The 144,179-nt window shown below is 47.8% G+C and overlaps 2 protein-coding genes across 9 annotated transcripts; both read left to right on the top strand.

Moving 5' to 3' along the window:
* Nucleotides 1–8,451: 8,451 nt before the first annotated feature.
* Nucleotides 8,452–84,824, top strand: BAHD1 (bromo adjacent homology domain containing 1). Of its 5 annotated transcripts, none has more exons than XM_069950457.1 (7): nt 8,452–8,536; nt 71,304–72,897; nt 77,486–77,865; nt 78,097–78,256; nt 78,551–78,627; nt 78,983–79,074; nt 82,557–84,824. In XM_069950457.1, the coding sequence occupies exons 2-7, from the start codon at nt 71,391–71,393 to the stop codon at nt 82,744–82,746; spliced, it is 2,406 nt and encodes an 801-aa protein (XP_069806558.1). In that variant the 5' UTR covers nt 8,452–8,536; nt 71,304–71,390; the 3' UTR covers nt 82,747–84,824. The 5 variants fall into 5 exon arrangements, with proteins under 5 accessions (XP_069806558.1, XP_069806556.1, XP_069806559.1 ...); XM_069950455.1 differs by lacking the exon at nt 8,452–8,536 and adding an exon at nt 42,090–42,243; XM_069950458.1 differs by lacking the exon at nt 8,452–8,536 and adding an exon at nt 59,666–59,735.
* A 10,422-nt stretch (nt 84,825–95,246) lies between these two features.
* Nucleotides 95,247–99,846, top strand: CHST14 (carbohydrate sulfotransferase 14). Of its 4 annotated transcripts, none has more exons than XM_069950423.1 (4): nt 95,247–96,890; nt 97,035–97,290; nt 97,795–99,081; nt 99,215–99,846. In XM_069950423.1, exon 1 carries the CDS (start codon nt 95,330–95,332, stop codon nt 96,377–96,379), a length of 1,050 nt encoding a protein of 349 aa, XP_069806524.1. In that variant the 5' UTR covers nt 95,247–95,329; the 3' UTR covers nt 96,380–96,890; nt 97,035–97,290; nt 97,795–99,081; nt 99,215–99,846. The 4 variants fall into 4 exon arrangements, with proteins under 4 accessions (XP_069806524.1, XP_069806525.1, XP_069806526.1 ...); XM_069950424.1 differs by having other exon boundaries at nt 97,795–99,054; nt 99,242–99,846; XM_069950425.1 differs by having other exon boundaries at nt 97,795–99,054; nt 99,269–99,846.
* The last annotated feature ends 44,333 nt before the right edge of the window (nt 99,847–144,179 follow it).

Here is a 144,179-nt window from a genome sequence, read left to right on the forward strand (position 1 = left end):
TCGGGGCCTGAGGCTGTGATGGTGCTGCAGGTACTGATACTGTGTCCACCAGCCGGCAGCTCGGGGCCTGATGGTGGCTGTGATGGTGCTGCAGGTACTGATACTGTGTCCACCAGCCGGCAGCTCAGGGCCTGATGGTGGCTGTGATGGTGCTGCAGGTACTGGTACAGCAGGTCACAGGGCTTCTTATAGATGCACAGCCATCAGCAGTATAACACATTACCTCACAGACTCGCCCCGGGCACTCGCGTTGTACTAGTCCTAAGCCAACGATTAATCCCAGAGGGGTCGTGTAAATTCTGTGTGACAACATAAGGGACAATTCCCTCCTCATTACATAAAGAACATGGATGCCTCTGGGGATGAATCATGTCATGTTCCCGCCTAACAATCTGACACTTCTGGTACTGTTAGCTATTCACTAACCATGCTTTACCTGCCAGTACTGCTCACTATGCACTGACCATGCTTTACCTGCCAGTACTGCTCACTATGTACTAACCATGCTTTACCTGCCAGTACTGCTCACTATGTACTAACCATGCTTTACCTGCCAGTACTGCTCACTATGCACTAACCATGCTTTACCTGCCAGTACTGCTCACTATGTACTAACCATGCTTTACCTGCCAGTACTGCTCACTATGTACTAACCATGCTTTACCTGCCAGTACTGCTCACTATGTACTAACCATGCTTTACCTGCCAGTACTGCTCACTATGTACTAACCATGCTTCACCTGCCAGTACTGCTCACTATGTACTAACCATGCTTTACCTGCCAGTACTGCTCACTATGTACTAACCATGCTTTACCTGCCAGTATTGCTCACTATGAACTAACCATGCTTTACCTGCCAGTACTGCTCACTATGAACTAACCATGCTTTACCTGCCAGTACTGCTCACTATGCACTAACCATGCTTTACCTGCCAGTACTGCTCACTATGCACTAACCATGCTTTACCTGCCAGTACTGCTCACTATGCACTAACCATGCTTTACCTGCCAGTACTGCTCACTATGCACTAACCATGCTTTACCTGCCAGTACTGCTCACTATGTACTAACCATGCTTTACCTGCCAGTACTGATCACTATGCACTGACCATGCTTTACCTGCCAGTACTGCTCACTATGCACTAACCATGCTTTACCTGCCAGTACTGATCACTATGCACTAACCATGCTTTACCTGCCAGTACTGCTCACTATGTACTAACCATGCTTTACCTGCCAGTACTGCTCACTATGTACTAACCATGCTTTACCTGCCAGTACTGCTCACTATGCACTAACCATGCTTTACCTGCCAGTACTGCTCACTATGCACTAACCATGCTTTTATATGCAGGTTCTTCACCACTCTGCTACTATAACCATAAAGACTGTGTCTATGCAGAGGCTGTAACCATCAAGCATGTGCACCAATAAAGTTGTTGAGCTGTTATGCTGAAACTTGCTGTTTCCTGGTTGTCCTTTAACACCTGGATCCCCCTATACATCCCCAGCTGAGACAGTACAGACATGTGACCATCGTGAAGGGCAATGACACCAAAGGGGACAAGGCCCGACCACCTAAACCCACCTCCCCCCTCCAGCATCCCCACCTCCAATCACAGAGCTGCAGCAGTTATCAGTTCAGCCACTAGAGGGAGATGATCAGCCAAGCGCATCTCCCCCGGCCACATTAGTGTACTGCAGGTGGTCTTGAGTAGTGGACCCAGGGCCGGTGTCAGCACAGAGCTTACCTGGGCAACTGCTGGGACCCAAAGCGCCTCTAGGGGCCCAGAGAGGGAGAGGGGTCCGGTGCTCTAATGTTCAGCCCCCTCACTGTAGTGTAGGGTGAGCACTGAACATCAGAAGACACAGGAGATGGAGCAGGACCTGCACAGAGAGAGAAAAGGGTGAAGGACCTGGTCACATGACCCGCAGGTCCCAACCTTACAGTGTGGAGAGCAGCCAGAGAGGAAGATGGAGAAGACTGAGCTGTCACTGTCTGTCAATCTGTGTCAGTCAGGCAGTCAGTGTCAGTAATGTGTGTTTGTGTATGTTAGTGGTGTCTCAAGTGATTGTGAATAGTGGATGGATGAGGGGCCCCCTGAGGCTCTCTCGCCTGAGGGCCCACGAAAACCTGGAGCCGGCCTTGAGTGGACCCCCTCCTTTATCTGCAGAGCCGCGGTTAGTGCAGGAGCGGTCCCCGATGTGGATGAGGGCGCTGTATACTATAATGATGCCATGAATTACTATTTACTGTAAGGACGAGGAAGTGCCAGCGCTGACTCTTCTCCCTCTTCACTCGGTTTCATTTCCTACTTTATAGAACAATGTGGGAAATGGAAAGTATTTCATTATTTGCCCCGGCCCCTCGCATCCTTTATATTCCTCACCTTTGGGCGCTCCACCACAGTATATAGTATATGGTATATACCTTATAGAGAGGAGCTGGGATCTGCTGTTAGTAAGCAACAAGAAAGACAAAAAGTGATGGCACTGCCTGGCTCTCCACTAGATGGCGCTATCTCAGGCTGGGTCCAGGATGTGGTGGTGCTCAATCCGAAATAAACATGCTGTATGAACAATCAATAAAGGATAAAAGGAGGCACTCACCAGCAGTGTGTTCAGACCATCCGGCTTTTATTGCTGTGCGCAGGGGGAGCATATAGGGGGAGTAGGGGAGTATATTGTATACAGTATATATACCTCAGTGTGATCTGCTCTGGAGGTGTCACAGTATATAGTATATACACCACGGTGTGAGCTGCTCTGGGGTTGTCACAGTATACAGTATATACACCTTGGTGTGACCTGCTCTGGGGGTGTCACAGTATACAGTATATACACCTTGGTGTGACCTGCTCTGGGGGTGTCACAGTATACAGTATATACACCACGGTGTGAGCTTCTCTGGGGGTGTCACAGTATATAGTATATACACCTCGGTGTGACCTGCTCTGGAGGTGTCACAGTATATAGTATATACACCTTGGTGTGACCTGCCATGGAGGTGTCACAGTATATAGTATATACACCACGGTGTGAGCTGCTCTGGAGGTGTCACAGTATATAGTATATACACCTTGGTGTGACCTGCCATGGAGGTGTCACAGTATATAGTATATACACCTCGGTGTGAGCTGCTCTGGAGGTGTCACAGTATACAGTATATACACCACGGTGTGACCTGCTCTGGAGGTGTCACAGTATACAGTATATACACCACGGTGTGAGCTGCTCTGGAGGTGTCACAGTATATAGTATATACACCTTGGTGTGACCTGCCATGGAGGTGTCACAGTATATAGTATATACACCTCGGTGTGAGCTGCTCTGGAGGTGTCACAGTATACAGTATATACACCACGGTGTGAGCTGCTCTGGAGGTGTCACAGTATACAGTATATACACCTTGGTGTGACCTGCTCTGGGGGTGTCACAGTATACAGTATATAAACCTTGGTGTGAGCTGCTCTGGGGGTGTCACAGTATATAGTATATACACCTTGGTGTGACCTGCTCTGGGGGTGTCACAGTATACAGTATATAAACCTTGGTGTGAGCTGCTCTGGGGGTGTCACAGTATATAGTATATACACCTCGGTGTGACCTGCTCTGGAGGTGTCACAGTATACAGTATATACACCTCGGTGTGACCTGCTCTGGGGTGTCACAGTATATAGTATATACACCTCGGTGTGAGCTGCTCTGGAGGTGTCACAGTATATAGTATATACACCTTGGTGTGACCTGCTCTGGAGGTGTCACAGTATATAGTATATACACCTTGGTGTGACCTGCTCTGGAGGTGTCACAGTATATAGTATATACACCTTGGTGTGACCTGCTCTGGAGGTGTCACAGTATACAGTATATACACCTTGGTGTGACCTGCTCTGGAGGTGTCACAGTATACAGTATATACACCACGGTGTGAGCTGCTCTGGGGTTGTCACAGTATACAGTATATACACCTTGGTGTGACCTGCTCTGGGGGTGTCACAGTATACAGTATATACACCACGGTGTGAGCTTCTCTGGGGGTGTCACAGTATACAGTATATACACCACGGTGTGAGCTGCTCTGGAGGTGTCACAGTATATAGTATATACACCTTGGTGTGACCTGCTCTGGGGGTGTCACAGTATACAGTATATACACCACGGTGTGAGCTGCTCTGGAGGTGTCACAGTATACAGTATATAAACCTTGGTGTGACCTGCTCTGGAGGTGTCACAGTATATAGTATATACACCTTGGTGTGACCTGCTCTGGAGGTGTCACAGTATATAGTATATACACCTTGGTGTGACTGCTCTGGAGGTGTCACAGTATACAGTATATACACCTTGGTGTGACCTGCTCTGGGGGTGTCACAGTATACAGTATATACACCACGGTGTGAGCTTCTCTGGGGGTGTCACAGTATACAGTATATACACCTCGGTGTGACCTGCTCTGGAGGTGTCACAGTATACAGTATATACACCATGGTGTGAGCTGCTCTGGAGGTGTCACAGTATATAGTATATACACCTTGGTGTGACCTGCTCTGGGGGTGTCACAGTATACAGTATATACACCTCGGTGTGAGCTGCTCTGGGGGTGTCACAGTATATAGTATATAAACCTTGGTGTGATCTGCTCTGGAGGTGTCACAGTATACAGTATATACACCTCGGTGTGAGCTGCTCTGGGGGTGTCACAGTATATAGTATATACACCTTGGTGTGACTGCTCTGGAGGTGTCACAGTATACAGTATATACACCTTGGTGTGACCTGCTCTGGGGGTGTCACAGTATACAGTATATACACCACGGTGTGAGCTTCTCTGGGGGTGTCACAGTATACAGTATATACACCTCGGTGTGACCTGCTCTGGAGGTGTCACAGTATACAGTATATACACCATGGTGTGAGCTGCTCTGGAGGTGTCACAGTATATAGTATATACACCTCGGTGTGAGCTGCTCTGGGGGTGTCACAGTATATAGTATATAAACCTTGGTGTGATCTGCTCTGGAGGTGTCACAGTATACAGTATATACACCTCGGTGTGAGCTGCTCTGGGGGTGTCACAGTATATAGTATATACACCTTGGTGTGATCTGCTCTGGAGGTGTCACAGTATACAGTATATACACCACGGTGTGAGCTTCTCTGGGGGTATCACAGTATACAGTATATACACCACGGTGTGAGCTGCTCTGGAGGTGTCACAGTATACAGTATATACACCTCGGTGTGAGCTGCTCTGGAGGTGTCACAGTATACAGTATATACACCTCGGTGTGAGCTGCTCTGGGGGTGTCACAGTATATAGTATATACACCACGGTGTGAGCTTCTCTGGGGGTATCACAGTATACAGTATATACACCACGGTGTGAGCTGCTCTGGAGGTGTCACAGTATACAGTATATACACCTCGGTGTGAGCTGCTCTGGAGGTGTCACAGTATATAGTATATACACCTCAGTGTGACCTGCTCTGGAGGTGTCACAGTATACAGTATATACACCTCGGTGTGAGCTGCTCTGGAGGTGTCACAGTATACAGTATATACACCACGGTGTGACCTGCTCTGGGGGTGTCACAGTATATAGTATATACACCACGGTGTGAGCTTCTCTGGGGGTATCACAGTATACAGTATATACACCTTGGTGTGATCTGCTCTGGAGGTGTCACAGTATACAGTATATACACCTCGGTGTGAGCTGCTCTGGAGGTGTCACAGTATATAGTATATACACCACGGTGTGAGCTTCTCTGGAGGTGTCACAGTATATAGTATATACACCTCGGTGTGATCTGCTCTGGAGGTGTCACAGTATATAGTATATACACCACGGTGTGAGCTGCTCTGGAGGTGTCACAGTATATAGTATATACACCTCGGTGTGATCTGCTCTGGAGGTGTCACAGTATACAGTATATACACCTCGGTGTGAGCTGCTCTGGGGGTGTCACAGTATATAGTATATACACCTTGGTGTGACCTGCTCTGGATTTCTAGTGTGAGTGCACCATGTTACCGCACGCCTCTGTACATGTGATCCTCCTCATATATCCGCCATTGGTCAGCCATGTAATATAGGGTATATACTGTATGTATATATGTGTGTTCTCTGCCCTCGCTCATAGACAGGTCTTTATGACATGATACGGCACTGGCCGTTGTTGTCTCTTGGGTCCCTTGGGCTCTTGTCACAGTGGTCCGGAGTGGGAAGATGACCCACCCGGAATATCGGTACCGCCACCCACAGAAAGGGTAAAAATATCCCAAAGAATGTGTAAATGGTATGTGTAGGTGCTGGCGCAATGACCACTGAGTCCCAGTAGAATAAATAAAATGGCTTTACTAATATTCTCTAGCAATACAGGATAGCTTAGCAATAGATAACTTCTGCAGTACAGACTTGAGTTCTCTGAATCTGTGCTGGGAGATACTCTAAGTGCTGAGGTAGAGCAGCAGTGCTGGTGTAGCCTATTGTTGAGGAGAGTAGAGGAGTTTGTCTGGAGAGCCCCAAACCCAGAGATTGTGTGCTCTGCTGGAACTTGAGGGATACTTGTGAGAAGAGGAGAATACTTGAGAGCAGAATACTTCTGCCCGTGTTTCAACAACCACCTTCTGCCCTACAGTGTCGGGGTACCCGTCCTACTAGGGTGACACAAGCCCCAGACTAAGTTACCTTGGTAAAGCTAAGTGTCCGAGGGTGTCCAGATTTCACCTGCGCTGAGAAATAGGTAGACCTTGGTTACAGTTGCTTTGCTCTATCCGGGTCAGTTCCTCTGTACAAGGATACTGCCCAGCACTTTTAGGAGAGGTTCACAGCGTGGGCTGGGGTGATCTCTGACTTGTAAGGGTTTAACCCTGCATAGTGTCTGTAGTTAAAGTTTCAGAAAAAAAAGTTTCTAGGTTCTCCATACACGTATGTCTCTGTCCGACACACTAGACTGGACTGTCTCCTATGGGTTGTGTGTGTATGTATATAGAGCAGGGATAGGTAGAAAAGAAAGAGTATCTCCTATTGGTCAGCACAGACCAGGTGGTAGATAAACAGTAACCCTTTAGTGACTACAGCTGTGCAACTCATATAACAGTTGTTTTAACATAACACTGGCACCTTGTGGTAAAACTAAAGAATGCACCCTCATCACCACTTTAAGTTTGAGCACTAGGCTTATGCGACAGGTACCAAACAAGGAACACCCGTGGTGGGACACCACAATACCAGATCATGTTATTGGACTTCTGATGAACCTGCATACATTTCACAGGGGAAATACGTTGGAACTCCCAAATATTATTATCTGTCCATGAATCTTATTATGCTCCTTGGTACTGGGGTACTCTCCCACCCTGTGTTATTGTTTTTTTCCCTCACTTATCATAGGAAGGGACTGCCACCATGGTTGGGGCCACCTTACTAAGGAGGAGGGCCCCTCCAAAGGCTGAATAAGAGGAGAATGGGGGTCACTCTCCCCTCCCTTCCTCCTCTTTTCCTGTGCAGGTAATATATGAGGATATCTGTATCCGTGTCCCTCTATCAGGAATGGTTATTTAGTAGAAGTTATTGGTTATCTAGTCCAGTGATATTTTACAACTTTTGACCATTGATGGTGTCAGTCAGGTTTCCGAGACCTTAATGCAGTGAACTCTATAGGTTCACCTATAAGAACAGCGTACATGTGCGGTATACGCTGTCAGTATAAATGTTGTTATACATTTGCCAATAACCGCCCAGGATCCATTGATTTGAATGGACCCGACATAATCTGTCAGCGACTATATTCAGTCTATTCCGGTACAATAGTTTTGTGGGATAGATGGGCCGCAGCTACGCACCGGTATACAACGTATATCACAAATGTCATTGCCTTATGTATATGGAGAACGCACAATCGTTACATAAACCATCAGGAAAAGGGAATAAAAGTTATCGAGTTATATGAAACGCTATAAATACTCCTCCTTTTGCCTCGGAAAAAAAAAGTATGAGTCTCGGTCCTGAAGGAGTTAAATATTTCTTAAAGGGACATTATAAGAAGCCGACCCTCCTTCCACGGTAGCGGTGTCGCTGGGCACAGGGGTTGCCCCGTCCCGTCTGTCGCTGGCCGGCTTGGCAGTAGAGTTTAGTATTGGGGGGGGGGGGATTTCGAGGATTTTTCCATTCCCCCTTGCACCGCCGCTCCTTGGTCGCCATTGGTGTTGGTTAGAGGAGGCGGCATGGTGGCCAGGGTCTGGCGGACTCTCTTCTCATTGTACTGGCTGGGCACTCCTGGTAGCAGAGCGGAGCTGCTGTCATTCCTCTCGGTGTGTCTCCTCCCCTCTCCTGTAGCCACTGTCTCTCACTCCTCCTCCCCACAGATGGCTGCTGCTGCTGCCGCTCTTCTCCTCCGCCTCCTCCTCTGCTCTTCGTGTGTTTTCTTTTAATGCAAATTACGACTCGGGAAAATCCAGGATCCCTGGAAAGATGGCGCAAGGAGGCTGCCCCCTGGGAGACGGCTCCTGCCTCAGCCTATGTGCCAGGTAAGAGGCTGGCGTTTTGTGCTCATGTCTATAGCCCTCCTCCTCCTCACCCGGGCACGTCCATGGCAGCTAGGTCATATGTGCCAGGATCTGGGAATGGTGGCTAGGATTGGCCGTGTTGTGGTCGGGTGGCCTCCTGTCTCTGTGATGCCCAGATGATGGACGTTGCCTCCCTGTGTGCCGCACACCTGTTTGATATGATATGTGGGGGTCTGCCCGCTGCCCGCCCATCACCCATGGCACCTCAGCCCTCTCCAGTATAAGGGAAGTGTAGGGGAGAGTTGTGCCAGCTATGGTGCCAGTGAGGGTGGCATCATGGTGGCGGTGCCAGTGAGGGTGGTATCCAGCTGACTATTTACTATGAAGGTTGTCAGGCCTGAGGCTGAGGATAGCAGTTCTGGGGTGACTGGATGGACCCCCATGGACACCATGATGACTGTGAGGTGATGCCACCTGTGCTGAGGTGTGACCCCCCCGCCCCCGCCGCGCTGCCCTCCTCACCACTTACTCATCAAATTGTTCTGCTCTCCCTGATGTCAAAGTGGGAGAAGTCAATAACCAGAGACGGCGGCTCAGGGGGCGGGAAGGGGTGCGGAGCGGTGAGGAGCAGGGGTTACCTCCTCCTGGGTTACCTGCTGGCTTACAAGAGGAATGCAGCACTCGAAGGGTTAATAACATATTCAGCTCTGCTACATGTGCTTGTGGGGAAGAGGCAATAAAGCTATTATTACATGTAGGAAACACAAGCATCCTCCTCACCATCATCATCATCCACCACCACATGCATCCTCCTCACCATCATCATCATCCACCACATGCATCCTCCTCACCATCATCATCATCATCCACCACCACATGCATCCTCCTCACCATCATCATCATCATCCACCACATGCATCCTCCTCACCATCATCATCATCATCCACCACCACATACATCCTCCTCACCATCATCATCATCCACCACATACATCCTCCTCACCATCATCATCATCCACCACATACATCCTCCTCACCATCATCATCATCCACCACATGCATCCTCCTCACCATCATCATCATCCACCACATGCATCCTCCTCACCATCATCATCATCCACCACATGCATCCTCCTCACCATCATCATCATCATCCACCACCACATGCATCCTCCTCACCATCATCATCATCCACCACATGCATCCTCCTCACCATCATCATCATCATCCACCACCACATGCATCCTCCTCACCATCATCATCATCATCATCCACCACCACATGCATCCTCCTCACCATCATCATCATCATCATCATCATCCACCACATGCATCCTCCTCACCATCATCATCATCATCATCCACCACCACATGCATCCTCCTCACCATCATCATCATCCACCACATGCATCCTCCTCACCATCATCATCATCCACCACATACATCCTCCTCACCATCATCATCATCCACCACCACATGCATCCTCCTCACCATCATCATCATCCACCACATGCATCCTCCTCACCATCATCATCCACCACCACATACATCCTCCTCACCATCATCATCATCCACCACATGCATCCTCCTCACCATCATCATCATCCACCACATACATCCTCCTCACCATCATCATCATCCACCACATACATCCTCCTCACCATCATCATCCACCACATGCATCCTCCTCACCATCATCATCATCCACCACATGCATCCTCCTCACCATCATCATCATCCACCACATGCATCCTCCTCACCATCATCATCATTCACCACCACCACATGCATCCTCCTCACCATCATCATCATCCACCACCACATGCATCCTCCTCACCATCATCATCCACCACCACATGCATCCTCCTCACCATCATCATCATCCACCACCACATGCATCCTCCTCACCATCATCATCATCATCCACCACCACATGCATCCTCCTCACCATCATCATCATCATCCACCACCACATGCATCCTCCTCACCATCATCATCATCATCATCCACCACCACATACATCCTCCTCACCATCATCATCATCCACCACCACATGCATCCTCCTCACCATCATCATCATCCACCACCACATGCATCCTCCTCACCATCATCATCCACCACCACATGCATCCTCCTCACCATCATCATCATCCACTACATGCATCCTCCTCACCATCATCATCATCATCCACCACCACATACATCCTCCTCACCATCATCATCATCCACCACCACATGCATCCTCCTCACCATCATCATCATCATCATCCACCACCACATGCATCCTCCTCACCATCATCATCCACCACCACATGCATCCTCCTCACCATCATCATCCACCACATGCATCCTCCTCACCATCATCATCATCATCCACCACCACATGCATCCTCCTCACCATCATCATCATCATCCACCACCACATGCATCCTCCTCACCATCATCATCATCATCATCCACCACCACATACATCCTCCTCACCATCATCATCATCCACCACCACATGCATCCTCCTCACCATCATCATCATCATCCACCACCACATACATCCTCCTCACCATCATCATCATCCACCACCACATGCATCCTCCTCACCATCATCATCATCCACCACCACATGCATCCTCCTCACCATCATCATCCACCACCACATGCATCCTCCTCACCATCATCATCATCCACTACATGCATCCTCCTCACCATCATCATCATCCACCACCACATGCATCCTCCTCACCATCATCATCATCCACCACCACATGCATCCTCCTCACCATCATCATCATCATCCACCACATGCATCCTCCTCACCATCATCATCATCCACTACATGCATCCTCCTCACCATCATCATCATCATCCACCACATGCATCCTCCTCACCATCATCATCATCCACTACATGCATCCTCCTCACCATCATCATCAATCACATGCATCCTCCTCACCATCATCATCATCATCCACCACATGCATCCTCCTCACCATCATCATCATCCACCACATGCATCCTCCTCACCATCATCATCATCATCCACCACATGCATCCTCCTCACCATCATCATCATCCACCACATGCATCCTCCTCACCATCATCATCATCCACCACATGCATCCTCCTCACCATCATCATCATCCACCACATACATCCTCCTCACCATCATCATCATCCACCACATACATCCTCCTCACCATCATCATCATCCACCACATACATCCTCCTCACCATCATCATCATCCACTACATGCATCCTTCTCACCATCATCATCATCCACCACATGCATCCTCCTCACCATCATCATCATCCACCACATGCATCCTCCTCACCATCATCATCATCCACTACATGCATCCTCCTCACCATCATAATCATCATCCACCACATGCATCCTCCTCCTCCTCATCATCCACCACATACATCCTCCTCACCATTATCATCATCCACCATATACACCCATCTGACCTTGATCCCATTAACAAGGGATTATAAAGGAAAATTCATAGGATGTATGATAAATCCTGATCAAAGCCACCTGTCATCATCATCATCATCCACCACAGAAGAACCACCTGTCACCATCATCATCATCCACCACATACATCCTCCTTATCATCATCATCCACCACATGCATCCTCCTCACCATCATCATCCACCACATACACCCTCCTCCCCATCATCATCATCCATCACATACACCCTCCTCACCATCATCATCATCCACCACATGCATCCTCCTCACCATCATCATCATCCACCACATGCATCCTCCTCACCATCATCATCATCCACCATCACAGAGGAGCCTCCTGTACAGCACTGATGTCGGCCATGTATATCTGGATGATGGTGTATTGGGATCAGTAACCTCTGCCCTGGAGGACACTGCTATTGGTGTACTGGTACAGGAGGCCGCCATAGCTCAGGCCTCAGCGCTGCAGTACAAGTACATTTCCATTACAGGAATTAACCCTTTGTGTCCTATATTTCTGACTTCAGCGTCTCCTGTTCCTTGTGGATTAGATTAAAGGGGCTCAGTGGTGTTCATAAGGCGGCTCAGCTAACAGAGCGGGAGACATGCTCTAATTTCCTTTATAAACTCATCTCAGTAACCACAGCCCCCAGGGGTGCAGTTTATTTAGTTTTCATCTTGTAGATAGAAGTGGAATACAGATATGGGAGACTTCCCCGGGTGTCTATGACATGAAGCTAACGCCTAAATGACAATGGGCACAATATGGCTGGCTGATCAGCAACGTGACTAAGGGGCTACAACTGCACCCAATGGGTTCCAGGCATATTAAAGATTCTGGAGCTATAGAAAACATTGTCACCATGTGTATTTCTGAAGGTCTGATAATGTGCTCCTAATAGATATATCCTTGCTAATCTCCCATGTGCCTGCTTTGCTCCGTTGCCCTTGGTTACGACCATCTTACAGCGTCCACTGAGATGGTCAAGAATTCTCAATGCGACTGTATGTGGTTCATTAGTGTATAAAAGCAAAGGGGATTGTGGGAAAGTATTTGCTTTCACAGTTCACAGTTCAGTGAGGTAAAGCAGAAAGTGATCAGATCCATGGTGGAGTAGAACAGTACAGGGATGTAGGTCTCACATTTGTACTTCTTAATGTATGTGGTATACAACCCATGTAAACCCATATTAACCCTTTGTACTACAAGAAAAAGCAGGGAAGACTCGTCTCGTACTTTCTCGTACTACCTCCTCATCCAGGAGATCCTATGACATCACAGGTTGCCATAGTAACGCTCTGAATGCCGAAGGTGTGTCACAATGTAGGTAGTGACATCACAGGTCTGGTGGCCGCCTCCAGCACCGACATCTGTTGTTGTGAATGTGACTTTACATAGGATGAATGAGTCAGGTGGGACCTCTGCGTGTCAGTGAATAGTGGGCAGGATATAGTATATACTAGCGAAGAATCCCTGATACAGGCAGCCAATGTACCTGGAAATCTCATGCCGCCATATTACCTGCACTAAGTTTTTACCAGAAATTTTACGACTGTATTGTATAGTAGTTGTATAGTATTATATGGTAGTTGTATAGTATTAAATGGTAGTTGTATAGTAGTTTATGACAGTTGTATAGTATTATATGGTAGTTGTACAGTATTGTATAGTAGTGTAATGTATTATATGGTAGAGTGTGGTAGTTGCATAGTAGTGTATAGTATTGTATAGTAGTGTATGGTAATTGTATAGTAGTGTATGGTAGTTGTATAGTAGTGTATAGTAGTATATTGTAGTTGTATTGTAGTGCATAGTAGTTGTATAGTTGTGTTTGGTAGTTATGATTGTTTACTACTGTTTTCTTTATTCAAAAAACCTTAAAAAACCATTGAATCAGTGTTTGGTAGTTGTATAGTATTACAGTATATGGTAGTTGTATGGTAGTGTATGGTAGTTGTACAGTAATGTATGGTAGTTGTACAGTAGTGTATGGTAGTTGTATAGTGGTACAGTATATGGTAGTTGGATAGTAGTACAGTTTATGGTAGTTGTATTGTAGTGTATAGTAGTTGTATAGTTGTGCTTGGTAGTTGTATAGTAGTACAGTATATGGTAGTTGTATGGTAGTTGTATAGCAGTGTGTAGTAGTTGTATTAGTAGTGTATGGTAGTTGTACAGTAATGTATGGTAGTTGTATAGTAGTGTATGGTAGTTGTATAGTATTATATGGTAGTTGTATAGTATTATATGGTAGTTGTATAGTAGTGTATGGTAGTTGTATAGTATTATATGGTAGTTGTATAGTATTATATGGTAGTTGTATAGTAGTACAGTATATGGTAGTTGTATGGTAGTTGTATAGCAGTGTGTAGTAGTTGTATTAGTAGTGTATGGTAGTTGTACAGTAATGTATGGTAGTTGTACAGTAGTGTATGGTAGTTGTATAGTATTATATGGTAGTTGTATAGTAGTGTTTGGTAGTAGTACAGTAGTGTATGGCAGTTGTATAGTAGTACAGTAATGTATGGTAGTTGTATAGTAGTGTATGGTAGTTGTATAGTACTACAGTATATGATAGTTGTATAGCAGTGTGTGGTAGTTGTATAGTAGTGTATGGTAGTTGTATAGTAGTACAGCATATGGTAGTTGTATAGTAGTTGTATAGCATTGCAGTGCCGTTACAGTCATTACATAGCTTCCTATATAATGTAGACAAGACAATGGTTCTCGGAAACATCTACAGAGCAGTAAAGGTCACGGTGGCCCAGATTTACTATTGTTGTAGGTTTGTTCCCTATTTGGCTTTTATCCATAATGATTGTGTGTTTTTCACTAGATTTAGTATTTTTTTTTAAATACACAATTCTGTTGGATTTCAATAGTCCCCTTTGAGGGGGGGGGGATGGGGGGGGGCAATCCCTACATGACTTATTAGGTAGGTCCCTTAAAGGGGTTATCCAGGATAACACTCCATGAAGCCTGTATCCAAGATGTGATGGTCAGAGGTGTGGTGAGCGCAGTCATCTTGCCTCCCAAAGGGCAGGGATCAAAAAGGATCAAAAATGAGGGAAAGATGGTGATGGAACAGATTGTCTAATGGTGGACGGGGGTCAAGTGACCTTTAGATATACAGAGAATGTATGGAATATTAGGGGACTTTTACCAAATGTCTGTAAGAAATCTTTGGGACTTTTGGATGAGGCTGGAGGAGTGTGTGCGGGTTACTGTGATTGTATCCATCATGGCGGTATAGTCCATGGGAAAGCGGCTGATGTGTTCATATCAGTATCTGAGTCATAGGCGAATCACAGGGAATTTGCTGTCACTTTCCTCTCACCATTGGATCTTCTCTGAAGGAGATCAGACACATATCCCTGAGGTAGCATAAAATCCAGTCATCAGTTTTCTGAGGATCAGTGGAAAATCCAGTGATCGGAGCAACTTGGAGCGAGGCCTGGTCATTGGGGTGGACTAACCGGGGAAAGGATGCCAATCTTGGGGGGTTATCTCATGGAGCAGTATGGAAAGTATATGGGGACTAGAGCAATCGAGGGAAAACATCTAGAGAAATACCGTAGGATCCTGTGAGCTACAACACTGGTGTCTAAATAACACGTCCAAACTTACAACTCACCACTCCTTATCACAGAAAAAAAAAAATTACCACTAAGCAGTGGAGAAACATATGGATCCAGGTCTCTGTGGAGAAATATGGCCGCTCAGATGAATCCAGATCTCTGTGAAGAAACATGGCCGGTCAGATGGATCCAGATCTCTGTGGAGAAACATGGCCGGTCAGATAGATCCAGATCTCTGTGGAGAAACATGGCCGGTCAGATGGATCCAGATCTCTGTGAAGAAACATGGCCGCTCAGATGGATCCTGATCTCTATGAAGAAACATGGCCGGTCAGATGGATCCAGATCTCTGTGGAGAAACATGGCCGGTCAGATGGATCCAGATCTCTGTGGAGAAACATGGCCGGTCAGATGGATCCAGATCTCTGTGGAGAAACATGGCCGGTCAGATGGATCCAGATCTCTGTGGAGAAACATGGCCAGTCAGATGGATCCAGATGTCTGTGGAGAAACATGGCCGGTTAGATGGATCCAGATCTCTGTGGAGAAACATGGCCGGTCAGATGGATCCAGATCTCTGTGGAGAAACATGGCCGGTCGGATGGATCCAGATCTCTGTGGAGAAACATGGCCGGTCAGATGGATCCAGATCTCTGTGGAGAAACATGGCCAGTCACATGGATCCTAATCTCTATGAAGAAACATGGCCGGTCAGATGGATCCAGATCTCTGTGGAGAAACATGGCCAGTCACATGGATCCTAATCTCTATGAAGAAACATGGCCGGTCAGGTGGATCAAGATCTCTGGGGAGGAACATGGCCGGTCAGATGGATCCAGATCTCTGTGGAGAAACATGGCCGGTCAGGTGGATCAAGATCTCTGTGGAGAAACATGGCCGGTCAGATGGAACCAGATCTCTGTGGAGAAACATGGCCGGTCAGATGGAACCAGATCTCTGTGGAGAAACATGGCCGGTCAGATGGATCCAGATCTCTGTGGAGAAACATGGCCGGTCAGATAAATCTCTGTAGGGGACAGATAGATAGATAGATAGATAGATAGATAGGAGATAGATAGATAGATAGATAGGAGATAGATAGATAGGAGATAGATAGATAGATAGATAGATAGATAGATAGATAGATAGATAGATAGGAGATAGATAGATAGATAGGAGATAGATAGATAGATAGATAGATAGATAGATAGATAGATAGATAGATAGATAGGAGATAGATAGATAGATAGATAGATAGATACAAAGGAGCTAGACAGATAGATAGATATGATACATATATAATGTCAGGAGATATAATTAGAAGGTATTTCCGGCTATTACTTTCCGCCGCTGTTATGACATGTCGCCGGGCTGTGAGATCCGCAGACACGGACACGCTGGATAGACGGTGTCACTGTTTTTGCAGAAATAAATAAGAAGACGATTCAGGCTGTAAATGTATTTGGTAGTTTTTCTTTTTTTCACCAAAGATGGTGACACATGACGGCTGCCCGGCGCTGTGAGAGCCGCGGCTGTGTATCCAGAATTAGCGCCCCCCCTCCCTCCATTGCTGGTTGTGGTGACTCACGGCTTCGCACCACCACGGCCATCCTCTGTGCAGCTGGTCTCCTTTATGCTGGGGCCGTGCAGAGAACTATTATGTGTCTAGGTATTGTTCCTCTAATGACTGTGTATTAGGCTGTCAGGAGGAGGAAGCACAGATAGCAGATCGTCTATCCAGTCATTACGGAAACCATAGTGGGGCGGTCGTCGCTCCCTCATACGGCACAAAATCATGAACTGCTTTGAAGTAATAATATCCCCCCCCACACACCAGACACGCAGATCACTGGGAGTGTGGAGTGTGTAGTTGTGACGCCTCGTCCTGGGCTTGGTCTGTATTTACAGCCTTGTTATATTGGTCAGGTCGCTGTGAACGTCCCTGCAGCAGCAGTGGAGGGAACGGCTGAATTGATGCATTCTTTACAAATTGCGTGTTGTGAAGTTTTTCATTGTTTGTTACATAAAAAATAGTAAAAAAAAACAAAACATACTAATATAATTAAATTTTTATACCGCATCAATGGTTTTAGAATGCAAAAGAAAAAAAAATTTCTAAACAGTTGTCATCCAAGATTTCCTACCATTGTGTTGGTGTAGAGTCTGTGTAACTCCTTCTTATAGCTGGTTATCCTGTTGCTTCTGATATACACTCACTGCTCCGGGCTGTTCTGATCTATCTGCTTCTTCCCATCTCACAAGTAGCTTACACTGAGCGTACTGTATATATATTAGCAGCTACCAACATATACCGCCTTATACTCAGTGGTGGCATCTTGTGGCTAACAAGGAATTCAGCAGATCAGGAAGGTTTACAGAGAAACTAAAGGGGCAAATGTGTCAAGGAGTACAGGGCAATACCTTCAGTACAGACTGGAAGCTACAGTAGTGGCACATTGTTTCTGGGACACCATACCATGATATATAGCAGTGCTTCTCAAACTGTGAGGCGGGCCTTATCAGTGAGGCGCCCCCTAGTTGTTGGTGAGGCCCAGCTAAGGAGACAGTTTTCACAACAGTAACTATAATCTGCACAGTCCTTTTGCTGTTTGCAAAAATCTCTATTTAAACAACATTATTAATTTATTTTGTACTTGCTTTATTAGTATATAGAGCTTAGGAGGCGGGTGAAAGGCGGCCCTAGCATTATTTTCAGCTTTTAAATGGACTTTTACCACAGATGGTGAGGCCCAGGCACCCTCTTGGTCAGTCTGGTGAGGCCCGGGCATTGCCTTGGTCTGTTGGGTGAGGCTCCAGTAGAAAAAGGTTGAGAAGCACTGGTATAGAGGAGAACATCTATGGCAGAGAGAAGGGAACCCATGGTAGAGAGGAGGGAACCCATGGTAGAGAAGAGGGAACCTATAGTAGAGAGGAGGATACCCATGGTAGAGAGGAGGGAACCCATGGTAGAGAAGAGGGAACCTATAGTATAGAGGAGGATACCCATAGTAGAGAGGAGGGAACCCATGGTAGAGAGGTGGGAACCTATAGTAGAGAGAAGGGAACCCATAGTAGAGAGGAGGATACCCATAGTAGAGAGGAGGATACCCATGGTAGAGAGGAGGGAACCCATAGTAGAGAGGAGGGAACCCATAGTAGAGAGAAGGGAGCCCATAGTAGAGAGAAGGGAGCCCATAGTAGAGAGGAGGGAACCCATGGTAGAGAAGAGGGAACCTATAGTAGAGAGGAGGATACCCATGGTAGAGAGGAGGGAACCCATAGTAGAGAGGAGGGAACCCATAGTAGAGAGAAGGGAGCCCATAGTAGAGAGGAGGGAACCCATGGTAGAGAAGAGGGAACCTATAGTAGAGAGGAGGATACCCATGGTAGAGAGGAGGGAACCCATGGTAGAGGTGGGCACCTATAGTAGAGAGGAGGATACCCATGGTAGAGAGGAGGGAACCCATGGTAGAGAGGTGGGAACCTATAGTAGAGAGAAGGGAACCCATAGTAGAGAGGAGGATACCCATAGTAGAGAGGAGGATACCCATAGTAGAGAGGAGGATACCCATGGTAGAGAGGAGGGAACCCATAGTAGAGAGGAGGGAACCCATAGTAGAGAGGAGGGAACCCATAGTAGAGAGGAGGATACCCATAGTAGAGAGGAGGATACCCATGGTAGAGAGGAGGGAACCCATAGTAGAGAGGAGGGAACGCATAGTAGAGAGGAGGACACCTATGGTAGAGGAGGGAACCCACAGTAGAGAGGAGGATACCCATAGTAGAGAGGAGGACACCTATGGTAGAAAGGAGGGAACCCGTGGTAGAGAGGAGGACACCCACGGTAGAAAGGAGGAAACCTATGGGAGAGAGGAGGGAACCTATGATAGAGAGGAGAGAACATATAGTAGAGGGGAAGGCACCCATGGTAGAGAGGAGGAAACACATTTTAGAGAGGAGAACACCCATGGTAGAGGAGGGAACCCATAGTAGAGAGGAGGGAACCCATAGTAGAGAGGAGGACACCCACGGTAGAAAGGAGGAAACCTATGGGAGGGGGAGGGAACCTATGATAGAGAGGAGAGAACATATAGTAGAGGGGAAGGCACCCATGGTAGAGAGGATGGAACCCATCCCAGACTTTGCAATGAGAGAGAGGGAGAAATCCCCAGCTCTTCAGCATCCTGTGTGAGTACAACCAATAAGAGATTACTCGGCACAATGCAGAAGCTGCTGTATGAGAGTCAGTGTAGCCTGCAGCATCGTGGACACATAGACCTCACGTCCTGCAGCAACCGAGAGGGACGGATCCACAGGAGGAAAGTCTGGAACAAACTGCACATCAGGGGCTACGGGAATGAATGAGGGAATGAATGAGGGAATGAATGAGGGAATGACCACCCAGAGAGGACACTAATCCATGTACAATATGAATCTCTCCATGTGAGAGCTGGCCATAGCCTTTATATATCAGATAGCTGCTCTATGAGAAGTGAATGACCCCCACCCATCATTAGATCACTTCTCTCTCCCCTCTGGTCTCCATGTCACTGTGGGAGATGCATTTCATAGACTTACAATGGAGACTGTTTTGTTCTGACTATTCGGGGAGTCTGTACAACCGGACCCTGAACCATTAAACCTTTATTTTAAGGGCTGTATTGCAGGGCTGCTATGTGCTATTCCCACAGGGTTAGGAATGTAGGTCACATATATAGATTCCCCGGACCTGTCAATGTGACGCCCATGTGTAAAGTGACCCTAAATACCAACATGGCTGAAGCCGACTGTATATAGATAACTGCAGTCCTCCTATACACAATGTATGTCGCTGTGAGGCACACCCGCAGCCATGGTGACACAGTATACAGTATACAGACTGTGATGTACATACCGTATGTTGTGCTGATGTCCTATGCAGAATGGAGCCCTGTCTATGTTCATGTTGGAATGCTTGGCAGGTTTTCTGCGGCTGACATGATTGGTAACATAGTGACATAGAAATAGTACCGCCACACACCAAGCTTCTAGTAACATAGAAATACCACCGCCACACATCATGTTTCTAGTAACACAGAAATACTACTGCCACACACCAAGCTTCTAGTGACATAGAAATACCACCGTCACACACCATGACTGTAGTAACATAGAAATACCACCGCCACACACCATGCTTCTAGTGATATAGAAATACTACCGCCACACACCATGCCTGTAGTAACATAGAAATACCACCGCCACACACCATGCTTCTAGTAACATAGAAATACTACCGCCACACACCAAGCTTCCAGTGACATAGAAATACCACCGCCATACACCAAGCTTCTAGTAACATAAAAATACTACCGCCACACACCAAGCTTCTAGTGACATAGAAATACTACCGCCACACACCAAGCTTCTAGTAACATAGAAATACTACCGCCACACACCAAGCTTCTAGTGACATAGAAATACTACCGCCACACACCATGCCTGTAGTAACAGAAATACTACCGCCACACACCGAGCTTCTAGTGACATAGAAATACCACCGCCACACATCATGTTTCTAGTAACAGAAATACCACCACCACACACCATGCTTCTAGTGACATAGAAATATCACAGCCACACACCAAGCTTTTAGTACCCTAGAATTATCACCGTTTGGGTAGGGAAGCTGGGGGGGGTCTGGAGGGGGGGTCTCCGCACCATCAGGTTGCAGGGCTGAGCTGTGTGCTGTATCCCCACTGAGCCATTACTACAAGTAGAGGGCTGCGTGTACCTCATCCCCGGAGTATCTAAGCAAGCCGCCAGTGCAGAACACCTGACTATACCGCCATATCATTCCTTCGTAGGTGTCATTAATAAATGAAAGGAAATGAAGATTTCCACTTCTCGCCCTGTGTATAATACCGCCATCTGCTTTACATGGCAGGAGCCAGCTGGGAGCGTGCATGCATATGGTTGTATGCTGGGGATATGTCACGTATACATATGCCATGTGCTGGCGTGTTTATTTCAGCTTTTGTCTGGTACATGCCTGAAGGCTGCGTTGTAGCACATCAAATAGGAGCTGGTAATGATGGCGGTGTTATACACAGAGGAGGGGTCCCAGAAGATGGCGGTGTTATACACAGAGGAGGGGCCCCGGAGGATGGAGGTGTTATACACAGAGGAGGGGCCCCGGAGGATGGAGGTGTTATACACAGAGGAGGGGCCCCGGAGGATGGAGGTGTTATACACAGAGGAGGGGTCCCGGAGGATGGTGGTGTTATACACAGAGAAGGGGTCCCGGAGGATGGCGGTGTTATACACAGAGGAGGGGTCCCGGAGGATGGCGGTGTTATACACAGAGGAGGGGTCCCGGAGGATGGCGGTGTTATACACAGAGGAGGGGCCCCGGAGGATGGAGGTGTTATACACAGAGGAGGGGCCCCGGAGGATGGCGGTGTTATACACAGAGGAGGGGCCCCGGAGGATGGAGGTGTTATACACAGAGGAGGGGCCCCGGAGGATGGAGGTGTTATACACAGAGGAGGGGCCCCGGAGGATGGAGGTGTTATACACAGAGGAGGGGCCCCGGAGGATGGCGGTGTTATACACAGAGGAGGGGTCCCGGAGGATGGAGGTGTTATACACAGAGGAGGGGCCCCGGAGGATGGCGGTGTTATACACAGAGGAGGGGTCCCAGAAGATGGCGGTGTTATACACAGAGGAGGGGCCCCGGAGGATGGAGGTGTTATACACAGAGGAGGGGCCCCGGAGGATGGCGGTGTTATACACAGAGGAGGGGTCCCGGAGGATGGAGGTGTTATACACAGAGGAGGGGCCCCGGAGGATGGCGGTGTTATACACAGAGGAGGGGTCCCGGAGGATGGAGGTGTTATACACAGAGGAGGGGTCCCGAAGGATGGAGGTGTTATACACAGAGGAGGGGTCCCGGAGGATGGCGGTGTTATACACAGAGGAGGGGTCCCGGAGGATGGAGGTGTTATACACAGAGGAGGGGTCCCGGAGGATGGAGGTGTTATACACAGAGGAGGGGCCCCGGAGGATGGAGGTGTTATACACAGAGGAGGGGCCCCGGAGGATGGAGGTGTTATACACAGAGGAGGGGTCCCGGAGGATGGAGGTGTTATACACAGAGGAGGGGCCCCGGAGGATGGAGGTGTTATACACAGAGGAGGGGCCCCGGAGGATGGCGGTGTTATACACAGAGGAGGGGTCCCAGAAGATGGCGGTGTTATACACAGAGGAGGGGCCCCGGAGGATGGAGGTGTTATACACAGAGGAGGGGCCCCGGAGGATGGCGGTGTTATACACAGAGGAGGGGTCCCGGAGGATGGAGGTGTTATACACAGAGGAGGGGCCCCGGAGGATGGAGGTGTTATACACAGAGGAGGGGTCCCGGAGGATGGAGGTGTTATACACAGAGGAGGGGCCCCGGAGGATGGAGGTGTTATACACAGAGGAGGGGTCCCGGAGGATGGAGAGGCTGGGGGTAGTAATGATGGCGGTGTTATACACAGAGGAGGGGTCTGTATATATGGAAGACCCTCCCTGTCAGTGGATGACCCTCCTCGTCAGTGGATGACACTCGCTGTCAGTGGATGACACTCCCTGTCAGTGGATGACCCTCCCTGTCAGTGGATGACACTCCCTGTCAGTGGATGACCCTCCTCGTCAGTGGATGACCCTCCCCGTCAGTGGATGACCCTCCCCGTCAGTGGATGACCCTCCCCGTCAGTGGATGACCCTCCTCGTCAGTGGATGACCCTCCCGGTCTGTGGATGACCCTCCCGGGCTGTGGATGACACTCCCTGTCAGTGGCTGACACTCCCTGTCAGTGGCTGACCCTCCCGGTCTGTGGATGACCCTGCCTGTCTGTGGATGACCCTCCCTGTCAGTGGATGACCCTCCCGGTCTGTGGATGACCCTGCCTGTCAGTGGATGACCCTCCCTGTCAGTGGATGACCCTACCTGTCAGTGGATGACCCTCACGGTCAGTGGATGACCCTGCCTGTCTGTGGATGACCCTCCTCGTCAGTGGATGACCCTACCTGTCAGTGGATGACCCTCCCTGTCAGTGGATGACCCTAACACCTCCCATCTGTAGCGGGTGTATTGTACGCTCTCAGCTCCTGTGGTTCCCTGGATAGAGCACATACGTCTCCTCTCCTGCAGCAGGTTGTATCATGGAGGATTCTGAGAATTCCTTCCTGGAGAACATTCCATGGAACTTCCTGTAACCTTCTAGAACACTGGTGCCCTTCTTATTACCGTAATAGTTATATAATGTAACCGCACATTATACCAGTAATAGCTCTGTATACTGAGGGGGTCGGCAGCTGCGGATGGGGTCTGGGGAGGTTGGGATTATTACACAGTACATGGTATACGGTATATTACTATGGGATGGTACATAGTATACGGTATATTACTATGGGATGGTACATGGTATATGGTATACGGTATATTAATATGGGATGGTACATGGTATATTACTATGGGATGGTACATGGTATACGGTACATTACTATGGGATGGTACACGGTATATCACTATGGGATGGTACATGGTATATTACTATGGGATGGTACATGGTATATATATATATATTACTATGGGATGGTACATGGTATACGGTATATTACTATGGGATGGTACATGGCATACGGTACATTACTGTGGGATGGTACATGGTATACGGTATATTACTATGGGATGGTACATAGTATACGGTATATTACTATGGGATGGTACATGGTATATGGTATACGGTATATTAATATGGGATGGTACATGGTATATTACTATGGGATGGTACATGGTATACGGTACATTACTATGGGATGGTACACGGTATATCACTATGGGATGGTACATGGTATATTACTATGGGATGGTACATGGTATATATATATATATTACTATGGGATGGTACATGGTATACGGTATATTACTATGGGATGGTACATGGCATACGGTACATTACTGTGGGATGGTACATGGCATACGGTACATTACTGTGGGATGGTACATGGTATACGGTATATTACTATGGGATGGTACATGGTATATAGTATACGGTATATTACTATGGGATGGTACATGGTATATTACTATGGGATGGTACATGGTATATTACTATGGGATGGTACATGGTATACGGTACATTACTATGGGATGGTACACGGTATATCACTATGGGATGGTACATGGTATATTACTATGGGATGGTACATGGTATATATATATATATTACTATGGGATGGTACATGGTATACGGTATATTACTATGGGATGGTACATGGTATACGGTATATTACTATGGGATGGTACATGGTATACTACTATGGGATGGTACATGGCATACGGTATATTACTATGGGATGGTACATGGCATACGGTACATTACTATGGGATGGTACATGGTATACGGTATATTACTATGGGATGGTACATGGTATACGGTATATTACTATGGGATGGTACATGGTATACGGTATATTACTATGGGATGGTATACGGTATATGTACATTACTATGGGATGGTACATGGTATACGGTATATGTGTGGTACTCGGCCAGTAGTGTTAGTGTCGTGACATCAGTGCTAGTTCAGCACACAGGTGTGATGTTGATACCTGTTTAGTGTATGGCTGGTTTGTGTCCCCAAAATGGTCGGTGACCTGTCACTGTAGTCCTGAGTGGCAACTGACCCACCCGGACTATCAGTACCAGCACCCACAGACAGGGGAAAATAACCCAAGGTGTGCGGTGGTGTGTGTATAGGTGCCAGTGCAGACAGAAGATGACAGAGTCTTTACAACGTTACTGTATAACTCAGTGTACACGGTTTACAGACAATGATAATCCTGATACACACTTGAGTGTCTGACTTGGTGCTTGAGAAAAGTAGTAGTAGTGCTTTGTAGAAGGTAGAGCGAAGAGGAGTTTGCCAGAAGAGCCCTATGGCCAATGTAGCCTTGTACTCTGCCAGAACTTTAGTAGCGATCTGTAGTGAAGTGAAGTGATACTCGTACTCATGTTTAGACTATGTCTGACCGCCTTGTGACCCTAGTGTTGTAGAACCCGTCCAAGGTGGGTAGCACGAGCCCCAGCTGTGGTTATCTGGGTGTAGCTAGGCATTCCACTTACCTGCACTGCACAGTGGGACACGTAGACCTTTTCTTTACGGTAGCTTTGTCCTACTGTGATCAGCTTCTCTTCCTTCAGGAGACTGTCATGGAGTTTTGAGAAACATGTTCCTGGCATGGGCTAGGGTGTTCCTTGGTGGCTACTCTCTCTTACTTGTGCTTAGCACTGCATAGTGTAAGTAGTAGTTGCTTTAGATGAACCCTCTGTCACTCTCTGCATCTGTTCACACTGATAACCTAGTCTGAACTGACCTGACTCACTTCCTCCCACGCAGAGCTAACTCCTCCTCCAGGGGCTGTGAGTGTAAGAGAGCAAGGATAGGATAGGTTGAAAAAAAAGAGCACCTCCTAGTGGTCAGCACATAAGACCTGGTACAAACAACTTAACCCATTACCTCCTTCAGCTGTGCAATAGTAATACATATACATACATTAGGAATACTGACACCCAGTGGGGAAACTGCGTACTTCATCCACCCCTTGTTTAACCTGAGAACTTTTGGACAGGTGCATTAAAGAATCACTAGCAGTGGGACACCACAAGTGTATCCCTTTCTGGGTTGTTGTTTAGATATAAAAAGTTGTTTAGAAAACACATCTAGTTCATCCTGCGCCTCCTGGTTCATGAATACAGTATTAGAAATCCAACATCTGTAGGAGAAAAGAGACTGGAGTGAGACAGAGACTCCAGCAGCTCCATTGTGGTGTCCCGGTCTCCTTCCTGTAGCAGCTGTAACATGGATGGACCTCTGCTTGCTGCTGTAGAATAGTAACATGGATGGACCTCTGCTTGCTGCTGTAGATTAGTAACATGGATGGACCTCTGCTTGCTGATGTAGAATAGTAACATGGATGAAGACCTCTGCTTGCTGCTGTAGATTAGTAACATGGATGAAGACATCTGCTTGCTGCTGTAGAATAGTAACATGGATGGACCTCTGCTTGCTGCTGTAGAATAGTAACATGGATGGACCTTTGTATGCTGCTGTAGAATAGTAACATGGATGGACCTCTGCTTGCTGCTGTAGAATAGTAACATGGATGGACCTCTGCTTGCTGCTGTAGAATAGTGACATGAATGGACCTCTGCTTGCTGCTGTAGAATAGTAACATGTATGGACCTTTGCTTGCTGCTGTAGAATAGTAACATGGATGGACCTCTGCTTGCTGCTGTAGAATAGTAACATGGATGGACCTCTGCTTGCTGCTGTAGAATAGTAACATGGATGGACCTTTGCTTGCTGCTGTAGAATAGTAACATGGATGGACCTCTGCTTGCTGCTGTAGAATAGTAACATGGATGGACCTTTGCTTGCTGCTGTAGAATAGTAACATGGATGGACCTCTGCTTGCTGCTGTAGAATAGTAACATGGATGGATCCCTGCTTGCTGCTGTAGAATAGTGACACTCATTGTTCACCTCCAGGGGGTGACAGTCTATCCTGGTCATGTGACAGGAGTGCTAGCTTGCACCTCTACTACACATCCTGTAACTATACCGGGCCCGGCACCCGTGTGATCATCACATGACCAGGGCAGAGTTACTGCAAGCAGAGGTCCTAAGAACAGTGAGGGCTTAAAGGGGCACTCTAGTGAAAATGTTTTTCTTTCAAATCAATCAGAAAGTTATACAGATTTATCAGCTGCTGTATGTCCTGCAGGAAGTGGTGTATTCTTTCCAGTCTGACAAAGTGCAGAGGAGGTGAGTATACACGGGTGACGAATACCTGTATACAGGTGATCACTGCTGGTCCCCCAATTAAAGGAGTACTCCGGCGAAAAATGTTTTCTTTTCAAATCAACTGGTGTCAGGAAATTATATAGGTTTGTACATTACTTCTATTTAAAAGTTTTCAGTCTTCCAGTACTTATCAGCTGTTGTATGTCCTGCAGGAAGTGGTGTATTCTCTCCACTCTGACACAGTGCTCTCTGCTGCCACCTCTGTCCATGTCAGGAACTGTCCAGAGCAGGAGAGGTTTTCTGGTTCAATGTTTTTATTAAGTTTTTTTTTAAGAACATAATACAAAAGAGAAAATCTATAAGCACTGACTTTAGTGCCAACAGTAAAGTTAACATGTTTGTTCAAGAGAGGTTTTCTATGGGGATTTGCTGCAGCTCTGGATAGTTCCTGACATGGACAGAGGTGGCAGCAGAGAGCACTGTGTCAGACTGGTGAGAATACACCACTTTCTGCAGGACATACAGCAACTGATAAGTACTGGAACGCTTGATTAGACTAATCTTATGGTAGATTCACTTTAAGGGTGCGTTCACACGTAACGGATCCGCAGTGGATCCCTGCCCTGTACACTCTGGGCAGACAAACTTGCAGCAGGATGGAGATCCCGCTGTGAGTATGTCTGCAGCCCCTCGCCGCCAGAGCGTATACATCACCTGCTCCCCGCTCTGGCTTGCTTCGGGACTCCCGTTGTCTTCACGTCCCGCTCAGCCAATCAGTGCGCAGCGCACTGATTGGCTGAGCGGGACGTGCAAGAAGCCCCTAAGCAAGCAGGAGCGGGGAGCAGGTGATGTATACGCTCCGGAGGCCGGGGGTTAGCAAGAGTGAGCAAGGCTTCTACAGAGGACTGAGAGCGTGTATACAGTGCTGTGTACGTGTCATACAGCTATGTGATACACCAAGCGTGTGGTACATGGGGGGAGATTTATCAAACATGGTGTAAAGGGAAACTGGCGCAGTTGCCGCTAGCAACCAATCAGATTCACAGAGTCTGTGAGGAATGAAAGGCGGAATCTGATTGGTTGCGGGGGGGGGGTTACTGAGCCAGTCTCACTTTACACCATGTTTGATAAATCTCGCCCTGTGTGTGTGATACACCGCACATGTGATACGCCGTCCCCGCAGCACATCGCACAGCGGGAGGATGCCAGGCAGCACTGTACTTTGACCGGCCTCATCGCCTGCTGAGGTAGTTCAATCTGGATTTACCAGGAAGTAGGAGATGAATGAGAAGAGATGCGGCGTCCTCCGCCATCCAGGATTAGGTGTGGAGATGAAAGCGCAGCTCAGCTTACAGGTTTAACCCTTCACGTAATGTGAGAGTATTCACATCCCCCAGGTATCTGCTCCCTCCTGACCGTACACTGCCGCCCCCCCCCTGACCGTACACTGCCGCCCCTCCTGACCATACACTGCCGTCTCCTCCTGACCGTACACTGCCGCCTCCTTCTGACCGTACACTGCCGCCCCCCCTGACCGTACACTGCCGCCCCCCCCCTGACCGTACACTGCCGCCCCCCCCTGACCGTACACTGCCGCCCCCCCCTGACCGTACACTGCCGCCCCCTCCTGACCGTACACCGCCGCCCCCCCTGACCGTATACTGCCGTCTCCTCCTGACCCTACACTGCCGCCCCCTCCTGACCGTACACTGCCGTCTCCTCCTGACCATACACTGCCGTCTCCTCCTGACCCTACACTGCTGCCCCCTCCTGACCGTACACTGCCGCCCCCTCCTGACCGTACACTGCCGCCCCCTCCTGACCGTACACTGCCGCCCCCTCCTGACCGTACACTGCCGTCTCCTCCTGACCGTACACTGCCGCCCCCTCCTGACCGTACACTGCCGCCCCCTCCTGACCGTACACTGCCGCCCCCTCCTGACCGTACACTGCCGCCCCCCTGCTAACAATACACTGCCGCCCCCTCCTGACCGTACACTGCCGCCCCCTCCTGACCGTACACCGCCACCCCCCCCTGACCGTACACTGCTGCCCCTCCTGACCGTACACTGCTGCCCCTCCTGACCGTACACTGCCGCACCCCTGACCGTACACTGCCGCCTCCTCCTGACCGTATACTGCCGCCCCCTCCTGACCGTACACCGCCACCCCCTACTGACCGTACACTGCCATCCCCTCCTGACCGTACACTGCCGCCTCCTCCTGACCGTACACTGCCGCCCCCTCCTGATCGTACACCGCCGCCCCCTCCTGATCGTACACCGCCGCCCCCTTCTGACCGTACACCGCCGCCCCCTCCTGACCCTACACTGCCGCCCCCTCCTGACCATTACACTGTTGTACTATGCGGCTACCATTAGTCTCTCGCCCTGGTCACCTGTGCCCGAGGTGTCTGGGACTGAGCTTCATAGATTCCAGGGTGAACAATCAAATAGTCTGTGTGGATTGTGCCAGTACAGGAAGGGTTAAAGGGGTATCCCACTCAAACATAACTTTTCTGCTGAAGACCCTGGCAGGCTGTATCTGCAACATTGTAGTTTCTTTGTAATGCTGAGAGGGTTAATTACAGTGAGGTCATTAGCAACTTGACCTCAGATTAACCCTTCCAGCTTTACAGAGAAGCTAATTGCAGATACAGCCTGCCATGGACTTGTTTTCATCAGCTGTTTAAGAAGGGAGGGAGGGAGGAGGAGGAGTACACAGAAAAGAAAAGCTCACTCACAGATTTTTGTGTCTTCAGCAGTAAGCAGCAGCTGAGAACTGAGGAAAGGAGACTGAATAGATAATAACAAATATGGAAGGAATTGTTAGTCTCACCATGGGCAGCAACATGTTAAAAGGTTTGTCTGAGTGGAGTACCCCTTTAAGCGTCCATACCTTATATGCTCATAAATGTGACTATGAAAGGTATAAAGAACATCCTGTGGGTGGTGACGTTTTTACAGTGTTGTGTGTTGGTGTATACGGGGCTGCTATCTCTATGGCAGTCACATGAACCAGAGTATACACAACCATCACAGCGAGAGCACAAAGGAGTCACAATCATCTATAGTAAATGACTGGTGAGTGGAATGATGGGAGATATAACATAGTAACCTGAGAAGCCATCACCGGCTGCTTTATATGTCATAGGGGACAATACATATATCCTGTTATTATAGAAGCAGGAAGGTATATATGGGGGGGGGGGGGGTGTATGTACATGTCGGCCATGTTGGATTTTTGTACATGAGGAGTAAAGCCGCTATCGCAGTCTGCAAGTGTGTCTCTTCTCTATATAGGTGTAACAGATGCACGCTCAGCCATAGTGAGTGTGCATATCTATGTGGTGACATGTATGGCCAGTATCATACGTGTATCAGGGCTGTGGCCCATAGAAGTACACGGTGCAGCTCCTTATTGAAGCTTTATCAGCTGTTACAGGGACAAATCTCCCCTTAGGAAAAATGCAAAGTAGACGTCGCATAAGCGGCAGTGGAAAGTACTGAGAAGGGGAGCGCCGCTCTTCCTGGCACTGCCAGACATTTGCATAGACTTCACTGTGGTCTATGCAACTTCCCGGATCTATATGGGACATATCAGAGGGGCCGTATGATATGTCACATGACATCCTGCAGGCGTATAACACATGGGCTGCCGGGGCATGCTGGGAGTTGTAGTTATACAACAGCTGGAGATCACTGCTGTCATGTGTCAGCTCTATAGAGGAGCAATGGCCGCCCGACCTGTATACAGTGTCAGCCTTGTATCTGGAATATAATACTACACCCGGCACAGTCTCCTGACCCCTCAGCATGTCCCACGACCTGATTCTTCTATAGAGACATAAGAGGAGTCTGACAGCAGCTTCTCCTATTGAGAACACGTGCATGCTCGGCTGAGGTGAGCATCCATATGTATGTGGGGATAAGGAGACATAGCTGTCAGATGAGTCTTATGTGTAAAACCTTCTTAAAGCGGTATTCCACCCAAACATAACTTCTGATATGTTGCTGCCCCATGGTGAGACTAACAATTGCTTCCAGACTTGTTATTATCTATCCAGTCTCCTTCCCCCAGTTCTCAGCTGCTGCTTTCTGCTGAAGACACAAAAATCTGTGTGTGAGCTTTTCTCTCCCAGCCCCCCCCCCCCCCTCACTTCTGAGACGGCTGATGTAAACAAGTCCCTGACTGGCTGTATCTGCAACATTGTAGCTTCTTTGTAATGCTGGGAGGCTTTATCACAGTGAGGTCATCAGCAACTTGACCTCTAATTAACACTCCCAGTATTACAAAGAATGGACCCCCCCCAAACAATCTATTAAATAATCCAGACATCTTGCAGTTTCCATTCTGGCCACTAGGCCTAATATTAAGCAGAGACCAACTAGCAGTCTCCTCCTCATCACAACAGACAGGAGCACAGTGATAGGTGACATCAGTAAATATAATATAGACAATAAGACAATAGATGAAGCTCACTGCTCAGCCTCACCCTCCCTGAGGAGTAAACTTTGGGTAGGTCACACAGCATGCCCAAAAACATTGCCATTCTAGTGAATTAGATCTGAGCCAGTCTATTGGGTAAAACTATCTGTCTGTAAATGCTGCCATAGTGCACCGTGTCTCCTTCCTGCAGTGGAGACTCCTCCAGCTAAAGTGAACACAGCACCTCAGCTCTGCCCCCTGCTGATTTCCAGCTGAAATGGAAGAGAGTGTTAGGGCTCGTTCCCACAGAGCAAAAGCAGCTGAATTTCTGCGCTGAATCAGCGCTGAAATTTCCGCCGTTAAAATAGGTGCAGAGCTAATTTCCATTGTGTTGAATGGAAATTCTGCTCTGCAGTTCACACAGTGGAATTTCCGCACTGAACTAATCCGCTTTCCGCCAGAAGAATGAACATGTTCATTCTTCCGCTAGCGGAAGCCTATACAAATCAATGGGGCTCTGATTTTCTGTTTCAGCGCGGATTACGCGCGTATTCAGCGCGTAATACAAGCGGAAATTACTCGCTGAATCAGCGCGGAAATGGGGAAAAGGGGGGGGAGGAGGATTCTAGTATATGTTCTGGTATAGTCTAGTTTACTCGCCAAATACTCGCTGAATTTCAGCGCTGAATGCATGCGGATTCAGCGCGGATTCCTCGAGTATTCCGCGCTGAATTTGTCAAGAGCTGATTACGAGCTGAACACTTTCCTAGCAGAATACGCAGGGATTCTGCTTACATTCTGCTTATATTCTGCTCGGAATTCAGCGTCAGTTGATTTCAGGCGGAAATATTTCCTTGCGTAATCCGCTCCTTTTGCTCTGTGTGAACGTAGCCTTAACAGTCCCAGTTGTCTGGCAGCAGCTTACCTGTCCATTCCCAGGGGAGGCTGCTATGTATGAGAGAGAGTTGTCCATTACCACCAAAAATGGTTCATTCAGCTAGGAATACACAGGTGTCCACTGGGACTTGTGGTTCTACCCAATGGCAAGCTTAGGTCATAGTAACCAGAGCGGGACGTTGGAGCCTAGAACATGTAGTGCGGTGATGTATGACACTGGAGTGGCCGTAGTGTCTTCTCGGAGGTGGGAAATGTGTCTGACTCCGTCTCAGAGGTAGATGAGGGATGTATGGGGATGGAACGTGTATATATGGGGATGGAACGTGTATGGGGACGAAACATGTATAGGGGGGGAACGTGTATGGGGACAGAAAGTGTATGGGGACGGAACGTGTATGTATGGGGATGGAACGTGTATGTATGGGGATGGAACATGTATGTATGGGGATGGAACGTGTATGGGGACAGAAAGTGTATGGGGACGGAACGTGTATATATGGGGACGGAACGTGTATGTATGGGGATGGAACATGTATGTATGGGGATGGAACGTGTATATATGGGGACGGAACGTGTATGTATGGGGATGGAACATGTATGTATGGGGATGGAACGTGTATGTATGGGGACGGAACGTGTATGTATGGGGATGGAACGTGTATGTATGGGGACGGAACGTGTATGTATGGGGACGGAACGTGTATGTATGGGGACGGAACATGTATGTATGGGGACGGAACGTGTATGTATGGGGACGGAACGTGTATGTATGGGGACGGAACATGTATGTATGGGGATGGAACGTGTATGTATGGGGATGGAACGTGTATGTATGGAGATGGAACGTGTATGGGGACGAAACGTGTATAGGGGGGGAACGTGTATATATGGGGACGGAACGTGTATATATGGGGACGGAACGTGTATGTATGGGGATGGAACGTGTATGGGGACAGAACGTCTCTGGTGCTTTGAGCAAAGATGAAGAAGTCCCACACATAGTAAACAGGAACAGGTCTGTATTGTGGTGAATGCGGTTATAATATTTGGCTTCACGGTAGTTCTCAATGACATAGTCTCCGGCTCACAGGAGCAAATGCGAGGAGGTGGACAAGTAGATTACTCCTCAGAGGTGGATAAGTAGATCACTCCTCAGAGGTGGACAAGTAGATCATTCCTCAGAGGTGGACAAGTAGATCATTCCTCAGAGGTGGACAAGTAGATCATTCCTCAAAGGTGGAAAAGTAGATCACTCCTTCTCAGAGGTGGACAAGTAGATCACTCCTTCTCAGAGGTGGACAAGTAGATCACTTGTTAAAGGTAGACAAGTAAATCACTCCTTCTCAAAGGTGGACATGTAGATTATTCCTTCTCAGAGGTGGACAAGTAGATCACTTCTTCTCAGAGGTGGGCAAGTAGATCACTTCTCAAAAGTGGGCGAGTAGATCACCCCTTCTCAGAGGTGGGCAAGTAGATCACTCCTTCTCAGAGGTGGACAAGTAGATCACTCCCTCTCAGAGGTGGACAAGTAGATCACTCCCTCTCAGAGGTGGACATGTAGATTACTCCTTCTCAGAGGTGGACAAGTGGATCACTCCTCAGAGGTGGACAAGTCGATCACTCCTTCTCAGAGGTGGACAAGTAGATTACTCCTTCTCAGAGGTGGACAAGTAGATTACTTCTTCTCTTAGGTGGACAAGTAGATCACTCCTTCTCAGAGGTGGACAAGTAGATCACTCCTCATATCCCCTTAGCAAGGACTGGAGTGGTTTCTTGGAGATCAGACTGTGGGATGGAGCCTGTGAGATCTCCTGTGCTCCCGGCTGAGTGAAGATGATGGCTTTGGGCCTAAGCTCAGCACATGTGCACAGCCCTGAGGCCGGCTGGGACTACTCTGAGCACATGGCTCCTACCAGGGAGGCCTCATCCCAGGTTCTAGAGAGTTCTGCCATTGGAATGTATTGGTAAAATCTGCGCGAGCTCTGTACAGGTCCAGATGATGGCTGCCAGGTAAAGAGACAGCTCAGCAGGCTGACATGGAGAAGGAAATGATGTCCCATCGTCCTATCATCATCTATGGGGGGGGTCAGGTGTGTGTGGGGGGGGCTGGTAGATTTGGAGATCTGTGATTATGGTGTATATGGAGTACTATGGAGTACAGTCACAGCAGGCACCCGTGTTGGTGTGAAGAACGTGTTTGGCCGGCATCCCTGATACTCCGGGTGTGGCTGACGGGCGGCTCTTTAAATCAAGTTAATTTAGGGTTAAATAAAGGTTATCCGGGCGGATTGTTATTATAGGATGTTTCCAGGAGGTAAAGTGTTAAGCTGGCCAAACGCATAGTGAGATGAACCGGCCCTTTAAGGATGGTGTGTGGATGGCAGGTGTCAGGCTGGTAATACACTGATTGGCTGCTGGCTGACACCTATCACTCCCGACCACCCCCCTGCATGTGTACACTCAGCTCACCCCAGTGTGCATGTGTCTGAATAGGGAAGGAAGCCGCTGCCAGACACCTCAGCTGGCTGCTTATCTCCATGAGAACACAATCCAATATGACCAACCCTTCTCTCATATCGGAGAATTCGGGAAGCCCCTGTGCACATAAGATAGTGGGCGGATCCTGCCATGTGTACCCAGAGCTTTAAAGGGGTTCTTGGGTGACATCTTTGTTTTTTTTAAGTCAACTGGTGTCAGAAAGTTATATATAGATTTATATTTCTATGTAAAAATCTCCAGTCTTCCAGAACTTATCAGCTTCTGTATGTCCTGCAGGAAGAGGTGTGTTCTCTCCAGTCTGACACAGTTCTCTCTGCTGCCACCTCTGTCCATGTCAGGAACTGTCCAGAGCAGGAGAGGTTTTCTATGGGGATTTGCTGCTGCTCTGGACAGTTCCTGACATGGACAGAGGTGGCAGCAGAGAGCACTGTGTCAGACTGGAAAGAATACACCACTTCCTGCAGGACATACAGCAGCTGATAAGTACTGGAAGGCTGGAAAATTTTAACTGGAAAACATGTACAAACCTATATAATTTCCTGACACCAGTTGATTTGAAAAGAAAACATTTTTCGCCGGAGTACTCCTTTAATTGGGGGACCAGCAGTGATCGCCCGTATACAGGTATTCGTCACCCGTGTATACTTACCTCCTCTGAGGGCGCACGTGTTCTGGGGGTGAATGCTAAATCACTGGCAGACTCTTATCTCCTGTGAGAATGAAGAATCGGGCTGCTGAACTCCAATATGGACGCCAGAACAGCCCCCTGTGTAGAAGGAGTTGGAGCAGGTTTTACCTCATCTGTAATATAAGACAGAAGCCTTTCAGGGTGTGAATACTTATGCACATAACACAGTAAACAATATTTCCTGCCTCGTTCATGGTGGTCGTTCTAGATTGCAGCACAACACAGCAGGAAACCCTACCGAGGGGGGGGGGTGAGGATTTTTACAAGCCCCCCCCCCCCCCCCCCCCCCCCCCCCCCCCCCCCCCCCGGTGCGTTCCACGAGATCTCCCATTCCTAATCAGGAATCTCATGTATTTGGTTGTCACACGTAGTCGCACATTCCTGATACAACACATTAGTCATCGCTCTGACACATTCGAGGAGGAGGAGGACGAGTGCTTTCCTGAAAAGTAACTGTGCGTAAAAAAAAAACAGGTTACGAGGCTGAAGATGCAGAAGTGCTGGTGATGGGAATGCCGCCACTATTCCCAGGTCTCTGCCGTATGTCACCATAGATAGGTGAGAGGTAACACGGCGGAGGGGGGGCGGTGTAATAACACCAGCTCAGGAGGAGGAGCGCTGCTCTGGGAGCACTGGAAGCTGCGCTCTACTATCACTCTGCTATTAGAGGAAGGCGAGTCAGCTGAATCCCATAGAGGCGACTGTAATGACTCTGAGAAGACGCTTAGAGAGTCAATGACCCGTGCGGAGGGAATGAATGGGGACAGCAGGTCTATCCCCGACGCGCCGCTCCCATAACGCCCCTGTGCAGCGATGCTTCTGTCTAGTTTGGGGAATTCCATGACGTCATCGGGGATTCTTTCCGGTACAAGCAGTGAAAGTGGAAACCTGGTCGGCAGGGGTTATGCTGAGGGCCAGCTGGGACTTGTAACGATAACAAGCTTGGGTAATGCTGCGTTTACACAGAACGATTATCGTGCAAATTTGCACGATAACGATTGAATTCGAACGATAATCGTACGTACAAACAATCAAGCGACGAGCGAGAAATCGTTCATTTTGATCTTTGAACATGTTCTAAAATCGTTGTTCGTCGTTCGCAAAAAATTGATCGATCAATGTAAACAGTCGTTCACCGATTTAGCCTATGTGTGACAAAACGCAAAACGATTTTTCCGTACGATATATCGTTCCATCTAAACGCCGATCGTTATATAAAAAAAAACGTTACTTCGAAATCGTTAATCGTACGATCGGTCGAATTATTGCTCCGTGTAAACGCAGCGTTAGAGTGGCTGAAGCGGACCCTTATGGAGGGGGAGGCTGCAGGGAACATAAGGCTGATGGCTCCTCCGTAGTGAGGGGAGAGGGTGGTCCCACATCAGGGGGCGCCCTCCGTCACATCCACAATAGACCTAGTGACTCTTACCTCCAGCCGTTCTGGCAAGTATGAACATACAGTAATATATCTTATCAGAAAAAAAAGTTTCCTTCCTCACAAAACAGTTGGGGCATACAAGGCAAAAAGAAATCACTGAGAGTCCAGGTTACACTGACCAAAGGCGTCTATGGAGAGAGAAGCAGTGGGTAGGGAAGGAGTGACAGAAAGTGCTTACACTGCTCAGTGCTGCTGTATAATGTCCTCCGTGCTGCTGCAGCTCCTGGGGGTTTGCTGTCTCCTGCGTGTATATACTGTATGGAAGCCATTATAGCTGAGCTCAGGGACAGCTGACAGAGAGGAGGCTGCAGGACGGTGTAAACGTTAATATATCTTATCGGGAAAAAAAAGTTTTGTTCTCCACAAAACAGTTGGGGCATACAAGGCAAAAAGAGATCACTGTTTGGTTACACTGACCAAAGACGTCTATGGAGAGAGGAGGAGTGGGTAGGGAAGGAGTGACAGAAAGTGCTTACACTGCTCAGTGCTGCTGTATAATGTCCTCCATGCTGTCTCCTGTGTGTATATACTGTATGGCAGCCATCATAGCTGAGCTCAGGGACAGCTGACACAGAGGAGGCTGCAGGGCGGTATAAACCGCAGCAGCGTCTCTGGTTGTTATTGGGGGGTTTCTCCGGGGGGTCCGCACACAGTTCAGGGAAACGATCCTACCACTTCTGGGGAAAACCACACAACGCCTGCTCGCGGCTTATTTCCCCTTTCTGTGGGGATAACGGTTGTATGAAGACCATGACGGCACCTGGGGGGGGGGTGACAACCCTCTAAGACCCGGCAAGTCATCTAAATTCTTCCATCCATCTAGGGGCCATATATAGCCATCCTACAGGCCTTGCCTCATACATGCACTATATGGCGGCATTATTCAGGAACAATATGACACCACTGTATGTAACAGTATTATTCGTGCACAATGTGACACTATTATGTACTCACTATATGACACCATGACATGCTCCCTATAAGCCACTATTATATATATGCACTATATGGCGGCATTATACATGCACTGTATGACAGTACACTTTGTTAGCTGGTCACTGAGCCTATGTGTTATTGGGCCCTTATTCGTGTACTATATGACGCTTCTCTATGCCCACTATATGTCTGTATTATTTGTGCGCTATTGTCCAGAGACTGTATCAGTACTGCATTATTTGTGCAGTACTTGGCAGTATTGTGTGAACATTATATGACAACATTATCTGTGCCTCATATAGCAGCACTGTTTGTACAGTATAAGACACCAGTTTGTGCACTATATAACAGTATTATCTGTTTACTGGTTGTACTATTTCAGCACTATGTAGCAGTATTACTTGAGCAGGATATAACACCATTATATGTGCAGTATATAGCAGTATTTTTCCTATATGCATTATATGTGCACTATATAACATCATTATTGGTGCACTACATTGCAGTATTAAACATTTACTGTATGGCAATACTATTTGTGCATAATATAGAAGTATTCAGCACTCACTATGTGGCAGCGTGAGATCATTATTTGTGCACTATATGGCAGTATTATTAGTGTACTATATGACATTGTTATTTGTGCACTATGTTGCAGTATTTGTGCACTGTATGGCAGTATTATTCGTTCACTGCAGTATTATTAGAGGACTATATGACATTATTCGTGCACTACATTTCGGTATTGTCTGAGAACTGTATCACTGTATGATTAGCAGTATTACTTGTGCACTACATTGCAGTATTTGCACTCTGTATAGCAGCATTATTCTTGCACCATTTAACAGTATTATCTGTGCACTGTATGGTAGTATTATTCGTTCAATGTGTGTATTATTTGTGCACTGCACTGCAGTAGTATCTGCACTGTATGGCAGTATTATTTGTGCACTATGCAACATTGTTATTTCTGCACTACGTTGCAGTATCCTCTGAGCACTGTATGGCAGAATGATTAGTGGTATTATTTGTGCACTATATTGCAGTATTGCACATTGTACAGCAGCACTTTATGGTAGTATTATTCATAGACTATTTAGCTGTAGTATCTGCACACTGTATGGTAGTATTTGTGCACTACATCTCAGTAGTATTGTGCACTGTATGGTAGTATTACTCATACAATATATAGTAGTATTATTCGTGCACTATATAGCAGTATTAGTCGTGCACTGTATGGTATTATTAGTCGTACACTATCAGTATTACTCGTGTACTATATGGCAGTAGTATTTGTGCACTGTATGACAGTATAGCAGTATTATTGGTAAGTGGTCAGTATATAGCGGTATTATTGGTATTTGGGAAGTATATAGCGGTATTATTGGTATGTGGGCGGTATATAGCGGTATTATTGGTATGTGGGCGGTATATAGCGGTATTATTGGTATGTGGGCGGTATATAGCGGTATTATTGGTATGTGGGCGGTATATAGCGGTATTATTGGTATGTGGGCGGTATATAGCGGTATTATTGGTATGTGGGCGGTATATAGCGGTATTATTGGTATGTGGGCGGTATATAGCGGTATTATTGGTATGTGGGCGGTATATAGCGGTATTATTGGTATGTGGGCGGTATATAGCGGTATTATTGGAATGTGGGCGGTATATAGCGGTATTATTGGTATTTGGCCGGTATATAGCGGTATTATTGGTATGTGGCCGGTATATAGCGGTATTATTGGTATGTGAGCGGTATATAGCGGTATTATTGGTATGTGGGCGTATATAGCGGTATTATTGGTATGTGAGCGGTATATAGCGGTATTATTGGTATTTGGCCGGTATATAGCGGTATTATTGGTATGTGGGCGGTATTATTGGTATGTGAGCGGTATATAGCGGTATTATTGGTATGTGAGCGGTATATAGCGGTATTATTGGTATGTGAGCGGTATATAGCGGTATTATTGGTATGTGAGCGGTATATAGCGGTATTATTGGTATGTGGGCGGTATATAGCGGTATTATTGGTATGTGGGCGGTATATAGCGGTATTATTGGTATGTGAGCGGTATATAGCGGTATTATTGGTATGTGAGCGGTATATAGCGGTATTATTGGTATGTGGGCAGTATATAGCGGTATTATTGGTATGTGGGCGGTATATAGCGGTATTATTGGTATGTGGGCGGTATATAGCGGTATTATTGGTATGTGGGCAGTATATAGCGGTATTATTTGTATGTGGGCGGTATATAGCGGTATTATTGGTATGTGGGCGGTATATAGCGGTATTATTGGTATGTGAGCGGTATATAGCGGTATTATTGGTATGTGGGCAGTATATAGCGGTATTATTGGTATGTGGGCAGTATATAGCGGTATTATTGGTATGTGAGCGGTATATAGCAGATGAGATACAGGTGTGGATGAGGCCTTATGACGGGCAGCCCGGCCGCATCTCGGTGACAGATATCAGCGCCACATCCCGTCTCATTGCCCGGCATCACACAGGTGCGGAGACATCTGCTGAGTGATGCGGCTCCGTCCTGTGACATGAAGGACGCGGTGGTAGCAGCGGGCTCCCGGCCCCGGGGTGGTAGCGGTGAGGAGCGGCGGGCTCCAGGCTCCCGGGGTGGTAGCGGTGAGGAGCAGCGGGCTCCAGGCTCCCGGGGTGGTAGCGGTGAGGAGCAGCGGGCTCCAGGCTCCCGGGGTGGTAGCGGTGAGGAGCAGCGGGCTCCCGGCCCCGGGGTGGTAGCGGTGAGGAGCAGCGGGCGCCCGTCCCCGGGGTGGTAGCGGTGAGGAGCGGCGGGCTCCCGGCCCCGGGGTGGTAGCGGTGAGGAGCAGCGGGCTCCAGGCTCCCGGGGTGGTAGCGGTGAGGAGCAGCGGGCTCCCGGCCCCGGGGTGGTAGCGGTGAGGAGCAGCGGGCGCCCGTCCCCGGGGTGGTAGCGGTGAGGAGCAGCGGGCGCCCGTCCCCGGGGTGGTAGCGGTGAGGAGCGGCGGGCTCCCGGCCCCGGGGTGGTAGCGGTGAGGAGCAGCGGGCGCCCGTCCCCGGGGTGGTAGCGGTGAGGAGCAGCGGGCGCCCGTCCCCGGGGTGGTAGCGGTGAGGAGCGGCGGGCTCCCGGCCCCGGGGTGGTAGCGGTGAGGAGCAGCGGGCTCCAGGCTCCCGGGGTGGTAGCGGTGAGGAGCAGCGGGCTCCCGGCCCCGGGGTGGTAGCGGTGAGGAGCAGCGGGCGCCCGTCCCCGGGGTGGTAGCGGTGAGGAGCAGCGGGCGCCCGTCCCCGGGGTGGTAGCGGTGAGGAGCGGCGGGCTCCCGGCCCCGGGGTGGTAGCGGTGAGGAGCGGCGGGCTCCAGGCTCCCGGCCCCGGGGTGGTAGCGGTGAGGAGCAGCGGGCTCCAGGCTCCCGTCCCCGGGGTGGTAGCGGTGAGGAGCAGCGGGCTCCAGGCTCCCGGCCCCGGGGTGGTAGCGGTGAGGAGCAGCGGGCTCCAGGCTCCCGGCCCCGGGGTGGTAGCGGTGAGGAGCAGCGGGCTCCAGGCTCCCGTCCCCGGGGTGGTAGCGGTGAGGAGCAGCGGGCTCCCGTCCCCGGGGTGTGTGCGGCCCGGCCCCGCTCTCCCCTCCGCTCCCGTCACTATTGGCCCTTCAGCACGGTCACCCCGCCATTGGCTCCGGGCGCCTCTCTGCGCTCTAATTGGTCAGTCCTTCCAGTCCCGTTCTGCTCTGATTGGCCGGCACGGTGAGCCGAGCTCCGGCCGCTGATTGGTCAGAGCTTCTCGGCGCTCAACCATTGGCCGCAGGGGGCGTAGCAGGAAGACGGAGTCAGTGCGAGCTGCGGCGTAGCGGATCCCGGAGGCTGGAGCCCTCCCCCCGCTGTCACCCGGAGCCCCGCCCACCATCAGCCCAGCTCGTCACCGCGGACCCCCCCAGGAGCCGCGCCGTGTGGACTGCGCCGGGTGACAGGTGAGCGGGTGACAGCGGCGGGGGCGGGAGACAGCACGAGGGAACGGGTGTGTGCGGGGGGCGGCGGCGGGGCTCCAGCAGATGGAGCGGGTGACGGGGCAGGTGTCAGCCCCGGGGGGTGTGCGTCATGTACCTGCGCTAATACATCACAGCGACACCGGTGTGTACGGAGCCCGAGCCTTACATAACAGCGGATATATAACGCGATGTGTGGTCCGGGGCCCCGGAGGGATTGTCATAGGGACATCCCGGCCTCATCCACCTGACACCGGACGGAGCCGAGAACAGGGTGCTGATGATGTCACATGTCCTGTGTGATGTCACATATACTGATGATGTCACACGTCCTGATGATGTCACATGTCCTGATTATGTCACACGTCCTGATGATGTCACATGTCCTGATGATGTGACATCAGGACGTTGTTATAAATGTGACATCATCAGTATATGTGACATCTATAACACCGTCCTGTGATGTCATAGGGTCAGGATGCCAGGATCTAGTGATCTACTATCCCCCCAGGGTTTGGGTCACATGGTGCATGGTGACGGGCCGTGTATACTGCGGGGACGGGCTCTGTATACTGCGGAGATGGGCTCTGTATACTGCGGGGACGGGCCGTGTATACTGCGGGGACGGGCCGTGTATACTGCGGGGACGGGCTGTGTATACTGCGGGGACGGGCTCTGTATACTGCGGGGACGGGCTCTGTATACTGCGGGGACGGGCTCTGTATACTGCGGGGACGGGCTGTGTATACTGTGGGGACGGGCTCTGTATACTGCGGGGACGGGCTGTGTATACTGCGGGGACGGGCTCTGTATACTGCGGGGACGGGCTCTGTATACTGCGGGGACGGGCTCTGTATACTGCGGGGACGGGCTCTGTATACTGCGGGGACGGGCTCTGTATACTGCGGGGACGGGCTCTGTATACTGCGGGGACGGGCTCTGTATACTGCGGGCATGGGCTCTGTATACTGCGGGGACGGGCTCTGTATACTGCGGGGACGGGCTCTGTATACTGCGGGGACGGGCTCTGTATACTGCGGGGACGGGCTCTGTATACTGCGGGCATGGGCTCTGTATACTGCGGGGACGGGCCGTGTATACTGCGGGGACGGGCCGTGTATACTGCGGGGACGGGCTCTGTATACTGCGGGGACGGGCTCTGTATACTGCGGGGACGGGCTCTGTATACTGCGGGGACGGGCTCTGTATACTGCGGGGACGGGCTCTGTATACTGCGGAGATGGGCTCTGTATACTGCGGGGACGGGCCGTGTATACTGCGGGGACGGGCTCTGTATACTGCGGGGACGGGCTCTGTATACTGCGGGGACGGACTGTGTATACTGCGGGGACGGGCTGTGTATACTGCGGGGACGGGCTCTGTATACTGCGGGGACGGGCCCTGTATACTGCGGGGACGGGCCGTGTATACTGCGGGCATGGGCTCTGTATACTGCGGGGACGGGCCGTGTATACTGCGGGGACGGGCTCTGTATACTGCGGGGACGGGCTCTGTATACTGCGGGGACGGGCTCTGTATACTGCGGGGACGGGCTCTGTATACTGCGGGGACGGGCTCTGTATACTGCGGGGACGGGCCCTGTATACTGCGGGGACGGGCCGTGTATACTGCGGGCATGGGCTCTGTATACTGCGGGGACGGGCCGTTTATACTGCGGGGACGGGCCGTGTATACTGCGGGGACGGGCTCTGTATACTACGGGGACGGGCTCTGTATACTGCGGGGACGGGCTCTGTATACTGCGGGGACGGGCTCTGTATACTGCGGGGACGGGCTCTGTATACTACGGGGACGGGCTCTGTATACTGCGGGGACGGGCTCTGTATACTGCGGGGACGGGCTCTGTATACTGTGGGGACGGGCCGTGTATACTGATAGTTATATGTAATCTATATACTGGTGGTTATACATGATCTATATACTGGTGGTTATATATGATCTATATACTGGTGGTTATACATGATGTTTATATACTGATAGTTATATATGATCTATATACTGGTGGTTATACATGATGTTTATATACTGATGGTTATATGTAATCTATATACTGAAGGTTATACATGATCTATATACTGATGGTTATACATGATCTATATACTGATGGTTATATGTAATCTATATACTGATGGTTATACATGATCTATATACTGATGGTTATATGTCATCTATATACTGAAGGTTATACATGATCTATATACTGATGGTTATATGTCATCTATATACTGAAGGTTATACATGATCTATATACTGATGGTTATACATGATCTATATACTGATGGTTATATGTAATCTATACACTGAAGGTTATACATGATGTTTATATACTGATGGTTATATAAGATCTTTATACTGATGGCTCAGAACTACAACTCCCATCATTCCCTGGCATACTATTGCTGTATAACTCCCCCAGATCTTGGTGCCGGATTATCAGAGTTCTGGATTATTGAATATAAGAAGGTATAGGAAAGCTAGTGTCACATGACAGTATAAGGGATCTGCACCCAATCAGACCGGCGAGAATTGAGGGATTTTATTTTAGCTTTTTTTTCAGCTGCAAGGAATTTTTGAGGTTGAAATTAATTTATTATAATTTTTTATGTGAAAAAACATTTGTGACTTTTGTGCAAAGTGAAAAACCCTGGTACATAAGTAATCCTGCAGCTGTGAGGGAACCCTGGTACATAAGTAATCCTGCAGCTGTGAGGGAACCCTGGTACATAAGTAATCCTGCAGCTGTGAGGGAACCCTGGTACATAAGTAATCCTGCAGCTGAGAGGGAACCCTGGTACATAAGTAATCCTGCAGCTGTGAGGGAACCCTGGTACATAAGTAATCCTGCAGCTGTGAGGGAACCCTGGTACATAAGTAATCCTGCAGCTGTGAGGGAACCCTGGTACATAAGTAATCCTGCAGCTGTGAGGGAACCCTGGTACATAAGTAATCCTGCAGCTGAGAGGGAACCCTGGTACATAAGTAATCCTGCAGCTGAGAGGGATCCCTGGTACATAAGTAATCCTGCAGCTGAGAGGGATCCCTGGTACATAAGTAATCCTGCAGCTGAGAGGGATCCCTGGTACATAAGTAATCCTGCAGCTGTGGGGGAACCCTGGTACATAAGTAATCCTGCAGCTGAGAGGGATCCCTGGTACATAAGTAATCCTGCAGCTGAGAGAGAACCCTGGTACATAAGTAATCCTGCAGCTGTGGGGGAACCCTGGTACATAAGTAATCCTGCAGCTGAGAGGGATCCCTGGTACATAAGTAATCCTGCAGCTGAGAGGGAACCCTGGTACATAAGTAATCCTGCAGCTGAGAGGGATCCCTGGTACATAAGTAATCCTGCAGCTGAGAGGGATCCCTGGTACATAAGTAATCCTGCAGCTGAGAGGGATCCCTGGTACATAAGTAATCCTGCAGCTGAGAGGGATCCCTGGTACATAAGTAATCCTGCAGCTGAGAGGGAACCCTGGTACATAAGTAATCCTGCAGCTGAGAGGGATCCCTGGTACATAAGTAATCCTGCAGCTGAGAGGGAACCCTGGTACATAAGTAATCCTGCAGCTGAGAGGGATCCCTGGTACATAAGTAATCCTGCAGCTGAGAGGGAACCCTGGTACATAAGTAATCCTGCAGCTGAGAGGGATCCCTGGTACATAAGTAATCCTGCAGCTGTGGGGGAACCCTGGTACATAAGTAATCCTGCAGCTGAGAGGGAACCCTGGTACATAAGTAATCCTGCAGCTGAGAGGGATCCCTGGTACATAAGTAATCCTGCAGCTGAGAGGGAACCCTGGTACATAAGTAATCCTGCAGCTGAGAGGGATCCCTGGTACATAAGTAATCCTGCAGCTGAGAGGGAACCCTGGTACATAAGTAATCCTGCAGCTGAGAGGGAACCCTGGTACATAAGTAATCCTGCAGCTGTGAGGGAACCCTGGTACATAAGTAATCCTGCAGCTGTGGGGGAACCCTGGTACATAAGTAATCCTGCAGCTGTGGGGGAACCCTGGTACATAAGTAATCCTGCAGCTGAGAGGGAACCCTGGTACATAAATAATCCTGCAGCTGAGAGGGAACCCTGGTACATAAGTAATCCTGCAGCTGAGAGGGATCCCTGGTACATAAGTAATCCTGCAGCTGAGAGGGATCCCTGGTACATAAGTAATCCTGCAGCTGAGAGGGATCCCTGGTACATAAGTAATCCTGCAGCTGTGGGGGAACCCTGGTACATAAGTAATCCTGCAGCTGTGGGGGAACCCTGGTACATAAGTAATCCTGCAGTTGAGAGGGAACCCTGGTACATAAGTAATCCTGCAGCTGTGGGGGAACCCTGGTACATAAGTAATCCTGCAGCTGAGGGGGAACCCTGGTACATAAGTAATCCTGCAGCTGAGGGGGAACCCTGGTACATAAGTAATCCTGCAGCTGAGAGGGAACCCTGGTACATAAGTAATCCTGCAGCTGAGAGGGAACCCTGGTACATAAGTAATCCTGCAGCTGTGAGGGAACCCTGGTACATAAGTAATCCTGCAGCTGAGGGGGCACCGTGGTACATAAATAATCCTGCAGCTGTGGGGGAACCCTGGTACATAAGTAATCCTGCAGCTGTGAGGGATCCCTGGTACATAAGTAATCCTGCAGCTGTGAGGGAACCCTGGTACATAAGTAATCCTGCAGCTGTGAGGGATCCCTGGTACATAAGTAATCCTGCAGCTGAGGGGGAACCCTGGTACATAAGTAATCCTGCAGCTGTGGGGGAACCCTGGTACATAAGTAATCCTGCAGCTGTGGGGGAAGCCTGGTACATAAGTAATCCTGCAGCTGAGAGGGAACCCTGGTACATAAGTAATCCTGCAGCTGAGAGGGATCCCTGGTACATAAGTAATCCTGCAGCTGTGGGGGAACCCTGGTACATAAGTAATCCTGCAGCTGAGAGGGAACCCTGGTACATAAGTAATCCTGCAGCTGAGAGGGATCCCTGGTACATAAGTAATCCTGCAGCTGAGAGGGAACCCTGGTACATAAGTAATCCTGCAGCTGAGAGGGAACCCTGGTACATAAGTAATCCTGCAGCTGTGGGGGAACCCTGGTACATAAGTAATCCTGCAGCTGTGGGGGAACCCTGGTACATAAGTAATCCTGCAGCTGAGAGGGAACCCTGGTACATAAGTAATCCTGCAGCTGAGAGGGATCCCTGGTACATAAGTAATCCTGCAGCTGAGGGGGAACCCTGGTACATAAGTAATCCTGCAGCTGAGAGGGAACCCTGGTACATAAGTAATCCTGCAGCTGAGAGGGAACCCTGGTACATAAGTAATCCTGCAGCTGAGAGGGAACCCTGGTACATAAGTAATCCTGCAGCTGAGAGGGAACCCTGGTACATAAGTAATCCTGCAGCTGAGAGGGAACCCTGGTACATAAGTAATCCTGCAGCTGAGAGGGAACCCTGGTACATAAGTAATCCTGCAGCTGTGAGGGAACCCTGGTACATAAGTAATCCTGCAGCTGAGAGGGAACCCTGGTACATAAGTAATCCTGCAGCTGTGGGGGAACCCTGGTACATAAGTAATCCTGCAGCTGAGAGGGAACCCTGGTACATAAGTAATCCTGCAGCTGAGAGGGAACCCTGGTACATAAGTAATCCTGCAGCTGTGAGGGAACCCTGGTACATAAGTAATCCTGCAGCTGAGAGGGAACCCTGGTACATAAGTAATCCTGCAGCTGTGAGGGAACCCTGGTACATAAGTAATCCTGCAGCTGAGGGGGAACCCTGGTACATAAGTAATCCTGCAGCTGAGGGGGAACCCTGGTACATAAGTAATCCTGCAGCTGAGAGGGAACCCTGGTACATAAGTAATCCTGCAGCTGTGGGGGAACCCTGGTACATAAGTAATCCTGCAGCTGAGGGGGGCACCGTGGTACATAAATAATCCTGCAGCTGTGGGGGAACCCTGGTACATAAGTAATCCTGCAGCTGTGGGGGAACCCTGGTACATAAGTAATCCTGCAGCTGTGGGGGAACCCTGGTACATAAGTAATCCTGCAGCTGAGAGGGATCCCTGGTACATAAGTAATCCTGCAGCTGAGGGGGAACCCTGGTACATAAGTAATCCTGCAGCTGTGAGGGAACCCTGGTACATAAGTAATCCTGCAGCTGAGAGGGAACCCTGGTACATAAGTAATCCTGCAGCTGAGAGGGAACCCTGGTACATAAATAATCCTGCAGCTGAGAAGGAACCCTGGTACATAAGTAATCCTGCAGCTGAGAGGGAACCCTGGTACATAAGTAATCCTGCAGCTGAGGGGGAACCCTGGTACATAAGTAATCCTGCAGCTGAGAGGGATCCCTGGTACATAAGTAATCCTGCAGCTGAGAGGGAACCCTGGTACATAAGTAATCCTGCAGCTGTGAGGGAACCCTGGTACATAAGTAATCCTGCAGCTGTGAGGGAACCCTGGTACATAAGTAATCCTGCAGCTGAGGGGGAACCCTGGTACATAAGTAATCCTGCAGCTGTGGGGGAACCCTGGTACATAAGTAATCCTGCAGCTGTGGGGGAACCCTGGTACATAAGTAATCCTGCAGCTGAGGGGGAACCCTGGTACATAAGTAATCCTGCAGCTGAGGGGGAACCCTGGTACATAAGTAATCCTGCAGCTGAGAGGGAACCCTGGTACATAAGTAATCCTGCAGCTGAGAGGGATCCCTGGTACATAAGTAATCCTGCAGCTGAGAGGGAACCCTGGTACATAAGTAATCCTGCAGCTGAGAGGGAACCCTGGTACATAAGTAATCCTGCAGCTGAGAGGGAACCCTGGTACATAAGTAATCCTGCAGCTGAGAGGGAACCCTGGTACATAAGTAATCCTGCAGCTGTGGGGGAACCTTGGGGTAAATCAGAAAATTGCCCAATTCAGATTTTTTTCCCCAAACAATTTGTTTAATAAAGCGACACAGGCGAAAAATACCGCGTCAGATTACGGAACTGCTCGCACGCTTTATCATGTGACCAGTACAATAACCATACCGCAGGAGAGCGCAGGCATATACCCCCTATCAGTGATAGTCACAGATTATATGGACTGTGCAGTGTGTATGTATGTCCTCACAGAGCATTGTATGGACTGTGCAGTGTATATGTATGTCCTCACAGAGCATTGTATGGACGGTGCAGTGTGTGTATATATATCCTCACAGAGCATTGTATGGACTGTGCAGTGTATATATGTCCTCACAGAGCATTGTATGGACGGTGCAGTGTGTGTATATATATCCTCACAGAGCATTGTATGGACTGTGCAATGTGTATATATCCTCACAGAGCATTGTATGGACTGTGCAGTGTGTGTGTATATATATCCTCACAGAGCATTGTATGGACTGTGCAGTGTGTGTATATATATCCTCACAGAGCATTGTATTGACTGTGCAGTGTATACATATCCTTACAGAGCATTGTATGGACTGTGCAGTGTATATATGTCCTCACAGAGCATTGTATGGACTGTGCAGTGTATATGTATATCCTCACAGAGCATTGTATGGACTGTGCAGTGTATATGTATATCCTCACAGAGCATTGTATGGACTGCCGGTCTCTATCATAAACACTACAGTCAGTCTGGCAGCTGCCAGATTGCAACCATACAGTCAGTTTTGGTTTGGGGCCCCCTGTCTTGGGACATGTGACTTCTCAGTGAGTGCCCCCCCTGCCCTATGTGCAGTGGTACATCCCTCTCCCGTCTCTCCCATTATTACGGTGCATTAGGGGTGTGAAGAAGCTGCTATAATCTCCAGAATCCGGCACATAGAGGAGGGAGAGGGCACAGGCGGGCACACATAGGCACAGGCGGGCAGGCACACACAGACATGGGCACACACAGGCGGGCATACACACACAGGCACATAGAGGAGGGAGCGGGCACACACAGGTACAGGCGGGTATGCACACACAGTCGGGCACACATAGGCACAGGCGGGCAGGCACACACAGACATGGGCACACAGAGGCGGGCATACACACACAGGCACAGGCACATAGAGGAGGGAGCGGGCACGGGCACAGGTACAGGCGGGCATGCACACACAGGCACGGGCACAGAGGAGGGAGCGGGCACACACAGGCACAGGCGGGCAGGCACACACAGTCGGGCATACACAGGCACAGGCGGGCACACACAGGCAGGCATCACCCATCATTGTGGTGTGTATCATGGCTGCCAGTCCCGGCTCAGCACAGCTGTCACCTCCGGCCATATAACCTTATAACACTTCAGAATGAGGTCTCCGTCAGTATAATAGACGTCTGACTCCTTCCTAATGTGAGAGGAGTGACCTCCCCCTCCATACACTGACATTACCCTGCAGCACATCGCACATCCAGCTTGTGTCTCACTACATGGATGAGATGTGCTGCGGTGACAGATACACAGGAGATTGCACTCCACTTCCTGTGGAAAAGTGATCGGCGGCATCACACAGCTGCCATGTCTGACTGCCGACCACCCCTGCATCTGCTGTATGTGCACCCCGAGTGTGTCTGCAGACCGAAGAACCTGCCTGCTCCCCCCCTAACCTGCCTGCTCCCCAATGTCCTCTCTGCTCCCCAGTGTCCTTTCTGCTCCCCAGAATCCCCCCTGCTCCCCAGTATCCACCCTGCTGCGCAGTATCCTCCCTGCTCCCCACTAACCTGCCTGCCCCCCAGTATCCTCCCTGCCCCCCAGTATCCTCCCTGCTGCCCAGTATCCCCCTGCTCCCCAGTATCCTCTAGGCTTCCCAGTATCCTTCCTGCTCTCCTGTATCCCGCCTGCTCCCCAGTATCCTTCCTGCTCCCCAGTATCCCCCCTGCTCCCCAGTATCCTTCCTGCTCCTCAGAATCCTCCCTACTCCCAAGTATCCCGCCTGCTCTCCAGTATCCTCTCTTCTCCCCAGTATTCTGCCTGCTCCCCAGTATGCTGCCTGCTCCCCAGTATCCTTCCTTCTCCCCAGTATCCTCCCTGCTCCCCAGTATCCTCCCTGCTCCCCAGTATCCTTCCTTGTCCCCAGTATCCCCCTGCTCCCCAGTATCCTTCCTTCTCCCCAGTATCCTTCCTGCTCTCCTGTATCCTGCCTGCTCCCCAGTATCCTTCCTTCTCCCCAGTATCCCCCCTGCTCCATAGTATCCTCCCTTCTCCCCAGTATCCTCCCTTCTCCCCAGTATCCTCCCTTCTCCCCAGTATCCTCCCTTCTCCCCAGTATCCCCCCTGCTCCCCAGTATCCTTCCTTCTCCCCAGTATCCCCCCTGCTCCCCAGTATCCTCCCTTCTCCCCAGTATCCTTCCTTCTCCCCAGTATCCCCCTGCTCCCCAGTATCCTCTATTCTCCCCAGTATCCTCCCTGCTCCCCAGTATCCTCTATTCTCCCCAGTATCCTCCCTGCTCCCCAGTATCCTCCCTGCTCCCCAGTATCCTCTATTCTCCCCAGTATCCTCTATTCTCCCCAGTATCCTCTATTCTCCCCAGTATCCTCCCTTCTCCCCAGTATCCCCCCTGCCCCCCAGTATCCTCCCTGCTGCCCAGTATCCCCCTGCTCCCCAGTATCCTCTAGGCTTCCCAGTATCCTTCCTGCTCTCCTGTATCCCGCCTGCTCTCCAGTATCCTCTCTTCTCCCCAGTATCCTCTATTCTCCCCAGTATCCCCCCTGCTCCCCAGTATCCTCCCTGCTCCCCAGTATCCTTCCTTGTCCCCAGTATCCCCCTGCTCCCCAGTATCCTCCCTTCTCCCCAGTATCCCCCTGCTCCCCAGTATCCTCTATTCTCCCCAGTATCCTTCCTGCTTCCCAGTATCCTCCCTTCTCCCCAGTATCCTCCCTTCTCCCCAGTATCCTCTATTCTCCCCAGTATCCTCCCTTCTCCCCAGTATCCTCTATTCTCCCCAGTATCCTCTATTCTCCCCAGTATCCTCCCTTCTCCCCAGTATCCTCCCTTCTCCACAGTATCCCCCCTGCTCCACAGTATCCCCCCTGCTCCCCAGTATCCTCCCTTCTCCCCAGTATCCTTCCTTGTCCCCAGTATCCCCCTGCTCCCCAGTATCCTTCCTTGTCCCCAGTATCCCCCTGCTCCCCAGTATCCTCCCTTCTCCCCAGTATCCCCCCTGCTCCCCAGTATCCTCTATTCTCCCCAGTATCCTCCCTGCTCCCCACTAACCTGCCTGCCCCTCAGTATCCTCCCTGCCCCCCAGTATCCTCCCTGCTGCCCAGTATCCTCTATTCTCCCCAGTATCCTCCCTTCTCCCCAGTATCCCCCTGCTCCACAGTATCCCCCCTGCTCCCCAGTATCCTCCCTTCTCCCCAGTATCCTCCCTTCTCCCCAGTATCCCCCCTGCTCCCCAGTATCCTCCCTTCTCCCCAGTATCCTCCCTTCTCCCCAGTATCCCCCCTGCTCCCCAGTATCCTCCCTTCTCCCCAGTATCCTCCCTTCTCCCCAGTATCCTCCCTGCTCCCCAGTAATCCAGTCTTATGATGTGACATGTAGGAGCAGAGAGCAGGGGATGATGGATCGCACAGTCCTGGCCGCCATGTAGTTGTAGGATGGATCCTACAGGAGCCGTACAGTAATACTGGGGATATATATAGGAGCCGTACAGTAATACTGGGGATATATATAGGAGCCGTACAGTAATACTGGGGATATATAGGAGCGGTACAGTAATACTGGGGATATATAGGAGCGGTACAGTAATACTGGGGATATATATAGGAGACGTACAGTAATACTGGGGATATATATAGGAGCCGTACAGTAATACTGGGGATATATATAGGAGCCGTACAGTAATACTGGGGATATATATAGGAGCCGTACAGTAATAGTGGGGATATATATAGGAGCCGTACAGTAATAGTGGGGATATATATAGGAGCCGTACAGTAATACTGGGGATATATATAGGAGACGTACAGTAATACTGGGGATATATATAGGAGACGTACAGTAATACTGGAGATATATAGGAGCCGTACAGTAATACTGGGGATATATAGGAGCTGTACAGTAATACTGGGGATATATATAGGAGACGTACAGTAATACTGGGGATATATAGGAGCTGTACAGTAATACTGGGGATATATATAGGAGCTGTACAGTAATACTGGGGATATATATAGGAGACGTACAGTAATACTGGGGATATATATAGGAGCTGTACAGTAATACTGGGGATATATATAGGAGCCGTACAGTAATACTGGGGATATATATAGGAGACGTACAGTAATACTGGAGATATATAGGAGCCGTACAGTAATACTGGGGATATATATAGGAGACGTACAGTAATACTGGGGATATATATAGGAGCCGTACAGTAATACTGGGGATATATATAGGAGCCGTACAGTAATAGTGGGGATATATATAGGAGACGTACAGTAATACTGGGGATATATAGGAGCTGTACAGTAATAACAGGGATATATATAGGAGCCGTACAGTAATACTGGGGATATATAGGAGCCGTACAGTAATACTGGGGATATATATAGGAGCCGTACAGTAATACTGGGGATATATAGGAGCTGTACAGTAATACTGGGGATATATAGGAGCCGTACAGTAATACTGGGGATATATATAGGAGCCGTACAGTAATACTGGGGATATATAGGAGCCGTACAGTAATACTGGGGATATATATAGGAGCCGTACAGTAATACTGGGGATATATATAGGAGACGTACAGTAATACTGGGGATATATATAGGAGACGTACAGTAATACTGGGGATATATATAGGAGACGTACAGTAATACTGGGGATATATATATAGGAGCTGTACAGTAATACTGGAGATATATAGGAGCCGTACAGTAATACTGGGGATATATAGGAGCTGTACAGTAATACTGGGGATATATAGGAGCCGTACAGTAATACTGGGGATATATAGGAGCCGTACAGTAATACTGGGGATATATATAGGAGCCGTACAGTAATACTGGGGATATATATAGGAGCCGTACAGTAATACTGGGGATATATAGGAGCCGTACAGTAATACTGGGGATATATATAGGAGACGTACAGTAATACTGGGGATATATATAGGAGACGTACAGTAATACTGGGGATATATATAGGAGACGTACAGTAATACTGGGGATATATAGGAGCCGTACAGTAATACTGGGGATATATATAGGAGCCGTACAGTAATACTGGGGATATATATAGGAGACGTACAGTAATACTGGGGATATATAGGAGCTGTACAGTAATACTGGGGATATATATAGGAGCCGTACAGTAATACTGGGGATATATATATAGGAGCTGTACAGTAATACTGGAGATATATAGGAGCCGTACAGTAATACTGGGGATATATAGGAGCCGTACAGTAATACTGGGGATATATATAGGAGACGTACAGTAATAACAGGGATATATATAGGAGCCGTACAGTAATACTGGGGATATATATAGGAGACGTACAGTAATAACAGGGATATATATAGGAGCCGTACAGTAATACTGGGGATATATAGGAGCCGTACAGTAATACTGGGGATATATATAGGAGCCGTACAGTAATACTGGGGATATATATAGGAGCCGTACAGTAATACTGGGGATATATATAGGAGCCGTACAGTAATACTGGGGATATATATAGGAGCCGTACAGTAATACTGGGGATATATATAGGAGACGTACAGTAATACTGGGGATATATATAGGAGACGTACAGTAATACTGGGGATATATATAGGAGACGTACAGTAATACTGGGGATATATATATAGGAGCTGTACAGTAATACTGGAGATATATAGGAGCCGTACAGTAATACTGGGGATATATAGGAGCCGTACAGTAATACTGGGGATATATATAGGAGCCGTACAGTAATACTGGGGATATATATAGGAGCCGTACAGTAATACTGGGGATATATATATAGGAGCCGTACAGTAATAGTGGGGATATATATAGGAGACGTACAGTAATACTGGGGATATATATAGGAGACGTACAGTAATACTGGGGATATATAGGAGCCGTACAGTAATAGTGGGGATATATATAGGAGCCGTACAGTAATACTGGGGATATATAGGAGCCGTACAGTAATACTGGGGATATATAGGAGCCGTACAGTAATACTGGGGATATATAGGAGCCGTACAGTAATACTGGGGATATATACAGGAGCCGTACAGTAATACTGGGGATATATAGGAGCCGTACAGTAATACTTGGGATATATAGGAGCCGTACAATAATACTGGGGATATATAGGAGACGTACAGTAATACTGGGGATATATATAGGAGACGTACAGTAATACTGGGGATATATAGGAGCCGTACAGTAATACTGGGGATATATATAGGAGACGTACAGTAATACTGGGGATATATAGGAGCCGTACAGTAATAGTGGGGATATATATAGGAGCCGTACAGTAATACTGGGGATATATACAGGAGCCGTACAGTAATAGTGGGGATATATATAGGAGCCGTACAGTAATACTGGGGATATATACAGGAGCCGTACAGTAATAGTGGGGATATATATAGGAGCCGTACAGTAATACTGGGGATATATAGGAGCCGTACAGTAATACTTGGGATATATAGGAGCCGTACAGTAATACTGGGGATATATAGGAGCCGTACAGTAATACTGGGGATATATATAGGAGACGTACAGTAATACTGGGGATATATATAGGAGACGTACAGTAATACTGGGGATATATAGGAGCCGTACAGTAATAGTGGGGATATATATAGGAGCCGTACAGTAATACTGGGGATATATAGGAGCCGTACAGTAATACTGGGGATATATAGGAGCTGTACAGTAATACTGGGGATATATAGGAGCCGTACAGTAATACTGGGGATATATATAGGAGCCGTACAGTAATACTGGGGATATATATAGGAGCCGTACAGTAATACTGGGGATATATATAGGAGCCGTACAGTAATACTGGGGATATATATAGGAGACGTACAGTAATACTGGGGATATATAGGAGCCGTACAGTAATACTGGGGATATATATAGGAGCCGTACAGTAATACTGGGGATATATATAGGAGCCGTACAGTAATACTGGGGATATATATAGGAGCCGTACAGTAATACTGGGGATATATAGGAGCCGTACAGTAATACTGGGGATATATATAGGAGACGTACAGTAATACTGGGGATATATATAGGAGCCGTACAGTAATACTGGGGATATATAGGAGCTGTACAGTAATACTGGGGATATATATAGGAGACGTACAGTAATACTGGGGATATATATAGGAGACGTACAGTAATACTGGGGATATACATAGGAGACGTACAGTAATACTGGGGATATATATAGGAGACGTACAGTAATACTGGGGATATATAGGAGCCGTACAGTAATACTGGGGATATATAGGAGCCGTACAGTAATACTGGGGATATATAGGAGCCGTACAGTAATAGTGGGGATATATATAGGAGCCGTACAGTAATAGTGGGGATATATATAGGAGCCGTACAGTAATAGTGGGGATATATATAGGAGCCGTACAGTAATAGTGGGGATATATATAGGAGCCGTACAGTAATACTGGGGATATATATAGGAGCCGTACAGTAATACTGGGGATATATATAGGAGCCGTACAGTAATACTGGGGATATATATAGGAGCCGTACAGTAATACTGGGGATATATATAGGAGACGTACAGTAATACTGGGGATATATAGGAGCCGTACAGTAATACTGGGGATATGTATAGGAGCCGTACAGTAATACTGGGGATATATATAGGAGCCGTACAGTAATAACAGGGATATATATAGGAGCCGTACAGTAATACTGGGGATATATATAGGAGACGTACAGTAATACTGGGGATATATAGGAGCCGTACAGTAATACTGGGGATATATATAGGAGCCGTACAGTAATACTGGGGATATATATAGGAGCCGTACAGTAATACTGGGGATATATATAGGAGCCGTACTGGGGATATTGAGAAGCAGTACTGTAATCCTTATAGTAGGTGACTGGCTGTGTGCCCCCTTATAGTAGGTGACTGGTTGTGTGCCCCTTATAGTAGGTGAATGGTTGTGTACCCCCTTATAGTAGGTGGCTGGCTGTGTGCCCCCTTATAGTAGGTGACTGGCTGTGTTCCCCCTTATAGTAGGTGACTGGTTGTGTGCCCCTTATAGTAGGTGACTGGTTGTGTGCCCCTTATAGTAGGTGACTGTGTGTGTGTCTCCTTATGGTAGGTGACTGGCTGTCTGCCCCCTTATGGTAGGTGACTGGCTGTGTGCCCCATTATAGTAGGTGACTGGTTGTGTGCCCCTTTTAGTAGGTGAGTGCTTGTGTGCCCCTTATGGTAGGTGACTGTGTGTGTGTCTCCTTATGGTAGGTGACTGGCTGTGTGCCCCCTTATAGTAGGTGACTGTGTGTGTGTCTCCTTATGGTAGGTGACTGGCTGTGTGCCCCCTTATAGTAGGTGACTGTGTGTGTGTCTCCTTATGGTAGGTGACTGGCTGTGTGCCCCCTTATAGTAGGTGACTGTGTGTGTGTCTCCTTATGGTAGGTGACTGGCTGTGTGCCCCCTTATGGTAGGTGACTGGTTGTGCGTCTCCTTATGGTAGGTGACTGGCTGTGTGCCCCCTTATAGTAGGTGACTGGTTGTGTGCACCTTATAGTAGGTGACTGGCTGTGTGCCCCTTATAGTAGGTGACTGGTTGTGTGCACCTTATAGTAGGTGACTGGCTGTGTGTCTCCTTATAGTAGGTGACTGGCTGTGTGCCCCCTTATAGTAGGTGACTGTGTTTGTGTCTCCTTATAGTAGGTGACTGGTTGTGTGCCCCTTATAGTAGGTTACTGGCTGTGTGTCTCCTTATAGTAGGTGACTGGTTGTGTGTCTCCTTATAGTAGGTGACTGGTTGTGTGCCCCCTTATAGTAGGTGACTGGTTGTGTGCCCCTTATAGTAGGTGACTGGCTGTGTGTCTCCTTATAGTAGGTGACTGGTTGTGTGTCTCCTTATAGTAGGTGACTGGCTGTGTGTCTCCTTATAGTAGGTGACTGGCTGTGTGCCCCTTATAGTAGGTGACTGGTTGTGTGCACCTTATAGTAGGTTACTGGCTGTGTGTCTCCTTATAGTAGGTGACTGGCTGTGTGTCTCCTTATAGTAGGTGACTGGTTGTGTGCCCCTTATAGTAGGTGACTGGCTGTGTGCCCCTTATAGTAGGTGACTGGCTGTGTGCCCCTTATAGTAGGTGACTGGTTTCAGCTCTATCAGAGGCATTTCCTTTATTTCACTCAATATTTAGTTTCAGTTAACAATAAATGAGGGAAGAGTGAAACAAAAAGTGTCCATGATGAGATGTTATGTATTGTAGGAAGCTGATCGGATGAAGCTTGCAGTAGCTGTAGTGTGAACAGAGCCCAGCGCAGCCCCCGGACACAGTGTGACGTGTGTGATCTGTTCTCGCTGAGCGTGTGCAGAGGTCACACCAGAGGAGACACCAGAGAAAACACCTTTGTTGCTCCTGGACAATATAGGATTCAGTGCACTTGTCTGGGCGGAAGATTCCGGACTGACCGGTGAACGTCCCCATTGATTGATTTGTGATCCTCCACATATTGTGTACGGCCTGAGGTACGACCCAGAGCTGGGGGCAGATGTCACTCCATACATCCCCCCTATTGGTGTGTGACATGCTGAGAGGGGATGTATGGCAGCACTCTCCAACTCACCGGCTGTAGCAAAACTACAACTCCCAGCATGCCCTGATAGACATACTATTGATCTGTGACAGTGCTCCAATCCTTTGGCTCTAGCTGTAGTAAAACTACAACTCCCAGCATGCTGAAGGCTGTCCTGAAGGAACACACGGGAAATGTATGGCTTTGCTCTTATAGTAAGATTATCCCTGTTGTCCATAGTAGCAACCAATCACAGATCAGCTTTCATTATCCTCAGCAACCAATCACAGCTTAGCTTTCATTATCTACAGCAACCAATCACAGCTCAGCTTTCATTTTCCATAGCAACAATCAGCTCAGCTTTCATTATCCACAGCAACCAATCACAGCTCAGCTTTCATTGTCCATAGCAACCACACACAGCTCAGCTTTCAATATTAATAGGAAGCAATCACAGCTCAGCTTTAATTATCCATAGCAACCAATCACAGCTCAGCTTTTATTATCCATAGGAACCAATCACAGCTCAGCTCTCATTTCTCATTTTGCTCTGGTAAAATGAAAGCTGAGCTGTGATTGGTTGCTATGGATAATAAAAGCTGAGCTGTGATTGGTTGCAATGGAAAATAAAAGCTGAGCTGTGATTGGTTGCTATAGATAAGAGATAATCTTACTATAAGACAGCGCCAAAAACCTTATAATGTTATAGTCGGGGTATGTGCTGGCTTCCTCCCGGTGTGTAGGGTCGGGGACCGGTGGTCACACCTTATAATGTTATAGTAGGGGTATGTGATGGCTTCCTCCCGGTGTGTAGGGTCGGGGTGCGGTGATCACACCATAGACCTTATAATGTTATAGTAGGGGTATGTGATGGCTTCCTCCCAGTGTGTAGGGTCGGTGAGCGGTGATCACACCATAGACCTTATAATGTTATAGTAGGGATATATGCTGGCTTCCTCCCAGTGTGTAGGGTCGGGGACCGATGGTCACACCATAGACCTTATAATGTTATAGTAGGGATATATGCTGGCTTCCTCCCTGTGTGTAGGGTCGGTGAGCGGTGATCACACCTTATAATGTTATAGTAGGGATATGTGCTGGCTTCCTTCCGGTGTGTAGGGTCGGAGACCGGTGATCACACCTTATAATGTTATAGTAGGGGTATGTGCTGGCTTCCTCCCGGTGTGTAGAGTCGGAGACCGGTGATCACACCATATAATGTTATAGTAGGGATATGTGCTGGCTTCCTCCCGGTGTGTAGAGTCGGAGACCGGTGATCACACCATATAATGTTAAAGTAGGGATATGTGCTGGCTTCCTCACCGGTGTGTAGGGTCTGGGTGCGGTGATCACACCATAGACCTTATAATGGTATAGTAGGGATATGTGTTGGCTTCCTCCCGGTGTGTAGGGTCGGTGAGCGGTGATCACACCATAGACCTTATAATGTTATAGTAGGGATATGTGCTGGCTTCCTCCCCGTGTGTAGGGTCGGAGACCGGTGATCACACCTTATAATGTTATAGTAGGGGTATGTGCTGGCTTCCTCCCGGTGTGTAGGGTCGGGGACGGTGATCACACCTTATAATGTTATAGTAGGGGTATGTGCTGGCTTCCTCACCGGTGTGTAGGGTCGGTGAGCGGTGATCACACCTTATAATGTTATAGTAGGGATATGTGCTGGCTTCCTCCCCGTGTGTAGGGTCGGTGAGCGGTGATCACACCTTATAATGTTATAGTAGGGATATGTGCTGGCTTCCTCCCTGGTGTGTAGGGTCGGTGAGCGGTGATCACACCATAGACCTTATAATGTTATAGTAGGGATATGTGCTGGCTTCCTCCCCGTGTGTAGGGTCGGTGAGCGGTGATCACACCATAGACCTTATAATGTTATAGTAGGGATATGTGCTGGCTTCCTCCCCGGTGTGTAGGGTCGGGGTGCGGTGATCACACCATAGACCTTATAATGTTATAGTAGGGATATGTGCTGGCTTCCTCCTCGTGTGTAGGGTCGGGGACCGGTGATCACACCTTATAATGTTATAGTAGGGATATGTGCTGGCTTCCTCCCCGGTGTGTGGGGTCGCGGTGCCGATATGCTCTCTGATCCTTATAGAAGCAGACGGCAGCTGTACCTTGAGCTCGGCCATGAATTATGTATAGTGGGATTATATAATATATATAGCTAAGGCAGCGGTGATGGGTCGCACTCTGTGCTCCTGTCATGTCTTATTCATCTTCCTCTATAGAAGCCGTATACTCCTCATACACCGCCATCACTTACACTGGTCCCCATGGCGGACCACCATCTCGCATCTGTCTCACATCCATCTCATATCCCTATATCAGGCGATACCACTTATGTGTATGTATGTATATATGTATATATATATATATATATATATATATATATATATATATATATATACAGTGGTATCTTGGTTTATGAGTAACTTGATTTAAGAGCGTTTCGGTTTAAAAGCTCACAGTTTTTTCAAAATTGTGACTTGGTATAAGAGCATTGCTTTGGTGTAAGAGCTCCCTGTACTGGGTGGGAGTGCAAGTGGGGGAGGGGCATGGTCTGCATAGCGGGGTCTACAGCCCTGTCCTCTGACCCAGGAAGTCTCCCTCACCTGCCAAATTATAGCAGATCCACTTCAGGCTGTGGCTTACATCAGGGGACAGGACTGTGGAGGTAATCTCTCCATAGCTGTAACCCCTCTCTCCCCGGACAGAGAGTGCTGCATGTATGTGCCCACATCTGTCCTGCTCATTCCTTCATACTCCCTACAGTCTCTGTCAGTCCTTGTGTTTCCCATCCTCTCCATTACTGTACAGTAACTTATATTATCACAGATTCTGATGTTTCTCATTGTTTCATCTCTTTTACATGTTATTCAGAATAATAAATCATTATTTTTGGGGTGTGGAACCAATTGTCTGCATTTCTATGATTTCTTATGGGAAAATTAGCTTTGGTGTAAGAGTGGATTTGGATTACAAGTGCGGTCCTGGGACGAATTATGCTCGTAATCCAAGGCACCACTGTGTGTGTTATTTTATTATGTGTATATATATATATATATATATATATATATATATATATATGTTATGAAGTATAGTATGTTGTATTCTGCCGGCGTCTGGTCGCAGTGTATTTCTGGCAGTATGGCAGATACACACCAGGAAAGCCTGGGCACATACAGGGGTGTCACCCCAGCCTGGTGCGGTTTTCCTGTCCTGCGGGTGACGCGTCTTGTCTCCTCGCTTATGGAGATTACAGCAGCATTTAGTTTTGGTTTTGTTTTGTGTCATGAAGCCATGTAGATGGTGAACGTGAGTATAAGGTGTATGTATATACAGTATATCATGTCTATATATTACATGTTATATAGGAGTTGTGCCACCAGTGGTCACCATATTGTGTGTTTGGGCTGATTGTTGGGGGTCCGCACTGTATACACTCACAGAGCTGTAATAGGGTCTATAGAAATGGAGCATCTCTCTATGGTGATCGGATGTGTAATGGCAGATACCTCACGGCAGCATCTAAAGGGATAAAGAGCAGCATTACCTCAGATCCCGGCCACTCATGGTGGGTCTCATGCATAGTAAACAGCTGACAGCTGCCTTGTATGGAGCGGACCCTGCTCCTGACACACACGTATATATGTATCAGGTGTTGGGAAGAGTTGCGGCTACTGTCAGTGTGTGTTCACACTTGTGCCTGGTGTTGTTTGGATGAGTTGTGGGCGTGCGACGGCATCTGGAGATTGTGGTCATGCATCAGTGCAGTCTGGTAAGAAGAGGCCGCTATGGGCTTTATATAGAGCTGTCTGTGCTGTACATTTCTATTATTGTGGTTTTTTTTTTAATTTTTTCCCCTTTTGTTTACTTGTCATCAGCCGCAGCAACGGCCCCGGAGCCGTCCTGTGATACCGCCTGTGAGGGCGGGCAGCGGCATGACTGTGGCAAGCCTTTAGCTGTCAGGGCATGATGGGAGTTGTAGTTCTGGAGCAGCTGGAGAACTGCAGGCTGGGGATCACTGCTTCCAGGACATACAGCGTATATATATATATATATGTATACACACACACACACACACACACACTGTGTGTGTCACAATGGGCGCTTGTGGATTTATTGCAGATTGTGACGTCCCTAATAAAGTCAGTGGGGAAAGCCCACCATAACTCTGCAGGGTATGATGTATTATAGAGTGTTTAACCCTGTAGCCCCCGGCTGTATTTAGATCTTCCTGTAGACTATCTTCCTGATGAGGAGTGAGGAGACCCCCGGGGACCTCCCTATTGTCCAGGCTGTATGTGTGTAGTAAAGGGGGCAGCTGTCGGGAGCCCCCGGAGCCGCCATCAGTCACACATGAGGCCGGTCTGGGCTCCTTGTTGTAGAGATAAGGCGGAGTAGTGAAGTGAGAAATGTACAAGAGATCACGCAGTATGGGCTCCACTACATCAGCGCTGACTGCATCACCAGCTCCGTCACTGTTCTCTCCATAATTCCATCTCCATGTCTGTCCATCATTGACATGTTCTCTCATAAAGGGGCAGATAGTCATCGAAGCTGCTGACGTCTTAAAGTGGAAGCTCCACTTATACCTGTCACTTATTACAGTGTGTTCACCAGGTGGATGCAGATCATGGATGCACTATACGGACGGCTCACAGTGTCCCTGTGCTGAGTGGGTGATACGGTGCCATTCTTTTAAAAAAATCCAGTCTTCCAATACTTATCAGCTGCTGTATGTCCTGCAGGAAGTGGTCTGACACAGTGCTCTCTGCTGCCACCTCTCTCCATGTCAGGAACTGTCCAGAGCAGCAGCAAATCCCCATAGAAAACCTCTCCTGCTCTGGACAGTTCCTGACATGGGCAGAGGTGGCAGCAGAGAGCAGTGTGTCAGACCATTTCCTGCAGGACATACAGGACATCCTCCCCTTTTGCTGTTCTGCCTAGTTTTGCGCCTTCTGATGGTGTGATGGGGCGTGGTAACATTTTCGGCGGATAGAATGGGATGCCATAAAGTGAGCTGTGGTAAAGTCAGCCTTTAGCTTTAATTGTGGCAGAATGGTTTGAAAAAACAAACTAAACGTTACTCTCCTCCTGGATCCCCCGCTGACGCTGTTCTGATGCTCACCTGGTCCTACTGAATGCCACTCCTTGCTCCAGTCTTGACAAGGAACTGCTCAGCCAATCACATGCAGAGGTGGGGCACCACTTTGGTCAGGGATTCCAGCTATCTCCTGAGAGTATGGAGATGGGATCAGGAAGAGGTCAGCAGGACCGGGTGGCCATCAGAACAGCGTCAGCCGGGGATGCAAGAGGGTGGGGGTTGTTTTTGTGGGACCCAGAGATATACGTGCTGGGTGTTGTGGTCCGGATCTGGTTATGTCCATGAAACAATAATTGTGCAGCTTGTTTCTGATGCTTTGTATGTGTGCTGTTCCTCTGTTATTCCTCCTGGGAATGTTTACCTGACATGACAGCTGGGTGTTACCATTGTTCTTGGCTGACAATCTAAAGTGCATGGGGCTTCTGGACTCCTCTAACCATCTAGAGTGTATGGGGTCTCCTGACTCCTCTAACCATCTAGTGTGTATGGGGTCTCCTGACTCCTCTAACCATCTAGAGTGTATGGGGTCTCCTGACTCCTCTAACCATCTAGTGTGTATGGGGTCTCCTGACTCCTCTAACCATCTAGTGTGTATGGGGTCTCCTGACTCCTCTAACTATCTAGAGTGTATGGGGTCTCCTGACTCCTACAACCATCTAGTGTGTATGGGGTCTCCCGACACTATGTCTGTAGCCGTCTCGGCTCTGCTGTATACAGTGACACTATGTATGTAGCCCTCTCGGCTCTGCTGTATACAGTGACACTATGTATGTAGCCGTCTCGGCTCTGCTGTATACAGTGACACTATGTATGTAGCCGTCTCGGCTCTGCTGTATACAGTGACACTATGTATGTAGCCGTCTCGGCTCTGCTGTATACAGTGACACTATGTATGTAGCCGTCTCGGCTCTGCTGTATACAGTGACACTATGTGTGTAGCCGTCTCGGCTCTGCTGTATACAGTGACACTATATGTGTAGCCGTCTCGGCTCTGCTGTATACAGTGACACTATGTATGTAGCGGTCTTGGCTCTGCTGTATACAGTGACACTATGTCTGTAGCCGTCTCGGCTCTGCTGTATACAGTGACACTATGTATGTAGCCCTCTCGGCTCTGCTGTATACAGTGACACTATGTATGTAGCCATCTCGGCTCTGCTGTATACAGTGACACTATGTATGTAGCCGTCTCGGCTCTGCTGTATACAGTGACACTATGTCTGTAGCCGTCTCGGCTCTGCTGTATACAGTGACACTATGTATGTAGCCCTCTCGGCTCTGCTGTATACAGTGACACTATGTATGTAGCCGTCTCGGCTCTGCTGTATACAGTGACACTATGTGTGTAGCCGTCTCGGCTCTGCTGTATACAGTGACACTATGTCTGTAGCCGTCTCGGCTCTGCTGTATACAGTGACACTATGTATGTAGCCGTCTCGGCTCTGCTGTACTGTGGGCTGTAGAGGAGTCTGTAGGTGTTAGCTGGGAGGCTCTAGAATCCCTTATAATTACAGGGAAGGTTCCGGCTACTGTACAATAATAAGTCATGGAACTTGTCTGACCGGGTGCCGGCACAGCGACTTGTCGGGATCCGTCCTCCCGCAGCCTCTAGAATAGCGCTGACCTCCTCTTTGTATGAGCCAGGGGGTCAGCTCTGCTATACCAGGAGATGTGCCGAGCACTAACACCACCGCCGCTCCCTGTATACCCCATGTACTACACCTGTCCCCTGTATACCCCATGTACTACACCTGTCCCCTGTATACCCCATGTACTACACCTGACCCCCTGTATACCCCATGTACTACACCTGACCCCTGTATACCCCATGTACTACACCTGACCCCCCTGTATACCCCATGTACTACACCTGTCCCCTGTATACCCCATGTACTACACCTGTCCCCTGTATACCCCATGTACTACACCTGACCCCCTGTATACCCCATGTACTACACCTGTCCCCTGTATACCCCATGTACTACACCTGTCCCCTGTATACCCCATGTACTACACCTGTCCCCTGTATACTCCATGTACTACACCTGGTCCCCTGTATACCCCATGTACTACACCTGTCCCCTGTATACCCCATATACTATACCTGTCCCCTGTATACCCCATGTACTACACCTGACCCCCTGTATACCCCATATACTACACCTGTCCCCTGTATACCCCATGTACTACACCTGACCCCCTGTATACCCCATATACTACACCTGTCCCCTGTATACCCCATGTACTACACCTGTCCCCTGTATACCCCATGTACTACACCTGGTCCCCTGTATACCCCATGTACTACACCTGACCCCCCTGTATACCCCATGTACTACACCTGACCCCCTGAATACCCCATGTACTAAACCTGACCCCCTGTATACCCCATATACTACACCTGTCCCCTGTATACCCCATGTACTACACCTGACCCCCTGTATACCCCATGTACTACACCTCTCCCCTGTATACCACATGTACTACACCTGGTCCCCTGTATACCCCATGTACTACACCTGTCCCCTGTATACCCCATGTACTACACCTATCCCCTGTATACCCCATGTACTACAGCTGGTCCCCTGTATACCACATGTACTACACCTGACCCCCTGTATACCCCATGTACTACAGCTGGTCCCCTGTATACCACATGTACTACACCTGACCCCCTGTATACCCCATGTACTACACCTGACCCCCCTGTATACCCCATGTACTACACCTGACCCCCTGTATACTCCATGTACTACACCTGTCCCCTGTATACCCCATGTACTACACCTGACCCCCTGTATACCCCATGTATTACACCTGGTCCCCTTTATACCCCATGTACTACACCTGTCCCCTGTATACGCCATGTACTACACCTGACCCCCTGTATACCCCATGTACTACACCTGGTCCCCTGTATACCCCATGTACTACACCTGCCCCCCTGTATACCCCATGTACTACACCTGGTCCCCTGTATACCCCATGTACTACACCTGACCCCCTGTATACCCCATGTACTACACCTGGTCCCCTGTATACCCCATGTACTACACCTGCCCCCCTGTATACCCCATGTACTACACCTGGTCCCCTGTATACCCCATGTACTACACCTGGTCCCCTGTATACCCCATGTACTACACCTGCCCCCCTGTATACCCCATGTACTACACCTGGTCCCCTGTATACCCCATGTACTACACCTGGTCCCCTGCATACCCCATGTACTACACCTCTCCCCTGTATACCCCATGTACTACACCTGGTCCCCTGTATACCCCATGTACTACACCTCTCCCCTGTATACCCCATGTACTACACCTCTCCCCTGTATACCCCATGTACTATACCTGTCCCCCTTTATACCCCATGTACTACACCTGACCCCCTGTATACCCCATTTACTACACCTGTCCCCTGTATACCCCATGTACTACGCCTGTCCCCTGTATACCCCATGTACTATACCTGTCCCCCTTTATACCCCATGTACTACACCTGTCCCCTGTATACGCCATGTACTACACCTGTCCCCTGTATACCCCATGTACTACACCTGACCCCCTGTATACCCCATGTACTACACCTCTCCCCTGTATACCACATGTACTACACCTGGTCCCCTGTATACCCCATGTACTACACCTATCCCCTGTATACCCCATGTACTACAGCTGGTCCCCTGTATACCACATGTACTACACCTGACCCCCTGTATACCCCATGTACTACACCTGACCCCCCTGTATACCCCATGTACTACACCTGACCCCCTGTATACTCCATGTACTACACCTGTCCCCTGTATACCCCATGTACTACACCTGACCCCCTGTATACCCCATGTATTACACCTGGTCCCCTTTATACCCCATGTACTACACCTGTCCCCTGTATACGCCATGTACTACACCTGACCCCCTGTATACCCCATGTACTACACCTGGTCCCCTGTATACCCCATGTACTACACCTGCCCCCCTGTATACCCCATGTACTACACCTGGTCCCCCTGTATACCCCATGTACTACACCTGGTCCCCCTGTATACCCCATGTACTACACCTGACCCCCTGTATACCCCATGTACTACACCTGTCCCCTGTATACCCCATGTACTACACCTGCCCCCCTGTATACCCCATGTACTACACCTGGTCCCCTGTATACCCCATGTACTACACCTGGTCCCCTGTATACCCCATGTACTACACCTGCCCCCCTGTATACCCCATGTACTACACCTGGTCCCCTGTATACCCCATGTACTACACCTGGTCCCCTGCATACCCCATGTACTACACCTCTCCCCTGTATACCCCATGTACTACACCTGGTCCCCTGTATACCCCATGTACTACACCTCTCCCCTGTATACCCCATGTACTACACCTCTCCCCTGTATACCCCATGTACTATACCTGTCCCCTGTATACCCCATGTACTACACTTGACCCCCTGTATACCCCATGTACTACACCTGACCCCCTGTATACCCCATGTACTACACCTGTCCCCCTTTATACCCCATGTACTACACCTGTCCCCTGTATACGCCATGTACTACACCTGACCCCCTGTATACCCCATGTACTACACCTGGTCCCCTGTATACCCCATGTACTACACCTGGTCCCCTGTATACCCCATGTACTACACCTGCCCCCCTGTATACCCCATGTACTACACCTGGTCCCCTGTATACCCCATGTACTAAACCTGACCCCCTGTATACCCCATGTACTACACCTGTCCCCTGTATACCCCATGTACTACACCTGGTCCCCTGTATACCCCATGTACTACACCTCTCCCCTGTATACCCCATGTACTACACCTGGTCCCCTGTATACCCCATGTACTACACCTCTCCCCTGTATACCCCATGTACTACACCTGACCCCCTGTATACTCCATGTACTACACCTGACACCCTGTATACCCCATGTACTACACCTGGCCCCCTGTATACCCCATGTACTACACCTGACCCCCTGTATACCCCATGTACTACACCTGACCCCCTGTATACCCCATGTACTACACCTGACACCCTGTATACCCCATGTACTACACCTGACCCCCTGTATACCCCATGTACTACACCTGACACCCTGTATACCCCATGTACTACACCTGGCCCCCTGTATACCCCATGTACTACACCTGACCCCCTGTATACCCCATGTACTACACCTGACCCCCTGTATACCCCATGTACTACACCTGACACCCTGTATACCCCATGTACTACACCTGGCCCCCTGTATACCCCATATACTACACCTGTCCCCTGTATACCCCATGTACTACACCTGGTCCCCTGTATACAACATGTACTACACCTGACCCCCTGTATACCCCATGTACTACACCTGACCCCCTGTATACCCCATGTACTACACCTGACCCCCTGTATACCCCATGTACTACACCTGACCCCCTGTATACCCCATGTACTACACCTGGTCCCCTGTATACCCCATGTACCACACCTGACCCCCTGTATACCCCATGTACTACACCTGTCCCCTGTATACGCCATGTACTACACCTGACCCCCTGTATACCCCATGTACTACACCTGACCCCCTGTATACCCCATGTACTACACCTGACCCCCTGTATACCCCATGTACTACACCTGACCCCCTGTATACCCCATGTACTACACCTGGTCCCTTGTATACCCCATGTACTACACCTGGTCCCCTGTATACCCCATGTACTACACCTGGTCCCCTGTATGCCCCATGTACTACACCTGTTCCCTGTATACCACATGTACTACACCTGTCCCCTGTATACCCCATGTACTACACCTGGTCCCCTGTATACCCCATGTACTACACCTGACCCCCTGTATACCCCATGTACTACACCTGGTCCCCTGTATACCCCATGTACTACACCTGGTCCCCTGTATACCACATGTACTACACCTGTCCCCTGTATACCCCATGTACTACACCTGGTCCCCTGTATACCCCATGTACTACACCTGACCCCCTGTATACCCCATGTACTACACCTGGTCCCCTGTATACCCCATGTACTACACCTGGTCCCCTGTATACTCCATGTACTACACCTGACCCCCTGTATACCCCATGTACTACACCTGACCCCCTGTATACCCCATGTACTACACCTGACCCCCTGTATACCCCATGTACTACACCTGACCCCCTGTATACCCCATGTACTACACCTGACCCCCTGTATACCCCATGAACTACACCTGTCCCCTGTATACCCCATGTACTACACCTGTCCCCTGTATACGCCATGTACTACACCTGACCCCCTGTATACCCCATATACTACAGTACACCTGACCCCCTGTATACCCCATGTACTACACCTGTCCCCTGTATACCCCATGTACTACACCTGTCCCCTGTATACCCCATGTACTACACCTGACCCCCTGTATACCCCATGTACTACACCTGACCCCCTGTATACCCCATGTACTACACCTGTCCCCTGTATACCCCTTGTACTACACCTGACCCCCTGTATACTCCATGTACTACACCTTACCCCCTGTATACCCCATGTACTACACCTGACCCCCTGTATACCCCATGTACTACACCTGACCCCCTGTATACCCCATGTACTACACCTCTCCCCTGTATACCTCATGTACTACACCTGTCCCCTGTATACCCCATGTACTACACCTGACCCCCCTGTATACCACATGTACTACATCTGACCCCCTGTATACGCCATGTACTACACCTGTCCCCTGTATACCCCATGTACTACACCTGACCCCCTGTATACCCCATGTACTACACCTGACCCCCTGTATACCCCATGTACTACACCTGACCCCCTGTATACCCCATGTACTACACCTGACCCCCTGTATACCCCATGTACTACACCTGGTCCCCTGTATACCCCATGTACTACACCTGACCCCCTGTATACCCCATGTACTACACCTGGTCCCCTGTATACCCCATGTACTACACCTGACCCCCTGTATACCCCATGTACTACACCTGTCCCATGTATACCCCATGTACTACACCTGACCCCCTGTATACCCCATGTACTACACCTGACCCCCTGTATACCCCATGTACTATAGTCCCATGTAATATATGGTCCTGTGTAATATATAGCCAATACTTACCATTTCCTTGTCTCCGCAGGTACTCGAAATGATGACTGCGTTGGAGGAGGATCATCATCTTCTCTGCTGACCAAGTAACTAGAACTGTGCTTCACGCAGCAGATTTATGATGGATACCACCCAGAGAAGCTTCGCAGGTCAGATTTACTTCAAGGACTTAACTTGTCATGGACGAGCCCAGAACAGGGGGAGTATAAATCAGGACATGAGAAAATCCTACCAACTGCGCGGACACCTCTCACCAAACATGAACGAGAAGACGTGTACGGTGGTCCTTACCCGGCTGGAAGACGTCACGGGCTCCCGGCTTCTAGAAGGTCCGGGTAGGACACCATCCAATATCTCTTGTTGGGTCGATGAATTTGGGACTCTGAAAGTTCACACCGGGCTTCCCTCCGAACCTAGAAGGACGAATCCTAAAGGACAACTATTCCCGGGGGCATCTACCGGAGACTGTTCTATGAAGGAGCTACACGAACCTCGAAAGCGAAGACTAGCTTCCCTCAACGCCGAAGCGGTGAATAATTTACTCTTCGAGAGGGACGATGGTTGTTCTTCCAAGAAACTTAATAAAGACTTGAGTAAAGCTGTCGAGAACCGCAAATCGGTGGTGGACTGGACTTCCTTAAAAAAGCTGGAGAGTCACTCGGGCAGCAAAAAAAGCAAGCAGCGGTGTATCGCCCCGCACAGGTCAGCGGTGGACGGCGTGTTTGACGACAGCGTGAAGAGAGAAGCTAGCGAAGTGTCTTATCCTCCCGCTCCAAAGAGGTTGGCCAGTCTTAATGCCGTGGCCTTTCTGAAGCTCACCAACGAGAAGGGTCATGCTCTGAAACAAAGGAGCAAGTCCAGCGGCGATAGTGGGCGTGCCGTCAACACCTGCTCCAAATCCAAACTGAAGGTAACAAAATCTCACAAAAAGAACTGCATCAAACCTAAAAAAGACTTTCTCCATCACAAAGCCGAGGACTACCGCGGTTTGCACGGGGCGCCCGACGTTAGGTTCCTGCATCCGGAACGTCAAGAGCCGGCCAAGTCTTTGGGTAGAGCCGAGGGCGTTCACGTGGAACAGTCTTCCAAGAGACACAATGGCTCCGAACCTTTGTACCACAGACTGCCTTTGTTAATGGGGGGGCAGGCTTCTATGAAGCCGGAGTACGGACGACCGGGGGAAAAGTCTCCCACTCCCAAGCAAGACTTCCAGCAGCCTTCATTTCCAGTACAGCAGCTTCATCATCTGCCGGTCCCGGGAAGCCACACGGATTGTATCTGTGTCTGTGACTCCTCCAACCTAGCGACTCTGGATGGAAGCTACATTTCTTCTTATGGCCAAAGTGGATTATCGTGTAATGGGTATTCGGATTATTCCATGTATCCAAAGGACGAAGGGTTTTCACAGCCTGTGCATTGTGAGGACCTCCTAGTGTCGCAGAGCTCCTTACATCCTAGTGCAATGTGCGAGCACCTCCCATGGTGCACGGCTCGCTACACCTACGGAGAAGACACTGGCACAAACACAGATAGTCTATGTGGATTGATAAGACTACCACTTGGCAGGGTTAGCAGCACTCACATGGGACCTAGTACCTATCCATACAAAAAGCCTTTAACAACAGGTAAGATCTGCGTCCACTAAATGACGGTGAAGCATAAAGTGATGGGAAATGTTATATCTGGCTTAAAGGGGTATTCCATTTAAACGTAACTTTTGACATGTTGCTGCCCATGGTGAGACTAACAATTTGTTCCATATTTATTATTAGCTATTCAGTCTCCTTCCCCCAGTTCTCAGCTGCTGCTTTCTGTGTGTGAGCTTTTCTCTCAGTCCCTTCCGCCTTCCCCTCCTGTCTGAGAACTCACTGCAATTAATCCTCCCAGAATTACAAAGAAGCTGCAAAGTTGCAGATAAAGCCTGCCAGGGACTTGTTTACATTAGCTGTCTCAGAAGGGAGGTGGGGGGTGGGGGGTGGGGGGAAGAGAGAAAACCCCCCAGCTGCCCCAGTCAACCCTCATCTGTACCTTTACTACTATACTCCTTATCTATACCTGTAGCACTACTACTACACCCCTAATCTGTACCTGTACTACTACTACACCCCTCATCTGTACCTGTACTACTACTTCACTCCTCATCTGTTCCTGTACTACTACTTCACTCCTCATCTGTTCCTGTACTACTACTTCACTCCTCATCTATACCTGTACTACTACTACACCCCTCGTCTGTTCCTGTACTACTACTTCACTCCTCATCTGTACCTGTACTACTACTACACCCCTCATCTGTACCTGTACTACTACTACACCCCTCATCTGTACCTGTACTACTGCACCCCTAATCTGTACCTGTACTACTACTACACCCCTCATCTGTACCTGTACTACTACTACTACACCCCTCATCTATACCTGTACTACTACTACACCCCTCATCTATACCTGTAGTACTACTACACCCCTCATCTATACATCTATACCTGTACTACTACTACAACACTCATCTATACCTGTACTACTGCACCCCTAATCTGTGCCTGTACTACTACTACACCCCTCATCTATACCTGTACTACCACTACATCCCTCATCTATACCTATTATTTGCACTATACTTGTAGATATACACTACTGTGTGCACTATACTTGTAGATATACACTACTGTGTGCACTATACTTGTACATATACACTACTGTGTGCATTATACTTGTAGATATACACTACTGTGTGCACTATACTTGTACATATACACTACTGTGTGCATTATACTTGTAGATATACACTACTGTGTGCACTATACTTGTAGATATACACTACTGTGTGCACTATACTTGTAGATATACACTACTGTCTGCACTATACTTGTACATATACAATACTTTGTGCACTATACTTGTACATATACAATACTGTGTGCACTATACTTGTAGATATACACTACTGTGTGCACTATACTTGTACATATACAATACTGTGTGCACTATACTTGTAGATATACACTACTGTGTGCACTATACTTGTAGATATACACTACTGTGTGCACTATACTTGTAGATATACACTACTGTGTGCACTATACTTGTAGATATACACTACTGTGTGCACTATACTTGTAGATATACACTACTGTGTGCACTATACTTGTAGATATACACTACTGTCTGCACTATACTTGTAGATATACACTACTGTCTGCACTATACTTGTAGATATACACTTCTGTGTGCACTATACTTGTAGATACACTACTGTGTGCATTATACTTGTACATATACACGTCTTTGTGCACTACACTTGTAGATATACACTACTGTGTGCACTATACTTGTACATATACAATACTTTGTTCACTATACTTGTAGATATACACTACTGTGTGCACTATACTTGTAGGTATACACGTCTTTGTGCACTACACTTGTAGATATACACTTCTGTGTGCACTATACTTGTAGATATACACTACTGTGTGCACTATACTTGTAGATATACACTACTGTGTGCACTATACTTGTAGATATACACTACTGTGTGCACTATACTTGTAGATATACACTACTGTGTGCACTATACTTGTAGATATACACTACTGTGTGCACTATACTTGTAGATATACACTACTGTCTGCACTATACTTGTACATATACAATACTGTGTGCACTATACTTGTACATATACAATACTTTGTGCACTATACTTGTAGATATACACTACTGTGTGCACTATACTTGTAGATATACACTACTGTGTGCACTATACTTGTAGATATACACTTCTGTGTGCACTATACTTGTAGATACACTACTGTGTGCACTATACTTGTACATATACACTACTGTGTGCACTATACTTGTAGATATACACTACTGTGTGCACTATACTTGTACATATACAATACTTTGTGCACTATACTTGTAGATATACACTACTGTGTGCACTATACTTGTAGATATACACTACTGTGTGCACTATACTTGTAGATATACACTACTGTGTGCACTATACTTGTAGATATACACTACTGTGTGCACTATACTTGTAGATATACACTACTGTGTGCACTATACTTGTAGATATACAATACTGTGTGCACTATACTTGTACATATACAATACTTTGTGCACTATACTTGTAGATACACTACTGTGTGCATTATACTTGTACATATACACGTCTTTGTGCACTACACTTGTAGATATACACTACTGTGTGCACTATACTTGTGACAGGCGAGGCCTCAGTATACAGAGACGCCATGTTGGAGAGTATTACGGCCACATAGACGGCTACAGCGTATTGTTCTGTATATCACACCAGCCTCCTCAGAGGAGAGGTCATAGTCTGAGGCCATGGTAATGTCACATAGATGACGGGGAGGGGGGGGGGGGGGGGGCTGTGTATTTCAGGAAGAGAACAGAGAGATAATAAGGTTACTAAAAAAGTTCTCTGGAAATCCCATAGCCGTATATATATATGTATATATATATATATATGAGGGGAACTGCTAAATGGGTGATGGGTGGTCATGTGGACATCTTGGTGATGGTGGATATTACACCACATAGGAAGTGTGGGGGCTAGATGCTACCGTAACCGATAAACGCAACACGTCCAGAGGACGGATAGGATGGTCAGAGGTCCGGGGGGATAGCCCGACCCTCCGCCTGGAGCATAGCCTGATATATGAGGGACCGGAGGGGATCAGGGCAATGGGGACGTCACTGCAGAGACAGTATACAGGGACTGATAGGATGACACCACTGCGTGCCCGTCCTGAAGGTATACAGCAGACAGTGACATCAGGAGGTGAGTATACAGAGGAGATGACACCATAGGGAGAAGATGGAGGATAAATGGACGTGCTGTTACCAGTGTGATGGTGTCCTCTGCACTTATCCTCGCCCCCATGTCCATGACTATTAGGTATATAAACATGTAGGCACACTGTGTCCTGTGGCATCACAGTGGATCCTGTACTGTGAGGTGCAGCCTCCATGGATGGGACTTGACCCGCAGTACTCACCTCTCCCAAATCCTCCTCTAAACACACAGGAAATCAGGTGTTGGCAGAGCGGGCGTTTCTTGTGTGCAGAGATGAGGATCATCTGCAGCGTCGTGGGAGCGGGGACAGGTGAGTACAGCCTGACCTACTGAGATAAAGGTGGCATTAATGTGTCTGTCATGTGATGGATCCATTGTAATGGAAACCACGCTGGAGGTGAGAACCAGAATGAGATTACTAGGCGAACCGTACTGGATTTACCCCATGGAGTGTGACTACTTTTATTACTTTACACCATTTTTTTTTTATACTTAAAGGGGTGTTCTTATCTTCATGCAAGTTGTCTTCTTGGACAAGTTCCGCTTGTTTGAGGCTGTTGGAGGTGGCCAGGAAGCTGAAAACCGCAAAATTACCAGCCTTATGCAATTTACGCAACTCCCATTGACTTTAAGTGGGGTTAAAGGGGTACTCTGGGGATAAAACTTCAACTGGCGTAAGAAAGTTATACATACTTGTGAATTACTTCTATATAAATCTCCAGTCTTCCAGTACTTATCAGCTGCTGTATGTCCTGCAGGAAGTGGTTGTACTCTTTCCAGTCTGACACAGTGCTCTTTGCTGCCACCTCTGTCCATGTCAGGAACTGTCCAGAGCAGCAGCAAATCCCCATAGAAAACCTCTCCTGCTCTGGACACTTCCTGACATGGACAGAGGTGGCAGCAGAGAGCACCGTGTCATACTGGAGAGAATACACCACTTCCTGCAGGACATACAGCAGCTGATAAGTAGTGGAAGAATATTAAGATTTTTTTCTTCGCCGGAGTACCCCTTTAAGCAAATCACAAAAGACAGCCAGCTCCAGAAAGCCATCTTTCACCAAGAAGAGAATACCCCTTTAAATGGCTGTACTAAATACTTAAAGGGGTTGTCCAGGATTAGGAAAATATGGCTGCCTTCTTCCAAAAACAGCGCCACACGTGCACAGGATGGTACCATTCACTGCAATACTACACACAACCTGTAGACAAGTGTGGCGCTGTTTTTGGAAGAGAGATGTTTATCCAACACTTTTAACGCTGGGATCGATCCCCATCAGCTCCTCATATACCAGTAAAATGTGGACATCCCCTTTAAATCAGCTTTTAGTAGCGCCCCTGTTGATATTCCATTACTGTGTGGTCACGATGTCTCTCTGTTCCCTCAGATGGATACAAGTCACTTGACCAGCTGAGTATAACAATCCCGGCAGCGGGTCACCCCGTGTCTCCTGCTCACCCTCTCTCAGGATGCCCAGTCCCAAGTGTCCCACCTGCTGCTGCCGAGCCTGTCCCCTACCTACAGACGCCCAACTCAGAACCTCAGACAATGGCCATGCTGAAAACCGCACGCGAGTGCCCGCAGAGCTCCAAACCCCCCAGTGGCTCCAAGTCAGGGGTGCGAAACACGTCGGGGTGCGTCCACGCCGCCGACAGCAAAACAAGCAAAGACCACAGTCACCCCAAGCAACAAAGAATCAGTAGAAGAAGAGCTACAAACGGCTGGATGCCTCTGGGAACGGCCTGCGAGAAGGCCGTCTATGTGGTGGTGAGTAGTGGCGGCCATCTTTATTCTGGTGTGACATGCTGACTCGAGGGCCCTGAAGCTGATCACAGGAGATTACCTGATCGCTGCAGCGCCACCACAGGGGGGTGAGGTTTTACACGTTCACACGCAGTCCTCCTGGGAGGCTTATATATGAAAGCCCACAGCCTCATTATACTCCTGGCGGTTAACCCCCTAGATGCTGTGCTCATATAGTAACCTTTCTCCCCACAGAATGAACCCGAACCGGCTCTCCGGCGGAGTTACCAAGCGGTGGAGAGGAACGGAGAGATCATCCGAGTCCGCGATACTGTCCTTCTGAAGTCTGGTCCCAGGAAAAAATCCATGCCGTACGTGGCCAAAATATCCGCTCTCTGGGAGGAGCCCAAGACTGGTAATGTGTCCTTAATGTGCTGGGGTCACCTTAAAGGGGTTATCCAGGGAGCAGGAAGGGTCATGGTGCTCCACATCCTCCCCCTGGCTGAGGCGGCCATGTCAGGAGCATCAGGCGGCCATTAAACACAAGGTGCAGTGTGCCCGCACCCTGGCACAATGCTCCTGACATGCACCCTGAGAGGTGGAGGACTGGGCACCGGGACCACCCTTCCTGCCGATGGATCTGCTTCTTCCAGTATGATTCCATGTGTGGTGTACGCAGTGTGATGTATACGTCCCTTCCTTTCTGTAGGTGAGCTGATGATGAGTCTCTTCTGGTACTACCGGCCAGAGCACACTCAGGGAGGACGAAATCCCAGTATGCACCAGGTCAGTGCCGCTCACCTGGATACACATCCTACTCATATCCAGTCACTAAGGGTTCTATAAGACGGGCCGGTCTATAATGTAAACCAGCGCCCATCTGCTAGTCTATTACTGAGTCTATTACATGGTCGATAATTGTTTAGCAAGGGCTGTGTATATACATATATATATATATATATATATATATATATATATTTGTTATATACACGCAGCCCTTGCCCTAAACTGGTATACACATTATACATTTTCCGTGATAATATAGGGGCCTCCTTGTTGTATACTACATATATACGCTATACTCTTTATCAGTATATACAGTACTGCCATACGGTTTAACCATCTCTGCGCCTCCTTACAGAATGAGATCTTTGCATCCCGTCATCAAGATGAGAACAGTATTGCATGCATTGAGGAGAAGTGCTACGTCTTGACATTTGCAGAGTACTGCAGGTAGGTGGCGCTCTGGCTCCGTACATTTCTTCACATGCTGGGAGTTCAGCGTCTCCTTAGATATGAGGCCACAAGGATTACACCAGGATTTGGAGACTTTGCTTTCTTCTTTGCAGCTTCTCCCACACTCAGTGGTCGCCATTGTCAGGTCTCTCCAGACATGCTCTGTTGGTTTCAGGTCATGGACATTAGTTGTCCCTAATCTGCCTGTGTTGTCCAGGCTCTGTGCTTAGGGTCATTTCCTTAAGGAAGTTGAAGCTTCAGCCCAGTCGGAGCTCCAGAGCACTTTAGATCAGGTTTTCATTAGGAATATCTCTGTACTTTGCTCGATTCAAGGAGAAGTGGCTGAACAACATGCACCTATGTCCCCTGGTTCTAGCACTGGGGTCCACTGTCACAACCCGGGGGGACCAGGAACCAGAGCGGTGGACAGCGGACCCCAGCACTGGACCTGGGGAGGTAGGTGCATGTTGTTATGTTTAGCCACCTCCTCCCTGACTCTTTAGAAAAAAATGTCAGACCCCATACTTCTCCTTTTAGCTTTCCCTCAACCCTGACTAGTCTACCTCCTGTCTCTGATTTCTACAGGCAGGTCTTTCCACCTCCTCCACACAGTCCTGTCCCTGAGCTGTACAGGCAGCTCCTTCCCCCTCCTGTCTCTGAGCTCTACAGGCAGCTCTTTCCTTCTCCTGTCTCTGAGCTCTACAGGCAGCTCTTTCCTCCTCCTGTCTCTGAGCTCTACAGGCAGCTCTTTCCTCCTCCTGTCTCTGAGGTCTACAGGCAGCTCTTTCCCCCTCCTGTCTCTGAGCTCTACAGGCAGCTCTTTCCTCCTCCTGTCTCTGAGGTCTACAGGCAGCTCTTTCCTCCTCCTGTCTCTGAGCTCTACAGGCAGCTCTTTCCTCCTTCTGTCTCTGAGCTCTACAGGCAGCTCTTTCCCCCTCCTGTCTCTGATCTCTACAGGCAGCTCTTTCCCCCTCCTGTCTCTGATCTCTACAGGCAGCTCTTTCCCCCTCCTGTCTCTGATCTCTACAGGCAGCTCCTTCCCCCTCCCCACAGTCCTGTTTCTGAGCTCTACAGGCAGCTCTTTCCCCCTCCTGTCTCTGATCTCTACAGGCAGCTCTTTCCCCCTCCTGTCTCTGATCTCTACAGGCAGCTCTTTCCCCCTCCTGTCTCTGAGCTCTACAGGCAGCTCTTTCCTCCTCCTGTCTCTGAGGTCTACAGGCAGCTCTTTCCTCCTCCTGTCTCTGAGCTCTACAGGCAGCTCTTTCCTCCTCCTGTCTCTGAGGTCTACAGGCAGCTCTTTCCCCCTCCTGTCTCTGAGCTCTACAGGCAGCTATTTCCTCCTTCTGTCTCTGAGCTCTACAGGCAGCTCTTTCCCCCTCCTGTCTCTGATCTCTACAGGCAGCTCTTTCCCCCTCCTGTCTCTGATCTCTACAGGCAGCTCCTTCCACCTCCTGTCTCTGATCTCTACAGGCAGCTCTTTCCTCCTCCTGTCTCTGAGCTCTACAGGCAGCTCTTTCCCCCTCCTGTCTCTGATCTCTACAGGCAGCTCTTTCCCCCTCCTGTCTCTGATCTCTACAGGCAGCTCTTTCCCCCTCCTGTCTCTGAGCTCTACAGGCAGCTCTTTCCTCCTCCTGTCTCTGAGGTCTACAGGCAGCTCTTTCCTCCTCCTGTCTCTGAGCTCTACAGGCAGCTCTTTCCTCCTCCTGTCTCTGAGGTCTACAGGCAGCTCTTTCCCCCTCCTGTCTCTGAGCTCTACAGGCAGCTCTTTCCTCCTTCTGTCTCTGATCTCTACAGGCAGCTCTTTCCCCCTCCTGTCTCTGATCTCTACAGGCAGCTCTTTCCCCCTCCTGTCTCTGATCTCTACAGGCAGCTCCTTCCCCCTCCCCACAGTCCTGTTTCTGAGCTCTACAGGCAGCTCTTTCCCCCTCCTGTCTCTGATCTCTACAGGCAGCTCTTTCCCCCTCCTGTCTCTGATCTCTACAGGCAGCTCTTTCCCCCTCCTCTCTCTGATCTCTACAGGCAGCTCCTTCCCCCTCCCCACAGTCCTGTCTCTGAGCTCTACAGGCAGCTCTTTCCTCCTCCACACAGCCCTGTCTCCACAACAGCTCTTTCCTCTTCCTACAAACAGTCCTGTCTCTGAGCTGTACAGGCAGCTTTCCTCCTCCTGTCTCTGTGCTGTACAGGCAGCTCTTTCCTCCTCCTGTCTCTGAGCTGTACAGGCAGCTCTTTCCTCCTCATGGCTTGGTGTTAGCTCTGATATATATTGTCAGCTATGACTCCAGCCACTGCAGAAACATCTCAGAGATGATCTCTAGAAATGAGAGGAGCCAGAACTAAATAGCAAAGAGTCTGAATACTTATGTCCATGCGAAAGTTTATTTTTTCCCTTTAAAAAAATATGCAAAGAATTCTAAAATTCTCTTCTCCTATTGTCATATTTTAGCACAAGGAGCCACATAACAAAATGTTTTATATATGTATCTGCCTGTTGTATATGTACATGTTTTATATATGTATCTGCCTGTTGTATATGTACATGTCTTATATATGTATCTGCCTGTTGTATATGTACATGTCTTATATATGTATCTGCCTGTTGTATATGTACATGTCTTATATATGTAGCTGCCTGTTGTATATGTACATGTCTTATATATGTATCTGCCTGTTGTATATGTACATGTCTTATATATGTATCTGCCTGTTGTATATGTACATGTCTTATATATGTAGCTGCCTGTTGTATATGTACATGTCTTATATATGTAGCTGCCTGTTGTATATGTACATGTCTTATATATGTAGCTGCCTGTTGTATATGTACATGTCTTATATATGTAGCTGCCTGTTGTATATGTACATGTCTTATATATGTATCTGCCTGTTGTATATGTACATGTCTTATATATGTATCTGCCTGTTGTATATGTACATGTCTTATATATGTAGCTGCCTGTTGTATATGTACATGTCTTATATATGTAGCTGCCTGTTGTATATGTACATGTCTTATATATGTGGCTGCCTGTTGTATATGTACATGTCTTATATATGTAGCTGCCTGTTGTATATGTACATGTCTTATATATGTAGCTGCCTGTTGTATATGTACATGTCTTATATATGTATCTGCCTGTTGTATATGTACATGTCTTATATATGTAGCTGCCTGTTGTATATGTACATGTCTTATATATGTATCTGCCTGTTGTATATGTACATGTCTTATATATGTAGCTGCCTGTTGTATATGTACATGTCTTATATATGTAGCTGCCTGTTGTATATGTACATGTCTTATATATGTGGCTGCCTGTTGTATATGTACATGTCTTATATATGTAGCTGCCTGTTGTATATGTACATGTCTTATATATGTATCTGCCTGTTGTATATGTACATGTCTTATATATGTATCTGCCTGTTGTATATGTACATGTCTTATATATGTATCTGACTATGATGCTCTTCTTTTTCAGATTTTGTGCCTTGGTGAAGCGTCGGAAGGAGGGCTGTCCCAGTAGGAAAGCCTTGATTGTCCCTCCCTCAGAAGAGTATTGCACCCCCATACACCGCAGGGTTCCAGACAGCACAGACCCAGAACTAGTATTCTTGTGCCGGCACGTGTACGATTTCCGACACGGCCGCATCCTGAAGAACCCTCAGTAGTAGCAGCAGCTTCTGAAGGAGACATCAACGTGACAAGTGGGTGTCGGAATTCAAGGCCTTGGCAGCCTAAGACTGCTTCAGACATCTTCCCAGCTGCATCCCCAAGAAGAGAGAAGGAGTTGGGAACTTCTTGTAGTAGCCGCTCGGCTCCGGATTCAGGAACAGACACTGGTTACACAGTACTCAGCAGACGAAAGCACAGCACTTCAATAGAGATGAGCAGTAATGAAAAAAAAAAAAAGACAAAAAAGAGAAAAAAATATAAAATATAAATATATATATAAATATAATAAAGTATATATATATATTATATATATATATTGGGGAAGCATAAGCCAGTACATCAGGTCCAGAACCATGGTTGTAAGGTTGTGTAGGGATGTGTTAGTGCATGATTGGACCACATTGGGTCCGAATGCCTTAATATGTCACACAGGTCCCTTTCATACCCACACAGTAAGACTTCTGGAAGGTCAGGCTTCACCTTTGGTTTCCCCTCCTTTTTTTTTTATTTCTTGGTTCTTGAGAGTGACCTGTCCCACGTAGAGCGTACCTCATTCTCTTCCATTAACTTATTGTGTTGCCCCGGCCATGAAATGAACAGATCGCGCCCATCGGGGTCAGGTTTTTGGTAGATATGACACATATCTGCTCTTCTCATCAGTCGTAGAGACTTTATTTTTCCGATGAAATTTTTTGGATTTTTTTTTTTTTTGAGCATTTGCTATGAGAAAGAGATAAAGCGGAAAGAAAAGATAATCCTGGCTGAGGCCTCGCTGTATAGAGGTCAAAGGTCATATAGCTGCATCCCCAATGTAAACTAAAGGAGGGGGCAGTAATAGCATGATCGCCGGGGGGGGGGGGGGTTCGATCACACAGAGCCTCATTGATTGGTCCCTGAGTGCCCCTTCTGTGATTGATGGGACTAGCAGAGATGACCAAGTACAATGGTCAGCTATCACCCTCGGCCCCATAGACAGTTAATAGAGCACACTGGGGGACCTTCATTTTCCTGGTGATCATACCTAATTGTTGTGGGCCAACCCCTTTAAAGAGCATCTGTCAGTAATGAATGATTCAATGATCAACGATACAGTGTTCACCAAACTATGTCTCAAGTCGTAGGTCCAATGACTGGAAAACAACACTAAAAAAGGATCCACCTGATGCACGTCCACCTACTGTGCTGAGATCTGGTGGACGCACATGCTCAGTCACTCCTCACTCCTCACAGTTCTCTGCAGGGCAGCCAATAGGAATAGCTTTCTACTTGTCAGGGAAGGACAAGTGACTCTGCAGTAACCTGAGTCATTCTCATCCTCATTATTATAAGCTGCCAGAGGAGCAGGGAGAATGATCAACGTTGATTTGATCATAATTTATGGAGACAAAGGAGAAACCAAGCAAAACAAACAAACAAAAAAACAAACAAAAAAAACAGTGGTTTGCAATAAATTAGAATATCAACAATTTTTTTTTCAGTATTTCAATTCAAAAAGTGACCTTATATATTCTATAGAGTCGTTACATACAGAGTGAACTTTTTCAAGCGTTTATTTCTGTTAAAGTTGATGATTATGGATTACAGCCAAGAAAAACCCAAAAGTCAGTATTTCAGTAAATTAGAATAATTAGCCCCAAACACCTGCAGTGGCTTCCTAAGTGTTATAAAAGGTCCCTTAGTCTGGTTCAGTATGCAACACAATCATGGGGAAGACTGCTGAGGTTACAGATGTCCAGAAGGCAGTCATTCACACACTCCACAAAGAGGGTAAGCCACAAAAGTTCACTGCTAAAGAAGCTGGCTGTTCTCAGAGTGCTGTATCAAAGCATATTAATGGAAAGTTGAGTGGAAGGAAAAAGTGTGGTAGAAAAAGGTGCACAAGCAACTGGGAGAACCGCCTAGAGAACTGGGATACAGCCTATAGCTATGGCTGTATCCCAGTTTTCCAGGCGGTCCTCAAGGTTGTATCCACCCTCTCCACGGAGCGGGAATCAGAAGCCGAGAGTTCAGGTTCATACGAACCCAAACCTCGGACGGTTCGCTCATCTACCTGTAATCCATAATCATCGACTTTAACAGAAAAACACTTGAAAAAGTTCACTCTGTATGTAATGACTCTATAGAAAATATGAGGTCACTTTTTGGATTGAATTACTGAAAAAAATAAAATTTTTGTTGATATTCTAATATTTTGCAAATCACTGTATATATGGACTACATCGCACCTGGCAGTGTCCCTATCCTTTAATACCTCTTTATTTTAGCATTCCATAACACTTACACCTGATCAGGTGTATATACCGTATACTGTACAGGCTGTGAACCAGTTCAGAGACCGTATTGATCGGCCACATTCGCCATGTATAAAGCAGATTTGTCATTACAATATGTTGCCCCCTAACAACTAATTTTGGTGACTTTTTTTTGAGCCATAACTTTGTGATTTTTCCGTCTAACTAAGGGCTTGTTTTTTGCGGGACAACTCGTATTTTTAATGAACTATTTATAATGTATTGAGAAACTTTGAGAACATTTCTTTGTGGGTTGGAGTGAAACAGAACACAGTTCTGCAATTATTTTATTTATTTTTTTTTCGGGGTTTTTTACGGCTTTAACTTTTTTCTGCGGGAAAGCGCGATTACGATACCAAATGCTTTTTGCTGTTTTACTACTTTTACAGAGTTGAAAAAACTTTTCTTTAAAAAAAAAAACACAAAACAAAAAAAAAAAAATGTGCTTTTTGTCACCATTTACCGAGACCCTTTTATTTATTGCTGGATCTGTAAGAGGGCTCGTTTTTTGTGGGGTTAGCTGTACATTTATTGACCACTTTATTCCATCTCATGCAGAGAGCGAGGTGACCAAAACAAGTAATCCTCCCATTTTTTTTTTTCGCTTTCATTATGTGTTTGGATTATTACAGACACAGTGATACTTACTGGTTTTCTTTATTTTTATATAGTTTGTACTTTTAATCTAGGGAAAAGGGGTGTGATTTTTTTAATATTAGTTTTTTTTTTAATATTGTTGAACATTTTATTAATTTTTTTTATTTGTGTTACTTTAGTCCCACAAGGGGGCTTGACTACTTGTACAGTACACTATACTGATTAGTGTATTATACCCGATTGTACTTTACTAAGGGCCTAAGATGACAGACCTGGGGGTCTTTTTTATCTGCCAGTTGCCGTGACAACCCAGTGACACCCCCCCAGCCACATCGCAGGGGTGCTCATTGAGGGAGCTCCATCCCTCTTTATGACTGCTTAGATGCTGCAGATACTATTGATGTGGTATCTAAGTGGTTTAATGGCTGGGATCAGTACTATCTCCGATCCCAGCTGTATACTAGCTCCATGCATTCTCCTGTGACTTCCGCCATACGTATATACAGGATGTCTGGAAGGGTTTGATCAAATGGCTTATGGTGACCTACATATGGCAGTATATTGTGATGGCAGATCTGCTTTAATAGGGTTCTCTTTATACAGTTTCTATATACATGTAATGGGGGGGTGCACTAGTGGGGGTTCCCCTATTTCAGCATCTCCTTTGTTATCCAGCAGAAATCTTAGTGTAATACTTCTGTTCACCTGCAGGGGGAAATATAGCTCTGCCCCTGTTGATCGTGGCATAAGGACTTTGTGCCACCAGCTCATTATCACAGTCCCGTTTACATAGATGGGAGAAAACTGACCCACATTCTGGTGACAGATGCTCTTTAATATATTTAGCTCCCCCCTCCCCCCCAATAAATCCTGAATTTCAAGGTAGCAATTTTACAAAAGGTATGTGTCTCCCCCCCCCCCCCCCCAAAAAAAAAAACAAACTAAAAAAAAAAATCTTAGCCCTATTCTATGAAACTGCTACCCGACCGCTCGATATATTTGCCATTTGCCTTATGTGTATACAATCTAGATACACTTTTGTTTATCGGTATCCAGCTGTCGAATTTTTTGCTAGTGAGAAAATAACTTTAAAACCGAAAAACAAAAAAAATTACAAAAAATATCACAAAAAACTAAACAAAACAAAAACCAAAGGACATTTGTACCAGAAAACATTAGATGGAATCTGAATAAGTAGTAGATGATCTCTGTAGCTTGCACTAATTCATTGATTAAACGATCACACTGTATCACTGGAATCACTGAGTTACATTTACAGTTCTGCATTGTCCATGTTGTATCGGCCAAGGTAGGAATATGAAAGCCCCAGGCTCTGAAATTAATTGTGTGTGTGGGGGGTGGGGGGGTGTTTGGGGGGGTCGGATTCTTTATTATTGATACCAAAGAGGTGTTCTTCAGTTACAGAGCGTTACACCTGACCAGAGATCTAGAGACATTTAGTTTACTTTTTGCTGTTTTTTTTTATAATGTTCGTTCCAATTGGTCAGTAATAATATTGTAAGCCAGGGATGGGGAACCTTCAGCCAAAAACTTGCAACAGCTGAAGGGCCAAAGCTTCCCCAACCCTGGATATAAGCAAATGAGATCCATATTATTGGCTTTTGATCTTGAAAGGGGTCACTTGGGCATACAGGCTGCTTGGAGGCAATGACTTGCTTGGGAAGTGACCGATAATTTTGCCTATTTGTAGCCAGTGAAGCCCTATGATGACTTATGACCAAACTTGCCACCGTCTTGGTTCCTACCCAAGTAGATGTAGAGATTATGTTCCACCAGGAACCCGTTTTTCCCATCGACATTCATGGGTTGCACAAGCAGTATAGATTTTTTTTTTTTACGAGGATCTACTGAATGGGGTGGCGGAAAGAACACCTTAGGAATCGGTGTCACACGTTCACGCAATGATGAGACTAGTCTTTGTTTAACGGGTCCAAAACTATTTTAGATCTTTGTACAGAAGCTTCCCTGGATGAGATGGAAGAAGGACGGGGGTGAGGGTGGGGGGATAACCTGAAGTTTCAGAATGTAGAAGAACCAAACAGAACTTGGTCTGGGGTCCTCCTCCACCTCTATGATCTGTTGCTTTCGGCACTATGGCTTCAGGTACTGGGAAGGTTCACGTTTCCTTCCCTACACCCGGGACACTTATGGAGCCTTACTGGGATAGACAATGTCCAACCAGACTGTTGTGACCTCCATGATCGCTATAATGAAGTGGAAATGACCCTAGGGTGTGGTCATGTGGTCGGGCTCTTCTCTACAGGCACCATGGACCCCACTTAAACTTGACTGGGTTTTCTTGGGATATACTTGGTGTGAGCTCAATCACTGTGATCGCCCTGATCTCATTGAGTGGCACGACTCTCGGAACCAAAGCTACATTCACAAGTTCCAGAAGTTTGTCCATAATTGCAGATTTAGGGCCCATTCAATTCAATCGGGCCCTTCACAGTTTATAGCTTTACAGATTAAGCCCTAGCCCAGGCCATAATTGTGGCAGATTGACCCATAGAGGTCTATGGAAGCGTGCACAATTTGCAAAAATTACCGGCCACCGTAATGTAACCACCACCTTCCGCACACCTGAGCAGAAGACAAGTGGACCAGCACTTTGTTATAGTCATGGCGGAGTTCACAGCAGTTTGGCATTAGTAGCCATATCGTAGCCACCAAGATTTATCCTGCCTTAACCACAAATAACTCTCAGGAGTGTCTTGTAGGGCTCCGACTGGTCATCAGGTTGGCGATCATGCGCTCTGCCACTCCATTCTCCTCTATATTTCCGGCAATGCTTGCCCATCTTGGTAGATCAGAGGAAGGACCGCCACTGATCAGACATATCGCGTTGTTAAAGGGGTACTCCACTCAAACACAACCTTTGATATGTTGCTGCCCATGGTGAGACTAACAATTCCTTCCATACTTGTTATTGTCTATTCAGTCTCCGTCCCTCAGTTCTCAGCTGCTGCTTTCTGCTGGAGGCACAAAAATCTCCCCCTCCCTTCTGAGATGGATGATGTAAACAAGTCTGTGCCAGGCTTTATCTACAACTTTGTAATTCTGGGGGTGGGGGTATTCTAAGATAAAGTTGCTAATGAACTGACTGTGATTAATCCTCCAAGCATTACAAAGAAGCTACAATGTTGCAGATGAAGCCTGCCAGGGACTTGTTTACATCAGCCTTCTCAGAATTGAGGGGGGAGACAGACAGAAAAGCTCATACACAGATTTTTGTGTCTTCAGCAGAAAGCAGCAGCTCAGAACTGGGGGGAGGAGACTGAATAGATAATAACAAGTATGGAAGGAATTGTTAGTCTCACCATGGGCAGCAACATATCAAAGGTTATGTTTGAGTGGAATACCCCTTTGAGGGTTAAACTTCGGCATAGCATTAGCGGGAGCCCAGTCCTTCTACCATCTCTGGTTTCTTCTGAATATATGAAATCGGATCTGTCCTGTTTGTATATATGTAACCGAGAGAATTTCACGTCCCCGTGCGAGGCGTCGGGGAGGGAAGACCTATGGCTCTAGTATTCTCCAGAAGTGACCTGATGAACTGCTATGTACCAGAGTTGGACGCTAAGCTTTAAGTGATGTCATGTTTCCTGTTTATATTCTGTTACAATGACTAGTTTTGGAAAACTTAGCAACTACGAGATTTGCGACATTTGTCGATTTGATTCTTTTTTTCTTTCTTTCTTCTCTGGATGGTTTCGGTGTTTAGCACTTAGTTTGATTTCTTAATGATAAAAAGATTCTTCACCCCCCCCCCCTCCCCCCCATTAAAAAAAACCAAGAAGATTTGGAATAGTTTCTTTTTGCCAGCCATGCATGTTGTATACCTCTCTTCCCTCTAGGAGGCGCCAGGCCCCCAAATGGATTTACTGAAGGAATTTAAAATGATCTGTGTTCTAGTTCTGCAAAAAGAAAAAAACTTGCAGGAGTAAATCGGTCTATAGTGAATCATTCTGCCGCTTCTCATTTCATACCTTGACTTAGTGATAAACCCTCTGCAACAGCAAAACCACAATCCCCATCATACCCGGCCCGCGGCATGATGGGAGTTGTGGTTTAGCAACAGCCTGATGGCTGCAGAGTGGGAAACGCTAAACCTTTAAATGGAGACTAACTTTCTGGGACATTGATTGTCTTTATTATAATAAAACTCTTATTTTGTGTACACAGCTCCCATGTGGCCTTATGTGTCTCCATGGTTACTAAATAACAATCCCAGCACAAGCCTGTAGTAACGTGTTATCCCCCCCCCCCCCCTCCCTATGGTCTGTAGGTTAAGAAGCAAAAAAAAAAAAAAAAGTGAGAGTAGTAAAACCTGACTACACTCAGGGCTAGTTTGTAGTCTGTAGCCATGGAGACACATAGATCTGTATAGGAGCTATATACAAGGCAAGTTAAATATTTTCTGGTTCGGTCAAGGCCAGGTAGGTGGAGAAAGGCACCTTGATGGCCAATAACTCACAGATTGTGCTACTCTACAAAACTTAAAGGGGTATTCCGATTTAAAAATATTTGTCCCCTATCCAAGGGATAGGAGACAACTATGAGATTGTGGGGATTTTGACCTCTGGGATCTCTGTATTGCCACCCCAAGTCTGTTGTTATAAAGAAAGTGTGACCCCTGACTTTATTCATTCTCTATGGAGCTGCTGGAGATAGCCGAGTCAGCTCTATAGAGAATAACGAGAGTCAGGGCACCTATCCAGTGATCCCTGGGGGCCTGGAGGTCAGAACCCCCGAGATTTCACACCTGGAGATACTGTGGATAGGGGACAAGTATTTTAAATCAAATGATTTAAGCAGAAATTAGGTACTGCAGAGGCTGGATATAGATTTAAAGGGGTATTCTAACTTCTAAAAATTTATATGTGGAAAAAATAGAAATAAAAAAAAAAGGATAGCTCATCTCGGCCTCCCGCAGTTCCCACTTACCTCTATCCAGTCAGGACCCAATGCCTCTGCCAACCACTGGATGAGATGATGCGTGACTAACAATGGCCAGGAGGGGGCGGCGCTTGGCTCGGTCGTGGTGTGTTTGGTTATATATCAAGGCGACCGGGCCACTTTATCTTACAGACAGCAGTCTCAAAATCAAGGAGAGGATTGAGAGATTAGATGGAGGAGAATAGGGGACCAAGGGTAGGTAAGTATGTCTTTTTTTCCATTGAACAACCCGCTACCCAGCAGCACATTCATTTTTACATCGGGGTCAGAATCCCCCTTTAAGCTGGATATACACATTAGACACATCGGCCAAAACCTGACGATTGTACTGGAAGCAGCCAACCATCTTCTGCTTATGGGGGCCGGACTCTTCCCAGATGTTGGAAAAGTATTAGAAATGTTAGATTTGGCCTGAATCTTGTGCTCTTCCTAAAGCTGTATAAGGTCGGGGTTACACTCCCCATACAGAATTTGCTCCATTCATCTTAATTGGGATATTTTGGGGCAGAACACATAGATTTTTGCAGGTTCCAGTTAGATGCTTCACATTTTCACTGTATTCACATACAATAGAATGAGTAGCATAGTCCTAGAAGGGAGCCCTGATGATGTCATTGCTTAGTAATTGTCCATATATGGACAGTGACCTCATCAGGGCTTCCCTGGAGCTGGCAGGTAGTTCAGCTGTGTAGTGTCAGCTCCCTGCAGGGTGGTGGTACTGCTGACGGAAAGTGCAGGACCACCACTCAGGGAACTTAGGCCTCCTTCACACTCCCGCATGTGGCTCTGAACCATGGACCGTGCACTGGTGTCCATTCTAGTCTATAGGTCACATGACTGTAGAAGCCGCCGTCTATGCATCTGCCCCGAGACCAGTCTGCATAGGATCTGCACCTATATAATCTGGATCACTGCCATAGACGAGAGTACGTCTCATACAGACAAGACAGAGCGTATATTACAGCCGTGTGACCTCTCAGGAGAAGAGCAAGGAAGCCATGCCTGAAGAAGCTCCAATAATAGTGATATCACAAGAGGTTCTGAGGCAGCTGTTACCTGGATGTCTGAGCTGAGGTCATACGTACAAGGGAACCACCTGCTGTGTATGGACACTGTATATAATACTGGATGCATAGTACATGGGGATATCAGCTGACCCCAGAGAGGGCGCAGGGGTCAGAGGTTATGGGCCTGGACCAGGAATTCAGGATGAGGTGTAAGGAGTCATCATGTCCCGACCTGTTATCCATCCATGAGCCCCCGGGGCTCCTCCATACACATCTGAGCATATAGGGGGAGATGATCAAACATGGTGTAAAGTGACACTGGCTCAGTCTCCCCCGGCAACCAATCAGATTCCACCTTTCATTTTCCAAAGAGTCTGTGAGGAATGAAAGGTGGAATCTGATTGGTTGCCGAGGGCGACTGAGCCAGTCTCACTTTACACCATGTTTGATACATCTCCCCCAGTATATATATAATGTTCTCAGCTCCTCATGCTGTATAACACTTCTGACTCCTACGCTTTTGGATTGCACATTTCCCTATGAAGTCGTTGTCGGCTTTGGCCACTCCCAGGATGTTACACAGGGACACAGCGCCTCTGCAGGGGACATACAGTATTACACCGTCCTGGTCCTCCACACACACACTCCATTGAGGGTCATAGAGAAGAGTCCACTCACACACAAAGTCAGGAAACCCCCTTAAAGAACTGAAATAGCTTTTGCCCGGAATTTTTGCTGCCGAATGTTAAATGTCAAAATCGTCTTCACAGACGATCGATTTCATGTTCCCAATGTTTAGAACTGGAGATAACTAACTGCGGTACATGCACACTACGGAATTGCCGCGGATAACCCGCAGCGTATTCCGTCACTCGTCCCCACACGCGGCGGCGCGCATTTCCGCCCGTGCCATAGACACTATTCAATGCACGGGCAGATTCTGCGTTCCGTTGCAAGAGTTGATATGTCAATTCTTTCGGCGGAACGCGGAATCCGCCCGTGCATAGAATAGTGTCTATGGCACGGGCGGAAATGCGCGCCGCTGCGTGCGGGGACGAGTGACAGAATACGCCGCAGGTTATACGAGGCAATTCCGTAGTGTGCACACACCCTAAGGGTGCGTTCACACCTACAGGATCTGCAGCAGATTTGATGGTGCAGATTTAATGTTGTGGTAAGTTATTTAAATGAAATCAGCTGCAGATCCTGTAGGTGTGAACGCACCCTAATAGTGGCAGCAGCTTGGAGTGTGAATACACACAGTGATGTCACAGTACAGGGGGGGATAATACACAGTGACGTCACAGTACAGGGGGGGATAATACACCGTGACGTCACAGTACAGGGGTATTATACACAGTGATGTCACAGTACAGGGGGGGGATAATACACAGTGACGTCACAGTACAGGGGGGGATAATACACAGTGACGTCACAGTACAGGGGTATTATACACAGTGACGTCACAGTACAGGGATAATACACACAGTGATGTCACAGTACAGGGATAATACACAGTGATGTCACAGTACAGGGGGGATAATACACAGTGATGTCACAGTACAGGGGGGGATAATACACAGTGACGTCACAGTACAGGGGTATTATACACAGTGATGTCACAGTACAGGGGGGATAATACACAGTGATGTCACAGTACAGGGATAATACACAGTGATGTCACAGTACAGGGATAATACACAGTGATGTCACAGTACAGGGGGGATAATACACACAGTGATGTCACAGTACAGGGATAATACACACAGTGATGTCACAGTACAGGGATAATACACAGTGATGTCACAGTACAGGGGGGGATAATACACACAGTGATGTCACAGTACAGGGATATTATACACGGTGATGTCACAGTACAGGGGAGATAATACACAGTGATGTCACAGTACAGGGGGGGGATAATACACAGTGATGTCACAGTACAGGGGGGATAATACACAGTGATGTCACAGTACAAGGATAATACACAGTGATGTCACAGTACAGGGATAATACACAGTGATGTCACAGTACAGAGGGGGGATAATACACAGTGATGTCACAGTACAGGGGGGATAATACACAGTGACGTCACAGTACAGGGGGGATAATACACAGTGACGTCACAGTACAGGGGTATTATACACAGTGATGTCACAGTACAGGGGGGGATAATACACAGTGACGTCACAGTACAGGGGGGGAATAATACACAGTGACGTCACAGTACAGGGGTATTATACACAGTGACGTCACAGTACAGGGATAATACACAGTGATGTCACACTACAGGGGGGATAATACACAGTGATGTCACAGTACAGGGGGGGATAATACACAGTGACGTCACAGTACAGGGGTATTATACACAGTGATGTCACAGTACAGGGATAATACACAGTGATGTCACAGTACAGGGGGGATAATACACACAGTGATGTCACAGTACAGGGATAATACACACAGTGATGTCACAGTACAGGGATAATACACAGTGATGTCACAGTACAGGGGGGATAATACACACAGTGATGTCACAGTACAGGGATATTATACACGGTGATGTCACAGTACAGGGGGGATAATACACAGTGATGTCACAGTACAGGGGGGGGATAATACACAGTGATGTCACAGTACAGGGGGGGATAATACACAGTGATGTCACAGTACAAGGATAATACACAGTGATGTCACAGTACAGGGATAATACACAGTGATGTCACAGTACAGGGATAATACACAGTGATGTCACAGTACAGGGATAATACACACAGTGACGTCACAGTACAGGGGTATTATACACGGTGATGTCACAGTACAGGGGTGATAATACACAGTGATGTCACAGTACAGGGGGGGGGGATAATACACAGTGATGTCACAGTACAGGGGGGATAATACACAGTGATGTCACAGTACAGGGGGGGGATAATACACAGTGATGTCACAGTACAGGGGTATTATACACAGTGATGTCACAGTACAGGGATAATACACAGTGATGTCACAGTACAGGGGGGGGATAATACACAGTGATGTCACAGTACAGGGGGGATAATACACAGTGATGTCACAGTACAGGGGGGATAATACACAGTGATGTCACAGTACAGGGGGGGGGATAATACACAGTGATGTCACAGTACAGGGGGGGATAATACACAGTGATGTCACAGTACAGGGGGGATAATACACAGTGATGTCACAGTACAGGGGGGGGGATAATACACAGTGATGTCACAGTACAGGGATGATAATACACAGTGATGTCACAGTACAGGGGGGTATTATACACAGTGATGTCACAGTACAGGGGGGATAATACACGGTGATGTCACAGTACAGGGATGATAATACACAGTGATGTCACAGTACAGGGGGGGGATAATACACAGTGATGTCACTGTACAGGGGGGGATAATACACAGTGATGTCATAGTACAGGGGTATTATACACAGTGATGTCACAGTACAGGGGGGATAATACACAGTGACGTCACAGTACAGGGGTAGTATACACGCTGATGTGATGTGTGATCTGTGCGGGTGTTGGTCCCCTGTGTGATCGGTTCATCCTCCTCCTCCTCCTCTTTGCTGTACACGCAGCAGTCTCCTCCATCACGTGACTCTGACGCGTTTCCCCGTGCAGGAGGCGGCCCCGCAGTCGCTCCCGGTCCCGCTATGTGCCCGGGCTGAGCACCATGTTCCCGCGGCCCCTGCAGCAGATGGAGAGGGCGCCCCCCCGTCCGCCCCGGGCACACAGCCCCCTGCTGCCCTCCATGCTGATGTTCGGGGTGATCGTGGCCTCCTCCGGGCTGCTGCTGATGATAGAGCGGGGCATCCTGGCCGAGGTGAAGACCCCTCCTCCCCGCGGGGACGTGGCGTGGCGGGGCCGGGGACGGGAGCCGGGCGGGGAGGACGGGGAGCTGGAGCTGCGGATCGAGCGCGAGCTGCGGAACCGCACCATGAGCCGCATGTGTGAGAACATGCCCCGCAGCGTGTGGTCGCTTCCCCCCGGCCAGCGGCGGACCCTGCTCCGGCACATCATCGTTAACGACAAGTACCGGCTGCTTTACTGCTACGTGCCCAAGGTGGCGTGCTCCAACTGGAAGCGGGTGCTGAAGGTGCTGGACGGCAGCCTGGACAGTGTTCACACCAAGCTCAAGATGGACCACAAGAGCGACCTGGTCTTCCTGGCGGATCTGCCGGCCGAGCAGGTGCGGTACCGCCTGCAGCATTACTACAAGTTCCTGTTCGTGCGGGACCCCCTGGAGCGGATCCTCTCCGCTTACCGCAACAAGTTCGGGGAGATCAAGGAGTACCAGCAGCGGTACGGGCTGGAGATCGTGCGGCGGTACCGCAAGGACCCGGGCACCTCCAAGGGCGAGGACGTCACCTTTGCCGAGTTTGTGCGGTACCTGCTGGACGAGGACCCGGAGAAGATGAACGAGCACTGGATGCCGCAGAGTAACCTGTGCCGCCCCTGCGCCGTGCCCTACACCTTCATCGGCACCTACGAGCGCCTGCGCGACGACGCCAACCGCGTCCTGGACGATGTCGGGGCCCCGGCCTACATCCAATTCCCGGAGAGACAGGCCTGGTACAAGCCGGTGACCAAAGAAACGCTGCGGTATTTCCTGTGCAACACTCCGCAGGGGCTGATCCGGGAGCTGCTGCCCAAATACATCCTGGACTACTCCCTGTTCTCCTACACCCTGCCCAACGTCACCAGCGACTACTGCCGGCAGTGACAGCACAGGGCAGGCTGGCAGTGACAGCACTGAGCAGGCAGGCAGTGACAGCATGGGGCAGGCAGTAAGGTCCTATAGCAGGGAGTGACAGCATGGGGCAGGCAGGGATTGACAGCACTGGGCAGGCAGCAAGGTCTTATAGCAGGGAGTGACAGCATGGGGCAGGCAGTGAGGTCCTATAGCAGGTAGGCAGTGACAGCACTGGGCAGGCAACAAGGTCTTAGGCCTAATTCCCACATCCGTTGTTCTGTCCGCAATTGCGGACAGAACATGAGAACAATGTTATCCTATGACCCCGTTACGCAATCTGTGCCACAAAAAATGGACATGTAATGCGGAGTGTTTTTTTGCGGCACGGATGGCTGGGGTAATGATGTGTGAACGTAGTACTCCCTGAAGCACGGAGCACTACGGATGCACATACGGTAGTACGGTCCACGGCCACGGACTGCACTACGGGTGTGTGAATGTGGCCTTAGGCAGTGAGTGGGGTCTTATAGCAGGCAGTCAGGTCTTGCACTATGCAGGCAGTCAGGTCTTGCACTATGCAGGCAGTCAGGTCTTGCACTATGCAGGCAGTCAGGTCTTGCACTATGCAGGCAGTCAGGTCTTGCACTATGCAGGCAGTCAGGTCTTGCAGCAGGCAGGCAGTCAGGTCTTGCAGCAGGCAGGCAGTCTGGTCTTGCAGCAGGCAGGCAGTCAGGTCTTGGAGCAGGCAGGCAGTCAGGTCTTGGAGCAGGCAGGCAGTCAGGTCTTGCACTATGCAGGCAGTCAGGTCTTGCACTATGCAGGCAGTCAGGTCTTGCACTATGCAGGCAGTCAGGTCTTGCACTATGCAGGCAGTCAGGTCTTGCACTATGCAGGCAGTCAGGTCTTGCACTATGCAGGCAGTCAGGTCTTGCACTATGCAGGCAGGCAGTCAGGTCTTGGAGCAGGCAGGCAGACTGGTCTTGCACTATGCAGGCAGTCTGGTCTTGCAGCAGGCAGGCAGTCTGGTCTTGCAGCAGGCAGGCAGTCTGGTCTTGCAGCAGGCAGGCAGTCTGGTCTTGCAGCAGGCAGGCAGTCAGGTCTTGCAGCAGGCAGGCAGTCTGGTCTTGCAGCAGGCAGGCAGTCAGGTCTTGGAGCAGGCAGGCAGTCTGGTCTTGCACTATGCAGGCAGTCTGGTCTTGCAGCAGGCAGGCAGTCTGGTCTTGCAGCAGGCAGGCAGTCTGGTCTTGCAGCGGGCAGGCAGTCTGGTCTTGCAGCGGGCAGGCAGTCTGGTCTTGCAGCGGGCAGGCAGTCAGATCTTGGAGCAAGCAGGCAGTCTGGTCTTGCAGCAGGCAGACAGTCTGGTCTTGCACTAGGCAGGCAGTCTGGTCTTGGAGCAGGCAGGCAGGCAGGTCTTGGAGCAGGCAGGCAGTCTGGTCTTGCCGCAGGCAGTCAGGTCTTGCACTATGCAGGCAGTCAGGTCTTGGAGCAGGCAAGCAGTCTGGTCTTGCACTATGCAGGCAGTCTGGTCTTGCACTATGCAGGCAGTCTGGTCTTGCAGCAGGCAGGCAGTCAGGTCTTGGAGCAGGCAGGCAGTCTGGTCTTGCACCATGCAGGCAGTCTGGTCTTGCAGCAGGCAGGCAGTCAGGTCTTGCTGCAGGCAGGCAGTCAGGTCTTGGAGCAGGCAGGCAGTCAGGTCTTGGAGCAGGCAGGCAGTCAGGTCTTGGAGCAGGCAGGCAGTCTGGTCTTGCACTAGGCAGGCAGTCTGGTCTTGCACCAGTCTGGTCTTGGAGCAGGCAGGCAGTCAGGTCTTGGAGCAGGCAGGCAGTCAGGTCTTCCAGCAGGCAGGCAGTCAGGTCTTGGAGCAGGCAGGCAGGCAGTCAGGTCTTGCAGTAGGCAGGCAGTCAGGTCTTGGAGCAGGCAGGCAGTCAGGTCTTGGAGCAGGCAGGCAGTCAGGTCTTGCAGCAGGCAGGCAGTCAGGTCTTCCAGCAGCCTCCGTGCATTCCCTCCTCCACTCTCTACACGTTGCAGGTTTCCTCGGACTCCTGTAGTATCTCATTATATATCATCTCTGTACATTAGATACATAGTATTACCTTATTGTTACAGTGTAACCTTCAGCGTCTACAGAGGCGGCATATGTATATATATATATATATATATATATACCTGTCCTGTATACTAGTAGGCATCCTACATCTCCCAATCTATGCAAGAGGGAGCGGCGGGCACACTGACCGGGGATGGGGCCCCGCGTGTCATACAGTACAGTGTTATACATGGGGCCCCATGCGTCATACTGTACAGTGTTATACATGGGGCCCTACGCTTCATACTGTACAGTGTTATACATGGGGCCCCGCGTGTCATACAGTACAGTGTTATACATGGGGCCCCATGCGTCATACTGTACAGTGTTATACATGGGGCCCTACGCTTCATACTGTACAGTGTTATACATGGGGCCCCATGCGTCATACTGTACAGTGTTATACATGGGGCCCTACGCTTCATACTGTACAGTGTTATACATGGGGCCCCATGCGTCATACTGTACGGTGTTATATATGGGGCCACGTCCTTGATAATGGATAATGTGTACGGCTCTTATTACAGTCCTCCAGGGACCGTCATGTAATTTATGGACATGTAGGAAATGATAAAGCTTCGAAATGCGTTGGCACTTACACTAATATTGGAAACAATTTGTGTGTGCGTGCTGCCCCGGCTCTCAGGTGTGCGTGCTGCCCCGGCTCTCAGGTGTGTGCGTGCTGCCCCGGCTCTCAGGTGTGTGCGTGCTGCCCCGGCTCACAGGTGTGCGCGCGCTGCCCCGGCTCTCAAGTGTGCGCGCGCTGCCCCGCCTCTCAGGTGTGCGCGCGCTGCCCCGGCTCACAGGTGTGCGCGCGCTGCCCCGGCTCTCAGGTGTGCGCGCGCTGCCCCGGCTCTCAGGTGTGCGCGCGCTGCCCCGGCTCACAGGTGTGCGCGCGCTGCCTCGGCTCACAGGTGTGCGCGTGCTGCCTCGGCTCACAGGTGTGCGCGTGCTGCCCCGGCTCACATGTGTGCGCGTGCTGCCCCGGCTCACAGGTGTGCGCGCGCTGCCCCGGCTCTCAGGTGTGTGCGTGCTGCCCCGGCTCACAGGTGTGTGCGTGCTGCCCCGGTTCTCAGGTGTGTGCGTGCTGCCCCGGCTCACAGCTGCGTGCTGCCCCAGGTCACATTAGTGCCCACACCCCTCAGTGTTTACACCCTCACCCTTTATATTCGGTCCTTCGCACTTTCAATGTAACCAAAGATTTTTTACTAGAGTAACCTTTCCCTGTTGATGTTTTTGGCCTTTTCTATGGCAGAGTATTTTTGTAGTATTTTTGTATGTACAAGCACTTGTGTATTGTGTGCGGCGGTGGCTGATGGGGGGATTTTGGACAAGTCAGCGCCTGTCTCCTCTGAGAGTCAGACAGACGCAGGCTGGAGGGTTAACTCACTCAGTGACGGCCGGCAGGTATGGGGGTGGGGTGGGACTGTTGTCTGTGCTGTATATGGGGGTGGGGTTTTTAACACTTTCTATGGATGTTGCGGACAGTATTAAATCACTTTATTTCCAAAGAAATCCTGTCTCATGTCTGATTTAGAAGCTGGTGGGGGAGGGAAATGTCCTGCCGTATAAGAGGAGATATTTTTTGCATTCTTGTCACTGCGCACGCTGCATCCAGTGCAGCAACACATCTGCTGAGTGTGAACTCTGTGCGTGCCCTCCAGCTACTCCAAAACTACAAATCCCATTACCTCCGCACAACCAAAGCTTTGCAGTTTTGCCACAGAGATTTTTTTCAAAAGTACCGGGGAGGAGGAGAATGAAAAAAATAATGTGCACTCACCTCTCTGGCTCCAGCGCTGGGGCCTGCACACCGCCGCTCCAGTCACAGACACTTACTGGTTTGAGAGGGGACCTTGGATGTGACATTCCAGGCCCAGTCAGCGGCCGTAACTGGAACGTCACCTCCCAGGTCCCCACTCAAACCAGTAAGCGTTTGGGGACCTGAGCGGCGGTATGCAGGCCCCAGCGCTGGAGCCAGGGAGGTGAGTGCACATTATTTTTTTTTCATCCTCACCCTCCCCGACACTTTTGGAAAAAAAAACCCTGCCCAGAGTTCTTTAAAGAACAACTCTGGGCAGGGCGATTTTTTTTTTTTTTTATTTGCAAAAGTGGAGGGGGGGCTGAAAGAAATAACAAGCGCTCGCCTTCCCTGCTTCAGCATTGATGTTGGTCCTCAGCTGCTTCCTTCTTAGAGAGGGGATCTGAGATGTGACGTGTTGGGCCCGCTCAGCCAGTCAGCAGGCTTGACACATGACGTCCCGATTCCCCCCTGTAACCAGGAAGCGTCCGGGGACCGGAGCGGCGGTACACTATCAATGCAGGAGTCGGGGAGGTGAGGGCCCCTTTTTACCGGCTTTCCCTCCTCGTCACTTACAAATGATAGAGAAGCCCCTATGTACCCCAGACTACCATCGACAAGCTGCTACGCATGTGTACATAATGCGGTAATCGCTGATCGGTAGGCGCTGGGTACATGGTGATCTAAAGGCTTTGCTGTCACTACCTTTCATAGTTACAATGACTCTGAATGGCTGTGTTACCATCCCCGGCCCACTGGACAGCCATGTCGAGTCCTGACCTGCAGCACTATGTGTGTTATACAATGGAGGGTCTGTCCTGTGCCGCACATTCCTGAGTATAGGACTGGTCTCCATGGCCCGGGTCACAGGCCAAGCATGAGAATGTCTAATATACACAACAAGTCTATGTAGTTTCTTATAATACAAGACATGGGGAGGGCGCCTGGTTAAGAAAACCCTTATTGGTTAGATCCTGTTCACACCTGCCGTGTGGTGTCTGCAGATACAATTGGATTGGAGGAGCCAGCATATCCATACATTGCAGTGACAACTCATTGATTGAATGGTAGCGGTGTAATGCTTTATTTCACCTATGGGGGCGCTGCAGATAACAGGGTTGCTGGGAGTCCCAGGGGCTTACAGGCAGGGGACCCTTTCTAACAAAAAAGATTGTCCAGAGTCAACAACAAGTTCCCTGACTAAGAATGAAGGAAATTTATGAAGACAAACTTTCTGTTGCCCATAGCAACCAATCACGGCTTTCATGTAGTGCTCTTAGAAAGTAAAAGCTGGGCTGTGATTGGTTGCTATGGGTAACAAAGCCGCTCTAGCCTTTAGCTATGAAAAGTGTAACAGGATAACAGGCCTCGTTGGCATAGCAACCAATCTGTCAACTCTTAAACCACTGTAAAACCTGCGTTGTGATTGGTTGCCATAAGCATTAAAGTGAATGTATCACTGATTAGTAAAACGTTGTTATCATACTACCTGCGTACATCCTGGTGGCGTTGGCCATTTGTAAACGCCCCCCTCTATGCACTGAAGGCGGGCCTCGCGTCCCCGGTATGATGATATATTCTCCCCTCGGTGATGCGGCCAGACTTGATTTTGATGGAGATGCATCACTAAGGGAAGGAGATATCATTACACTGAGGGCGCCAGGCCCGACTCAAGTGCATAGAGCGGCCCAATTTGTATATCAGAAACCAACCAGTGCATATGACAGGTATAATGGCCTGCTCCACTGGCATGTACACACCGGTAGTATGAAACATGTTTCCACTAATAAAGGTGATACGTTAGTTTTAAAGGGGAACAGGAATCAGCAGATTAGACGAATCTGACCTTCTGATAGCCCCCTGTTGCGCTCAGGGCACTAAGGGTTGAAGGGGTGTCTCTTACTTCTATGCTCTGTACCGTTCCCATGTAGTTTAAATGTAGCGCTTTGTATGGTAAGGCCATTTGGAGCACTACCCCGTCCCGAGTGCCGATCCGATCCGCTTCAAACAGCCTTACCATACAGAGCACTACATTAAAACTACACGGGAACGGCGTAGAGGATGAAGGTAAAAGACATCCCTTCATCCTCAGCGTCCTGTGTGCAATAGGGGGCTATCCGCAGGTCAGATTCGTCTAATTTGCTGTTAGTTTCCCTTTAAGGTGATTTTTCTTCCTTTTCTTGATGCTAGGGGGTGCTGTGTCTGCTTTTACTTTAATTGTTTTCTGGAAACAACTTTTTTATTATTATAAATTGGCGTTACAAAAGTAAAAAGATAAACCATAGTAACCCGTCCTGACCCCCTGCCGCTGCCATCCTGATGGAGCCCAAAAACAAAGAAAGGCCGGACAATTATAGCAGTAAAGCTGTGGATTTATTTTACTGAAATTTTGGACAATTCCTTTTAGAGACATGGAGACATAATTATCTGGGTCATCCAGGGGTTAATGGCATAATTTCTGTTTCCTGCTTCTAATTCTACAGAATCCCTTCTTCCTCTTTCTTTATCATTGGCGGGGGAGTATAATCTGTATGTTACTCACAGTCAGGAGTGGTGCTATAGCACGCTGAGCTCTGACACGCTGTATTCGCTTTTTTCATTTCCATATGCCATAACCCTATAACTATATGCCTTATGGTTTTTGTCATGCTTTCATCAATATGGATGTATGACCATACCCAGTGAGTGTGCAGTGTCCTAGAACCCATGTGGAGCTTCTGGTTCTGTGTATATGTGGGTCGGCTAAGAAGGAACGTGTATGAGGGTATGTACACACTAGGGAATCCCAACCGAACACCCGTCGCAAATTCTGCAGCTTGCCCCCGCTCACAGACTCTGGTGGCCGAAGCATAGGCTTCATTCTATGGTTTGCCAGATTCCCGAAGAATAGGCGAGCTGCGTAGTACGCGGTGGGTGTTCCATTGGGATTCCAAAGTGTGCACATACCCTTATTGGGTATTCTGTGGTTTCTAGAGATAGTACTTCATTTTGGCCACTAGATGTCGCCCTCTTTTTTCTGTCCTCTGTGAAAGCACAGCTGAAGATATATGCAAAAAAGGTTAAAGGGTTTATAAAGCATTAGAAAAACATGGATGCTTTCTTCCAGAGACAGCACCACTCTTGTGTCCAGTTTCGGTGCAGGTTTTGTTGTGAAGTGAATGGAGCTGAATTGCAAACAACACCTGACCTGGAGACAAGAGTCGTGCTGTCTCTGGAAGAAAGTGGCCATGGTGTACCTGTTTAGTAGAGATGATCGAACATCGGGAAATCTTAGGTTCGATCGAACTCGAACATTTTCGAACGTGCAGCATTTGATTCCTGATGCCTTCCCGGTCCGTGAGGACAAACCTAAGATTTCCCGATGTTCAATCATCTCTACTGTTTAGGTATCAGATGACCTCCCCATTGTAATGTGAAGAACTACAATACCCATGATACCCTGCTCCAGGACACAGCACCGAGGCCCCTTTTACAGTTCTATATAATACTGTCTATAACTGCGGGCAGTATTCTATGGTTCTACCCATTGATTTCTATGGCTCCATGCACACATTCATATTTGTTAATACAAAATACCGACAAGCCATTTTACGGCCTATATTTGCAGCGCTTACTTGGTCTTCATGGTGGAAATCCCACTTTAAAAGGTGACTTGACGAGTCGCACAGACATGTCAAAAATTTAGATCTAAAAGCCTGACACATCTGTGCGAAACGTCAAAAGTCCATTTAATCGGCAGTAAGGCTTTAAGGGAATGTTCACACATTGCAGAAATTCCGGCTACAGCAATCCCCTTCAGTCGTCTGATTGGGGTCACTTAGCCCCCTGTTCAGACACGTTGGACGCATCTCTGTGACATCAGCCGCATATGTATGTATATATATATGTATATATATATATATATATATATATATATATATATATATATATATATATACACCCTGATACCATTCTACAGCATAAAAACCAGCCTCATGTATAAGGACAAGAACTGCTGCCGGATGGAATGTAATACTTGGATACTGCCAATAGGGGGCACTGCTGCCTCGCAAGTAACGTTACACAAATAGACATTTAACTGAAGAGCAAGTAAATCAGCCAGAGATATAAGTATAAGGGAGGAGGAGGCTGAAGTTCATTCTCAGTGATTGTTGTAGCATTACTGGCCACAGAATAATACCTATACTTTGCCATACTAGTGGTATCCTATGATAGACCAATAGAGCCAGGTCACAGAGGGGATATAGTCACACTGGGGGGGGGCGCACAGCGTTTAAAAAAAAGGACACCACAAAAGGGTGCTCACATATCAGCTCTGTCCAAACCAGGGCTGTGGAGTCGGAGCTAGTTTTGGCTGGAGTCGGAGTCGGAAAAAATATACCGACTCCAACTCCAGCTTTAAAAAAAATCTTTAAAAAATTTAGAATAGAGTTTTGATATGAGTTTTATGAGTTTTGCTCATCAATATATTTTATGAGCAACATTCTAATAGGACACTGACCCTATTACATAAGGGGGGTCATGGAAAAGTTATCGGTCACTATTTGGCAGTTTGTTTCTGAGCTGGAAGAGTCCATTGTGTGGGGGGAGATCTGTGCTGTTCTCTTCCTGGATGCCTGATGACTCTATATGAGCAGCAGTGTAATATGAAGATTTCCTGTGTAATATAGAGGAGTAGGAGAAGACATAAGTAGTGTAGCAGTAACCTCTGTCCTCAGTGTGGTGTTTTCTCTCTGAGAGAAGATAGTGTGTTTTTCTTTAGTGTTCTATGGCTGCAGCAGGCTGTGTGTGTGTGTGTGTATGTGTGCGCTATGGCTGCAGCAGGCTGTGTGTGTGCTATGTGTGACCCTTCTCTATATCACTATGTGTGACCCCTCTATATTACTATGTGTGACCCCTCTATATCGCTATGTGTGACCCCTCAATATCACTTTGAGTGACTACTCTATGTCACTATGTTTGACCCCTCTCTATATCACTATGTGTGACCTCTATATTACAGGTATCTGGCATTGTTAGCAAAGACCACCTGCTCCATGTAGTCTAATTGTGAGTTGTTCAGGACATGGAGGCTCAGAAATTGCCGCAGAATCATGTAGGACATTAGGGAGAAGCTGCTGAGCCAGTGTGATATATAACTCCCCTGGTGTCTGACTGGCGGCCATTTATGAAGGAGTCGAAGTGGGTCCTGATAACATTCAGGAGTCAGAGTGGGAGTCGGAGCTGCGGCTTACTGACTCCACAGGCCTGGTCCAAACTACAAAGTAAGTGTGGCCGGAAGCAGTTTGTCCCTGTGTAGAGGCAGCTCTGTGTAGAGCAGCTTGAGTGCAATCACTTGGCGTTTGAATACTGGTGACTGACGAAGTTGGATGCAGCCCTGGGGAGGGCCTAGGCTGGGAAGGGCACCGGGAGGGTCCGCGTTAGGAGACTGGGGCGGGGCTGGGTTGGCAAGGGCGCCAGGAGGGTCTGCATTAGGGGGTTGAGGAGGGCCTGGGCTGGGAAGGGCGCCAGGAGGGTCCGCGTTAGGAGACTGGGGCGGGGCTGGGTTGGCAAGGGCGCCAGGAGGGTCTGCATTAGGGGGTTGAGGAGGGCCTGGGCTGGGAAGGGCACCGGGAGGGTCCGCGTTAGGAGACTGGGGAGGGGCTGGTAAGGGTGCCAGGAGGGTCCGCATTAGGGGGCTGTGGAGGGCCTGGGCTGGGAAGGGTGCCAGGAGGGTCCACATTAGGGGGCTGAGAAGGGCCTGGGCTGGGAAGGGCGACAGGAGGGTCCGCATTAGGGGGCTGGAACAGGCTTGGGCAGGAAAGGGCGCTGGGAGGGTCCGCTTTAGGGGATTGGGGCAGGCCTGGGCTGGGAAGGGGGCTGAGAGGGTCCATGTTAGGGGACTGGGGTGGGCCTGGGCTTGGAAGAAGAGGAGAAGAAGAGGAAAAATAGAAGAAGAGGAAGAAGAACACTGGGCCTGGGCTGGGAAGGGCGCCGGGAGGGTCCACATTAGGGGGCTAGGGTAGGCCGCCGGGAGGGTCTGTGTTAAGGTGCTGGGGCTTTCCTGGGTTGGGAAGGGTGATGGTAGGGTCCGCGTTAGCAAAGGACAGGTAAATAAGGGTTGGGATGGGTAATCGGTCTAGGGTGGAGGGGCTCCAGTGACGTAGCTACCATAGAGGCAGGGTAGGCAGTTGCTATGGGGCCCGTGCAGGAGGGGGGCCCGGGGGAGAAGGTAAGAGAGTGTGTCCTTCTGCTTAACCCCTCATGTACTGCAGCGTGTAAGTGGCCCAATGTTTACTTACATGCTGCAACACAAAGAAAGGGTTAACAAGCAGAAGACAGAGATCTCTGCTTCACTGCTCTGATAGCCTCTGACCTTACAAAAACAGTGCACAGCATGATAAGCTGCACAAGTGATCCTGATCCTAAAGCCCCTGTCAGACATTTCTTGCTGACTCCCATCTCAGATCAGATTGTGCTCCACATATATACCATTGACAATACATCTAGCACTCTCACTACACCTATCAGTCTGCAGGACACACCGCACATATTGCTATTCTCATCTGCTTTTGTTGTTGTTGACTGATGAACCTTAACCCCTTCAGGACCGTGCTAATTTTCATTTTTGCCCTTTTGTTTTATTCTCTTTGTGCTTAAAAGACCATAGCACTTGCACTTTTCCACCTAGAAACCCACATGAGCCCTTAGTTTTTGCGTCAATAATTGTACTTTGCAATGACAGGCTGAATTTTTGCATAAAGTACACTGCGAAACCAGGAAAAAATTAAATGTGTGGTGAAATTGAAAAAAAAAAACATTTTTTTTTTTTAAATTTGGGGAAGTTTTGCACAATTTTGCACTTTGGGATTTTTTTGCGCTGACGCCGTTTACCGTGCGAGATCAGTGATGTGATTAATTAATAGTTCGGGCGATTACGCACGCGGCGATAGCAAACATGTTTATTTATTTATTTTTCTTTTTAAAATGGGGAAAGAGGGGTAATTCTGACTTTTTAGGGGAGGGGATTTTTTATTATTATTATTATTATTATTATTATTATAAAAAAAAAAAAAAATTTTTGCACACATACTAGAAGTCCAGGGGTTAGGGTTATTCCCCCTGGAGTAAGGGTTATTCCCTCTGGGGTAAGGTTATTCTCCCCTGGGGTTAGGGTTATTCCCCCTGGAGTTAGGGTTATTCCCCCCTGAGGTTAGGGTTATTCCCCCCTGGGGTTAGGGTTATTCCCCCCTGGGGTTAGGGTTATTCCTCCGGGGGTTAGGGTTTTTCCCCCTGGGGTTAGGGCTATCCCCCCTGGGGTTAGGGTTATTCCCCCTGGGGTTAGGGTTATTCCCCCCTAGGGTTAGGGTTATTCCCCCCTGGGGTTAGGGTTATTCCTCCGGGGGTTAGGGTTATTCCCCCCTGGGGTTAGGGTTATTCCCCTGGGGTTAGGGTTATTCCCCCTGGGTTTAGGGTTATTCCCCCTCGAGTAAGGGTTATTCCCCCTGGAGTTAGGGTTATTCCCCCTGGGGTTAGGGTTATTCCCCCCTGGGGTTAGGGTTATTCCCCCCTGGGGTTAGGGTTTTTCCCCCTGGGGTTAGGGCTATCCCCCCTGGGGTTAGGGTTATTCCCCCTGGGGGACTTCTAGTATAGCCACACTGATCTCTCATTGAGATCTATGCAGTATAGATGTATAGATATAGTATCGTTATACTGCATAGATCAATGAGATAGGCACTGGATTGCTTCCGGCTGCTGCAGCCGAAAGCAATAGATTGCCGAGCCAGGATCAGCGCCATTACGGCACAGACCCCGACCAGGTTGCGGGGGGGAGATCCACTCCACTAGACACCAGGGAAGAGGAAAGCAGCATTTTAAATGCAGCTGTCAACTTTCACAGCTGCATTTGAAAGGCTAATTAACAGGCACGGCGATCGGACCGTGCCCGCTAATTGCTGCGGTCTCGGGCTGCAGATAGCACCTGGGATCGCAGCGGTTTAGAGCTGGTCCGCTGCGCGACCCCTCTTTTAATGCCCCCCACCCGCATGAGAACGTACAGTTACGCCCTCATACGGGAAGGGGTTAATAATAGTAAAAGGCAAGCAGGAGATGGACCCTGCACCTCCATCAATAAGCCGGATGGGCGGGTTGGAGGGGGGACTGCAATGCTATTCCTTCTGCCCTTTCCCTGCTCCTCTAGCATCAATTATAGATAAGCGAACTTACAGTAAATTCAGTTGGTAGGCTGTATCCATGTTTTCCAGGCGCTCCTCGGTCTGCATCCATCTTCTCCAGCCACTGGGAGTCAATGCCGAGTGTTCAGGAACTTACTGTAAGCTCACTCCTGAGGCCAGTGATGGGCTGAGCAGGCTGTCATCCCCAAGACAAGTCTGTTTTGGAAGTGAAGGCGGGATCATCTCTATACTGGGGGAGCGGGGAGAGGTAAGTATAGCCTCTTTAGTGTTTTTTACTTGCACCCATATAGCTATTGTTTTGCATAGCCGGATAACTCTTTAAAGATATGCTGTACCATACAATGGTGTCATCCCACCCCCTCAATCTCTGTATAGGACTATATGCAGTGTTAATGGGGTTATCCAGCGCTACAAAAACATGGCCACTTTCTTCCACAGACAGCCCCACTCTTGTCCCCAGCTTGGACGGGGTTTTGCTGCTCAGTTCCATTGAAGTGAATGGAGCCTAATTGCAAACCGCACCGGAACGGGAGACAAGAGACGTGTTCTCTCTGAAAGAAAGTGGCCATGTTTTTGTAGCACTGGATAACCCCTTTAAGGGCTCAGAACTGCTGACCGATTCCCTTTAAGTCTCTGAGACTTTCTACATTAAGGATTGATCAGCGCACGATGAAGTGTTGACGCACCGGGAGTCATCAGTGTCTTCAATTGATCACTTAGTAGTAGATTGCAGCAATTTTTCGCCTATTTTTTTTATAATGGTGAAAGGAATGATTCACATAAAGTAGTAAATACCGATGATTTTCAGCTGCTCTTATCACGTATGATTGGACGTTCTCCAGATGGCTTATTGTTGCTTCACGTCCCGCTCTTCTTCGTGCCGCAGCCTTTAATTGTCAGTAATAGTCTGAGGAATGTGCCGGATGGCACAGGACAATTTTACACAATGTTCCAAGTATCAGTATTGATTCGTTGTTACCCACCCCTCATATACTGCTCGGACTAGCCAGCAAGTGTGTGGAATGATGAATAAGACAATAGATATAGGTATGTAAGGTATTGGGCACTAGATTTCTCCCTTTCGTACTATCTGCCGTCCACTGCCTGTTGTCAGGGGAAATCTGTCTCTAATAACAGTCATAGCAAGACAGATGACAGAATGTGGGGGTAGAGCTTGGCTACTAGTCTGTTTTGAAGTAGAGGAGAGCGAGCCTGGACTGTGTACCTGTGACTTGTGAGTGGCTAGAGGATCTGCACTGTCCACTTAAGGTAAATCAAGGCTTTTTTCTCACCTCAGTACCAGCAGCAGCCCACCCCCAACACCACCACCACCTGCTGCTTTGTTCAGAGTCAGGGTCCTATTCTGGGGATGGCAGGTAAGTCTAGTGGTTGGACCCCACCGTGATCTCACATTTATCATCAGTGAATAGTTCGGTTAGGTTGGAATACCCCTTTAAGGGTTATGATCAATGTGATATCCAACCATAAAAGACTAAGGCCGTGTTCACACCACTGTTACAATGTCTGTGTTAGGACTCTTTAAGCACCAACAGTGCCAGATGAACCCCTATTGACTTATAATGGAGTTCATCAGGTGCTGACATGGTATCCATTAGATTAGTGCTTCATACTGTGCAATCAGAACGACCTACAGAGGCTCTGCTGGAAGTGTGAACACGGCCTTATGACTCTATATGTCAGTGGAAGGGATGGTCAGTGAAGGTATGGGGCTGGGATCCTGTCCTGCTCTGAAAGGGAGTGAGTCCCTGAGTCCCCTCTCCCTGCGCCCCCCCCCCCCCTTCCCCCCCGGACTCACCCGCTCGTGTAATAGCGGCGGCATCGAGCGGGGAACGAGGAGCAAACAAACGCTGATAGCGCAACAATCGTCACTGCCACAAACAGAAAGGGGAGATGACCCAAGGAATGTTCGTGTACTGTGTTGGTGCGGGGTGAGGAATCACAGAATCTCTTTATCATAAAATAAAATCAGCTTTACTCGGGAAACACTTGTGTGCAGCAGGTCATACAGCTTTGCCTTGAAATAATACTTTATACTTAATAAGACACTTGATAAGTTAGTTGACTTAGTCGCGTGCTGAGAGTAGAGGATAAGAACAGTAGAGAGGAGGATGTCGTGAGAGTCCCAACCCAAGTAGTACTGTGCTCTGCCGGGATGTTGGAGGTAGAAATAGAAGAATATTTGAGAAGAGAGGGAGAATACTTGTGCCTGCGTTTTGACTCTTGGGTCTTCACACCAAATATTGCCCTTCCAGTGTCGGTGGACCGTCCTAGTGGGTGACACAATCCCCAGACCTTGTTACCTGGGATGAGCGGAGGGTTCCCTGCTGAGGGTTCCCTGCTTACATACACACTACGAGATAGAATTTATAGGCTTCTAGCAACTGTGCTCTATCCAGGTCAGTTCCTAGCCTTGCTTTATGGATACTGTCGTGCACAGTGACTCTCCTAGTCCACGGCATGGGTTGAGATGATTTCTGATTTGTCCTCTCTAGTGAAGGGTTTAACACTGCATAGTGTCAAGTAAAGTTACTTGAGAAGAAAAGGTTAACTGTGTTTTGTCTAATAACCTCATTACATAGAAGTACAGTGTGTACACAGCAATACAATGGTGCCATAGATAACCTGGCACTGTTCACATGTAAACTATGGCACCATTGTATTCCTGTGTACACACTCTACTTCTATGTAATGAGGTTATTACTGGAATATGTACTTTATTATGCACTTTATCAATTAATTGTATGTACTGTATGTATGTATGTATGTATGTACGTATGTATGCCAATCATCGTATAGCTGTGTGAGCACAAACAACTTCCCGTCCCCCCCACCATACAAACAACTACCCCCCCTCCAGCCATGCAAACTATCCGTCCCCCCCAGCCATACAAACAATACCCCCCAGCCATACAAACAACTACCCGCCCCCCCAGCCATACAAACAACTACCCTTCCCCCCCAGCCATATAAACTATCTGTCCCCTCCAGCCATATAAACTATCCGTCCCCTCCAGCCATACAAACAATACCCCCCCAGCCATACAAACAATACCCCCCGGCCATACAAACAATACCCCCCCAGCCATACAAACAACTACCCTTCCCCCCAAGCCAAACAAGTACCCGTTTCCCCCAGCCATACAATAACTACCCATCCCCCCCCAGCCATACAAACTATCCATCTCCCCCGGCCATACAAACAACTACCCCCCTGCTATAAAAACAACTACCTGTCCCCCCCAGCCATACAAACTATCTGTCCCCCTCCAGCCATACAAACAACTATTTGTCCTCCCCCAGCCATACAAACAACTACCCTTCCCCCCAGCCATACAAACAACTATCCGTCCTCCCCCAGCCATACAACTACCCTTCCCCCCCAGCCATACATACAACTACCCGCCCCCCCAGCCATACAAACAACTACCCGTCCCCCCCAGCCATAAAACAACTACCTGTCCCCCCCCAGCCATACAAACAACTTTCCGTCCTCCCCCAGCTATACCAACAACTACCCGTCCCCCCCAGCCATACATACAACTACCCGTCCCCCCCAGCCATACAAACAACTACCCGTCCCCCCCAACCATGCAAACAACCACCCGTCCCCCCCAGCCATCCAAACAACCATCCAAACCCCAAACCCTCAGCCCCCCTACCGGCGGCATAGCTAGGATTCATGGGGCCCCATAGCAGAAAACTGTATGGGGCCCTCCTCCAATGCGCGCAACACAAAAACATATGACACTGCCAAACGCAGAGGACGGACGGGGGGGGGGGCAGTAGTGTTAAGGGGTGCTCTGTTATCAAGTAGTTTTAGGAGACCAGAGCTCATATCCACAACACAAGCGATAGTTTGAGGATATTGTAAAGCAGTGAACACACTGGGCCCCATTTATAGGAAAATAATTTACCCCAAATTGTTCCCATAACTACTAATCACAGCACAGGTCTCAGTTTAAAAGGGTCACGGGTGAGGCCTGCCAGCTGTACCCACACAACACCTTCGAGGGCCACTAAACCATAGACTTATTGCAGTGTCCCAGAACAGCCCTTCTTATGCTCACACTTTTATTACAACCAGTTCTGTTCTGGAAAGCTATGGTCCACTGCAAACTGCGTGTATTGTGTCACCCCTGCAGTTTTCAGATCTGCTATTTCATTCATTCATTGCATGTATATTCAGGTATCAGTGTCTAATGGTATTATGTCGCCTCCTAGTGTTCGAGTATGGTACTTCTCATGTATATTTCTCTGTATATGCCTAATGGTGTGATGATGCAATGGCTGGATGTCACGTGACTGTGCCCTGCTTCCATGGTAACTCCAATGGTCATCGAGCTTTTGGCTGGGGTTTCCATGTGACCAGGGCCGGCTCCAGCTTTTTGTGGGCCCTTGGGCGACAGAGCCTCGGCGGGCCCCTTTGAGGAGCAAATCATGGAGAGACAGGCGAGGAAAGATTTGCAGCAGAAGAAACATGCGGCTGCTGCATATCTTTCTCCTCCTGTATCTCCTGATCTCTGCAGTAGTCAGGACTCTGGAGGAGTCAGACCCAGTCACAGGATTATATATATATATCATGCTGGTGCTGCTAGTTCTCTAGTATACAGCTCCTTCTGTGTGTGTGTGTGTGTATATACATACACACACACAGAGCAGGAGCTGTATACTAGAGAACTAGCAGCACCAGCATTATATATATATATATATATATATATATATATATATATATATTTATTTATAATATGAACATGGTGAGACCTCTAGTTCTCCTATATTCAGGCCCTGCAGTGATATACAGTGTGTGTGTGTGTGTATATATATATATATATATATATATATATATATATATATATATATACACACACACACACACACTGTATATCACTGCAGGGCCTGAATATAGGAGAACTAGAGGTCTCACCATGTTCATATGATAGATAGGAGATAGGGAAATAGATAGATAGATAGATAGATAGATAGATAGATAGATAGATAGATAGATAGATAGATAGGAGATAGATAGATAGATAGGGAAATAGATAGATAGGAGATAGATAGGAGATAGATAGATAGGAGATAGATAGATAGATAGATAGATAGAAGATAGATAGATAGATAGATAGATAATAGATAGATAGATAGATAGATAGATAGGAGATAGATAGATAGATAGGAGATAGATAGATAGATAGATAGATAGATAGATAGATAGATAGATAGGAGATAGATAGGAGATGGATAGATAGGAGATAGGAGATAGATAGATAGATAGATAGATAGGAGATAGATAGATAGATTAGATAGATAGATAGATAGATAGGAGATAGATAGGAGATAGATAGATAGATAGATAGATAGATAGATAGATAGATAGATAGGAGATAGATAGATAGATAGATAGGAGATAGATAGATAGATAGATAGATAGATAGATAGATAGGAGATAGATAGATAGATAGGAGATAGATAGATAGATAGATAGATAGATAGATAGATAGATAGATAGATAGGAGATAGATAGATAGATAGATAGATAGGAGATAGATAGATAGATTAGATAGATAGATAGATAGATAGATAGATAGATAGATAGATAGATAGGAGATAGATAGGAGATAGATAGATAGGAGATAGATAGGAGATAGATAGATAGATAGATAGATAGATAGATAGATAGGAGATAGATAGGAGATAGATAGATAGGAGATAGATAGATAGATAGATAGATAGATAGATAGATAGATAGATAGATAGATAGATAGATAGGAGATAGATAGGAGATAGATAGATAGGAGATAGATAGATAGATAGATAGATAGATAGATAGATAGATAGATAGATAGATAGGAGATAGATAGGAGATAGATAGATAGATAGGAGATAGATAGATAGATAGATAGATAGATAGATAGATAGGAGATAGATAGATAGATAGATAGATAGATAGATAGATAGATAGATAGATAGATAGGAGATAGATAGATAGATAGGAGATAGATAGATAGATAGATAGATAGATAGATAGATAGATAGGAGATAACTAGATATCTATCTATCTATCTATCTATCTGTTTTGTGTATAGAGGTCCTGCTGTAATATATATATATATCCTGCTGTAATAGATATAGATATATTACAGCAGGACCTCTATACACAAAACAAGTAGAAGAACCAGCACATACAGGACACTTAGTTTGCAGAGCCTACCTGCTGCCCTCAGGTCATGTGTCCGATCACATGACCCGTGACATCATCAAAGGTCCTTCAGACTCACAGGTCCTCTTTCCTACTCGGCTGTAGGGAAGATTTGTGATGGAAGACAGGTGCTCGGGGGCCCCAGTATGGATCGGCGGGCCCCTAACTGTCACATGCGGCCTCTAGGGGCCCAGTCCCCTTTGTTACTACACTTTTTTTCTTTTTTACTAACAAAAAAAATGTAGTAACAAACGGGAGTGGGCCCCTAGAGGAGCTGGGGGCCCCGGCATTTGCCCTACTTAGCCGGGTGCTGACGCCGGCCCTGCATGTGACTTCCTGTGCTACCTCAGTCTTGTTCTCCACCTTCAGAAAACAAGTTCAGAGTCTATTCCCTACCACAAAGGGGATAGGTTGTGTGTTTGTCCTCTCTCCCTGAGGAGAGAGAGGCCTGCGTGTGCTCTGCTGCTCCAGTCCACTGGCTGTGTTCCTGTGTCAAGTCTCTTCTCATCTGGATGTCGATTCTTCAGTCATTCTTCAGTTCCTCTCATCATCATCTTCTCAAATCATCAACAGCAAGTATCTCATTCAAGTCTCATTCCACCCAGCATCTCATCTTCAGTTTCACTACTACTCCCATCATTCAGCACGCTACTCTCACAGCCTATTGCAGCATCACCCATTACTCTGCTTTATTCAAGATTGCCTTATTCCCGGTTGCATCCGGAGAGACTGTTGCTACTAGTTACCACCGTTACAATAAATATACAACTACTGTTGTTTCTTAACCTTGGCATTGGTGTGATAATTGGTGCCCTGACTAAGGACAACGAAGAATCGCATGCCCAGTATTCCCGCATGGTCAGGAGCCCGGTTTCCAGCTGTATCACCCTCGTGCCTACACCGTGACCACATTATCCTACAGCTGCCCCGGTTCCTGCCTGTTAGCACCATCTATACGGCGGAGTGGCCCCTAGGGGCCAGGGCATAGCATTTTTGGCGTCACGAACAGGATTACGATCGCATTGTGTGTCCCCAAGAGTGTGCCACAACCCCAAAGATACTTTGCCATATCACCATGGGGGTAATCGAGGCGCTCAGGGCCCTAGACTGTACACAAGATGGCCGCTGTCTTCTTCAATTTCTAACTGCGCCATACCCCGGAGAGGAGGGGGTTAATTGCCATGCTGCCCATGGCGCCATAGACTTTGCATTGACTGCTCCTGATTGGCTGCCTGCGCCAGATGACGTCACTGTTGCCGGGCAGACTGCTGGGCCGGAACTTCAGCCTCTGCGATCCGCCTCCTTCCAGGTCCTCAAGACCACGCCAGTGCGCAGCAAGATGGCGGCCCACGAGAAACGTTTGCCTGAAGCCGTAGCTCCCGTGGTACCGGAGCTGCCAGAAAGCAATCCTGCCCGCCTGCTAGCATCGCTTCCATCCTACAGCAACACCAGCTGCGGCGCTGCCCCGTCGGACGACGAAAGTCACAGCTGGGCCTCCGCTCTGGCCTCCGCTACTCAAGATGGGAAATCCACGCCTAGTGCCAGCATCTCGCTGAAACCGGACCGTTCCAGTGCCTCCGACTCAGTCTTCTCTACCGGAGGATCCACGTCACCGGAGGGCGGTCCGTACGTAAGTGACCCAACTTTCTTGTCCCCCGTCCCAGATTTTAAAGTAAAGCATTCGTCCAAGGCTCCAGTGTCCCCGGGTCTGTGGCGGCCTCCAGGGCGTGATTCGCCGCCCCTGCCACAATGGGTGCTCGGGCATGGGCCTAAGATTATGCAGCTGATCGAGGACATTCAGCAGGCCCTTGCCCTTTCGCCTGCCACTAAAGCTGCCACCGCTATGCCTAGCGCTGCTCCTGCAGCTTCCACTACAGCGGGCCCGTCTACTACAGCAGCCACCTCTACTGCTCCCACTGCCGTGGCTAAAGCTGCCTCTTCCACCACGTCAGTCACTTACCATGTGTCCCCCATCATCTCTCCTATCACCACAGTGGCGCCTAGCATCGTGGTCACCACTGCATCCAGCGATGCTTCTGCTTCAGGCCCTCCACGCTTCTACTACCCGTGGGAGAAGAGGAAGAAGAAGCCTACTCAGGGCCCTCCTGCATCCTTTGATTAAGCATCACTACATAAAGCAAAGTTCTTAACTGTTTCATTTTAGGTTTGGAAAACAGTTCTCTGCAACGTTCAAGGTTCGTGCCTGGTCCTCCTGACCATGTTTCCTTATTATCATCCAGCTATGTGCTGATGGACACTCATTGACCAAACTGTTCTTCAGTGCCTGTCCCAGAGCCTTTACATGGACGATGTTCTATATTGCCTAAAGAGACTCTACCACACAGAGACACTTATCCTGTTCTTCCTAAAGCACTTTTCATGATTATGTGATTTTTAGAGGTTTGTTATTGTATTTCAGCATTGCACTTCAGTATTGCACTTCAGTAGTCAAAAGTCTATTTTCTTGTCAGAGTCATATATATATATTTTCCTACCTCTGAGTAAGCAGAAAAGTCATTTAGTCTCAGAGTAAAGTGTGTCTTTTGAAAAAGTATTTCCTCACAGTGTATATTTTTATGTCAGAGTCAGACAGTTTCCTCCTCCTCTGAGTAAAGAAGTCAGTCTACATATTTATATCTATAGCCTCAGAGAAAGTTTATTTTCTAAAAAAGTGTATTTTCTAAAGAGTGTATTTTTCAGAAGAATCTTCTATTTTCTCCATGCATAGTATTATTATATCTACAGCTGGAAAGATTATTGGAGCCAGTTTTCTTCAGATGTCTTCAGAGTTATGTGAGCCAATTCTCCTCAGGACCTCATAGTGTTTGTTGTCCTCTATGCTTCCTTATGTCTCCATTGTTTGTTCATCCCTGTCTTGTCCCAACACAGTAGTTGCTACACATAGTCATACTTAACCTTTACATTGGTTCATACATATTGCACCTTGGATACCTTTTCGTGTGTTTGGCCTATTGAGTAATTGTGTCGAGTGACTGACTGGTATGTATGGCGCGCCAAATGTATGCTTGCTTTTGTTATTTTATTCTTTCTCTTCCAGGTGTCCAAGACACTTCACACAGACACCCAAGGCCATACACAGGTCTTCACAGTTCTCTTTCTTCCAGCAGGGTAACTCATTTTCATTGGAAACCTACTGTCAAACTGACTGGAATATTGAGGGTCCCCCGCCAGCAGTTAAGTAGTCCTGACTTCCATTTCAGATGGTCCACGCACTAACTACCTGTAACCAGAGTACGTTAGGCACCCCTAGGTGAAGTCCTGCCACTAGGGTTTTCTTTCTCTTCATATCTCTTGTCACCTGTGCCTTGAGCGTGGGAAACACACATCTACATATTCACTCACACTAACATTCCTTCCTCTTGTCTTGTTGTCCTGGTCCTCTATGTTCATTCGGCCACATCTACCTCAGCTTGTGGTTCGCCGAGGTCGGCTCATTTCTAGTAGGGAGGTATGCAGTGTCCCAGAACAGCCCTTCTTATGCTCATACTTTTATTACAACCAGTTCTGTTCTAGAAAGCTATGGTCCACTGCAAACTGCATGTATTTTGTCACCCCTGCAGTATTCAGGTCTGCTATTTCATTCATTCATTGCATGTATATTCAGGTATCAGGGTCTAATGGTATTATGTCGCCTCCTAGTGTTCAAGTATGGTACTTCTTATGTATATTTCTCTGTATATGCCTAATGGTGTGATGATGCAATGGCTGGATGTCACGTGACTGTGCCCTGCTTCCATGGTAACTCCAATGGTCATCGAGCTTTTGGCTGGGGTAACCATGTGACTTCCTGTGCTACCTCAGTCTTGTTCTCCACCTTCAGGAGACAAGTTCAGAGTCTATTCCCTACCACAAAGGGGATAGGTTGTGTGTTTGTCCTCTCCCCCTGCTAAGAGAGAACCTGCGTGTGCTCTGCTGCTCCAGTCCACTGGCTGTGTTCCTGTCTCAAGTCTCAAGATTGTCATCTGGGTGTCGATTCTTCAGTCATTCTTCAGTTCCTCTCATCATCATCTTCTCAAATCATCAACAGCAAGTATCTCATTCAAGTCTCATTCCACCCAGCATCTCTGCTTCAGTATCACTACTACTCCCATTATTCAGCACGCTACTCTCACAGCCTATTGCAGCATCACCCATTACTCTGCTTTATTCAAGATTGCCTTATACCCGGTTGCATCCGGAGAGACTGTTGCTACTAGTTACTACCGTTACAATAAATATACAACTACCGTTGTTTCTGAACCTTGGCATTGGTGTGATCATTGGTGCCCAGACTAAGGACAACGAAGAATCGCTTGCCCAGTATTCCCGCATGGTCAGGAGCCCGGTTTCCAGCTGTATCACCCTCCTGCCTACACCGTGACCACATTATCCTACAGCTGCCCCCGTTCCTGCCTGTTAGCACCATCTATACGGCGGAGTGGCCCCTAGGGGCCAGGGCATAGCATTATTACCGAGGCCCTAGAAGATGCTCAGACGTGGGGCTCTGAACAGCCGCCCTCGGGTGAAGGTTACAGGTGGCAGGTGGTGCAGACAGCTATGGAGGACACATGTAGCTGGGTCCGCTCCCCGTTTACCTCTAGGCAGCTCCTCCAGGTGCTTCTGCAGAGTGACCGGCTGATAGGCCAAGTGCAGGGACGGCGGGTCGCTAAGCTCCTGCTCCTTGTTGCCCTGCTCCCAGCCCCCCAGCGGCCGCTCCATCTCCATGGCCAGCAGCATCTGGTGGTACAGGAGGCCGGCCACATCTGTAGACTATGGGAAGGAGGCAACGTGTGGTCCGAGTGCTGGGTAATGGCGCCACACAGGAGAGGGAAGGGAACATAAAGGTCATAAAGAAAAACCTGAGATTTCTCCTCTTTTCAAATCCATTCCTGGCTTTGGCTTCAAATCTTTGGCATATAATCTGTCAAAAAATCTTTCTGTGTAAACGGACCCTTAGGGATTTATCGGTGTGCAGCTGTCTGCCGGAGCAACCGCACAGGTCGCACACCCCGAAGGCTGGCCCTGGTCACATGGAGTGCTGCAGGACTGCTTCATTTTGTAGATAGATAGATATGAGACAGATAATAAAATAATTCATCTATGAAGTCCATTACTGCTATATTCACTATATATAACACAACAGTTTGGTTTTTTTTACATTGTGTTACCCATCTCTGTGATAAGGTGACCTCATATCAGATGGGGGCTAACATTACACAGACTCACCTGTACATATTCTGTGTGTGTATATATATATATATATATATATATATATATATATATATATATATATATATATATATATATATTGGATTAGGAGCATCATTTTTTCCGGGACGGAGCTTGTAATCCAAATCCACTCTTACACCAAAGCAATTTGCCCATAAGAAATCATAGATATGCAGACAATTGGTTTCACACCCCAAAAATAATGATTTTAGATTCTGAATAAGATGTAGAACAGATGAAACAAACATTTATAAGAAGCTGAATCTGTGATATATGTGATATATAAGTTACTGTACAGTATAGCAATCAGCATGTGGTGTATAATGTATAGTAACTGCATAACCCTAATAACACAGCAGCTGGATATGTGATATATAAGTTACTGTACAGTATAGCAGCATGTGGTGTATAATGTATAGTAACTGCATAACCCTAATAACACAGCAGCTGGATATGTGATATATAAGTTACTGTACAGTATAGCAGCATGTGGTGTATAATGTATAGTAACTGTATAACCCTGATAACACCGCAGCAGGATATGTGATATATAAGTTACTGTACAGTATAGCAGCATGTGGTGTATAATGTATAGTAACTGTATAACCCTGATAACACAGCAGCAGGATATGTGATATATAAGTTACTGTACAGTATAGCAGCATGTGGTGTATAATGTATAGTAACTGTATAACCCTGATAACACAGCAGCTGGATATGTCATATATAAGTTACTGTACAGTATAGCAGCATGTGGTGTATAATGTATAGTAACTGTATAACCCTGATAACACAGCAGCAGGATATGTGATATATAAATTACTGTACAGTATAGCAGCATGTGGTGTATAATGTATAGTAACTGTATAACCCTGATAACACTGCAGCAGCTGGATATGTGAGATATAAGTTACTGTACAGTATAGCAATCAGCATGTGGTGTATAATGTATAGTAACTGTATAACCCTGATAACACAGCAGCTGGATATGTGATATATAAGTTACTGTACAGTATAGCAATCAGCATGTGGTGTATAATGTATAGTAACTGTATAACCCTGATAACACAGCAGCTGGATATGTGATATATAAGTTACTGTACAGTATAGCAGCATGTGGTATATAATGTATAGTAACTGTATAACCCTGATAACACAGCAGCTGGATATGTGATATATAAGTTACTGTACAGTATAGCAGCATGTGGTGTATAATGTATAGTAACTGTATAACCCTGATAACACTGCAGCAGCTGGATATGTGAGATATAAGTTACTGTACAGTATAGCAATCAGCATGTGGTGTATAATGTATAGTAACTGTATAACCCTGATAACACAGCAGCTGGATATGTGATATATAAGTTACTGTACAGTATAGCAATCAGCATGTGGTGTATAATGTATAGTAACTGTATAACCCTGATAACACTGCAGCTGGATATGTGATATATAAGTTACTGTACAGTATAGCAATCAGCATGTGGTGTATAATGTATAGTAACTGTATAACCCTGATAACACAGCAGCAGGATATGTGATATATAAGTTACTGTACAGTATAGCAGCATGTGGTGTATAATGTATAGTAACTGTATAACCCTGATAACACAGCAGCAGGATATGTGATATATAAGTTACTGTACAGTATAGCAATCAGCATGTGGTGTATAATGTATAGTAACTGTATAACCCTGATAACACAGCAGCTGGATATGTGATATATAAGTTACTGTACAGTATAGCAGCATGTGGTATATAATGTATAGTAACTGTATAACCCTGATAACACAGCAGCTGGATATGTGATATATAAGTTACTGTACAGTATAGCAGCATGTGGTGTATAATGTATAGTAACTGTATAACCCTGATAACACAGCAGCAGTTTGTAGATACAGGTTGGAACTGCAGATCCCCATAATGCAGTAGTGTAGTACAATAGGCTAGAATAGAGAAGCAGGGCGGCTGTCAGAGGTCTGTGTGGTCACATGACAGCAATGGGGGAGTGTGTTCAGCATGGACCAATCAGGACTGACAGAGACTGCAGGGAGCATGAAGGAATGAGCAGGGCAGATGTGGGCACATACATGCAGCGCTCTGTGTCCGGGGAGAGAGGGGTTACAGCTATGGAGAGATTACCTCCACAGTCCTGTCCCCTGATGTAAGCCCCAGCCTGAAGTGGATCTGCTATGATTTTGAAGGTGACTTCCTGGGTCAGAGTACAGGGCTGTAGACCCCGCTATGCAGACCATGTCCCTCCCCCACTCCCCCTCCCACCCAGTACAAGGAGCTCATAAACCAAAGCAACCAAGTCACAATTCTGAAAAACAGTGAGCTCTTAAACCAAAACGCTCTTAATCCAAGTTACTCTTAAACCAAGGTACCATTGTATATGGATGAGGGCCACCTCTCTAGTGCCACCTGGTGGCAGTACCTACCCTGCCAGTCAGTGTCTGACCTTTCATTTACTATATATATATTAGCTAAGCCAGAAACCCATGCAAAGGTCAGACATTTACTCACAGGGGATCTACCATTAGGGGGCGCTAACGGGACAGAGTCCCTCTGAGAGAGCTTATTTGCATCCTTCTCTCCCATGCAGCATTGCCTGTAACGCCACACCCTTCACCGGGGACAATTCCTCCACTATATACACTTTTATTGTCCAAAAAAGCCCAATCTTTTTTTTTTTATTTTATTTTCCTTAGTTCTTCTAACTTACTCTACCTTACCTTGCCCTTTTACTTTATGAGTTGCTTTAGTACTGCTAAAGGAGTCGTGAAGAACTCTGTAGAGTGGAGACGTCTGATGTTCCGGATTGTTCTAGATAAGTACTCTTCCACTTTAATTCCTCTCTTATTGTTCTCAATGTGAAAGCTTTGGACTTGGAGACGGAGGATAATCCATTCAACGACCATCGGACAGTGACACATCGCGGCATGTTGGAGAGCAGTTGCCGTGGTTACTGTGCCACCGATACAAGAGCTTCGAGGGGTTGTGCGCCAGACGTACATTTATCCGCGATTTCTAAAATGTGATACTTATTCCTTCGGAAGATGGAGGATAATAAAATAAATAGGAATTAGCTGTGTCATCCAGCTCCTCTCAGGGTCTCCAGCGTAGATAAAAGTTGGACATTTCTCAATCTTTTATAAAAAAAGAAATGTTAAAAGTGCCGAAAGGTACAAAATAATTGGATGGAGAACGGGCAAGGAAAAAATAGCTGTCCTTTTATTTCTTTATTCGGCTGCTAGAGAAGCTTTTTACTGGTTCATACAATGCGATGGATGGAGCGCCAAAAATGTACGCAACGTATAGTTAGAGCCCAGTATGGCGGGCGTCTAATACTGTCACCCCCCACCCCCAGCTTTTATACGATCAGCGATCACATTATAGGTGGTAACCAGTAAACACAAGAGGATAAGATGCTTATAACAAGAGAAGAATTTTTGTCTGATAAGATATATTACAAAGTTTCTTTTCTTGTACTGTTTATGTAGGCAAAGTTTGCTGAAGGTTAGCTGTGCAAGTGGATGAGTATCATATAGAGGGAGGGATAGTGTATGCTGGTACTAGACAATCAGGGGTGTACTGCATCAGGGGGCCCATCCCTGCAATGCATTGGGCCTCCTGAGCTGTCATTATACTACCAAGGGAGATGCCTACTATGGGAGACACTATGTACTGTGGAGGATAGGACACTAGGGGAGACTATCTATGGGGGGATAGCAGTAGAGGTGCCCATCATGGGGGGACACTAGGGGAGATGCTACCATGGGGGACACTAGGGGAAATGCCTACCATGGGGGACACTAGGGGATATGCCTACCACGTTGGATGCTAGGGGAGATGCCTACCAAGGGGGACACTAGGGGTAGATGCCTACCATGGGGGACACTAGAGGAGATGCCTACCATGGGGGACCCGAGGGGAGATGCCTACCATGGAGGACACCAGGGGAGATGTCTACCATGGGGGACACTAGAGGAGATGCCTACCATGGGGGACCCGAGGGGAGATGCCTACCATGGGGGACACTAGAGGAGATGCCTGCCATGGAAAACACTAGAGGACATGTCTTCCATGGGGGACACTAGGGGAGATGTCTACCACCGGGGACACTAGGGGAGATGTCTACCACCGGGGATACTAGGGGAGATGCCTACCATGGAGGACACTAGGGGAGATGTTTACCATGGGGGACACTAGAGGAGATGCCTACCATGGAAGACACTAGGGGAGGTGTCTATCATGGGGGACACTAGGAAAGATGTCTACCATGGAGGACACTAGGGGAGATGCCTACCATGGGGGACACTAGAGGAGATGCCTACCATGGGGGACACGAGGGGAGATGCCTACCATGGGGGACACTAGAGTAGATGCCTACCATGGGGGACACGAGGGGAGATGCCTACCATGGGGGACACTAGAGGAGATGCCTACCATGGGGGACACGAGGGGAGATGCCTACCATGGGGGACACTAGAGGAGATGCCTACCATGGGGGACACGAGGGGAGATGCCTACCATGGGGGACACTAGAGGAGATGCCTACCATGGGGGACACTAGAGGAGATGCCTACCATGGGGGACACGAGGGGAGATGCCTACCATGGGGGACACTAGAGGAGATGCCTACCATGGGGGACACTAGAGGAGATGCCTACCATGGGGGACACGAGGGGAGATGCCTACCATGGGGGACACTAGAGGAGATGCCTACCATGGGGGACACGAGGGGAGATGCCTACCATGGGGGACACTAGAGGAGATGCCTACCATGGGGGACACTAGAGGAGATGCCTACCATGGGGGACACGAGGGGAGATGCCTACCATGGGGGACACTAGAGGAGATGCCTACCATGGGGGACAGGAGGGGAGATGCCTACCATGGGGGACACTAGAGGAGATGCCTACCATGGGGGACACTAGAGGAGATGCCTACCATGGGGGACACGAGGGGAGATGCCTACCATGGGGGACACTAGAGGAGATGCCTACCATGGGGGACACTAGAGGAGATGCCTACCATGGGGGACTATCTTCAGGGGAATGCCTAATATATGCTATCTACTGGGATAACAAACAGGGGCATTAACTATAGTAAGATGGGGGAGTTTTATATGGGCTGGGCCCCAGTTGGATGCTAGGGGAGATGCCTACCAAGGGGGACACTAGGGGAGATGCCTACCACGGGTGACACTAGGGGAGATGCCTATCATGGGGGACACTAGAGGAGATGCCTACCATGGCGGACAATAGGGGAGATGTCTAACATGGGGGACACAAGGGGAGATGTCTTCCATGGGGGACACTAGGGGAGATGGCTACAATGGAAGACACTAGGGGAGATGTCTACCACGGGGGACACTAGAGGAGATGCCTACCATGGAGGACACTAGGGGAGATGTTTACCATGGGGGGGCATGAGGGGAGATGCCTACCATGGGGTACACTAGGGGAGATGTTTACCATGGGGAACACTAGAGGAGATGCCTACCATAGAGGACACTAGGGGAGGTGTCTATTATGGGAGACACTAGGGGAGATGTCTACCACTAGGGGAGATGTCTATCATGGGGTACACTAGGGGAGATGTCTACTACTAGGGGAGATGTCTATCATGGGGTACACTAGAGGAAATGTCTACCATGGGGGACACTAGGGGAGATGTCTACCATGGGGGACACTAGAGGAAATGTCTACCATGGGGGACACTAGGGGAGATGCCAACCATGGGGGACACTAGGGGAGATGTCTTCCATGGGGGACACTAGGGGAGATGCCTATCATGGGGGACACTAGTGGAGATGCCTACCATGGGGAACACTAGGGGAGATGTCTTCCATGGGGGACACTAGGGGAGATGCCTACCATGGGGGACAGTAAAGGAAATGCCTACCAAGGGGGACACTAGGGGAGATGCCTACCACGGGTGACACTAGGGGAGATGCCTATCATGGGGGACACTAGAGGAGATGCCTACCATGGCGGACAATAGGGGAGATGTCTAACATGGGGGACACAAGGGGAGATGTCTTCCATGGGGGACACTAGGGGAGATGGCTACAATGGAAGACACTAGGGGAGATGTCTACCACGGGGGACACTAGAGGAGATGCCTACCATGGAGGACACTAGGGGAGATGTTTACCATGGGGGGGCATGAGGGGAGATGCCTACCATGGGGTACACTAGGGGAGATGTTTACCATGGGGAACACTAGAGGAGATGCCTACCATAGAGGACACTAGGGGAGGTGTCTATTATGGGAGACACTAGGGGAGATGTCTACCACTAGGGGAGATGTCTATCATGGGGTACACTAGGGGAGATGTCTACTACTAGGGGAGATGTCTATCATGGGGTACACTAGAGGAAATGTCTACCATGGGGGACACTAGGGGAGATGTCTACCATGGGGGACACTAGAGGAAATGTCTACCATGGGGGACACTAGGGGAGATGCCAACCATGGGGGACACTAGGGGAGATGTCTTCCATGGGGGACACTAGGGGAGATGCCTATCATGGGGGACACTAGTGGAGATGCCTACCATGGGGAACACTAGGGGAGATGTCTTCCATGGGGGACACTAGGGGAGATGCCTACCATGGGGGACAGTAAAGGAAATGTCTACCATGGGGGGCACTAAGAGAGATTTATACCATGGGGGACAATAGGGGAGATGCCTACCACATCGGATGCTAGGGGAGATGTTTACCATGGGAGACACTAGGGGAGATGTCTAACATGGGGGACACTAGAGGAAATGTCTAACATGGGGGACACTAGGGGAGATGTCTAACATGGGGGACACTAGGGGAGATGTCTAACATGGGGGACACTAGGGGAGATATCTAACATGGGGGACACTAGGGGGGATGTCTTTTATGGGGGACACTATCTTCAGGGGAATGCCTAATATATGCTATCTACTGGGATAACAAACAGGGGCAACAACTATAGTAAGACGGGGGAGTTTGCTATGGGCTGGACCCTAGTTACACTCCTGTAGGCAATACAATGCAGTGTAAGGGTGGTATTACACGGGCCGATGGGGGCCCGATAATACCTGTAAACGAGCAGCGATCTGCTAGATCGTTGCTCGTTTACTTGGCCTATTATACGGCCCAACAATCGTTAAACAAGGGCTGCAGGGACATCGTTACCGATGTCCTTGTAGCCTTTGTTTAAACTGTATACATACCTAATCCATGGTCCAGGGTTCCTCTTCTTCTTAACTTCTCCCCGGGTCCGCGCACTTCAGCTTCACATCGGCTTGTCTCTGCTGTGATTGGCCGAGGGGCCTATCAGCTGACACAGGCCGCTGAGAAGCCGGAGCGCACGGGACCCGGTAAGAAGCTCTGAGGAAGAGGAGCCCTGCACCATAGATTAGGTATGTATTCTTCTTTGCTAATCGTCAGCGTCGGCCGCACACCGCTATTACACGTAGCGGTGCACGGTCGGCGCCCGACGATTATAGGTCTGAACTTATATCAACGATCAGCCGATGACAACGATCATCGGCTGATCGTTGTCTTTAGTACACAGAACGATAATCGGCCGAATCGGGCCGATTCAGCCGATTATGGTTCTGTGTAATAGTACCCTAAGATTTATACTGTAGATCCCTAGAGGCTTCTTCTTCAGGGGTGTTATTTGCTTACGACACACACACACACACACACACACAAATAGATAGATAGATCTCCGTAACACATCCGTGAGGGAAGCAAGTATTTTATACCCCATATACCCACTTCTCATAGTTATTCAGCTATGAATTCACACAGAGGGCCTCAGGAGCGGGGGGGGGGGGGGGGGGGGGGGGGGGGCCTTTCTATGACTAAATCCGACCAGCCCCTTTAAGGCAATGGCTTTGCAGCCGATTTATTCGATTTGGTAGCATAAAACACAATGGCGATTACATCTCACAGATTCATTATTTCTTTCACTCTTCATCCTTTGTAGAATAAAATAAAACATAAGAATCACCTGATGAACTAAATGAGAGGAATAAAATTATAATGAGAGAATGTCATTCATCAGCGTCCGCTTTCTGTTATTTCCCACCATGGGTTATAATAATCTATATATCTATATATGCTTCACCAGGTGGACGCCATGCTGCGGGGGAACAGACGCAGATCCTGTGTGATGGGAGATGTCAGACATATAATGATTCACGCCGAGTCCTCTCATTGTCCTTTATTGGCTTTGACACGTTAATAAATGATATATAGTATATAGGAGGCCCCTGCTGGTAAAGGGCAGAGTCATTATACTTTATATCTCTTTCCTCTATTTACTATTACCCTTTAGCGACCCCCATAAAAGTGCGGTCTGGTCATCGGGGTTAGGAGGTCTGGAAGGCCCCGGACTGCTTAGAGAGGGGGCCTACTCACATTATATGCCCCCCTCCCCTGTTTTCTCAACAGAAGAGCCAGGTTTGGAACTGAGGGGCTTAATTTTCCTTCACCTCCAGACTGCCAGGCGCCATGCTGTCATGGGGAGGCGCTGCAGAGCTGGTAGGTCACATCAGAGACGGCACTCCCAGTTTTTTATAGTCATAGCCTCTATTGAGAAAGCGCAACCGAGCAAAGGAATCGCAACAATGCTCAGTGTGAACAGGCCATGAAAGTGCAAGATTTATTAAAAAAAAACAAAAACTACAATGCGTCGTTCGCTTTCTGTGAGCCTTGTCCTGGCTGGCATTAAAGGGGTTGTTTACCAATTTTTTTTTCTCTGTCAAATCAACTGGTGCCAGAGATCTGTAATTAACTTCTATTAAAAAATCTCCAGTGTTCCAGTACTTATCAGCCGCTGTATGTCCTGCAGGAAGTGGTGTATTCTTTCTGACACAGTGCTCTCTGCTGCCACCTCTGTCCATGTCAGGAACTGTCCAGAGCAGAAGTTTTCTATGGGGATTTGCTACTGCTCTGGACAGTTCCTGACATGGACAGAGGTGGCAGCAGAGAGCACTGTGTCAGACTGGAAAGAATACACCACCTCCTTCAGGACATACAGCAGATGATAAGTACTGGAACACTGGAGATTTTTTTTAATAGAAGTAATTACAAATCTTCAGCACTTTCTGGCACCAGTGGATTTGAAAGATTTTTTTGTTGTTGTTGTGAACTACCCCTTTAAGACAAGAAGGCAGGAGTCAGCAAGACAATGCACCATCCACAGGGGTCATATAGTTATGGATTGGCTCCAGGAACCTGACAGCGAGTTTTCCTTCACAGTCCTCAGATCTCCTATAGACATCTCTGGGTTGATGTAGAATGGACTGTGCAGGGCATGTCAGGATCTCCATGTTATATAAACTAAATTACTCCTGCAATAGACAATGTACTTACTAAGCCGAGACTATTTAATATTAATAACATCCCTAACATCAGAAGCTGACGTCTGGTAACGCGGCTTTGTTATGCTCCAGATCAATACTCCTGCTAACCTACTAGGCGGGAGCTCCTCAGGCAGTTTATATGTGATGGAAAAATCGAAATTATTAATCGCTTCATCTTCACTGAAGTTTTTTCAGACAAACAGCAAGAATAAAATATGATGTTACTTTGTGCAGTGCCCCCCGCAGGAGAAAAGAAGCATTGCATTTTTCCCATGTTTAGGATTTGATATACTGTTACTATATAGTGGGACATGTTGATATGTTATGTGCTGTGGGGGTGAAGATCAACCTGACGTCTGACCTGCTGCATGGTTTTAAGAGGAATGCACCCCGCCATTGAACATTGTGTGGTGTCCCACTGTGGGTGTTACTATTCTTTACACCCCTCGCAAAGTCGTCTATACTTGTCTGTGATTTTGCTATAGCTGTTGTGTCACTGAAGATGACCACTAGATGTCACTATAGTGTGTAACTAAAGTCTAGAAGCTGCACGGCTGAAGTATACTAAAGGGTTACTGTTTGTCTATGCACCAGATTCTGTTGTCCAGTGGGATTTCTCCCTTCTGACCTATTCTCTCTTCTCTATGCCTTTATTGCACTCTTTCCACCCAACCACAATGCAGCACACACGCTGGTTAGGAAGTTATTCCCTTGGGTGAGGGGGAGTCTTGAAGAAGAAAGGACGCAGCTCAGTTAGCTCTTCTCAGTGGTTCTACCTGGGCCCTGGCCCTCTGCCAGGTCCCCCCTAACAAATCGCAGTCTTAGTCTGTACCCTGCATGGGTAGGAGGCAGAACAGTGCCCTCTTACAAACTTCTTTCCTGAAGCATCCACACGCTGTGTGATGCAGTGCTAAGCCCTTCAGGAGAGGACTAGCCAACAGATTATCTCAACCCATGCCGAGGACTAGGAGTAACCACAGTGCAGGACGGTATCCACGAAAGAGCCAAAGAGCTAGGAACTGATCCGGGTGGAGCAAAGTTACTTGAAAGTCTATGAACTCCATCTCGCAACGTAAGTGTCAGCAGGAAACCCTCAGCACTCTACTCATCCCAGGTAACAGGGTCTGGGGCCTGTGTCACCTATTAGTACGGTTCAGCCAAAGCTAGTGGGCATCAGGTAGTGTGAAGACTATAGGAAAAGGTCAATAGATGGGCACAGGTTGATTTCTTCTTCTTCTACAAGTATTCTCCTATACACTCCAACATCCCGGCTGAGCACATTACTACTTGGGTTGAGACTCTCACGGCAATCTTCTCTCTACTACGCTACCTCAGTACAACTCTACCAACTCTACTACATCCTACTCCGCACTTATCACACAGATCTGGTGGTTCTATGTTTGAGTATTTATTGGAACTGTATCAAGTGTATATCAAGATTCGTTGTATTATCTGCTGCACATTTACAAGTAGTTAACCAAGTCAACGTTATCCCCCGAGTCTGTGATTATTCATCACCACCTGCACAGCATATACACCGCAATCTTAGGACATTTCCCCTATCTGTGGGTGGGGGTGGGGGGGGGGGGTCCTACCACTATTTGGGAGGGTTACCACACCGCTCTGACCACCTGTAACTACACTATCCCAAGGGACCCTGCAGCAACCCGACAGGACACCGACCACAGGGGAAAATGGTACAACCGACCTTACATCTTAAAAGCAGGCGTGCCATCACACCTGTGTGCCCACCAGGCACTAGCGTCATGTGACAAAGCCCAAAAGGTTCGTCTGTATCTCCACAGTAGTGGCGTCACACTTCCATCTAGCAAGTGACCGGCCGTCCCACCGCTACAACATCATCCAGGGGCTCACCACAGAACGTTCATGTCTTACCTATAGAGAGAGGAGAGATAGGCCACAGGCAGACAGTCCTGGTGCCGGCTTATCCTTCCAAGAACAAAAGGGTCAGGCAGTGAAAATCCATTACATTGACTCCTATGTCCATTGACATCATCTGTTGGTGGAGACTCGGGAAGCCCCCCATATACTTTATACTGGCGGTGGTGGTTTGGGTATGTAAGCCTTTTATTTTAGGAGCTGAACGCCATACATGACATCCACTGTCAGCAGCCAGGATCGGAGATGACTTTGATTTCAACCATTATACTCAGTGAAGTCATGGTTGTCATGGCAGCCGGGGATCTAGTGAAGGCCTCCAGGTCCTTACATTACTTCCATCCATACATTACTTTTGCAGTGTACTGTACAAGCAATCCACCGATCACACATGCGAGTCACCAAGGAGACATTTGGGGAGATTTATCAAACATGGTGTAAAGTGAAACTGGCTCAGTTGCCCCTAGCAACCAATCAGATTCCACCTTTCATTTTCCAAAGAGTCTGTGAGGAATTAAAAGTGGAATCTGATTGGTTGCTAGGGGCGACTGAGCCAGTTTCACTTTACACCATGTATGATAAATCTCCCCCTATGTGTGTATGGGAAAAAAAACAATTGGTCCCTTTTTTGAGGTGTGTTTTGCATTTTTACCAGACATTTGGACAGATTTACAGTCCATTTTTTTAAAGCCGTAAACCGCCAACCATAGCAGACAAGCGTGTGTGAATGCAGCCGTAGGGCCCTATTACACGGCCCGATCATAAACTGTAAACAAGCACAGATCTGCTAGCTCGGCGTGAGCAATTAGACGGGCCGACTATCGGGCAGCAAGGGCTGCACGGACATCATTAGAAATTAGAACAATCAGCCGATAAAACGATCATCGGCTGATCATTTCTTTAGGTCCTGACCTAAAATCATCGGGTGTCGGGCGTGCATCACTTGGTGTATAGGTGTACTTTATTATTTTCTACTACAATCATCAGCTGACGGCCGTGCATTGCTATTACATGTAGCTATTACACGTAGCGATGCGTGCCCCAAGATTTTAGGTCTGGACCTAAAGAAACAATCAGCCTATGATCATTTCATCGGCTAATCATTCTCTCTATTATGCTGCGTTTACACGGAACGTTTATCGTGCGAATTTGCGCGATAACGATCGAATTCGAACGATAATCGTACGTGTAAACACAGAGAACGATCAAGCGACGAGCGAGAAATCGTTCATTTTGGTTTTAGAACATGTTCTCAAATCATCGTTGGTCGGTCGTTTGCAAAAAATTTGTTCCGTGTAAACAGTCGTTCACCGATTTAACCTATGTGCGACATAGACTTAAGCAAAACAATCGCAAAACGATTTTTCCATACGATATATTGTTCCGTCTAAACGCTGATCATTATTAAAAAAAAAAATTGCGACTATTGCTGGGTTTACATGGAGCGATAATTCGCCCGATCGCACGAATAACGATATCGAAAGAACAATGTTTTTTTTAGAACAATCAGCGTTTAGACGAAACAATACATCGTACGGAAAAATCATTTTGCGATCGTTTTGCGATCGCTTAAGCCTATCTCGCACATAGGGAAAATCGGTGAATGACTGTTTACACGGAACGATCTGCAAATTTTTTCACGAACGACGATTTTAGAACATGTTGTAAAATCAAAATGAACGATTTCTCGCTCTTCGCTTGATCGTTCGCTGCGTTTACACGTACGATTATCGTTTGAATTTGATCATTATCATGCAAATTTGCTCGATAATCGTTCCGTGTAAACGCAGCATAGGGGGAGCAAATGAGTGCTGTCAGCGCCCCTCCCGCTCAGCAGTTGAGTGCGGGGGCGGCCACAAGGAGCTGCAGCTGGGCTGCCCGGGTGATCGCTGGTCATCCGGGCAGCCCATAGGGGATAGTGGTGGTCTGCTGACGCCGCTCCTATTCCACGGATGGACGGCAGCAGATCGCTGCTATCACAGTCGTTAGTTTTTCAACATGCTTGAAAGACAAACAACTGCAACGATCAACCGACATGAACGATGTCGGCCGATGGTTGCCTTATATTCCACGAAACGATAATCGTTCCGTGGAATAGGGACTTTAGGCTATGTTCATACAAGGTACAGACAACGGCTGTTGTTGCATTGAAAATTGCATTAAAATCAATGCACAATGGCCGGAGATAACTGACTTGTACATTTCTCTATGACAAGAACGCCCTTTCTTGTTATGAAAAACACATAGTGTGAACATAGCCTTCAAGGGGGAAAAAACTAAAACGTTTTAAAAAAACTCACTTCTATAAGTTCCTAGTTTTCTTAGTATAACATTACATGTTGTAACCCTGAATTCCATTTTTTTTGTATTTCGAGTGATGTTTTCCGGATAAACACTTTCAGATGGATAAAACTGTTTTAGGGAGAGGAGGAGATGTATGATGGGTTTTTAGTTGTTTGTTCCTCTCCGCGAGTCCTGAAAACTCCTCAAATAGAAAAACCAGTCGGAATAGATAGTAGAATGCTGCTCGGATGATTTATTCATAACACGTCCGATCCCCGTAGACGTGGCTGCAAATCCCCATTGCTTCCCAGATAAAAGATACCTTATTGCTTCTGCCTATTGCAGGATGAAAGGGAGAGGCGACATTAGTCAGCGACTGCGGATTGAGAGCCCGGCGCAGGCTCCAGCCTTTCGCTTTTTCTTTGTAAACACCTTTGTTGCAGTCAGTCGGCCGGCCGCAGCAATGAGACTTAATCTAGTCAGATTGTCTGTGTCCTATAATGGAAATATCAAGGGCCGTACAGACGCATAAAGGGACAATAAGGAGGCGGCAAACACAGGGAGGAGAAAAGCTCCTATAAAGCTCCTTTAAGAACAATGAAGCTCCTGAATGGCCGAAAGATCAGCTAGAAAACTCATCATCAGCCCTCTATAGAGAAGACGGGCAGCATGCCGCCAGAGTTATAAAGCATAGCTATCGACAGTGGCGGACTGGGGTACCTAGGGTCTGGTTATATAGAGGCTCTTGGTGGCTGCAATCTGTGGGTCACAACCCCTTACCAGAAAGACTACCTATCCCCCCCCTCCCCAGCCCCCCCCCCCCGTAGGTAGTCTAGAGACGTAATTCCGCGTCGGAGCGGTCAACCTCCCTGTCAGATTGACAGTCTATGGGAGACTCACGCGCCTCCTCTCTCCGCACTGAATTCCGCCACTTTTGCTCCCTGTGCACGGTGCCTTATAGTCGTGACGCCAGTGCTTGTCCAGCACTCAGGTGTGATGTTGGTACCTGTTTGTATGGCTGGCCGTGTTCCCCTAATGGTCGGTAACCTGCAGGGTTGTAGTGGGTCCCTTGGGCTCTTATCACGGTAGTCCTGAGTGGCAACTGACCCACCTTGAAAGTCGGTACCGCCACCCACAGAAAGGGGAAAAATGACCCAAGGTGTACGGTGCTGTGTGTATGGGTGCTGGTGCGTATAGAATATAACAGCGAGTCCCAGTGATATTTCACAAAATAGATAAATCTTTTTTTTTTTAATTAAAATATTTGTTTTTATTTTCCAAAAATTAACAATGACCAACTTTCCACATATACATGTCACAATAATTTAAAACTAAAAACATGATTATATCCCTACAAAAAGAAACCCCCACAACCCAAACCATCCTCACCCACCCTCCCGAGACCCTGCTCAGGGTGGAAGAAGATAGAAAAAAATAAAAAATTATATTTGACTTATTTAGTGCAGTATTTTACAGTACAGTAAAACAGATAAATCTTTACACAGATTTAGTGTTTGACCTTGTGCTTGCGGAGGTGATTGAGAGTAGTAAGAGAGAAGAGAGGTAGTTGTAGCGGTGCTTGAAGAATAGAAGAGAGGAGAGGAGTTGGCCAGAGGAGCCCCAACCCAATGTAGCTGTGTACTCTGCCGGAACCTAGAGAAATACCTTGTAGTGATGTGTTTATTTGTATTTGTGTATAGGCATTGGTCTTACCACCTTCTGCCCTACAGTTGCGGGCTACCCATCCTGTCAGAGTAATATAAGCCCCATTCGTGGTTATCTGGGTGTAGCTAAGTGTCCAGAGGTGTCCCAGTTACCTGCACTGCGCGATAAGATACATAGGCCTTCAGTACTGGCTGCTTTGTCCTATCAAGGCTAGTTTCTCTTGTTTCAGGATACTGCCCTGCTTTGTGTATACATGTTCTCGGCGTAGGTCAGGGTGTTCCTTGGTTACCTTTGCTTAGCACTGCATACTAAACATGGTAGGACTAATAGAAGAACTGGTTGTCTCTTGCGGCATCTATACACTCTTGTGTCTAGACTAGACTGACTTCATTGTCCTCGACAGGAGTCCTGGCATCAGCCAGGCCCTGGCTTAACTACAGCCAGAACAGTGGTTTCTGTGTCTTTCATCTCTGAGAATCTGGTAGGAACTTACTGCGCTTCCTCGACCATGTAACTCCTCCTACAGAGGCCTACGTATGCCTGCCTGTCAGTGGTGGGGATGAGTGTGTGCAGGAGAAAGATAGTGGGGAAAAATGAAAGGTGGAATCTGATTGGTTGCTAGGGGCAACTAAGACAATGCTACTTTACACCAGTTTGCTAAATCTCCCCCAATAGGTTAGACGAAAAGAGAACCTCCCATTGGTCAGTAGAGTAGAGTACCTCATCAACAGTTTAACCTGAGAGAAAAAGGCTTTTGGACAGGTGCACAGGAGACAGAAAAACACCTGTGTTGGGACACCACATCTGCACAATCGGCCTGATTCAGCAGACTATTGCTCCATGTAATAGGGCCCTAAAATGCCGGGCCCGGGGTTTCTAATCAGTAGTTGGAAGGCAGCTCACTATATCATATATGGTAAAGATGGTCGAGTATATAACATCTAATAGGGTAAAGCTTGTATAATTTCTCAGCCAGCAGAAGAGATCCCATCTATATAGTAATACCAGGCCCCTTGCTAAGTGTTAATAATCCTACAGAATAGCAATAGTAATTTTCATCAGTACAAGAGGCTGAAGTTCACATCCATTCAGGAATGGGGTTGATTGCCAAAGCATTGTATGAGCCTTAAAGGGGTTTTACTTCAGATCAACTAGTGCCAGAAAGTGCCAGTGATTTGTAATTTATTTATATTAAAAATTCTCAAGGCTTCCAATATTTATCAGCTGCTGTATGTCCTGCAGGAAGTATTTATCAGCTGCTGTATGTCCTCCAGTCTGACACAGCGCTCTCTGCTGCCACCTCTGTCCATGTCAGGAAGTGTCCAGAGCAGCAGAAAATCCCCATAGAAAACCTCTACATCTACAGCACGTATAGGGAACAATTGGGATTCTTTACCCATCGAGTTCCAAGTTTTTACCGTACATAAATATTGGTCCGTAAACATTCCATATATATATATATATATATATATATATATATATATATATATATATGTCATATAATCCAGGAGGCTCCAACCTCTAACCAGCTGGAAGTCTGTCTTCTTTCTGCTTCAGGTTATGATGAAGATCACTTCTGAGTAGGTGAGGCCACTGGAGAGTATATCACCGAAACCCGTCTGACACATATATAGTGACCCCCAGCTATCCTAGGTCGCGGCCCAGCAATTGCTTTTCTTTGGATGAAAAACAACCTGTCACTCTGTGATGGGAGCACTGGGGAGACTGGGCGACTTTATTCCACCTATCCTCCTTATATCATCATAGTGGTGTATAATCATCAGCTGCGGATTACATAGCATATTCATATCTCCCATAGAAAACCCTCAGGTTACAGCATCAAATTGACAGTCAGACTCCCAGCATTGTGATTTCCCCACTTAGCGCTAGAAGAGCCGTCCTGTGATTGAGACGTCTTAATTCTTCTCTTCTCTCCACTTCTGCGGGGTGAGGGGTCACAGGAAGAGGTGAGATGCTGCATCTATAGCCGTCAGATCCCCTGCCGCACGCTGATCACACTCACTGCCATTATATCCTCTATAACAACAAAGCCCCAACAATCTATTAGTGACGGATTTCATTCTCTTAAAGGGTTTATATCATGATAGCTGACTTAAAGGGGCCTGTGAAATCTTATTACTTTTCTCGCAGCATTGACTAGTATTATACTGTAGAATAATCTAGAGCTTCTTGTCTATGCCTTGCGCTTCAGTGTTTTAGCCAAAGTGGCTACTACCATCTTGATTCCTATTTTCCCGCTGAAATGATTTCCTATGACAATTATATTTCCCATAATGCCCCTGGTTGTGCAGAGAGATGGGGGTGGAGCCTCTTCTCTGCGCTTGCAGGGGGAGTCCCCACCTGGAGTGTACAGTATTCCTAAACTTTTATGATGATGTCATCCAGTAGTTCATAGTCAGCTGACACAAGACGGACCACTCCCTGACCTTCATAAACCCATTTAATTTGCCGGTCACATGACCCAGCGACAGCAGTGAAACGAATGCAGGCAGCTGAGCTGGAATGAAACAGGTGACCCTGTAGGAATAGTGGTGGTGAGGGGGCGTTATATGGGCAATAAATACAGAATGATTCTTCTATTTAAAAATCTCCAGTCTTTCAGCTGTCGTATGTCCTGCAGGAAATGGTGTATTCTTTCAAGTCTGACACAGCGCTCTCTGCTGCCACCTCTGTCCATGTCAGGAGCAGGAGAGGTTTTCTATGGGGATTTGCTGCTGCTCTGGACAGTTCCTGACATGGACAGAGGTGGCAGCAGAGAGCACTGTGTCAGACTGGAAAGAATACACCACTTCCTGCAGGACATACAGCAGCTGATAAGTACTGGAAGACTAAAGAGTGCCCCTTTAAATGGAATAGATTCAATAGATTTCTATCAGTACATATCATATGAGTGAACTAATAAAGTAGAGCGGTGCACTTGGTAACATCAGACCAATCCCATCCCCCATCCCCACCCCAGGTTCGCTTGTTGGCGCTGTACTGGCACATCGGCGTACACGAGGACTCAGCTTTGTTTTTTAGGTCACTTTGATTTTCATGTGCAAATAAAGCGATTGGAGTCAGGGAACAAATTGGTATTAGATAAAATGTAGCGGGATGGGAAAGGTGGCGGGAACAATGCAGAGGAGGCACAGCTCTGGCACAGACACAACGAGGCCTCACCTTCCCTCTAATCACAATTTACATTCTGCAATCTGGATTCAGAGGCCGTACGGACGTCAGCAGAATAGATTAATATACCGGCCCATGTTTACTAAGCGAGGCCACGGGAGGACCACGTTCGGCAGAGTCGGACAGCCGCTCAATGTCATTATTAGCCGGATTCCTGGCCCACCTTGTCTCCTGCTCCTGCAATGTCACGGCTCTGTCTAAGTGATTGCAGTGCTGTCCCGCCCCTGTCACTGATTGGCTGAGCGGGCAATCCATCAGCTGGGTACATAATGCTACAGGAGCTGCTGTAGGCCGGTGGCTGTCAGAGATCGGTAAGGCAGCCCTGTAAGGGAACGGGGATGGGTAAGTATACATTCTTTATTATGTTCCCACAGCCCCCTGTCTGACAGTGATTTTTTTTTTCATCGTTGTGGGACTTCTTCTATAAATTCAATGAGAACTGTGTAATAATTCACTTTTAATTTTAGAATTAAACATTTACTGAGGGGTCCAGACCGTCACAAACATGGTAAACGGAAGCTGTCACATTGAAAGGGAACCTGTCACATTGAAAGGGAATCCGTCACATTAAAAATACAGTCCAATCTGCAAGCACCATTTTACAGAGCCTGAGGAGCTGAGCTGAGTCATACATAGGTTAGTGGGGAACGTCCCAGGATAACTTATCATTTATTCATGTAAACCTCTGCTCATTTAAGCAGTCAAGTGGGCGGTCCTACTCAGTGAATGACAGTTTTCTATGTACACGTAGTCACACGTAGCTGTCAATCACTGAGTAGCACCGCCCACTTGACTTCTTAAAACCAGAATGAACTGAGGTTATCCTGGAACTTCTCCAACCAAACTATATATCGATCTGCTCAGCACCTCCTGCTCGATACCACGCAGATCAGACTATTTGTCCAATAGGACAGGTTCCCTTTAATGTGTTCCCCTTACAACATGAAAATAGAACTTATGTATATATAATATTTTGGGGCCGTGTCTGGCGGAGTATAATAATCCTATAATAACGGGGCTTGGCTGCAATACCAGTCACGGCCTATCGACACAGGTGGCGCTATGCGTTATGTATAGTTTCCTTAGCTTGTATGTATGATGTAGCATTGTGTATATTAGGTACAATTGTTGCGTAATCTCTGACTAACCTCACGTTATGGCTGCCAATAAATAAGGATGGAATGAAGGGAGGCTCCAAGGATAAATGAATGGAAGATCTGCATCTTCCGTCCTCTTGGACGGTTAATTGCTCTTGGGTTTTGTAGGGGAAACTAATAATTTCTCATTAATATCAGGGAGAGACGTGTGTCTGCACAAGCTGATGCCTAATATACCGAGATGAGATGTGGAAATTGCCGTATTGAATGCTTTAAGGCCGTCTCTAATGGTTCAGCTGATTATCACTGGCTCCGTGCCCCGAGGGGTTAAGTGGCGGAGCGTAGACGACGTCTCATTTCACGTTGCAGCATTGATCTCCACAAAGTACTCGGTCTCGTTGTATTGTGAGCCGGAGAGCGCGGTGTATTGTGAGCCGGAGAGTCCATTGTGTAGACCCAATAATTATAGAGTTATTGGAGCTTAGTGTCTGTATGAATAGAGACAATGCGGCTGAATGGAGGCCGGACTCCACACCATCATCCTGGACAAAATAGGAACCGCTGCAAAATAGACAGTAAAGTAACGGCCTCTCATCCTGACAGCGAAAAATGATCAGCGTATGATACCTCCACGTCTCTGGCCTCCTCTAGCAGTGCTGATCAGCTCAATGGTGAATATAACACATGGTATTGCTGTGGGTATATGTTGGTGACGCATATATCCATATATCCAGCCATATACAGCTGTCCTAGGCACTCCGACTGAGTACAACAGGGTGATCCCTCTTTTTTTTTATTGCTTACTTAACATTGCCGCCCAAGGCACAGGCCCTGGGTATATACGGCCTTGCATAAACATTAGGATTAATAGGTCCAAATTTTGGCAGGATAGATGGTCCATCTAATGTGTATAGGGGCTCGCCGCAGTATCTGTGTTCCCTGTGGTGTATGCAGATGCTGAAAGTAACCAGAACAAAGGTTTGGCAGAAGACAACGGCCCAGCAAAAGACAACGGCCCAGCAAAAGACAAAGGCCCAGCAAAAGACAAAGGCCCAGCAAAAGACAAAGGCCCAGCAAAAGACAACGGCCCAGCAAAAGACAACGGCCCAGCAAAAGACAACGGCCCAGCAAAAGACAACGGCCCAGCAAAAGACAACGGCCCAGCAAAAGACAAAGATCCAGCAGAAGACAACGGTCCAGCAGAAGACAACGGCCCAGCAGAAGACAACGGCCCAGCAAAAGACAACGGCCCAGCAAAAGACAAAGATCCAGCAGAAGACAACGGGCCAGCAGAAGACAACGGCCCAGCAGAAGACAAAGATCCAGAAGAAGAAAACGGTCCAGCAAAAGACAACGGCCCAGCAAAAGACAGAGATCCAGAAGAAGAAAACGGTCCAGCAGAAGACAACAGCCCAGCAGAAGACAACAGCCCGGCAGAAGACAACGGCCCAGCAGAAGACAATGGCCCAGCAGAAAACAACGGCCCAGCAGAAGACAACGGCCCAGCAGAAGACAACGGCCCAGCAGAAGACAATGGCCCAGCAGAAGACAATGGCCCAGCAGAAGACAATGGCCCAGCAGAAGACAACGGTTTCAGAAGAAAGAGATGGTCCAGCAAAAGACAAGGCTCCAGGAGAAGACAGCGATCCAGCAGAAGACAATGGTACAGCAGAAGACAATGCTCTAGCAGAAGACAACATTCCAGCAGTAGACAATGGTCCAGAAGAAGACAACACTCCAGAAGAAGACAATGGTATAGCAGAAGACAACGGTATAGCAGAAGACAACAGTATAGCAGAAGAAATGGTATAGCAGAAGACAATGGTCCAGCAGGAGACAACAGCCCAGCAGAAGACAACACTCCAGCAGGAAACAACGGTCCAGCAGAAGACAATGGCCCAGCAGAAGACAACTATGATGTATGAGTTCATCATTTACCATAGAGCTAATATACACATAAACTTTTTCACTGACAAAACACCAGCCCACACTATAATACTACAGACACCGAGCCGAGGAGAAAAGATATGATTTATTGTCAGATAAAACAACACAGATAAAAAGGCTTAAAACCCCTTAATACAAGAATCAGTTCACAAAGACAGAGACTATAACCCTGCTGCAGCCCCTAATAAGACTAGGACGTGTGGGGACATGGCTGGGAGGCAGCACGCAGAATTATAAGGCCGATATAATCACTCATATACTGTAATAACAGAAAAGCTGACCACTAAGTATGCTGCACGTCCCACACGTAAATCAGCGTCTACTCAGCCTACAGAATAGTGATTAACCCAATGCCTGGGAGCAGTCACAGACATGGACATTAATATGAATAAGCTGAACATGGCAGTAGGCAATATGCGGTATGTGAAATGTTACAAGAATGGAGAACAATACTGCTACTTCTACCACCACCCCTACTACTACTACTACTACTACTACTACTACTGCTGCTCCTCAAAGTGCCTGTACCTGTATCGCCACTTGCCAGGTAGACATTTGAGATAGAAGAGAGATAGTTAAGGACTGCTCTCATTGATTAAGAGACATCATGTGACCAAAGCATCTTACTTCCATACATGTAAACCCTTGGACTCACAATATACTTCAGTGTTTACAGTAGAGGAAATCTCAGGCATAAGCGCCATTCTTAACATGGTGAGAAGCCTCTGGTTCCTTTCCTTTCCTGTTAATTGACCTGTGGATGTACTTGCTGCTATGTGCATTGTTTCTGGTAGCTGTCGGAGATCCCAGAATGAATGAAGTAGCCGTGCACAGCACTCTCCGTGTTAACAGGGGGCTTGGGAAGCCACTTTGAAGACTGCAGAGTGAAGGATCAGTGCAAGGTAATGTATTTACATAGTAAGGCTAGGTTCACACTGTGTTTTTAAAGTCTGTCCATTTTATGCAAAAAAAAAAAAACGGATGAGAAACAGATGAAAAAACTAATGCATGTATGTGCATCCATTTTTACCCATTTTTCCAATGATTTCCAATATACACTCACCGGCCACTTTATTAGGTACACCATGCTAGTAACGGGTTGGACCCCCTTTTGCCTTCAGAACTGCCTCAATTCTTGGTGGCATAGATACAACAAGGTGCTGGAAGCTTCCTCAGAGATTTTGGTCCATATTGACATGATGACATCACACAGTTGCCGCAGATTTGTCGGCTGCACATCCATGATGCGAATCTCCCGTTCCACCACATCCCAAAGATGCTCTATTGGATTGAGATCTGGTGACTGTGGAGGCCATTGGAGTACAGTGACCTCATTGTCATGTTCAAGAAACCAGTCTGAGATGATTCTAGCTTTATGACATGGCGCATTATCCTGCTGAAAGTAGCCATCAGATGTTGGGTACATTGTGGTCATAAAGGGATGGACATGGTCAGCAACAATACTCAGGTAGGCTGTGGCGTTGCAACAATGCTCAATTGGTACCAAGGGGCCCAAAGAGTGCCAAGAAAATATTCCCCACACCATGACACCACCACCACCAGCCTGAACCGTTGATACAAGGCAGGATGGATCCATGCTTTCATGTTGTTGACGCCAAATTCTGACCCTACCATCCGAATGTCGCAGCAGAAATCGAGACTCATCAGACCAGGCAACGTTTTTCCAATCTTCTACTGTCCAATTTCGATGAGCTTGTGCAAATTGTAGCCTCAGTTTCCTGTTCTTAGCTGAGCGGAGTGGCACCCGGTGTGGTCTTCTGCTGCTGTAGCCCATACTGTGTACTGTGCGTTCAGAGATGCTCTTCTGCCTACCTTGGTTGTAACAGTTGGCTATGTGAGTCACTGTTGCCTTTCTATCAGCTGGAACCAGTCTGCCCATTCTCCTCTGACCTCTGGCATCAACAAGGCATTTCCGCCCACAGAACTGCCGCTCACTGGATGTTTTTTCTTTTTCGGACCATTCTCTGTAAACCCTAGAGATGGTTGTGAGTGAAAATCCCAGTAGATCAGCAGTTTCTGAAATACTCAGACCAGCCCTTCTGGCACCAACAACCATGCCACGTTCAAAGGCCCTCAAATCACCTTTCTTCCCCATACTGATGCTCGGTTTGAACTGCAGGAGATTGTCTTGACCATGTCTACATGCCTAAATGCCGCCTAGTTGCCGCCATGTGATTGGCTGATTAGAAATTAAGTGGTAACGTGCAGTTGGACAGGTGTACCTAATAAAGTGGCCGGTGAGTGTATATATATATATATATATATATATATATATATATATATAAATATATATACAGATCAAAAGACAGGTTAAAGCGTGGTTGACCGCATTTCTTTGTATGCTATAAAAAAGATCTTTTTTTTATGATGGAAGTCAAGGGAAAAAACAGATCAAAAGGGATGCACACAAATTTTTTGCATAAAACGGATAAAAAAAACCCTGAATGTAAAAACGCAGTGTGAACCCAGCCTTACCCAACAATTCTGTATGTAAATATAATAAATAAGAGACCACAATGGATACAAGCTGCTTGCACAGGGGTGGTCTTCTTCTATGAGGTGTATTTGCTGTATTGCTTGCTCAGCTTGAGTATATAACATAATATACTGTAATATAATATATGCGGCTCTTTGGCGATGTGACTATTCTAGGAATCCTCCTCTCTTCTCTCCTCCTTGGAGCCAATTATAAAAAGTTTAATGATTTGCAGTCAGGATCTTGTTCCCCATCAGAGGGGTCTCCTTATAGGATTCTGAATGACATTGTGTGAGTCACGGACCCTCGAGGATCAGAATCCACTGTACATACAGAGAAATAATCACTGCTAATGTGAAGCGGCATGGACACCTGT

The sequence above is a fragment of the Dendropsophus ebraccatus genome, chromosome 13 (assembly GCF_027789765.1).
Source record: "Dendropsophus ebraccatus isolate aDenEbr1 chromosome 13, aDenEbr1.pat, whole genome shotgun sequence".
NCBI classification, from domain to species: Eukaryota; Metazoa; Chordata; class Amphibia; order Anura; family Hylidae; genus Dendropsophus; species Dendropsophus ebraccatus.

What these genes read in the sequence shown, in the direction of transcription:
- BAHD1 (XM_069950457.1), top strand. Translation starts at nt 71,391, where the DNA reads ATGATGGATACCACCCAGAGAAGCTTCGCAGGTCAGATTTACTTCAAG. An exon ending in CTGGGAGGAGCCCAAGACTG is followed by an intron (nt 78,257 to 78,550) that starts GTAATGTGTCCT and finishes TCCTTTCTGTAG; the next exon opens with GTGAGCTGATGATGAGTCTC. An exon ending in ACATTTGCAGAGTACTGCAG is followed by an intron (nt 79,075 to 82,556) that starts GTAGGTGGCGCT and finishes CTTCTTTTTCAG; the next exon opens with ATTTTGTGCCTTGGTGAAGC.
- CHST14 (XM_069950423.1), top strand. Translation starts at nt 95,330, where the DNA reads ATGTTCCCGCGGCCCCTGCAGCAGATGGAGAGGGCGCCCCCCCGTCCG.